Source organism: Ambystoma mexicanum, chromosome 9, assembly GCF_040938575.1.
Source record: "Ambystoma mexicanum isolate Mex_15411 chromosome 9, UKY_AmexF1_1, whole genome shotgun sequence".
Taxonomy (NCBI): Eukaryota; Metazoa; Chordata; class Amphibia; order Caudata; family Ambystomatidae; genus Ambystoma; species Ambystoma mexicanum.
In genome coordinates, this window is record NC_090931.1 from 1,423,509,186 (window position 1) to 1,423,653,364 (window position 144,179).

At 46.1% G+C, this 144,179-nt stretch overlaps 1 protein-coding gene across 2 annotated transcripts; it reads right to left on the bottom strand.

The window, feature by feature from the left end:
* Positions 1–1,889: 1,889 nt before the first annotated feature.
* Positions 1,890–114,047, bottom strand: LOC138489163 (C-X-C chemokine receptor type 2-like). 2 transcript variants are annotated; one of them, XM_069616821.1, is made up of 2 exons: positions 113,979–114,047; positions 1,890–3,383 (listed from the first exon to the last, which is right to left on the bottom strand). In XM_069616821.1, exon 2 carries the CDS (start codon positions 3,364–3,366, stop codon positions 2,293–2,295), a length of 1,074 nt encoding a protein of 357 aa, XP_069472922.1. In that variant the 5' UTR covers positions 3,367–3,383; positions 113,979–114,047; the 3' UTR covers positions 1,890–2,292. The 2 variants fall into 2 exon arrangements, with proteins under 2 accessions (XP_069472922.1, XP_069472921.1); XM_069616820.1 differs by lacking the exon at positions 113,979–114,047 and adding an exon at positions 102,150–102,330.
* Positions 114,048–144,179: the final 30,132 nt, after the last annotated feature.

The window sequence follows — 144,179 nt, forward strand, 5'->3', positions numbered from 1 at the left end:
CCACCAGTCGGTGCAGCATACAAGTAGCTCAGCATGGGAGGGAGATAGAGAAAGCAGAGGAGAAAAGGAAGGTCTTGAGCTGCTTCCGGAACTTCAGGTGATCCGACTCAAGTTTGAGATGGCAGAGAGGCCATTCTAGAGGGAGGCACCTGCAGAGGAGAGAGATCTACCTCCACTCTCTGCCTGGAGAAGCATCTGACCCTCCAAGAGTTGGAAGAACCTCACCGAAGGGCACGAGAAGAAATATATTTTGGAAGAGAAAGTTGGATGTAGTGTGGGCACCAGCCCCAGAAAGCCTTGTGGATGATGCAAAGGGTCTTCGACTTGATCCTTGCAGCCACCGGGAGCCAGTGGAGAGATTTTAGGGCTGGAGACATACAGTCCCTGGGCTTGAAGCCAAGGATAAGTCTTGCAGTCCTGTTCTGGATTACTTAATGAGGTCGGAGAGTAGAGGAATGCAGATTGAAAAAGAGGCTGTTGCAGTTGTCCAGCCTAGATAGAACCAGAGCTCTGGAGACAGTGAGCTTCTGGGGAAAGTGAGAAAAGGAGGAATACCTCTGAGGACGTGCAGCTGAAAGGGGGACTTCTTAGCAATATCTGTGATGTGAGGAGAGAAGGAGAGAGTGGATTCGCCACTTGTATGATGCCCCAGAATCACGTACAGTGGTGAAAATATAGGGGTTACTTTGCACAAATGTAGTAACCCTTGGGAACGTCCTCTTTTTTAGGACTACTTCCAGGGGAACAAGGGATACTTGCAGTATTTATATGAAGTGGAATTGCCAGAGAACCCCCAGGTGAGAGCCACACCTGCGTCCACTAAAGTGATCATGTCATCCCTAATTAGAACACGGCATGGGGGAACCAGCCAACCAGGTGACTAAAAGCACGGGCTGAAACCTACAATCTCAGGCTGCTGCAGCTTCCCTCCGTAAGGCGCCCTGCCTTCCCTTTCCGTGGCAGCCATCTCGGCACAGTATTTTCAGTCATTGAATGGGACACTTTGGTAACCTGGAGTGCTAATGGCATTAAGCCCCCGTTCCAAGGGTTGGAATGGGGGGGTAACGTCCCGGAGGCCCCGTTAATGGCCCTCGCAACACACGTTCCAGCCTTTGGAATGGGGGATTAAGGCCACATGAATTCTGCTCCGTTGGGATAAGATGCAGTTAATAGTTTTCCTGATCAACTTGTTATGTTAATTGTTTTTTTTTCTGCAAAATAACAGCGACTTGCATGCAAAGTCTTTGATGTGTCTAAAGTCTGCAGCTGGTTTGAGAGGTGAAAAGAAAGAATTTAGTTAGCACTTCTTGGGCCTCATTAAGAGTATGGAGGTCTGGGAAAAACCAGCAGTAACGTGGTGGTAATTCAGTTACTGCCACATTACCTCCACATTGCCGCACACCCATACTATGAGTTTGTTGGTAAGGTGAAGAATTAACCTCTAGCAAAAAGCTGAAGGTAAATCCGCCACCTTACCGGCAAAATCGACAGAATTCCCGCCAGCGGGAATTCTGCTGAAATCCCCATGGTGTCCTTTGGACTCCAAAAATGGGGACTTACGCCATCCTACCAACATTTGTGATCCCTGTGGTAAATCTGTGGGACCAAGTGGCGGTAACGGTAATTCCGTTTGAAGGTATTTCATCTGATTTACTGCCGAAATGCCACCAAACCTTTAATGAGGCCCTTGCGATTAGCCTCCAAGTTATCCCTGATTTGTCACTTTCAGAATCTCTCCGTTCCTGTACATTATTCCCAACCAATTGCATAACGGTTTTTTCCATCAACCTAGCCCAATATGTCCTTACTGTCTTACAACTGCACTCTGCTCTGTTTTTAATTGATATGTTGCCATTTTCATTGGTGTATTTAGTACTAAATGGTCAAACAGATGTTATAATTTTTATTTACAATTTTTGTTCAATTCTTTAAAATATGTTAATTTACCATACTGTGTGCTGGTGAGATAAAACATAATATACACTACTTTCCGGGTATATGTTTGCAAGTAATATTTGAAAAAAAACAAATGTCAAAAAAAGCCATATTGCATATTTTTCTTTAGGCTTCTTTAAATCAGAACATTTTGATAAACGAAAATATCACTGGCATTTTTTTTAAATTCTCGAATTTGGAAACTCGCATGGTACATACAACATATGGTTGTATGTTCCTTCATATGGGTTGGAAACAGACAGCATAGGCTTTCCAAGTAAGCACAGCAAATTGTAATGGTCACGCCACAGAGTCACTGTTCTTTCTGTATCAGCAATGCCCAAATCATCTGTGCTGCTACAGTGTGGTGGAGGTGTTTCCAGAGGTGGAGACATTGGAGAGACTCCGGCCATACTTGGCCAAGAAGGCCTTATTGACGATGCCGTGGCTAGCCAAAATCTTAAGGAAGCTGTTCCTAAATTTCTGTCCAATGAAGGCATACAGGATAGGATTGATGCAGCTGTGCATGAAACCAAAGGTTTCAGTCACCGAGAGAGCGGTTTCAACTTGAGACCTCCTCTCGCAGGTCTCGTTGATGATTTGGCTTCTCATAAGGGAATCGACGAAGACGGTGATGTTGTACGGCATCCAGCAAAAGAGGAAGACCACCACCACTGCAAAGATGACCTTCATGGCCCTGATCTTCTGATTGCTCTTGTTTTGGCAAAGAGTCCTGATGGTACAGCCGTAGCAGAAGAGCATGATGAGTAACGGCAAGAAAAATCCAAAAATGTGGCGGCTTATCCGTAGGATGATCCTCCATCTATTGGTCCCGTCTGAGCCCAGGTTCTCGTAGCAAACCCTGCCATTCTTCGGAGTGTTAAAATCTGTCCGGAAAATAAGAACTGGCAGAGACAGAAAGATGGAAACTAGCCATATTCCAAGACAGACGAATGCGACCAGAAACCTCTTCTGCATGACTGCTTCGGTGGCATGGACGATGGCAAGGTAACGGTCGATGCTAATGCAAGCTAGAAAGAGGATTCCACTGTAGAAGTTGACTTCTTGCATGACAGAGACAGCCTTACACATGAAAGTCTTGAACACCCATTCATCGGCCCTGTAGGCCGCCCAGAATGGCAAAGTGATGGCGAACAGCAGATCAGCGATGGCCAGGTGCAGGAGATAAACATCTGTCGATGAGCGCTTTAGACGATTGTAGTGGATCACGATGACGACAAGGGAGTTTCCGACCACGCTAAGGATGAACACGAGGCAATAGATGGTGACCACCACGTATTTGTTAAAGCGCCAGGATTCCTCGCAGGGAGCTGTGTCATAACTTGGGATGATGGTGTTGAAATCACTTGTATTGAAAAGATCATCAAAGAAGGATCCATCGAAGATAAATGACTCAGCCATTTTTGGCATCTGCTGTGCTTGGCTTTCTGAAATAATAAAGAGAAAAGAAAGTCAGAATCCAGGTTACCATCATTGTCTCTTAGAAACTGTTATGTCGCCATTTACGAAATTGCAAGCAGTATATCAATTTTGGCTGTCTGTTTCATGGGCATTTTATCAACATTAAACACTTGTGCATGAGCGCGATATAAATAAAATATCATATAATATTATTTCAGAGGTTTCATCCTGTTTCCTGAGCACTGTAGAACTTGGCCAATAGTGACTACCCAGTACTGATATATTGAACTGATTGTACAAGTAATTAGATTTAGTAAATTCCACCGGCTAGTAAATAAGTGGGAATTCAACCACCAAGCATAGCAAGCAAGGAGGATTTAAGGGCACTTTATGCCTGTCTATTTGTAGTGGCCGGAGGGGGCAGGGATGGCGGAAGTCGAAAGGCAACTGCTATGGCATCGTCTGGGAAGCACAGGATGTCAGAAGGAGGGAAGAGAAAAAGGCCCCAAGGGTTGGCAGAAGCAATCTTATGGTGGAACGAGCCCCTTCGCCCCGTCCTCCCAGCCTTCCCAAAAGGCACCGTTAGACTCCTTTCTAAAAATGCTCTTGGCTGGTTGCAAGTGCACTGAACTGTTCTTGCCCTATTTAAATTAACATATTTATTAATTTTACAAGAAAGAAAACAATTACAAAAACAGCAATACAAATAAATTCATCACAATCAGTATTTCATCAACCACCACCCCCTTCCAATGGTGAAATGTACCATGTTTTCTCAGAGATTGAACAGAAAATGACTAAGAAACTTCAACATCACAACTCCAAAAAACGACCCCACGTTTGACCAAACAGGTTCATCTTCTTCTCTCTGTGAGGAATTATTCTCTCAAACCTGGACACCTGTTTCAAATCCTCCACCCATTCAGAAAACGTTGGCCTCTCCACAGATTTCCATTTCCTCAAAATTAATTTTTTTTGCAGAATTTGCTGCCGATATGTTGATGCTAAGTAAATTAATACACTAGATGCACGCATTGTCAGAGGCCTTCTGCATGCACTTAACCCCTAGATTGTCCACTCGCTCTCCACTAATCACAGCAAACAGACACACCAGCTGGGGATTGCGGTTTATAAAGGACAAGCCATCAGGGTTTATCAAAGGACTATAACCTTTGGATCTCCAGGTGTTTTGGACTGTAACTCCCATCAGCCTTAGCCATCATAGTCAATGGTGAAGGACCATGGGAGTCCAAAACCTCTGATGAGCCCCTGCTTGCAGACCCTTGGGTGGCTGTCCAGAGCCAGGGGAAACGCAGAGTGTCAGATTGAGCGGGAACCTTCTGTTTACCTCAAGAAATCGGATCAGGCCTCGCTGTCCTCATTAGATAAATCTACACATTCACCCAACAAGATAGAGCAAGGCATAAAGGCGCATGCTGCAAAATTGGGTGGGTGACGCGTCCATATTCCAATGAATCGATGTATCATGCCAAAAGTACCGGTGTGGTGAATACAAAGACCACCCTGCAGCCATCACAAATGAACAATCTTACAAGGTCTTCAAAGGGCTCGTAAAAACGTGGCTCTTCGATAAGTATGAATAATGCTTTGTTGTATATGTACCTTTACTATTTATGTACCTTTTTCTGCTGCTTTACTGTACCAAACTCCGTGATACCCCAGGGGCTGGGCGTTATATAAATGTTATAAATAAATAAAAATAAAATAAATGCCATCATGTGTGTTGGTAACTGACCGGTTGCAGCGGAGACAAACAAGTTGAGATAGTTGAGAGTCCTTCTACTGCCAAAAGGGGACATTGGAAGGTCCTTTTGTTTGAGTACATCACTCCACAGTCTCTCTTCCATCTGATGTCTCAGGGAAGTTTTTCCTGCAGTGATGTTTCCTGGCCCAGTCTTGCACTCTCTAAAGGGAGATCAGCAGCACACTGAAGCAAAGCGGATCTAGTGCTTTACGCACTATCTCCGTCTCTCTTGCTCTTTCTTTCTGCCACTCTGTGCTTCTGTCTGTCTCCCCCCTCTCTCACTGTCTCTTCTCTGCCCCCTCTCTTTATGTTTCTCTCTCGCTTTCTCTTCTCCGTCTACCTACTGGTCACACTTTCTCCATCTCTTTCATGACCTTGCACTTCTTTCTTTCTCTCATCCTCTCCCTCCCTATCTATGTATCCCTCTGTGTGTGACTCTCTCTCTCCCCCTCTCACTAGTCTACTTTCTCTGTCTGTCTCTTTCTCTCCCTCTGCCTTCCTCTCTTGTTTTCCCTCTCTGTCTCCCTGTCTCTTTGTTTCTCCCCCTTTCTGTTTCTCTCTGTCTCTCTCTCTCCCAGTGTTCTTTCTGTCCCTGTCTCCTCCTCTCTGTGGGGGACAGTGGGTTGACAGATGCAAATTTGCTAAAGCCACCCCAGCTGTTGCTGTCATCACAGTATGGTGAGAGTAACACATGTAAGCCGAGTGATGTGTTTTATTGTAAAAAGAAGAGTGAGAGCAGCAGCAAGTAAGGTTGCATCTCCTCTAAACCCCTCAGATGAGGACTGGCCTGGCAATTGGAAAATAGACTGGCCTCAAAGGCGTCCCGCAGAAATTTCACCATCAGAATAAGGGTGCATTGTCCAGATGGGGCAGTTGACTAGAGGAAGCGTGGATTTTAGAGCAGAGAATGGTTCCTAAGCGATCTTGAAAGGCATGACGGGACCAGGCTGCACGGTCTGCAACTCTCTCTTTTCAAAACTGTTAATTATTAGTGTTTGTACATACTGTAACACATGAGCCGGTTCAGCGGTTGGATCAACCAATCAAAAACCGTTATGATTAGTCTCCAGTTTTTCTTGATTGTTTTACTTTACTTAATTTGTATTGCGCAGCCATGGACCCTGGGGCATAAGGGCACTGACAACACAAACAAACATGAAACAGGTAGAACAGTGTCCGAGAGGGTGAAACTAAGCAGAATAGGAAGCATCCAAAAGTTGCTTTGTTTCATGTATTACCAACGCTGCTGTATTATGATGTTCTAATAACTCGTGGCATTATTCATGGGCTATAGGCCGTCTAAGTGACATGGGTGAGTATGATCGTCCTTTTTGCATAGACTTGCATAAGGGGTCTTAATCAAGCCTCGAGAAATCGTTCTGGTGTTGGCTGGCCTCTAATCGGTATCAGATGATGGTTGGACAACCTTTCATGCAATAAAGACTGATTAGCACATGTTTAGTGATTTGTTTACATTAAAGATTTTCAATAAAATAGTCCTGCGTACATTCGGGTAAGCGCAGACTATTGTTTTCTCATGGAGTTTCTACAATCTTTTTACTCAATCAGAAGGAAGCAAACAAAATAAAATATTGAATGTGTGCTCATGTAAGAAACAGACCTTTAATGTTAATCTGAGTTTGAACCTTTCCATAAATGTTTTTTTGGGAGAAAAAACGATGTGTATTCATAAAAAAGAGGGTATGAAAACATGAAATTATTTAATTGTTCGAACATTGTAAACTCTCTTTTTTTAAAATAAAATGCAATGCTAATGGAACAGCTGCAGGGTTTGCGCTGCCACCATCCCGATGGGTGAAGACCAGATTTTGGACAGAAGTTTTCAAGTCTGAAGTATGGATGAAGGGCGTGAAACTCTGGATGAGGGCCACGTGCCTCTTTATTGCAATGTATGCTTTGAAGGAGAAGTTAGATTTGTGAAGCTGAGAGACTGTGCTGGTGCTGATTTGTGGGAGAAAACTTTGATGTCATCTCTGGCAGCCACTGTGTGATTCTTATGAGTTTGGTGATGACTCTGAGAAGGAGTAATTCTGACTTTGTGGTCAGCAGTTTCCTGTTTCAATTGGACATGATGCTTGAAGAGAGTGGGTGAAAGTATCAGCTGGCGGATATTACTGACACAGTTGTATGCAATCTGCAAACTGGTGAATTTTCATGTTGAAGTTGTGATGTAGAAGGGTATACAGCAGTGGCACCATGTGGAGAACAAATGTGACTGGGGAAGGGGATGAAGGATCCTCGTGACACTTCACTGCTCACCGGGATCTGCAAGAACCAATCTACATGAGCTGCTGTTCATTGGTGTGGCAGGAGTGAAACAAACAAAGGACTAAGGTCATAACCCATCTGAGTGGAAAGAGTGTTGAGCAGTGCTTTGTGGTCAAGTATGGTCAAAGTGGCAGAGGCTTTGAAGGATCAAAAGTCAAGGGTGCCCCTTGTCAACCATGAAGAATGTTACGGTTGGCATCTCGGTTGCAAGCTGGACTGGTTTCTTGAAGAAGATTGATATATGCCCTTTTTGTGCAATTGTAGGGTGTTCGAATGCAGCATAGATCTGAGATGGGGTGGTACTTTGCTAGCTCATCACGGTAGGATGTAGGGTTCTTTAGCAGGGGGAGGGTCTGTTCTGGTTACTGAATCAAGGAAGATTTTCTGTTCCAGGTATTTTCAGATACACTCTTTATCTGCGCCCTGATGCCTGCGGGCTCTCGCGCAGTATAAACAAATTAATACAAATATTTCCTGGTGTTTCCTCTCATTAAAATTTTACAGTGACGTCTTTAGTTACATCTTCCATAGACAATCACCCAAATGGTACCCAGTCTTTTTTAACGCACAAAACTGCACATTTTTTAGCACACATTTTTTACAATCATATTTGCCTGAAAATGGGGAGTGGGGTAGGTTGCGGTGAGGCGATATTAGATAGTTGGGTGAGGGGAAAGTGGGGGTGCGCAGTCCATAAAAAAATCAGCAGTGAATAAATATTTGGTAAAAATACATGGAACCACCCAAAATGCCTCTTACTGGGATCATTGGTTTGAAACTTCTTTGGTAAGTCTGTCAATAGAGAGAACAGGTTATTTGGCTTAAACCCATGCCTGACTGGAATATATGCTGCCCAAAGTAGGGTGCCATTGTGCCCTCCTGACACCAGATTGTTTGTGAGCCAAAAGGGCACCACTTGGTGCTCAGCTGCTGATGGCACCTGAAGCATCAGCCCTATCTATGCCCTTTCTTTTAAAGGCTCCACCTGCCACTAAACGTTGACCCAAGAATCTTTGCAGTTTTATCTGGGGGATCAAACGTCTTGCAAACGTTTGGGTGTGATTATGACGTTTTCATAATTTCAAGCATGCATAATAGTTGTGGATGGCGTTTGATTGCCACAAACTGGTTTGTGCCTTCATTTCTCTCCCTCTTGCTGCTACGTTTTGTCAAGCATTTGAACGTTTTCCACATATGATGCACACAGTGCACATGTGAGCAAGTTTAATAGTATTATTTTTAGTGCAAAGAATAGTTCAGCACTGTGATGACAATCCTCACACAGACTTCTTTATCAGCTGGTGCAGAGTGAAATGAAAATCCTCGAGAGAAATGAAAATCCTCCCACAGACTTCTTCATCAGCTGGTGCAGAGTGAAATGAAAATCCTCCCACAGACTTCTTCATCAGCTGGTGCAGAGTGAAATGAAAATCCTCCCACAGACTTCATCAGCTGGTGCAGAGTGAAATGACAATCCTCCCACAGACTTCTTCATCAGCTGGTGCAGAGTGAAATGAAAATCCTCCCACAGACTTCTTCATCAGCTGGTGCAGAGTGAAATGAAAATCCTCCCACAGACTTCTTCATCAGCTGGTGCAGAGTGAATTGACAATCCTCCCACAGACTTCTTCATCAGCTGGTGCAGAGTGAATGGACAATCCTCCCACAGACTTCATCATCAGATGGTGCAGAGTGAAATGACAATCCTCCCACAGACTTCTTCATCAGATGGTGCAGAGTGAAATGACAATCCTCCCACAGACTTCTTCATCAGATGGTGCAGAGTGAAATGACAATCCTCACAAAGACTTCTTCATCAGATGGTGCAGAGTGAAATGACAATCATCCCACAGACTTCTTCATCAGCTGGTGCAGAGTGAAATGACAATCCTCACACAGACTTCTTCATCAGCTGGTGCAGAGTGAAATGACAATCCTCACACAGACTTCTTCATCAGCTGGTGCAGAGTGAAATGACAATCCTCACACAGACTTCTTCATCAGATGGTGCAGAGTGAAATGACAATCCTCACACAGACTTCTTCATCAGCTGGTGCAGAGTGAAATGACAATCCTCACACAGACTTCTTCATCAGATGGTGCAGAGTGAAATGACAATCCTCACACAGACTTCTTTATCAGCTTGTGCAGAGTGAAATGACAATCCTCACACAGACTTCTTCATCAGATTGTGCAGAGTGAAATGACAATCCTCCCACAGACTTCTTCGTTAGATACTGCATGGTGAAATAATCATCATTTCGCTCTGTACGATCTGATGAAGAAGTCTTTGGGACTTCGAAAGCTAATGCATTTTTGTATCTCTGATAGTTTTTTCAACCCCAGGGGCAATGACAGCTTTAGATTAGGCCAAAGAGTCAGGTGGAATGGCTATTCACTGGAGGGAGGAAGGAAGGACAGAAGCAGGAAGACACAAAAATGAAAGACCGGTAAGAGCAAGACAGAGGGAAAGGTGTTCTGGTGAGGTGAGAAGGCGTGGGGTGGACCGAGAGACAAGGCGAAGGACAGACGGTGGAGTGCAGAAGATAATGTGGATTAGTTGGGTGAAGGTGAGGTATGCAAGATGGAGTGGTACTAGAGAAGGGTGAAAAGGGATAGCTTAAGAGAATTGTGGGTGGAAAGAGATAGTGGCCCTCATTACAACACCAGCGGTAACCAATGGTGCTATTAGCACCATGGTTGCTGCCGGTATTGTAACAAGTCCGCCATGGTGCAATGGGGAATTACCACCCCATTCCAAGGTTGGCGGGGTGTTAATTCCCCATGCACCATTGGTCCTTCCCCATTCCCATTTTTGCCCCATAGGGCTCAATGGGAATGGGGAAGGCGGTAATTACGGTACCGCAAATTGCGGTACCGTAATTACCTTCAAGGTCCCTTTGCGGGTCCCTACTTAAACGGCTGGTCCAGACCAGCCGTTAAGGTAGGGAGCCGCAAAGGGACCTCGTAATTAGGCGCTAAGGGGTTAAGGGCGCCACAGCCTTTTACGGCACTGTTAACCCCTTAGCGCCAGGGTCGTAATTAGGCCCAGTGTAGTGTGAGAATAGAGGGCGAAGGAGATACTAGAAGGTGAGAATTATACAGAGAGAGAGAGACTGAAAGAGAGAGAGGGTTTGGGAGAGGGACAAGAGAAAGACAGGGAGGAGTTATAGAGAGGTCGTTTTGTGGTAGGAGGAAGTAGTTGGTGGAGGCGGGAAGTGGTAGAGATAGAAACGGAGAGGAGTGGGGAAGACCAAAGCGACAAAAGAGGAGAGGAGAGGAGAGAAGAGGAGAGGAGAGGAGAGGAGAGGAGAGGAGAGGAGAGGAGAAGAGAAGGACACTGTATGGAGTAGGGAGAAGACGAGACAGGGCGAGAGAAAGAAAAGAAGATGAGATAGGGAGTAAGAGGAGAAAGGGGAGTAGGCAAGTGTAAGATTAGGGAAAAGAATTGAAAGGGAGTCAGATGGAATTAGAGAAAGAGAGAGTGCTTCAGAAAATACAGACACCATAAACAAGATCACTGAGACGATTCTTGTGAGAATATCAGAATAGGTCACCCTTAGGAAGCCATGGACGGACAAAGTTAGATAAGACCTTGGCCTTCGGCCCTCCCAATAAAGGCAGTAGGGGGCACTAATCTATACAATTCAGGATAACCTTGGTGGCTATGGAAGCCTGGGTTGGGATGTAGGGACCCCACGGGCGGTTGAGAGACCAGCCAAAGAGACCCATTAGTCAAGCCTACCCATAGTCTTGAGAACGTAGTAAAGTCGATATTAAAGGGTTTTAATAAAAAAACCGTCACTCATCTATCAGACGTGTGCGATTCTTAAATCCATCTGTGACATTATGAAAAACGTTCCATGGTAAAGTTTTCTTTTTTTTTTAGATTGGGAAACCTGACTGTTGGTGTTTTTTTCTGTTGGGTTAAAATGACTTTGTTCTTTTGTTTCCGTTTTTTACTTTGGTGAAACTAACTTTGATCTAATATTAATTACCTACATAAAAACTGTAATTTTATTGCCAAGGACCACTTGCGTTGTGTTTATTTACTATGAGTGAATTTAATGTTTTTTTTTTGTTTGTTTTTAGTATGGAAAACTTTACTTCTGTGTTTGGATTAGCTTTACTTTCTTGTGCTTTTATATAATTAGTGTGACCTTTGTTTCTTTACCAGTTATTGAACTAATATTTGTTCTGTTTTTTTTACTTTAATTTACATGTTTAGGTTAAGCTTTATCCACTGGTGTTTTTAGGGTTCATTTTCATTTGAACATTGGTCTTTTTTGTATATATTATTATTGTTTATTTTTTGTTTAAAAAAAGCAGGGGATGAGGATTTGGACTACATCACAAATTAATAGTTTTCTTGTTATATCTTGGTCCTGAGGCCCATGGTCATGTGGCACGGAATATAAGAATTTTTAGTAAATAAATTAATAAATGTTAATTTTAGACATGTCCGCCCTCTGTAGAATTTGCAGAGGATCCATTGAGTCCATCTGAACCTTTTCTGGTAGTTAGAAAACTCAAATCTAGAAGCAGTTTCTGGTGCCTTTTGTGGGACTGATAATGGGCAAGGATGTGATTGTGGGGATCATGGGAGGTTGTAAGAATGCAAGGTGGTGGTGCAGTAAGTTCTAGCTGATAGAGAAGGGGCGTGGAGGCACTGGTCCTCCAAACAGTACCTTGATACTGGATAGTCTTGGCAGCCTGTGTAGTCCAGGATGGCCTGGCAACCATTTGCACATGGTCCGCATTTGCAGGAGCTATGCCTGGTATGTTGACCTGGTCGGTGCTGCTCAGTGGTGCAGGGAACTTCCTTTGCAGTTCGGAATTTGCACATTTCTTGGAGGCCAGCTCTGTGGCGGCCATTAAGCATTAAACATGGTCTGCACTATCAGAAGCTTCGGCGAAGAAAGACTCTAGTAGCTTTGGAACCTGATAGACAGGCACAGAATTAGTTATTGAAGACTCTGGGTGAATCCTGTTTCCGCTTTGTATGCACAGCGCAAAGATGGAAGGGAAAATGGTGAATCTCCCATAACGAGTAACACTGTGCAGCCATTGGTTGATGGGAATGAGCAAACAAGCATGTTGGCATTGATAACCGATGCAGATGTCCTTAAGGAAATACAGAAGAATACTCTGGGACGCCGCCCGGGACCCGATGGTATACCAGTGGAAGACTTTAAACTCTTTTTGGGCATTTGGGCCCAAGTTGTGAGTCTAGAAATTACCTCCCATAGCATAGGCGATGTATTTTGTTGGCCGAAAACCAACCACATCATGTATTCAGCATCGGTAGTATAGACTCATGAGCATGACCAGACAGCGTCCATTTTGCAGGAATAGAATTCGCCATTTTGATTAATTTTCGCTTCTTGCTTTCTGTTCAAATTGCTTCGCTGTAAGCGTATTCTATTCCGTTGTGCTCATGCAATAGAGCAAGGCCACAAGATACATGTTGAAACATAACGCAGGCAACCCAGACAGTAAATGCCCGGTCTCCTCCCTCACAAGTCATTGGAAGTAAGCAACAAGGCATCTAATCACTACGCAGTTGCCAGCTAGTCTCACTGGTGCGGTAGAAATTGTAGGAACGAACAATTAATGGCTTGAATTATGCTCTCTTTTACGGCCCTCTTCACTGAGCCCTGAAGAGCGAGTTGACCCCTAGCACACGAATAGAAACTAGAAGATAGTGAGGCCTGGAATGTGTCTCTCCCCTGCATGCAGCTTGCTTGAAAGAACAAGGGCAGTATGTTCCCTAAAACAAAGAATCGTGTCTGCAAGTCCGCAAATTGCAAACTGTTGCTAAATGAATGTCTGAAGGTGCCATATTCGTCACAATTGTCAATCATCAAATCAATTTCAAAGGAAGCACATAATGGGCGGTATTGAATATGTCATTTCTGATAACAAGATGTTTGTTTTGTATAAATGTAACTGTTGTAGAATGCTCGCTCTCTTGTGTCCCTCGGGGTCTGGAGACACACGTTAAGGGACGTGAGACCCAGTTGGCCAACTGAGACTATTTGCTTTGCAATAAACCCTAGCTTTTGGGAATTGAACCTCGTGTCTGGCGTATCAGTTCATGTGTGGTGATTGTGCCTTGTTTCCATCCGCGACGGTACCCTAGGGGCCCCATCAAAATGTCGCCCGAATAGGGACCCTCCCCCACTTGTTCCATCGTGTACGTTGTAATATAAAGAAGGCGAGAGGAGAAAACGAAGTGAGGACGAGACGGTCGAGCCGGGATCAAGAAGTGTTCGGGGCGCTCCTGTGAAAGTGATGAGAGACTCCTTTGCAGATCTGTACACAGCCGATCCATGATCGACGTGTCCAGCCAGACAACAAGGAGGCGAGGGTCCTGAAATGAGGCAGAGTGAGCCAAGATATGCAGACACAATGATTTTTGGTTGTGTCAGTATACGGACGAATTGCGTCTTGAAAGACTATTTGGTTGATCAGGTGAGTCGTGCCCCGATTCTAAATAACCCTGATATTGGTTAAGAGTTGGTTTTGCAAAATCAAACACCCATGGTAAGGTTAAAATTAACCAAGAGTAAGGTTAAAACATGCCTGGGGTATTGTCTTCCTGCCTAGTGGGTTTTTTCCACTGCGGTAGACAATCTTTGGAAACTGGCCAGTTCGCGCCACCAGTGGGGGCGCCGGCGTATGAAATGTATGTAAAGTATGGTGTAGGGGAGATAATGTTTTGTGAAATTTGGCATAGGCAAACCAGGCATGAAGAAGGTTTACAATGGCCAAAACACGGGAGTTATGAGATTGCGAGGATAGATTATTTGGAAAAAGTATTGCTGCAAAAAAAAACATGCCTTGCGGCATTTGACGTCATTAGAGACTAGAGGAAGGAAGCTATGCTTCGTTGGAAAATCAGGGAGAAAAATGCACGCAGGCACAAGTCAAAAACAGAAAGAGTAAAAGAGCAGGATGAAAAGGAGTGGGATGATAATTTGAGAAAGTCCGAGAGATGTGGTCAGTTGGGGATAGACAAAATATATCCTCAACAAGAATTGCATTCATCAGATGAGCTAATAAATAAAATATTAACTGAGAAGAGACAAGAGCACCCAAAAAGAGAGACTGAGAGGATTACACCAGTGCCTATTGCTCAGCCCCCTTCAGTTGCCCAACCCCTCCCAGCTGCTCAGATCCCAGTGCAGCCGCAGATCATACAGCAAGCAGCGCCATGGCCCGCAGCTCCTGCACTGCAACAGCCACTCCCCATTCCCGTTGTCCCATCCGCACCTCCCTCTCAAGACATTCCCCTTCCCCCTCCACCCATTGAACTTGAATTCACTGTAATAAGAGACGACGATACAGGGAGAGAGGGGACGGTACAAAGTGAGTGCACTAGAGTAACCCGTAGTGCGGTCAGCAAGGAGAGAAAACAGGAGTTGAAAGAACAGGCAGAGATGTATATAGATGGAAATGATGAAATATCAACGCTGGACTCGATGTATGATTTCAGGAAGAATAGTGAAAGACAGGTGTTGTTGGAATGCATGGGAGAATATTTAATGGAGAGATGGAAGCAGTTAATTGGAATGGTACCGCCGCAGAAGTTGCAGGATTTTAATGCTTTGACACAATGTAGAGAGAGAGATGAAGAGATAAAAGAACATGTGGACAGGCTTTTTGAATTTAAAAATGAACTTGCTGATCCATATGCTGAAATGGTTGCCATGCCAGGGTATAGGAATAAAGATATCAGAAGGAAGAGGAAAGAGGTGGTACCATATGTGCAGCAGCGATTTCTTCTGCCGTCAAAACAGGCGAGTAAAAAATGTAAAATATGTACACGGGAGGCGCTAAAATGGATTACAGATCTGAGTATTCCCACGATGGAAGTGCACGAAACATTTGATCAATACACATTGCCAATGAAGAGAAAAGCATTGCAGGTGATGGTTGAATATTTGCAAGACAGAGATATAGACAATAAACAAGCTAGCCCCCCACCCCCCGAATTGATGGCAATATATAAGAGAGCTATTGGAGGAGGAACAGGAGAAACAGCCTTATCACTTGCTTTGGGAATAGTATTGCATGTGAGGGAGGGAGGAGTGCAGTATTTCCTATGAGGGAAGTCCTACCCACTTTTGTGCTGAAAGTAGAAATTCCTGCATCAGGTAATCAACCAGCACAGGTAACGGAAGCGCATTATACAGCACAGTACGTACATGTTCCTTTCTCCAGATAAGAGGTGAATAATATAAAACAAACAATTTCTGATTTGAGGAAGAATCCAGCAGGATTCTATGAGGAAATAGAGTCCTATTTGAGATCGTCCATTTTTAATATGAATGATTTAGACCTAATATTCCCAGTAATTGTGCCAGCAGACATATGGAAGCAAATAAGGAAAGTGAATGATGAGGAAACCTACGGTGCCACATGGGAAAATATAGCAATAGAGGATAAAAATAGAAAAGCAGGCAAGAAACCATCGCCAAATATGGCAGCGTTACCAGGACGAATAATACAAAAACTGAAGGAAATAGTTCCAGAAAAAAGAATTGTATGGGACAAATTAACTGCATGTGTTCAAAACAAAGATGAGTTATCTATAGATTATTTCAATAGATTTGAAGAAGTGTTTACAGATTTTAGTTGGTGGACAGGATGTAAGCACGGATGCAGGTAAAAGGCTATTTGTTGATAAGTATGTGTAAAGTGCATGGCAAGCAACATCATTGAGTGAAGTATTGCAGATGGCCCAGTATTATGAAAATAGAGTGAACACAGAGAAAGAGGCAAAGGACAGGGTAAATTTGAAAACGAGGGTGTTACTTCAGCAGGTGTCTGGACACAATAGAGGGAGAGGGAATGCGCAAGGGAGAAGTAATTCCAACATGCATGGAGGGCCTCTGGGATTAAATCAGTGTGAGTATTGTAGAGAAGAGGGTCATTGGAGAGCGCAATGTCCACACTTGCAAAATAGGAATGAGTTTGGTCATAGAAGACCACACAGTGGACACCCTGGAACAAATGGACAGAGTAGGAATAATAACATGCAGCAACACCAGAATAATCAAGGAAATGCCACTCAGAATCAGAGCCAAGATCAGAGTCAGGTTCCTTACAACCAAAATCAGAGTGGGAAAAATAAAGGCAGGAGCGGAAATATTTTTGACACACAACCCAATACATATTATAGTGGCAACTACACATCAGATGTGTTGTTTCCTCAATAGGACAGCCCAAGACAGGGGTCGGAACCAGTGTCTATTCCCGTGAATCAAAAAAGACCCTACGTAGAAATGAAAGTCGGGAATAGAGAGCACAGCTTTCTTGTAGACACAGGTGTGCAAAAGTGCTCAATAGACCACCACTTGGTTCCGGGAAATACCGCTGTCAAAGCAAAGAAATATTTCAGTAGGGTTCGCAGGTACGCTGGTAGTCAATCCAGTGTCCCAATCACTACCAGTAACATTAGGTCCATTTACTGAATATTGTCCATTTCTCTTAGCAGAAAATTGTGGGGAAAATCTTTTAGGATTAAACTTGTTGAAGAAACTGAGTGCAGTAATATATTGCACTCCTGATGGAGTGTTCTTGACAATTTCGCCAAAGAATATACCAGTGTCCAAATTTTTGTCCAAACCATTGCCAGGGGAGTTGAGTGAAATACCAGCCTGCATAAGGCCAATGAATGACAATGATGTGGGATGCTTGAAGATAGAACCAGTAAATATTGTTTTGAAGGAGGGAGTAACATTGCCACGTATTCCTCAATACAAGATTTCAATGGAGGGAGAGAAAGCATTGAAAAGTATTGTTTCTGATTTGGTAAAATTGAAGGTAATTGAAGAAATTACAGGTAGCACATGTAACAGCCCCATTCTCCTGGTGTACAAGAAAGGAGGGAATGAGACACTGTATCGTTTCATAATGGATCTGCGCGCATTGAACAAAGTGGTTGACCCTCAATTCCCATTGGTCCCAGACGTCACCACGATTTTGACAATGATATCCGCCTCGACAGAATATTTTAGCATGATAGACCTTAAAAATGTTTTTTTCAGCATTCCAGTACACAAGGATAGCAGATACTTGTTTGCTTTCACGTTAAGAGGACGGTCATTTACATTCACGTGCATTCCACAAGGCTATACAGAGAGTCTGAGTATTTATAGCAGGGCATTGAAAGAACAGCTAGATATATTAGAACTACCAGCAGGTTGCGTATTGTTACACTATATAGATGATTTATTAATTGCTGCGGATACAGTGGAGATTTGTAAAGAAAGTACAATCTTGTTATTCTCACACTTAGCAGAGCATGGGGGCGAGTTTGAAGAAATTCCAATATTCTCAAAGGGAGGTGGCTTATTTAGGCTACCTACTTTCGAGAGAGGGGAGAAGACTGACACCAGAAAGGATAGAAAGTATCTCTGGTATGCCTATTTAAAAAACACAGAAAGGAGTCAAAGCCATAATAGTTATGGCTTCCTATTGCTGGCAGTGGATAGTAAACTTTGCAATGATTGTGAAACCAATGGTGGCATTGACAAAAAAAGATGCTGTGATGCCTTTGCAATGGAATGAAGAATGCCAGAAAGCATTTGATCTGCTCAAAACTGCATTGTGCTCTGCCCCAGTATTGGGCACACCAAATTATGAAAACATTTTCAAATTGTTTGTGCATGAGAATGAAGGCTCCGCGTTGGCTGTTTTAACGCAGGAACAAGGTGGAAGAAATAGACCATGCGGTTATTTTTCTTCTGCGCTGGACCCTGTAGCATGCGCTCTACCACGCTGTTTGTGAGCTGTTGCAGCGGCTGCTGCGTCAGTGAAACAAACTGAAGGAATGGTGTTGGGGCACGCCTTAATTTTAATGGTGCCACATGCCATAGACGTTCTATTAAATAGAACGCAGACGCAACACCTCACGTCCGCTAGATTGACTAGATATGAAATTGGCCTATTTGCACCACACATCCAAATTATGAGGTGTAGCGCTTTGAATCCTGCAGAATTGATGCCACTGCCCAATGGAGAATTAGGTGAGAGTGAATCACCTCCCCATGATTGTTAATGGTTACTGAGGAAGAAACGAAAGGAAGAATTGATTTAACAGACACCCCACAAAAAGAGCCAGATGGAGAACTATTTTGTGATGACTCCTGCTTCAAATTACCTGATGGCACATCAACTGCTGCCTACGCAATTACAACTCAAAAAAGTATTGTAGAAAGTAAAAGAATCCCCTACAACTCTGCACAAGCCACAGAAATAATAGTGTTAACTAGAGAATGTGACATTTTTGAAAATCTGATTGTAAACATATATACTGACAGCCAATATGCCTTTGGAGTGGTACATAACTTTGGCCGACTCTGGGCTGAGAGGGGTTTCTTGACATCACATGGAACCAGGATTCAGCATGGCCCTTTGATTGTACGATTGCTGTCTGCACTTACATGTCCAAAGCGCCTAGCAATAGTAAAATGCGAGGCGCATAAAAAAGTAACATGTAAAGTGGGAGAGGGAAACGCATTTGCAGACAGAATTGCGAAACAAACTGCCACTTATTTGAATACCAAAATGTTAACAGTACAGTCAGAAGAAGTGCCCTGCATGATAGAGAATGGGATTGCCACTGTTAAAGAGATGCAGGCAGAAGCCACTGCTGATGAAATACAAGAATGGGCTGAGGTCTCTGCAGAATTAGTTCTAGAAGGTTGCTGGGTGGACAAGAAAAGTAGAAATTGGATGCTGCCCAACTCCTATGTAACCGCAATGGTCACGATGGCCCACAGTCCCACACACATTTGTGCAAAAAAGATAGTCCAGCACTTAGCCACAGTATGGCAAAACACACACATAAAGAAAAATGCAGAAAGACTGGTACATAATTGCATTGCGTGTCTTCAACACAACATGGGGAAGGGGACATCGACTCCAACAGGAAGTTTTGGCCCACCTTCTATGCCATTCGAGGTAATCCATTTTGATTTCATAGAGATGCAAAGGTGTCAAACTTGAAATACGTTCTAGTGGTTGTGTGTGCGTTCAGTAAGTAGGTGGAAGCATATCCACCGAAGGACTGCACTGCCATGAGCACTGCAAAAGTGATGTTGAAGGAGCACTTTTCACGGTTTGGCTTGCCCCGGGTCATATGGTCAGATAATGGGCCGCATTTTGTGGGCGCAGTGGTACTACAGATTTGAGCAGGTCTCCAGATTGACAAACGATTCCATTGTGCCAGACATCTCATGAGTGCCGGTCTTGTTGAGTGCCAAAATGGCATATTGAAAGCCAAAATTAGCAAAATCTGTGCGGGGAATAAGATATGTTGGACAGATGCATTGCCCCTAGTGTTATTGTGCATGCGCACATCTGTGCAGGCAAGGACTGGGCTCTTCCCGTATGAAATTGTCATGGGGAGACCTGCAAATGTTTGATGTGCGCCGCAGCCGAAGCGATTGAATGAAATCGAGTACCCTGTGCTCAGTACATATGGTAACCTGTTAATACAGAAATTGCGTTTGATTCATCAGCAGGTGCAGGAGGCTCTTCCCATCAGATATATTGGTCCAGGGCATTTACTGCAGCCAGACGACTGGATCCTGGTGAAGAATTTCGAGAGGAAATCATCGCTTGCACCCAGATGGCGTGGACCCTACCAGGTACTTTTGGCAACACAAACAGCAGTCCGTGTAGACGGTAGAAAGGCGTGGATACATGCCACGCATACGAAGAAAGTTCCATCGTCCTTGAAATAACTGCCCGATACAGACGACCAGAGAGAGGCAGTTGCTTCTGAAACAAAGGAAGTTGTTGCCAGTTCCTTGATGCAAAATGTGTCTGATCCTGAAATAAAGCCTGGAAAGATTGCTATAAAAGAGAAAGGGCTAAGAGTGCCCCAACATTTCCCAGCAGAATCTGCATCACTGCTGGCTGACACGAAGCCTGCATCGACACTTTGGCGCCCACCACTTATCGTTGCGCCGCAGGCTGACTCTGAGCCTGAGTCTGGAAGTGCACCCGCACTATTCATTGATCACACAGTACCAGGAGCAAGGCGGTATAATTTACGGCCTCCAAACAAGGAGTGGTCAAATCTTCATTTTATTGATCTCTGATGCCTCTGTTTCCCATCATGGATGAAGTGGGAACCAGAGGCCTAGGGGAGAGAGGCGTGGGAGTTGTGCAAATCAGACAGCTCAAGAAAGCGGCTCCCCGGTGCTATCTTTGAAAATCCATGTGTAGATCACCCCTCACAGACAAGAGGGGCTCATATGGTACAAAGGCAATTGATAAACTGCTCTGGAGTTCTTTGTGCAATGTGCAGAAGCACGATAATCTTGCCCAATGTATAGCAATCCAGGCTGCTGAGAACTGGCAAAACACTTTGTTGACAATCCTGAACTTATTAACATTCGAACAAGAGCAACGGTAAGAGATATTCACGACAAACATTGTTGGAGAAGAAGGACCAAGAGAGAAAGATGCCTGCACCAGCTTTTGCCCCTCCTGCACCGCTGCTGATAATGAGTTAACTATAGAACCTATAAGGTTACAGAAAAAACATTGCCGAAAAAATTGTATGCTGATTTTAACAATAGTCATGTGTGTTATGAGTATATTAGCACCGATAATGACAGTATTGGCACTATGGTATTTAGAAGAAATGCACCCATTAGAAGTGTTCTTACCTATTAGAAATATTTCTGCCGCTGAAAGCCCGGTCCATGTAATTACCAATACTTTGTCCCCAATGGAAGAGAGACACAGAGAGGGATATGGGAATAATACATTGCTCTTGATAATGAATATGACACACTCAATTCTGAGAAAAAAGAATTGTTGGGTGTGTGCTCACTTACCAGAGCATGGTGGTAAGGGAATAGTTTGGTATGTGCAGCCATTGCCATTAAATTCTGCATGTTACGCATCCTTAAATGCATTGTACTATGGGAAATGGAATAAGAGTGAAATGGGTCAATTAGATAAAACAAATAGGTTGCTCTATATTTAGCAAAGCAAGATTCATATGACCAGCAGTCACATCACAAGCTAGATTATATGTGCCATATAAATCATCTGTAATCGCGTTTCATACCAACCTAGAAGGAAATAAAGATACAGTGCCCCCCTCCTATGCAGTAAATTACAGTCCACGCTCTGTTCCATTTTGTTTAAAGAAAAAAGGCTCCTATTCAGTGGGGACATACACCCGGTGTATGAACATTGCAATCCTTGAGAGAGAGGAAGAACCAGTGTATGTAGGTGACCCTGTCTATTTCATATGTGGGGAAAAAGCGTATCCTTGGCTGCCCAGAAATTGGGGAGGTACTTGTTGTTTGGGGATTCTGTTTCCAGGGGTGTTTCTTTCAATAACAGCCAAGATAGCCAAACTATCTAGATCAAGACCACGACGAGACGAGGAGGGAGGATTAATTGCGGAGGACATAGCAAAATCATTTATACCATTTTGGGGCCAAGCAATAAACTCCTATAATATAAGACAACTGTCCAGAATATTAGAGAAAATGATAAATGGGACAACGGACATATTATACAACATGACATTGGAGGAAAAAGGGATTAGATTGATGACACTCCAAAATAGGATGGCTCTTGACATAATTTTGGCTGATCGTGGGGGAGTTTGCAAAATCGTGGGATTATCGTGTTGCGTATTTGTAAATTACTCATCACCTATGATTTTTGAAGCAATAAAAAAGTTGCACGTTCTGAGCTCTGACCTCCATCCCCCAGAAGGTAGTTGGGAATTAAACATAAGATCCTGGTTTTAGGAAATATTACGCTCTTGGGGATGGAAACTAGTTGCAATCCTAGTAGCAGTGGTAGGAATATTTATGACATGTTGTTGTTGCATACACTGTTTACCAATAATTTGCACTGAAATAAGTGAGGAGTGCGTACATATGGTCACAAAAAAAAAACCTCCTTGGGTGGATACTCAAATGAATCATGAAATGAAGACAGTGAAAGAATTCATGTCAATAAATATTGATGACAATGATGACGATTATAGTAGTATGCAAAGTTCGGAATCAGATACTTGGTCAGAAGAGGATGCAATGTTTGGATGATGCGTTTGGCTTACGGCCAAGAGGAGGGTTTGTGAGTCTAGAAATTACCCTCCCATAGCATAAGCGATGTATTTTGTTGGCCGAAAACCAACCACATCATGTATTCAACATTGGTAGTATAGACTCATGAGCATGACCAGACAGTGTTCATTTTGTAGGAATAGAATTCGCCATTTTGATTAATTTTCGCTTCTTGCTTTCTGTTCAAATTGCTTCGCTGTAAGCGTATTCTATTCCGTTGTTGGTCATGCAATAGAGCAAGGCCACAAGATACATGTTGAAACACAACGCAGGCAACCCAGAGAGTAAATGCTCGGTCTCCTCCCTCACAAGTCCTTGGAAGTAAGCAACAAGGCATCTAATCACTACGCAGGTGCCAGCTAGTCTCACTGGTGTGGTAGAAATGGTAGGAACGAACAACTAATGGGTTGAATTATGCTCTCTTTTACGGCCCCCCTTCACTGAGCCCTGAAAAGCGAGTTGACCCCTAGCACACGAATAGAAACTAAAAGATAGTGAGGCCTGGAATGTGTCTTTCCCCTGCACGCAGCTTGCTTGAAAGAACAAGGGCATTATGTTCCCTAAAACAAAGAATCGTGTCTGCAAGTCCGCAAATTGCAAACTGTTGCTAAATGAATGTCTGAAGGTGTCATATTTGTCACAATTGTCAATCATCAAATCAATTTCAAAGGAAGCACATAATGGGCGGTATTGAATATGTCATTTCTGATAACAAGATGTTTGTTTTGTATATATGTATCTGTTGTAGAATGCTCGCTCTCTTGCATCCCTTGGGGTCTGGAAACACACGTCGCGGGACGTGAGACCCAGTTGGCCAACTGAGACTATTTGCTTTGCAATAAACCCTAGCTTTTGGGAATTGATCCTTGTGTCTGGCGTATCAGTTTGTGTGTGGTGATTGTGCCTTGTTTCCATACGCGAGGGTCCCCTAGTGGCCCCATCAAAGTGATGGCATGATATTTTGATGCAGTGTTTCTTGAATATAATTATCCAGCCTCCTGGAAGAGAGCAATTATATACCCTATCTATAAAAAGGGTAGGTGTGATCTCCCATCTTCTTATAGACCAATCTCACTTTTGGACACCAAATTTAAAATCTTTGGCAGAATAAAAAAAACAAATTGGTGCAATGGGCATTTGATAGTGGAATATTGAGTGACATCCAACTGGGCTTTCACTATGGTCTTGGTTCAAATGAATAGATACTGAACTTTTACCTTATCATTGCTCAATCCCTAAACTTCGGGTGTGAGCCCATATATCTGGCCTCCATGGATTTTAGCACGGCATTCAGCAAGGTAAATGGAGGTAAAAAAGGTTTTATTTAATGCTATTTGGTTGAAAAGAACCTTTGACATATGAACATACCAAAGTAAGATAATGAATAATTAAAACTGTACACATCATTCATAAATTCCATAATACAATTACTCAATTCATACATTTCTTAAAATACGATTAAAATCTACTTTAAACATATCATATAAGACATTAAAATACAACATACATTTCATGATTTAGTCTTATACCTTAAAAAAGAATAGTTATTACAAATGAGTTAAGGTAATGACATACAATTCTTATTTTGGGTTTCTTTCCCTTTTCTTTGGCTCAAACAGAAAAAGAAAAAAAAGAAAAAAGAGAAAAGAACAAGAGAAGGAGTGAACATTGCAATTGGATCATTGTCAAAATGTATTCAGTATCCAGTCTCCAACTTTAGAGAATTCATCAAATGAATGGGAGCTAAGACTGATAAGGTAAACTATGGACCATGCTCAGATCCATGAAGTGTCCGCATGTGCTGGTACACATAGGTAATACAGCATTTATAAAGACTGGAGTCAAAGGTCATTGTACTACTGACTTTTCAAACCACATGGGTGTTCACCAGGGCTGTGTACTGGCATTACATTACATGAAAAGCGGAGGACAAGTGTCAAAGAAACACATTCAAAATATTTTCTCTATGCGAAGATGTCAGCTTCGCTGTATTGAGACTCGTTCTTTTTGGCTGAGTTTTTTTCACGCAGATCCTAGAATACTTCGTGTGATGACTTTTGGCTACCTAGGAGTAAGATTCTCCTCTACATTTAATGGGAAGGTCCAAATCTCGAAACCAAATGAGAAACTGCAACAGGCAGTAGGTGGCATTTGAAGATGTATGAATTGCTGTAAAACTCAACCGGTATCCATGGCCCTTAATGTGTATAAATCTATCTATCTATCTATCTATCTATCTATCTATCTATCTGTCTATCTATCAATCTATCTATCTATCTATCTATCTATCATCTATCTATCTATCTATCTATCTATCTATCTATCTATCTGTATATCTATCTATCTATCTATCTATCTGTCTGTCTATCTATCAATCTATCTATCTATCTATCTATCTATCATCTATCTATCTATCTATCTATCTATCTATCTATCTATCTATCTATCTATCTATCTATCTGTATATCTATCTAGCTATCTATCTATCTATCTATCTATCTATCTGTCTGTCTATCTATCTAGCTATCTATCTATCAATCTATCTATCTATCTATCTATCTATCTATCTATCATCTATCTATCTATCTATCTATCTATCTATCATCTATCTATCTATCTATCTATCATCTATCTATCTATCTATCTGTCTGTCTATCTATCTATCTATCTATCTATCTATCTATCTGTGTACTATCTATCTATCTATCTATCTATCATCTATCTATCTATCTATCTATCTATCATCTATCTATCTATCTATCTATCATCTATCTATCTATCTATCTATCTATCTATCTATCTATCTATCTATCTATCTGTCTGTCTGTCTGTCTGTCTGTCTGTCTGTCTATCTGTCTGTCTGTCTATCTATCTATCTATCTATCTGTCTATCTATCTGTCTGTCTATCTATCTATCTATCTATCTAATCTATCTATCGATATTGGTGCATATTTGGATCAAGTAGGGTCCATACACTGGCATGGTTTACTGGACTTTTGTTCAGTGGTAATTATTAAAATTTTATTCAGAGTTCTCAGGTCACATAATTTATTTTTCCATCTTGCGGTGTGTCCAAATTGTTTTTTTCCTTGTGCAAATTTTGTAATTTGCACTACACTACTGTCTTTATTCATCTGGTAGTGTTTTGTTCCATTGACATAGCCTTTTGCTATGCATGTTTTCGTGCCACACCTCTTCCTTTTTTTGGTTGCGTGTTGTGGTTTTTGTTATCTTTGTTTCGTATGTCACTTTTCTGGATGTTTCATTCTTTTTCATGTTTTCTCTTGGGGAGAAAAGATTGAGGCATTTGGTTGTTGGGATATGTTTGAGAGTATGGGAACATTTTTGGCATGATTAGGACTATTGTATAGGCCAATGTGTAAGTTTAAAACATTTGTGGCTACACTATTTCGGCAGGTGTGTTAGCCTCTGTGGGGGTGGGGGGCGTTTTGGTTTGTGCTCAGGTGTGGCAGACCTGAGGCCAGGAGTGGCAGTCTTGGTAGAAGGTGTTTTGTGTAGGAGGGTTGTTGTCTGTAGTTTTGGTTTTGTTTGTCCATTGAGGCAAGGTTTGTGCTTGGTGGTGGTGGCACCGAGACCCTGGTGTGGCAGGCCAGGGTGGAAGGAGTAGTAGTAATGTTGTGGTTGTTGGTCCTAGCATGGTTGTAAAGTGGTGTGTTTTCTTGTGATTGTAAAAGGGGGAGGATGTGTAGTATCCTATTTGTTATGAATGATGTCTGAGTGAGTGCAAGAGCTGTGTTGGAATGCTAGTGGAGCTTGGAGTGTTGGGGCTCCTGGGAATTCCAAGGGAGACGGTTAGGGACTGGGAGCTGGGCAGGGAACCAGGGTAGAAGCTACTGACCTCATCTCTCCTATTTTCTGAACTGAACCTGTAACTAAGAGAATAAAGCTTGTTCCTCTTTTACTTACTCGGGTCAGCCTGGTTCCTGCTCCTTGTTGTTACTGGCCCAGGGTACATCTTGCAGGAGGCAGGATACATCAACCTTCGGATCTCTCCACACCAACTCCTGCTCTTGTACGTTCCTTTCTCTCTTGCCTACTTTACCTATTGCACCTCAACCTCCCTCTGCTCCTCCTCCTCTTCCACCATCAGCTCTCTCTCCTCTTTTCCCTGTACCTTTTGCTCTCTCTACCTGCCTGCTCCCCTACTTCAAATGCCCGCACTTGCGTTTATCATCTATATGTTTATGCAGGGTCCCAAACCCTTCCGCTGGGTTGGATTATGCAGTTGCTCCCGAGGTGGTTGATAACTTTGGGCATGGGAATGCTTGAGTTGCGAGGCATCGGGTGTGTCTTCTCTGTTCTCCACTGTATGTCCCACCACGTGACCCTCAATTAGCTAGGCTGCCATCTTGAATTCTGTTTTACTATACAAGCGCATTACGGCGCACTTGCTTGATCTGACTGGGTGGTGGCAGGGCCGAGTCATGAAATAAACCCTTGTGACGCTGGTCATTATACCACAGTCCGGTTCCCAGCTGGAGCAGCAGTGGAAACAAGCTTGCCCTTTGTCTCTAATCTGGCAATGTTGCTTTCTCCTTCCTGCTTTGCCAATGTCCCTGGCTCCACAGAGAAGCAAGCCTCGGAAACTGTAACTGACGTGTTTGGAGTGAATTATTTAAAGGGCCAGCAACAGGAGTTGTCTCTGTGAGGATCCACTGCCTCGGACCTCCAGTGCTGTGCAGGCGGGAGCAGGAGATGCTTCCCAAGCTGTCTCTGGGCCTCACATCACATAGTGGGTGCTGGGGACTGGCCCCTTGGGATGCCTCAAGGGACACCATAAGGTCCTTGCAATGGATTTCATCACAGGCCGTAGCTATGGAACTGTCTACTGTCTCTAGTTGGATGGAAAAACTAACCCTAGGCTGTGCAGGACTGCAGATCATGCCCAGAGTAACACTCTGTTTTGTTCTTAATATTTAATCCTCGGGTAGCCCACATACACTTATTCTTCCCGACATATCAGCCTATTAAAAAGCCATAGCTCTCTGGTCCTATAATAATTTATTTCATTTGCGGGAAATTGGAAAGAAGTTGTTTACACTGTGAAAGCGAGTTTGGAGAGGTGATAACGAGTTAATGAGTTTGTACTCACCCCTCTGCTAAATACATTAAAAGCACATTTATTTATTTATTTATTCCTTTATTTTGCAATTTGCACAGCGCACCAAGCCTGGAGGCATCTTCCTCCTACTCCTTTTGCTATTTCTATGGAGCATTTCTGAACAACGTACTATACCCGGTGAATGCGGCCGGTATAGATCGTCTGGCAACCGGAAGATATCTCTGGCTGGTTACTCTAAAAACACACATATGGGCAAGTGTTATGGAGATCTTCTGGTTCCAAAATCAGTAACTTGGCACTTAACTACATCGCCTCAATTTCCTCCCCTTGGCTTTCTAAATCATTTGTTATGGTTTTTTAAAAATATATTTTTGTCAAGTTTGATTGCTTTTAAGCAGTTCCTCATTTGTTAGATAAGAAATCTGACCAGATGGAGAAATATATTTGCCCAAGATCACACAGTTTTGGGAAAGTAGGGAAACCGGGATTAGGATCAGTGGTACAATTTTACAAAATGTATGAGCATCAGGGAAGGGACTTAATACCTACCTCATCTCCTCAATAGCGTCCAAGGAAGAGATGACAAATGATCCCACGCACAAGCACTGCCACTGCATTATTTTTAAACAATATTTATTGGAAACCTGTCACTGCAACAAACAAATAACCCGCGATTGATATCGGGCATTAACACCTATTACACCTGCCAAAAGCTGAAGGCATGATGACTTTAAATAGATCAATAATCAGATCGTTAACTGGGAGGATTGCTATGCAAAACACACAGGCTGCGAAACAGGCATTACATTTGCTTCACTAAAAATATGCCGTGATATGATCCAGAATGTCTGATTTGAGAGGCTACAATTTACCCATTGAAACATACCTCTCATCAGCTTTAATTTTGGTGCAAATTGCTAATTTGACTGCTGTTCAGTGAGTTTCCCATGGTCAAACAGTTTTGGTGAAATGGAGACGCCTAGATCAGTGCTTGAATTTTCTGGTTCTAAAGTCACTGGGCCTCATTACACAGAAGGCGGTGAGCCATGGCGCTATTAGCGCCATGGCTCATGCCGGTAAAATACCGGCACCGCCTTGGCAGAAAGGGGATTTACCGCCCCATTCCAAGGTTGGACTTCCGCCATTGCCCTTCCCCATTCCCATTTCTGCCCCATAGGGCTCTATGGGAATGGGGAAGGCGCTAATTACGGCACCGCAATTTTGCGGTGCCGTAATTAGCTCCGAGGTCTCTTAGCGGGTTGGATTTTAACGCCTGCAAAAAGCAGGCGTTAAATCCCCCAACCCGCTAAGGGACCTCGTAGTAAGGGGGTAGGGATTTACCGGTACCGGTATTTTACCGGTACCGGTAAATCCCTAACGCCATCCGTGTAATGAGACCCAATTCTATCCTACTCTGCATCTACCCTTCTGTACAATCGTTTTGTTGCACGTGTTGCTGGTGTTCCATGTACGTCTCAGCTCTTCCACACTTGGCAGATAAGCATAGTTCAGTACGGTAAACTAAAGTGGGGTGCCCAAGTTCACACTATCTTGTTCAAGACGCAAAGCTAGGATAAGAATCCACGTATTCTGTCTGGATAGGCTGCAGTTTAGTAAATCCTTCTCTGGCGGCTAGTGTTTTTGATTTAAGGGGAAAGACCATATGCATATCAGGCTTGGTCCCAGCCCAAAAGGGGCAGTCCAGCCTGAACTGCTTGGTCACATCCCTTCTGCACGAGACCACAAGCATCCCCAGACATCAGTGAAGAGTAGCTTGGGTTTCTAGGCCCAGCAGGCACAGGACCCACGTCTGGGCATACCCGTCCCACTCGGGGTGACTTTAGCTTGTAGCTGTGGGGATGGTGGACATGTCCATTTGGGAGCATGGATGGAAGGTAATGCTGTGCCTCAGTAGATTGGAAGCTAGCTATATGGTGTGGTTGCACCTGCAAGGGACTGATTCAGGATGAATGTGAGTGGTAGGCTTGGGATGTGCCGGTGATGGTGGGACCATGGAGTGCTGCTATGTCTGTGTGGGTATTGAGTGTGGATTGAGAATTGTAAATTGTATGTGGGGAAGTGAGTGCACGCTTGGAATGTTTCTGTGGGGATGTGGAAGTGAGTGGGGTGAGGAGATGTGCATGAGGAGCTGTTAAGAGAGGGGTGAGGAGGGTGGAGGCTGGAGCTATATCTACTGAGCTATGGTGAGTGGGTGGAGTGTGGCTCTTTGTAGGGGATGTGGGTGATTGTAATGTGGAAATATGCATGTAGGGCAGTTGCTGACGAGTTGCAAGAGGGACAATTGATTATATAAGCTTGAAGTTGTGTTGATTATAGCAAATCCCCTATCTGATAATCAGTACTGGGAATCCAACTCATGATGTGATATAATCCGAGCCTGTCGGTAACAGCCTGACTCCCAAGTTAAGGGCCCGAGCGAAGCAAAGATAACTTAACGAGGGCGGCGGGGTGCCGTTACCCACAGCGTCAGCCCTCTGCCTCGGGGCATATCGCCATTAGCACCCATGTAGTTGTCTACAGGGGTGCTAATGGTGTCTCGTTTTTTTAAAAATACCTTACCTTTGCTGCGATACCCGGTGCCACGCAGTGCTGTCCCCAAGGTCTCAGCAAAGGTGTGTTTTTTTTTTTTTAAAGAAACGCCATTAGCACCCATGTAGGGAACTAAATGGGTGCTAAGTGGTGAGGTAGAAGGATGAAGGGGGAGCAGGGAGGGCTTCCCAGCCTGCTTGGAACACGGGCTTGTACCATACAATACAGCCTACGAGCATCCTGATTGGCTAGCGCCCCCCTCCAGGGTGCTAATGGTCATTATAAGTACTACCTGCATTTGTCCAGTTTATGTTCTTTCATATTATATTAATCTATACTATGCACCGCTACCACCTGAGGGCACTCTCCAGGCACTCTTTACTAATCCCTTTCCTGCTGCCATGATTGCTGATCACTTGCCTGCTGGTCAAAATAGCAAATTCTGCTTGATGACCATTATTCCGAATTCTTTCTGATTTACATGCTTGCTATTCCTGCCTGATATAAGTATCGCTCTGTAAGGGGCAGCAATGTGGGTCTTATTCGCAAATACACTTAAAAATGTGCTTGAAATGGAGAGTTTGAGTCCTAATTTAAAATACCCTTGGTGGAGAAGTTCCTGAAACACCATCAAAAATAATTCTGCTTGCTTGTTTAGTGGTCTCATGGTTTTTCCCCCAAGTGGTAAATGTGTCATCGCTATTAATGGTTTTTGGGCAATGTCTTGCAAAGTCGAAGATTGTGCAATGCTTCATGCGGCATTACATCGCAGAGGAACAAACGGACAGTGAGTACCACAACCATTCTCCTAACACGGCAGTGGTCTGCATGCGTAGCGGTCCAATCAAGACATTGCAAAATCCAGAGTGCTCTGTTTGATTCTGTTGAGTGATGATAGTGCACGGTACAAATATCCTTTAACATGAACATTAACCTCAATGAGCTATGCTCACCCCAGAGGCTTTGCTAGTGTGGGGCTCAGTGGGCCATAGCCCTGGGTCTTTTGGTTGTCTCCCCGGATAGAAGCTCAGGGCCTACAACCAAACTGCTAGCTTGCCCTGAGTCCCAACAGTCCCAACAACTTTTACAAACCTAGCAACACCCCTGGCTCACCCACCAAAGACTTCCCGAGAAGTAGTGGGGAAATCCTGTAGTTTGCAATCAAGGATGTGCCCGCAGCCGCGCCCGCAAGCAAGTGGAGAATATAAAACACCTTTAAATTGTGCTGAAAAAAAATAAGACAGGAACGCACTAGCTTGCCTTTCTGTGAAATGTAGTTGGATAAAAGATATATTTCAAATAATGCTTCCAACTGTCCCTCTGCAAAAAGAAAAAGTTAAATTCCAGTCAGTTCTACTGAACCCTGTCTAAATTATTCATTTTGAGAAAATCAACCTGCCTTTTCTGATCAACACAAGTCTTTCAGCAAGCTTCTCCGAGACTGCGTAGAGCCTGAAGAAGTAATGGTGAGTTGTAGCCTGGAAATTCCTCACCTGAACTCCATTGCCTGAACTATTGAAAAGTTCAATGGTTCTCCAATACCATGAACAAGTTGAAGTGATTCAACTTTTGCCGAATCTACTCACACTGGCCAAGTGAAAGCCATGCTAAGGAAGATTAACATGTTCATTTTCACTGTGACATACTGGGCTGAAACAATTGTCGACACATGCACTATGTTGCAGACTGTTGTACTTCTGACCTACAGATCCCAGCCTGAAATCGCTCATCTGTTATGCCAATTAACTTTCGATTCTAAACTGTCCCTCCTTCTCTGACCACATGAATTCTACTGCCCGCATCTGTTGGTTTCATTTACCTAATATCCGGAAGATTTGCCATTTCCTCATTTCTGCTCCTACAACTCTCATTTCTGCTTTTAACTGCTCTCGTCTTATCTAGTGTTCCTCCTGCTGTTCAGTCGTCCTGATTATCAGCTCTCCCCACTCTGTTCTGTCTACCATCTTCCTAGTTGCACCCTCCACTCCCTTCCTCGGCATTCATTTATTGCCTCTTCTCTCCTCCTGCTGTCTTGAATCTCGCCTTCTTTTTAACGCATTGTGTATTATTTTCAAATCTCTCAATGTTCTTTCTTCACCTTATCTCTCCCCCCTAATTTCTTTCCATTCCCCTCCCCGTTCTCAGTCTCTGTTTCTTCTTGCCATGCTCAAGCCTCCTTGTGCCCCTTCCCATTTTCGATCTTTTGGTTTCCTTGCCCCAAAGTACTGGAACTCCCTTCCTCTTTTAATTTGCTCTTCCTTCAAGCTGCCGTCTTCTGCTGTAGACTCACTACCTTGTCCTATTGTTCAGCACTTAGGCATAAGTGTTTTATTAATAAGTAAATAAATACAAATACAGCTCAGGTCTCTAGTAGTAGCTCAAGTCAAGCGTGTTAACATTGTGTATTTCTCAAAAGAATGTGATTCAACTACCCTCTTGTTTTTCCCAGTATTTTTTTAAATTTTTTTATGATAGCATATTTCACAAATGTTATGTACTAGAAAATTGCTTTCTCATATGTTTGGGTAAAATCACTTTTTTATCTGCCGCCAGAGAGAGAGTGAAAGCTGTACCATGCTGCAATTATTTTGCGTGGGAAAATGGATACCTCGAGCTGGCCCTCTGGTGCAGTTGGCTAGGTCGGTACCAGTTGGAAAAGTGCTTGCAGAAGATACCAGCAGTTTATATGAATTTTCTTTGAAAGAAAATTGGTCCAAATGTCTTCACCAGACAAAGCCAACACTTCTGTTTGGTGTTTCATCCCAGAAATGTGATAAGTTCGGCAGAAGCAGGGAAACCAGTCAAAATTCCCCCCAGTCAAAAGTAGATCTACACAACGTTTAACCCTAAAATGCTTCCTACATCTTAAATTTTATGGAGGAAAAGTTAATTGGAGTACATCAGATCTCAATACCAGTTGGTGGGAATACCTGAGGATGGTGAACACAATTACCAAGAGCCCCCACTTGCAATTAAGCTCAATCCACCCCATTACATGTGGAGGGATATTGGTGTTAGTCTCCATTTTTGGAATCCATTAGAGTGTATGGGGATTTTGGAGGAATCGGCGTGAGTGGTAATTGTAGATGGGCTAATTCCTCCACTTTTTGTAGGTAGAGTGGAGGAGATGCCTCCAGCCACATGCTGGAAATGTGGAATTTATGGAGTCAAGAGGACCTGCTATGTCGGCAACCTGATTCCTCCATGGAACTCTCTGCTCCGAATGTGTCGCAGTGTTTACCCCCAAACCCTAGTCTTCTGTTCCTCACAGCTCCCACTGTCGCTAAGAGTCATGTGTGTAAAGGGTAGAGTTGAACTCGCTCTTTGCCCTGTGTTCCACATGCATCGTTTCTCTGGGCGTATGACTCCCGCTCAGAGGAGTGACTATCGAACTCTGCTCACATCTAGTAAATTATCCCTAGGCAAGCAACTTTTTGTTTCCGTGCCCTGGGGTATGCAGCTGACTAAAGAATGGAGATTAAGAATGAGGAAGAGGACCTGTGGTTCTACAGATGCCACCTTTGGGTTGGCATCCCAGATAAGGTGGGCATCCCTTGCTCCAAGAGTTTGTTGTATCCCAATCCCAAGCTCGCCTATGGCACTACATCACACCCAGGGGTGTTGCTAGGTCTGGAAAAGATCAGGGGCTAAGCTAATGTCAGGACTGACGGGATTCGGGGCTAGCTATAGCCTTTTGGTTGTAGTCCCTGAGCTTCTATCCGGGGCTACAACCAAAAGACCAGGGGCTATAGCACCCTCTGCCCCCCCCCCAGCAACGCCTCTGATCACACCCCATGAAAGGATTTGAACACTGGTATCTATCATACACAGTTTCTCCTTGAACAACAAAAAACATCCAGACACCTGGGTGTTTTTTTTATTTTACCCTGTGGCCTGCCAGTACTGGATATAGGGGGAATGTCCCTAGCTCTTTGCCGACAGGCACACAGGAATCCTGCCCCGCTCTTTCGCCCAAACAATTCTTAGTTACTTTGGTTCTTCTGTTGGCAGTAAAAGGATTTCAGTTCTTGTCCTGGTCTTGCAATGAGAAATGCAGACTTGACCATACCTTGTTGAATGATGATATCATTGTGTACATAGCTCTTTATGCAGGATTCCTTAAGCTTCTAAGGGCTGTAATATTAGCAATTGCTGAGCATCAGTTTAATAAATAAGTTCTATGTGTTGATCTAAGAAGGATAGAGGCTTGGGGGTTTTGAACTTGTGCGGGGTCCGTTTGTCCATTGTCACGGGAGCGCCTAACCAGCGAGCAATCCACCCTGACCCCATGGATGGAAGCTAGCTGGTCACCCAAGTGTGGTTACCAGACAAAGGGGAACTGGGTCCTTTCCACACAGCTTCAAAGAAGACACCATGTGACTTTGAAATTCTTCACCTTCGTAACAGAGCACCGGCATCCGGGATTCATAATGTTGCAAAAGTTTCTCAGACCTTTCTTAACTCAGAAGGGACCGGAGGCAGGAAGAGGAACTTACACAAAGTCTTTCAGATCTACAAAGGGTCATCTTCATGCTTGATTTGGATCCAGAATGTCTGGATGTGATACCAAAATGTTGCCCTTTTAATGGAACAATGGTTTCCCTTCAAATGTATCTGTAAGCTCCACAGAAGTAGACTTACTGAATGAGTATGCGTGTGCTTTACGTTAGTGGCAGTGGAACGTGTGGTGGGATAGCGTGCACTCCCTACGATTGAGTGGCAGGGGCCACACTGGGAGCATTGCTGCTGACACAGTGATAAGGCTACAAATGGTCCAGGGGATGCATCAGTAGGAAACCACTTGTGCTCTGTGGGCCTCGTTACATGTTTGGTGGTATCCTGCCGGTAAATCTGGCGGGATACCACCAAACAGGAATTATTGTTACCGTAATTTGGAATGTTGGCATTGCCCTTATATTCCAAGTGCCGGCAACGTTGGTAGTTGTGAATGACATGTTTTTTTTTTTTTACGCCGCCATAATTTTTGAAAGAAAGAGATTTCGAGCAAATCGACAAGATAACTTTGCTAGCAGAAAACGGATAAGGCATCATTTCCATTGAACTCGTGTACTTATTAGTGGTCCACTCTACATACACAAGACATTATTGTTTTACTGTAACAGCTTTTGTTGTTAACTTATTTGGTGTGAAGCACCAACTGTAAACCACCATATTCTCATCTCCATGCTTACTCTCTTTTTCACACCACCACTCAAATAGAACACAGCGATACTATGACACCATTCGGTACAGCTGTTCTCATTCCATCATTTGCTGCATACTCCCATCACCCTAACTAAACACTGCTGGCTACACACCCTCCAGCCAGGCGTTCTCCTCAGGCCTAACGCAGCCAGAATCGGTCTGGATAACAACCTGCCAGAGCGAATACATACTCTTGATCTCTCAACCCCCACACCTACCGCTAAGAAGCAGGTATCACACGAATGCCACACCAGCTGCACACATATCTGGTGCTCACATGCACCTTTTGAATCTCTCTATTCTCTCTAGTGACCTGAACTTTGGTTCCCGAGGGCGTTCAACCTACCAGCGCCTTGAGACCATACCCATGGTACATAAGGCGCTATATAAATGCAAAATAACATAACATAACATTTGTATTAAATTTTGAGTTTGATAATGTTACTCGTAAGCTTTCAAATTCTAAATGAGATGGCTATTGGGGTCTGTCCGACAAAGGTTTCACAGCGCAGACATTTGAGAGTATGCAAAATGTTCACATAAACAAGTGGCCTCTAGCCTTAAATCTAGTTTATGTTCCGGTCTTTGTGTTCTAAATTTGCTTTTCACTATGTTACTGGAATAAATGCATTATGGGTACAGGAAGGGGCCCATTCCTACGTTTGTAAAAACGGTGTGTCTCATCTTGTATAAAACCTACTTTAATGACAATGGGCTTCATTATAAGTGTGCCTGTCTGGAAAAAAAGTTCAGGCCCCTACTGGAAAATAAATGCCTGAATCACTGACACTGTTACTAACGGTACCAGTGATTCAGCCAATCCCGTCCCATGGAGTCCTATTGGACTCCATGGAAATGGGAACTTACCGGCACTCCGCCACCCGCAATATCCCAGTAATACCGGGATATCGGGCTGTTAGGACAGTTTTTCTGAAGTCCTAAGGGCTTAGTAAAACCATTCAACTGAGACAGTACAAGACTCCACTCTTAGTATAAGGCTGTACCACCTGAGTTCATGGTAGTGCCGACAGAGCAGCCAGGCTTATCTTAGGGGGGAGAGAGGGCTGTAGAATCAGTACAAAATGAAATTGTAATACAAATGGTCCAAAGAAACACTGAAACACTATGTATTGTAAAAATAAATAGTTTATTTAAATATAAGTAGGGCGAGATAAATCTGGGGGAAATAAGTAATATCACATTATATATAACCACAATTATAAAAACACAACACTATGCTTGAAGGTGCACCGACCGAAGCATATAACCTTATTTGGAACACCTAACAGAAGTTCTTTGGAAGTCAAAACCAATAGTTACTTTTAGATTACTTTCAGTAATACCAGGGTAGTAGACCCTATCAGCTGCACTATGACGCTCATCAGGAAATCACATAGTAATATCAACTGAACACTATACTTTTCTGATCTAGTAAAAAAACAGATCCTAGGAACAGTATACACCTATCTGATTCAGGATAACACAGTTATTCTAGGGGAGTTGGACCTTGGGGTGTAATATTCAATTACAGTTGCTTTTCAGTTCACAGACTAAGGAAAGCAATAGCTTTAACTTATTTTAGGATAACACAGTTATACTCAAGGTAAGTAAAACCTATACACTTTTTACAGGAGCTATAAGCAACTTAAAGGCAAGTGTAAACCTAAGAGTCTTTTTGTGTCTGTCTAAAACAGACCAGGGAAAGCAAAACCCAATGTTACTCTTTATGAATGACTCAAGGTTATTCTAGGTAGGTAAAACCTAATGCAGACTTATTATGGACAGGCTACCAGCAAGTCAGGGGAAGCAAGACCCAGTTGGGAAACTCACACACTCATTTTCTGAAAGAAATAGTTAAGTGAAGCCAAAAGCATTACTTTTGGCGAAGAGGCACAACCAATTCACAGGTGAGTAAAATAACCTTATATCTACTTTTCAGAATGGCAGAACATTTCTAAGGCAAGTAAAACAACCGTATATATATTTTTGAGAATGACAGAACATTTCAAAGGTAATTAATAACTTGTGTAACTGTACACTCTCAGAGTTACAGTACCAACCAACCTTTTTGCAAGTAAGTAACTTTTAAACACTTATTCTCTTTTTGAAGCAAAACACCCAATCCTTTAAAAGTCTTTCCCTTATTTTTGGAGCATGTGTGTTCTCAGTGCCATAAAGGGGGTCACTAGGTTCTTGTGTCCAGCAGGATAGGATAGGTTCTTACGTAGCAAAAGTCATAGTTCCTAAGGAACACTGTTCAAACTGGTGAGTATTTTACTTCAGAGTTAGAAGACGGTCCAGGGGCTTCAGAATCTGCAGCCAAAAACCTGGTCGTTGAATTCCTTCCTTAAGAAGACAGAAGACAGGACACTGGAAAGACTTTTGCAGCAAGGATCACAGAGAAGACACTAGGCAAGGTTTTCCTCATGGCTGGATTTGGCTCTGTGGATTTGGTGCCTTTTTCAGGAGTACAGAAGGAGACAGAATATCGCAGATCAGATTCTCGTTGTTTGCAAGGTCCAGCACTCTGGTGATGGACTGCTTGGACTGGATTCAGCAGGATGCCCAAAATGTTTCAGCGAGATTCGGAATTCAGAAGACCATGCACTGCACAATGGGCCAAGGTCCCAGGGTATTTGGTTTTTGCAGCCCTACAAGGTCGCAGCACGGCATGGCATGGCTCAAAAAGCTGGTCCTCTTGAACCTAGTGGGTCTCACTAGGTTCTGGGTCAGGGTCATTGTTTTTGGAGTCCCCAGTTCGATTGGAAGGAACGTTAACAGCAGGCTCCAGGACCACCAGTAAAAGAAAAATGTTCTGGGGTCGACACAGGTCGGGAATATATATCATTACTATGAAATTTGTACCTTACACGGGCACCAGAGACAGTAGGTCAGGTTTGCCGGTATCCCACCGGAATTACCAGCAGGATACCAGCAAACCTACATTGAGGGCCAATGTCCCTTTTTTTTTGTTTCTCTATAGAGCAATTAATGGGGGGATATTAATATGTTGTGTTAATAGGCTTTTATACTGTGCCAAATATCCATTGTGGTAGTTTCAGAACAACTGGACTTGTCCATGGAGTGGCTTACTGTGCCCACACCAGAGATATCTAGACCTTAGCCTGCTGGAGGAAATAAAATGAGTCAAGGGGAAAATATGGGAAAGCAGGAAAAAGATGCTGCAAACACAGAGAGGGAAGGGTGCATTGCGGGAAGAATGTTTTGAGATAGCATGGGTGTATGTGAGTCCTGTTAGGTGGGCCATACCTCTGCAAAAGGAAGAAGGCCGATATGTTCTAAAGTGTTGGGATAATTGGATTGTGTTAACAAGCCAGATTTTGAGAATTGTAAGCTAGTACACAATGTAATGTTGGATGCAAGAGGGGCTCGAGGTTGTGGTCATGCTATCCTGAACGTTTCATGGCTTATTTCCCCAGGAATTGCCGTAAGCAGGCTCGGACTGGCCTATAGGGCAATAGGGCAATGCCCAAACCAAAAACGCAAAATTCTGGTGTGGTCCAGTTTTTTTGGTCAGTGTGGCCCACTTTGATGAGTTACTCCACTATGTGGCTAGCAGTAGAAAAGTTTTGCTGAATAAATATCTTAAGCAACCATAATTTGTATCATATTTGATCAAAAAACTCCCCCTTGGGTACTATCCAAACAGTCTGTCACAAAAGAAATGAATTGCCATTTGCAGCTGTGGGCCACTTTTTCATTGGTGCCCGAGACAATTGTGGGGCCCAATCCGACCCTGGCTGTAAGATGTAGCCCAGGTTACATTCCAGAATGTTTATTCCATGGCTGCCAAACCTGAGACAAGAGAGGCAGAGGTCAAGAAAAGACTGTGCATAAAGGTGAATGTTGCTGGTAAAAGAAGGTAAGAGAATGGAGCGGTCACACTAGTACAATTCATTTGAAAATGTCTGGCACATTGATTTAAAAATTATTTGTATTAAAAGTGTGTTCCATGGCATGTCATATCATGCTAGCCGTTATTTTAGTTCGCAATGTGAGAGGGTGGTGCCTTACTTAAGAGAAGGTTATCAAACTATAGCAATATGTGGCCATCTATAGTGAGACAATATACCCTGATCACCCTATGTGGGCTTTGTTTATTAGGTTGTGTGAAAGGCAGAGGTAGATGTGTGATGACTAGAGTAGGTAGTGAGAGAAGTTCCCAATGTCTGCCCTCCTGTATACAGTGAGAGTGTGGCACCCTTCTGTTAGGTTAGCACACATACCAGTATTCATTGAAAACAATGCACCTCTGAAGTAGTGCTCAGAAAGCACACCTTACGCATAGATAACTGTTGAACATTATATGTTCTTGAAATTTGGCACTAGAAGTCTTAAAGTGAGCATGGGTAAGTTTGAAACATTATTCATGTTTTTCTAGAAACCTATTGAGATGAGATATTTAAAAACACAGAATTGGAAAAAAAGGGCGTGGTTGGTTTTGACCTCAGTGGGTCTCATTACAGGTTTGGTGGTATCTCGGCGGTAAATCTGCTGAAATACCACCAAACTGTATTACCATTACTGCCACTTGGTCCAGCGGTATTATCTCGAAGATTGCAAGTGGCGGTAGGCGGTGTTAGTCCCCATTAATTGGAGTCCATTGGACTCCATGGGGTATTTTTGACAGAATTACAACAGCGGTAATTATGCCAGAATTTGGCAGAAAGCTGATGGATTTACCTCCAGCTCATAGCTGGAGGTGCATCTTTAATCTTTTCGCCAAAGTTATAGTTAGGCGGTGCGGAAATGTGGCGGTATATGATAATACTGCCGCATTTTACCTACACCGCCCAACTTGTAATGAGCCCCAGTGTCTAAAGGTGTGTTTTGTAGCCTCTATGTAGTGTCAGGGTCATTTAGTGTTTTCAAAACATCTCCTTAGATATTCTGTCTGGGATGCAACGTGACACAATATATTCTCAAGGTTAAAGTACAATGTGCAATGTTACTTCAATATGCCGCCAGTATGATGATGGGTTCCTGGCTTGGGGGGTTATGTTCCAGGACTTTTTTATTTTGTATGCTTGAATATCATGTCAATAGGTTTCTAAATGAACATGAATAATGGTTCGTACTTTAAGACTCTTTGTGCCTTATTTCAAGAAGAGTTGTGTGCATAAGACGTGACTTTCTAAAAATGCATTTCTCTGCAATGCTAGAAATCTGAATTGTTTGTATTGAATACCTGATGCCAGGTTGTATGTCCTTTAGCTAAAGTGTCCATCCTAGGCATGCATACTATTCGTCCAGCCAATAACGTTTTTTTCGCTATGAGAAAGAACTGTTCATTGTGTGTTTCTTTGTTACTCACTGAACCATTTGATGACAAGGTTAATGGGACTTCGAAAGCTAATGCAGTGTGTCATTTCGGGGTTATATTTCGAGTGCAATAAAATGTATCAAAACATGCATTTGGTACTTTTGTAGAGAAAGAGCCATCTATGTCATCAGTAAGCTCCACCCCCTCTCTCCCACCATATTGGGAGAAGACCAAAGTCATGCCGTGTCTGACACCTGCTGTAATGCCAATGCTGCAGCTAGTGTTAATGGGACGTGTTCTGCTGCTACAACCATATCGAATGTATCCCCGAATCAATACAAGAGACATAGGCCTGCAGGAACCACTACGTGAGGATGTCCTGTGAACAGAAGACAGGCCAAGTGGCGTCATGAAGGGCCACCACGAGCCACCACGAGGACGCACTGGCAGAAGGAGACGATGACATGATGAGAGCTTTATGACTGATCTGGAGAGATGAAGATACAACTCAGAGTAGATGCATATGCGAATGTGATGAAATCCCAAGAAGCTAAAGTAAAGTGACAAGAAGTTCAACTGGTGTACATACGCTGAAACGCAAGTAGATAAGAAGACATATAGGTTTGCTGAGGTAGCAAATAGGAAGGAGGCAAAGCTGCCATTATTAGAGGATGGGCGTCGGCTCGTGTGAATTGTAAGCATGAAACCTCTGAGGAGAAAGGCTGGACGCTGCAGAATTGACAAGACACGGGAATACATATTCTTGCAAGGCACAGCAAGGGCTGTTCGGCTTGCAGTCAAGGAAGACGCAGTAAGGACGACTTTGCGTCTTCAAAGAGCAGAAGGATAGGCTCATGTGTGTAGGGCACATTCCTCTTAGATTAGGTACAAGAGAGAGCATTTTGAAGGCCAAGTATTGGACAGTTCAAAGATGCAGAAAAGCATATGAAGATGGAGTGAGCAAGTCTCTGGAGGCTCAAATGACGCCTGGAGTAATTCAAATGAAATAGTGCTAAATAAGAGACGGAATGGACATAGTTGTGATCTCTTCACACGTGATTCAGAAGCTGAAACTAGGTCCTATTCATGAAGCACCAGACATAGAGAGAGGTGTGCCTTCACTCCCATGAATGTCTGAGGAGGAGACATGCAGCAAGGTCAAATACAAAGAGAAAAGCTTGGCTTGAGGCCTAGGTGATGAGAGATGGTTGCCTAATTGGCTGGGAAGGCAGTTGTCTGACGCTGTTGTCTTGCACCTGTTTTTTTAGCTTACATGCTGCTAATGAGCTGAATGTCTGGGGTTAGTGCAAGCATGCCAAACCAATAATAAGGGCTCATGTGATGGTGGACACTAAAATGTTGCATCCACCAATCAGAGGCTAGTAATTCTGCTATTTTTGTATCTCAGGCTATTTAAAGGTAGTCTGTGGTGTGCCTATTATTATGAAGGGCAGGTAAAAATGTACTAATGCATATGTGAAAATATATTTAGACATGTCCCGTAACCAATTCCCGTGTCCAATATGGTTTATTGAGTTTATTTGCCACATAGGGTGACATCATAGCTGACGCACAACAGGGTATAAAGCCCTCAGTTGAAGTGAAGTTCTTCAAGAATGCATGTACTTCATACAATGTTTGTCATGTTTCCCTGTTTTATTTGTAACTGATAATAAAGCAATATCTCTTTACCATCTTCCCTTAGTATGTCTGATATTTGGGCCCATTGTTATTTCTGTGGTAATTCCATCTAGTTTCTAATTGCCCATGTACTTGAGTGTACATTTTGATAGTGGGGAGGATGGTTCTGGTCCAAACTAGTTCTGATCCAGAGTCAGCTGTGACATCGGCCCCTCCTCCATCAGCTGGAAGACCGGATAGTTTCCTGTGTAAAGAGACCGTCACAGAACGTGCAAATTCCTAGACATTGGGCAGGCCCCTGTTTGACGAAATCTCTTCCCGGTTTCCACGGGCACCCCGCGGATGGAAGGCAAAGTGGTCCATTGAAGGAGGAGTCGATGCCGAAGGCTTTGAATTTGATTGATGGATGTAAATAGACCAGTGAAATTGGCAAAATACAGGGGGAGCAACTGTCTTATATGTAAAGTATTTAAGTAGGAATAAGTAACAGGATTTTATTTAAAGAAAAGGACATCTCGGTTCCCTATTTCAAGGGAATAGAAGCTAAAGCATCAAACTCTGGAACGAAGTAGATTTTAAGATAAAAGAGATGCCTGAGGAAAGGCCAATAGGAAGGATGCTTTACACACTCCAGAATGGGGTAAAAGTTGAGATGAGCATACACTTATCAAGAGGATATAGGGAGACGATAGTAGATGTAGGTGCACCTTTTTGTTTGGGGATTTTACTTGTTGACACGTGTCTTTTATTACTTGTGATGAAACTAGGTTGTGAAGTGAAGAGAACAGAGTGATAGTTAAATGTTGGCTGATTATCAAGCTTCTAGACAGCGATTGTCGCCAATCATAGCTTGCTCTGGTGAACTACAACCAGTTGCAAAAGAGAGAGATTGTTGAAAGATTAAAGGTTTTTGGAACTTGGTGACGATTGATGGTGTTGCCCGAATCAATAAGTGTAGTTTATCAAGTATTGTGAATGTTAAAGAATGATTAAACTTTGAACGAATATTAATTAATTCATTAAAAGTAAGCAGCATAATAAAGAAACGCCCGATGAGTAGCGACAGTCAAACTCGACTTTTGTCATCATGGAGAACACTCCTCTTATACATATATTTAAAACATTACCAAGACTCGTGCACAAGATCAAGAAATATAGTACAAAATGGGTCAAAGGCACAGTGGATAAAATGCATATGCTGTGGCCACAGGGTGGGTCATTAGCGAGACCAATATTGCAACACATGATGACATATTTTAACACTGCATACACAGGGAACATTTGGACAAAAGATTGGTAGTTTTTAGAGTTATGGAAAATGTATTAGGACGAGAAAGAGGACCCACCCGAGAAGGACTGGATGCTTAATCAGCAGGAAGGGGAGAGCACAGAGCCCTTGGCTCCTCTTACTCCTCCTGAAGAAAAAGAGTGCAACTAAAGCAGAGCAGATATTTTATCTTCTCAAGGAATTGTATGCAGTGGTGAAGTGTAGTAATCTAATATATGCACCCCCTGCCTACAATAACAAAGACAGTATGGAAGACAATAATACCCAAGAAAGCACATATAGGTCCGGATGCGATAAATACCAGGAGCGCAGTGAAAGAAAAAATACATTATTAGAACTAGAAGAAGAGACTAAAAGACAAAGGGAAAGAAAAGATAGAGCCAGCGAAATGAAGCTAGTACAGACCGAATGGATGGGAGGACAGATATTACTTAAGTTAGACGGAAGTGGCATCAATGACATCATAGGCATAGAGAATAGAGACAAACAGGACAGTAAAGAGAGAGAACAAAGAAGAGCAGGAAAAAAGAGGAAACAAACAGAAGAGCAAAGGAGATACGAAGAACAAAAGAGTCTAAGAAAAGAGGCGTGAGGAAGCTGAAGTGAAGAAATTAAAGGAAAAAATGATACAGAGAAGGAAGGAAGAAGAATTAAAGAGAAAAAGAAGCCAAGAGGAAGTAGAATGAAGAATGAAACACAAAGACAGGAGTAAGAAATAAAATGAAAAGAGAGGTCAGGAAATGAGAAGAAGAGCAGGCAAAGAAAGAAGCAAGAAGATGACAGGAAGTGGAGGAAGATGAAATAAGAAGGGAAAGACAACAAAGAGATAGCGAGGTAGATTATCTTAATAGAAGTAATGCAATGCTGATCGAAGATCGTGATCAATCGCAGGACAAGAGAAGGTCACAACAGCCCCGTCAGGAGCTTCACAAGATACCTATGGTGTCAACATGGGCTGATGAAAATAAAGCAGAAGATATAGGGATAAGGATTGGGGAACTATATAGACGGATACGGGGAAAAGACTGGTACAAGACTAAAGGAAGCGTTAAACGATCTCAGACGGGAGAAACATGAGACAGATCAGATGACACAATGATGCACAAACATAGAACACTGTCTTTAAGGAGACTGAATCTTGACGATGAGGAAGGGGACAATAGCCATACCAGATGGGCTATAATGCTGGCAGATGAAGAAAGAGAACAAAGCAAAAAGGCACGAGAAGAGGGCGTATGTGGCTGTTTAACAGACCCACGCTCAGAAAAGGAGGAGAAATGGGTCACATTTGGAAGAACCAAAAGAGAGGACACCAGATCCAGTATCATATCCTGAGCAACCGTATGGACACTCGTGTAGTGTAGGGGAAGTATCCACGCCTTATCTAAATAGGTTAAGGTCACTGCCAGGATGAAGTCGAACAATCAGAATCAGCCCCACCTCAAAAACCTAGGATTCAATTATGAAGCAGGATTTACACAGTTCCCATTCTTGGAGAAAGTGGGGACGACCATAATATATTGCATGGCCGCAGATGGACAAAGACCATTCGAAATGTAAGCTACCTAGTTTGACCTCGGGGGCGGGTAAATGGATTTATGAGTTAGAAAGGATGACGATGGGTATGACATTAGCAATAGGTGATATAAAAGGCCTATTAGCAGCTATTCTGGGAGAGAGAGCTGATAGCATTTGGAAACAAGCAGGTTATGGGAGTGTGACAACACAAAACACGGGACACAATGGAGCGCCATTTAATAATTCCAGAGCAGATATATGGTGAGTGCCTAGGGTACATATCCAGACACATAAGATATGGGTGTGATTATGAAACTGAGAATGAGTGAGAATGAAGACCCTGTTGCATGTATTCAAGAGATTCAGGAAATTTGGCATCCAGAGATGCATGAGCCTTGGGATAAAATGGTAGCATTATTTTAGCACATCTTATGTCAGGGACTGCCAGAGCCAGTGCAAAGACAGATGAAGAAACAGGTAGGAATAGAAGCGAAGCCATGGCCTGAAATACAGTTGGCTATTGTACATCACTATCTATTATTGAAAGAAAAGAACAAGAAAAAAGATGAGAATGGAAAGCTTGAATAAGAAAAGCTAGTTCAGAAGAAATTGCCAATATTCCCTATTGGAGGAGCAGTACTGGCAAATGGAGAGGGAATGATTGCAAAAGAGCCACCGTATTCACCACAAGATAATGTAGTATACCCCAGAGATCAAACAGGGTATCATTTTTGGCCAAGAGGAAGAGGGGGTGGATTTCAAAACACACAGGGAGGATTTAATGGAGGATTTAATGATGGGTCCACAAGACAACCACAGCAATCCTAGAATTGTGGGAGAACAGGACATATTGCATGTGCATGCAGAGGTAGAGGAAACATGCAACAGAACTGGCAAAACTCAAGAGGGGGGATGAGTTATCCTCCGGCATATAGCGCAGAGCCATAGGAATATTATGCCCAAGATCACACGCAGTATCATCCACAGCAAGCCCTGAAACCACAGCAGAAACAGCAGATTCCACTGCAGCCGCAATCACAGCAAGGGCAGCACCAGCAAGTGTAACAAGCACAGACATAACAGCATACTCCGATGCAACAAGCAGCTGCACCACAATGGCGTGGACTGGAACGGAAATGGAAGAAGCAATGATCTGGAGTTGTGTTGGTGTGGCATAGAGGTGCCAACCTCAGTGCCGACCTCAGTGGATATCTCCTTGTCGGGAGGCCGCATCAATGAAGCGGGTGAAGCGGTTGCAGAATGTTTGATGCATCAGAGAAGGCTGCGGCAGCCTGAGAGCAGAGGTAAGTTCTGAGCTCTGAGACAGACTTGGTGGGCTTGTGTGGTGTGCAGAGTGGCAGCGAGTGCAGGTTGCACCTCTCCATTTTTGTCAGGGTGCACAGCCCAGCGAGACATTAGCGGCAGCTGCTGACTGGGCTGACCAGGCTTTTGGGGAAGAGGGCTCTGATACCAATAGACCCAGTTGGCTGTCTCGCAGATGATGAGGAGATAACAAAGCAAGGCTTGCACAAACCTTGAACACACCATAGTAGCTGACAGATGACAGACAAACTCCCAAAGGATGGAATAGAAGTGGAGTGTCACCAGTCAGGTGTGGGACCCTACCAGCAGCTGCTGGAGTCAGCAGGGCGAGAAGAGCGAGTGCCATTTTTCTGTTGGCCACTCGCCCCCATTCTTCCTTCAGTGAATTCCCCCTGTGGGCACATTTGGTGGGTTAAAGTTTTAAGGACTTTTATATTTGTTGACTTACCTATTGGGCTTAGTGGAACAGGGGGGAGGAGTCAGACTTTGGCAGCCTCCTGAGCTATCGGGTGTGCCCTGTTCATATTGATCCTCCTGGGATTCACTTTATTTTACTTTGTCTCCATGCCATCTCACTACGAGATTTCCCGTTGACTATTCGCCTTGTTGGCTGGGCTGTATACTGATTGTCGACCCTTCCCCTCGTGAACCCATGAACCAGTTGTGATGCCCTTAAACATTCTTGGTGTGCTTTTTCATGATAATTATCTTCTAAAACTGCTTGTGATTTGCTATTTTATTGTTTAGAATTTATTGCATTTTACATTTTATAGTTTATATTGCACACATTTTTATACTATATATTCATTGAATAGTATACCTCTTTTCTTGGCCATTATGATCAAAAGGAAGGCTGAAGGTGCAATATCGGGTGGTCGGGGCAAACTAAAATCTCTAGGCTTTTTCAATCCATAAATTATGTCAATTTATTAGTTACTGAAATTAAGGGTTTTTTGGATGACATCGATGGCCCACTCGAGGGAGGGTCGAGCTTGAGGGTCGAGCTTGATGAAAAAGGGAGTGAAAGGGCACCACTGGGCCCTGCTTCAAACTGTGTGGTTAGAGATGTTGGGGATTTAATCTCTTTTTGTGAAATTTCCCAAGAAAAAGGAAAGAGGGTGTAGAGGTGCAGTCAGACATCCTCACTCAAAACTTTGCCCCTATACTACCTATATGTTGGGAACCAGAGATGACGAAATATATGCAGTTCCATTAAGAGTGCCAATACTGCAGAAAACATTTGAAGCAAGATATCCATTGAGGAAACCCTACCTAAATGCACACAGACAAAGTGTTCTTTAAGATGAAGTGCCCGAAGAAATGTGCATTTAAACTCAAAAAGGAGCCTGATGATGTCATACGAAATAAGAAGCTGACGTATCCAGCGGCCGAATGAAGAACAGTAAATATTCTCTAAGAACTGGAGAACAGACGGTAGAGATGAGCAGCATTTTGGGCTTGAGATGCAGTTGCTCATGCTACAGACACCCGGAAGAATATATAAGTCAGTTTACACGTGTACAGATGCTGAAATGCAAGTAGGGAAAAGTAATCATAAGGCTGGCTATGTAGTGAATTAGAGTGCAACGATGCGCCAATGTATATACATAGGAATGTTTAGAATCTGGATGATTCCACAACGCGCTTTAGCAGGCTATTGGATTTTATGAACAGAGAGAAGACTTTCAAAATGTGTGGTGCAGTTGGATATCCAGGCAAGTTTCAGAGAATTTTCAGCTGGCCTAGGACGAAGCAGATAAGGCCACAGAGGAATTAATACCTGTCAAAAAAGGCTACAACGAATGCGAGAAAAAGAACATGTTTCTGTTTGAAACAGTATGAAAAAACACTGAAGGCTTCTAAAGTTCATCATTTAATAGGATTACATGCTGCAAAAGGCTTGAAAAGAGTGGTCTCCTAGTCACATGGATGAGATCGAAATAGCTTGTGTCAGGCTGTATCGAAACTAGGAGGCACAGTGAGGTCGTACTCCCTTTATTTCCCAGACGTAGTCAACAACTCCAAGACCAAGTTGAACGCTTAATTGTCTGACACATTGCAGGAGTGATGATAGATGGTGGGTTAATTGGAGAGGCGACATGATCACGCTGAGCTTTCATGCACCTGGGATGGTAGCCTGCATGCTGCTAGCTTGAGGAACAATCTAGAAGTGTACAACAGTGCCAAACCAATCATTGAGGGTCATGTAATGAAGAGCATTATAGTTTGAAGAACCAATCAAACGTTGTGTATTTAGTGATGAGGATGATGACCAGTTATTGGGGATGGGCTTAGATGCCCACCTGACTTAGGTACCCAATCATAAACCTTTGGCTATATAGAACGTATACTTAGATGTTCACTGAGAGCCAGTCACGGGTACTCATAACTTTTTGTATTTTGCCATCTAACATGACATCAGCAGTGACGAGTTTTTGTTATAAAAGAACTGTTTTTTTTTTCTAAAATGCACCAAGATCGAGCTGTGCTCCCTATTTTAGATGATTGATGTTAAAACAGAAAGCATTTTCCCAAACTCCCTGAGTCATTTTGATTATTGATGTTTGAGTAATTTCGGAATCCCCACCCACCTCTAATTATTGCTACCTCGTCTTAAAGGACTCTTAGGAGTAAGAGTTCAAGGGTGACTGGTTCCTATCCGCATATTACAAGGGGAGACTATTTGGCGCCCTTAGAATTCCACCCAATACTACCAAAGAGGAGGGACAAAGGATTTTACTCTGTGCAAAAGAGCTAAGCAAGGAACTAGGGACACTGGCTCTGAATATTGTGAAGACTCATGTCCCCTCCCCCAAACTGAGAAGTGCAATCCTGGGGGTAGTTGGGGAATCTGAAGATTGTATTGGAGTACCGGGTGGGCCCCTATGCCACTCAGACTGTATAAAGCTATCTGTTCCTGGCCCCAATGCTATCCCTCAGCCCCCCCCCCCCTTTGGGCCCTTTAACTAATCTGACCCCATTGGGCTATTGAATGCGACTCCAAATGTATAAATACTGCATTCGACAGCTAAAGAAAGTGGCTTAGAGTCTCCGTGGAAGCTGGTGATATTGCCTCCCAATATTGTAGGGGGGTTGCCAGGGGTGGAACTTTCCAGACTGCTCCAAGTGGCGTAGGTATGACCTCTGATTTGGACCAGATGGACTGAATGTTGGAGGCGGGAATGGGGCGAGTGGCATGTTTCCTTCAAAAATGTTTTCGTAGAACAAAGCTGGTCTATGTTGAGTGTCCTCCAATCCAGCCTAGTACAATTTCATTCGAGGACACCAGGTCATGTGTTTTCAGGAACCGTGAGCCTTGGACCCAGTTTCTTTCCAGGGTATTGTGACCCTCACAATCAAGGTTACAAAGGCTCTAGAGGAAGACCACTTTGTGGATTCCAGATTTGGTATGATGTAACGCTTGATTGGGAAGTGGTTTCTGTTGAAACAGGTTCAGTGGACCTACAACTAATAATTGTGACCGCAGATGGGGATGAGCGGTTCTTGCATTTCAATCTATATAGTAGGCCAAATGTGAACATGGGGTAGAGACTTTTTTGAAGTTACAAGAGCTGTGTACTTCTAATACCCCCTGATTATGAGAAGCAAGTTCACTCTGGTGGTTGGGAATATGAATCTTCAAACAGAAACCTTGGCAGCTATTATAGATCTTTGGGAAGACCAGGATCTTGCATGGTCTATCCCTCCATTATTGTCTGTTCACCAAAAAAGAGTCCACAAAGCAGTGGTGGAGTCAGCGTTCATCATTGCTAACCTGAACCTCAGAGCCTGTAATGGTAGACTGGCAGGCGACCAACCAGTGGTAACCACCTTCAATGGTACAAATGGGTCCTCCCGTATTGACTACATATTCATTACTGCTAGTTGCTGGTCCAAAACTAGGGACCTGACCACTACTTATAGGTCAGGGAGTGACCACAAAACCCTGAATTTCTCCTGTTGTATGGGAAATGGTGGATCTCGGGGGCAGAGGGGTAGCAGGCTCCGGTCGCAGCTAACACATAGTGGCATGCCAGGAAATCAATAAAGTGGGCAGACTAGATCAAGAGGGATGTAAAGCCAAAGACATATGCGGCAATACCGGTTAATCTGGGCAATATTTGCAATAAAAGTGCAGTCGCATCTACTATAATTGCACAATTTTAGTTTCTGGAAAAAAACCTAGTATCATTTGTGTCCTCGGCAAATGTGAAGACCAAATGTAGGGCATTGGCAAAAAACATGGTATACATTTTAACGGTGTCAGCCACAGTAGAAGCAAATTGTAGACCTAAATAGTTAATTGAGTCCTGACCAATCCAAACACGTCTAAATCATGATTAACGCAAAAGGAGTTAAGGGACAGAAACTCAGACTTATCTCTGTTGAGCTTGTAGCCGGAGACCAAGGAAAACTGACACAGCCTGTCTGTCTAGCAAGAAAGGAAGATGGAGCTTAGGGTTTTTAATAAGAATCAAGATGTCATCACCATACGCAGACATTTTAGTACTGGATGTTCCATATGGGATTCCAGGGATGTTTCTGTCAGATCTAATGAGTGCTAATAGAGGTTCTAGAGATAGGATGTAGAGAATAGGGGAGAGAGGTCAGCGGTGCCTAGTGCCTCTTAGTAAAGGGAAGAAGGATGAGGATAGGCCATTAATACAGACAGAAGATTTAGGGCAAGAATAAATAAGCTTTGTAAGGGATATAACATTTTACCCATAGCCATGCCACCGCAAAGTTTGAAACATAAAATCCCAGTTGACCTGATCAAAGGCTTTCTCAGCATCAAGTGCAATTTTTGTCCTTTGACACCAAGTGTAGAGCATTCAGTAGAAGCCTGGCATTTGCAGAGATGTTCCTGCCCCTGAGGTAGCCAACTTGATCAGATTTGATCAAGGCGGGAAGAGAAGATTCAATCCTGTTGGCCAGGACTTTGCAAAAATCTTGCTTTCTGCATTAATGAGGGAGATTGGTCTGTAATTGTTGGGAAGATCAGGGTCTTTGTCGGCCTTGCGAAAAAGAATAAGAAGTGCTTCGGAGAAGGACGCAGATGAACATTGCTTAGATGCAAAATAAGAGTAAAGCACCTTTAATCTGGGAGAGAGGGAGCTAGCAAAGTGATTGAAAAATTCAAGAGAGAGCCCATCAGGACCAGGGGCTTTCCCTTTACCCAAACCCTTAATATCACGATTAATCTCCATAACTGTAACCTCTTCCTCTAAATGGGCGGGATTAGTTTAAGGATATGATTTTCTATTGATCTTATTACAAAAAGAGTCAATACAAGGGGGTATATACCTCAGAGTAAAAATGTTTAAAACAGTTGAGAATGTCATTTGAATTAGAGTGCCAGCTTTATCTTTAATGGGCAATATTAAAATGTTTTCCTTCATAGACTAAAGGTATGAGGCAAGGGATCTGCCAGCCTTGTTGGACGTTTGATACATTTTGGTTTTGTATTTTAACAGCACACCAGTGGCCAACTCAGAGAGTTCTTTATTTATCTGAAAGCGCAATGAAAGGACCAAACGAAGATTAACATCTAAGGGAGAACAATAACGTTGTTTTTCACCATTGGAAATCTGTAGATATAAGTCATCAAGATGTGCTTTATGTAGTTTCCTTTTCTTACAAGAGTAAGCGATGATATGACCACGCAACCTCGCGTTGAAGGCATCTCAATTGCAGACAAGTGAAGTATCGCAGTCTAGATTGTCAGCGTAATACTGTTGATAAAAGGGATGAAATGATGGATAAACTGTTGATCATGTAGCAAACTATTGTTAAATCTCCAACGGGAAGGTGGCTTTTTGATATCAGCAAGGTTAAACGTGGCAGAGACCGGGGCATGGTCAGGGATGATGATGTTAGAAATAGAAGTGTCAATGAAAATACCAGTGAGAGACTTCGGTGAAAAGATAGAATCGAGACTGTAGAAGCAAAGAACCACGCAACATGAGTTAGACAGATGGTTTATTGCTTATAAGGAAGACTGGGTAATAGAGACCCCCAACCATCTCCACAGTGTAACATCAGCTGACTGGTTAGTCAAGCAATAACATTCTATAAGCAATGCTCCAGAACTTACATGTCATAGCATCATGTCATAGCATCTCTCACCAGAGTTCCACTCAGCACAATAATAGAAGACTATGCTAAGACATCACCATAACACACCCCCCTCCCTTATCGAAATAAAAAAAACTATATACAGATATATTTCAACTGATACCCACAAAAAGAAAAATGTTAAAAACGTTAAAGATAATGTATATGCATTTCATCTTTAAGAACTTGGAAGACAATATATATATACATTTCATCTCCTCACCTTGGCTACTCTTGATAAATTCCACACCTGACCACTTTCCAATTTAACAGCACCCTCAAAAACTTGAGCAACCCTAACTGGATCCGAATACAGAGGATCACCTTTCTTTGCGATAACAGCTTTTCTGATTCTGACCAGATCACCAACTTCAACAACCATCCTCCTTCTTGGAAACTTCTCGTTAATTTTCTTGACCCATTTTTTTTTTTTGCTCATCCATTCTTCTTTTTACTTCATCTACCACCTTATCAGTTTCTCTCACCCGACCTAACCAAGCTGGAGACAATAAAGTGTTGCCCCTCCGGCCTCTCATTAACTCAAATGGGCTAACCCCCATTTCAGTATTAGGAGCCATCCGCAAAGCATACATTCGGTCCTTGACCGCAACCTTCCTGTCCATACCACATGTACTTGCCCCCCTAATGCCCTCAATTATACACCGGTTGACCCTCTCAATCATACCATTGGCTTGAGGGTAATATAGTGCAGTCTTTTTATGTTTAATACCACACTTGTACATGTACTCCTGAAAAATGCCCCCAGTGAACTGTGGACCATTATCTGTCAACATGCTCCTAGGTAACATTTCCCTCTCAAATATTTCTTCCAAGAATGCCACTATAGACTGTCCTGTGACATCCCTAATTATTTTGAACTCCGTCCATCGTGAGAACATATCTACCAAAGCCAGCACAAATCTACCACGACCACTACCCATATCTACTGGGCCTAAGACATCCATGGCCAGATCCTGCCAGACACCCTTTGGACTTTTGACTCCTCTCAACAGCTGCACCACCGCAGATATGTTCTTCCCAGACTTTACACAATCTACACATCCACCAACTGTCTTCTCAATCTCACGGTCTAAACCTGGCCACCAATAATCAGCCTTAATAACTTCTTTCGTTTTATAAGTCCCAATATGACCCTGATGCGCAATGGCAATAAGACTTCTCCTCAGACAAGTAGGGACCACAAGCCTGTCCCACCGATATATCAAACCGTCCTTCACCGACAGTTCGAATCTTACCTCCCACAAAGCCCTTTCTTCACCGGATAATAACCTCTTCTCGGGCCACCCCTCTCTAATGAAATTTATTATGCGCCTCCACATTTCATCTGATGTCAATGCTCTAGCCCACTCTTCTTTGTGAATTACACCTTCCACAGTGGCAAACACCATATTCTCGAATTCTGCAGACGGCCTTCCATCATCCTCATCTTCAACTCTTATTCTCGACGCATGATCTGCCTGCACATTGTTTTTACCTGTCACGACCTCAATACTGAACTTGTGGCATTGTAATCTGGTCACCCAACAAGCAACTCTTCTAGAAACTTTGTCCAGACCTTTACTTTCAAAAATGGCTTTCAACGGCTTATGATCTGTTCTCAATACAAAATCCTGACCCACCACAAAGTTTTTTAGTTTTTCTATCCCCCAATGACACGCCAATGCCTCTTTTTCTAAAACAGAGTAGTTTAGTTCGGGACCCCTCAACATTCGGGAAGCATGCAACACTACCGATTCTGCTCCATCAATTCGTACTTGCAACATCACCACTCCAATGCCGGTTTCACTCGCATCCACTGACAATATTGTCTTTTTTCTAGTATCGTACATGGCTAGGGCTTTGCCCATGTCGATTTTGGACTTAATCTCATTAAATTCTCTTTCGCACTCACTGTCCCAAACAAATTCTACCCCTTTTTTCAATAATGCCCTCAGTGCGGTAACACTGTCAGCATAATTTTCTATGAAACGGTGGTAGAATTCTATTGTCCCCAAGAATGATCGAAGTTCTGCCTTATTCTTTGGAGACCTCATTCTCTTTATTCCATCTACTAGCTCCCTCTTTGGCTTTAGACCTTCCTCAGATATTTCATGCCCTAAATACTCCACCACCTGAGTGGAAAAAACACATTTCTCACTTCGCAAAGTAATACTGCATACTCTGAACATTTCTAAAACCATCTCCACTTTCCTTCTCAATTCCTCTTCAGTTCTTCCACAAATTAACGCGTCATCTTGGAAACACCAGACATTTGTGACACCCCTGAATAATCCGTCCATGACTTTTTGGAAAAAAGAAGAAGCCGATATTAAACCGAATGGCATGCGCCTAAACTGATAGATACCTTCATATGTAATAAAGGCCGTCAGCTTTCGTGACTCAGCATCTAAGTTAATTTTATGATAGGGACTGGCCATATCTAACTTGGCAAAGTATTTGGCATTACCGATTCTGCTTAAAAGTTCTCCCATGTTGGGGAGTGGATGACGTTCGGCAACCACACAACGGTTAAATTCTCTCAAGTCAATACATACTCTCAAATCCCCACCAGGCTTTTTAACCACAACGACAGGAGAAATCCATTCAACAGCCTTGGCTGGTTCAATAATACCAGCTTTCTCCAATTTCTCCAACTCCATTCTCACAGCATTACGCATTGATACCGGCAACGGTCTGTGTTTTGCCACCACGGGCGTGCAACCATCCTTCACGACAATTTTATGGACCATCCCTTTGAGGCAACCAACACCCTTGTTGAAAACATCAGGATATTTGGCAATTAAACCCATGGAACTGTCATCTAAACTGCTACCCACCGACACTTTCTCCACATTTAACACCTGTTACTTGCTATTTGAATCTAGCTTAATACATAATTACCTTTGCTCCTTCCATCCTAACAATGTCTCACCCTTCTTGGTGATATACAATTTTCCATACGTAACTCTATCCTTAAATTTGAAAATTGCTAAACAACATCCTAATACATCAATTTTCCCACCATTATAGCCCCCAGGCGTCTTGTCCGATGGGCTTAAATCATCCATTCTACCACCCAGAACATTCTCAAAAACAGCCTTAGACATCAAAGTGATTTTGGAGCAAGAGTCTGCAAGCATTTTGACCTGACATCCATTCACTTCAATCCAGGCAGAAGGGTGATCACACTCATCAACTTCAGACCATTTAACCATGTTCACAGTAACAATTTCGTTTTCTGAACCCTCACAATTCTCTGACGATGGATCATCAGCCTCCTCAACAAACATAATACTCCTTCCAGCGCCAATATTGTAATTAGTACAGCAATTCTCAAAATGCCCCCATCTTTTACAAATGTTGCAGTTCGCCCTTCTCGCAGGACAGATCGGAGAGGTAGATAGGTGACGGGCACTCCCACACTGAAAACACAGTCGTTCCTCTCTCCTTTTCCCCCCTGGAATATTTTCTCTTTGGGTAAACTTACTTGCTGTCTGGGCTGCGTTTCCACCCTTCCCTTGGTACGAGTCACCACGTTTGGACGTTTTACGTTTCTGTTTTCTTTGGTCTTTGACAGCATCCCTCTTTTTGTCTCCCACTTTTAGAACTTCAACCTGTTGAACAACTTTGGATTCTTTTGTGGCTAACTTCGCCACACATTGCAAAGTATGTTCAATTCTTTTTGCAATAGCGACAACTTCATCAAGGCAAGGGTCATCTTTTAGCCACACTTCTTGTCATTAGAACAGTGCGGCATGAATTGATCTCTAATATGTTCATCTAGGCTTTCACCAAATTTGCAGTTCAACGATAAATGTCTCAGGGAAGTAATGTATTCTTCCACCATCTCACCCTCATGCTGGGTTCTCATACCGAAATGATAGCGAAATGATAGCGTTCTAACACAGTACTTATTTTTGCCTCGAAATGTTTGTCTAGTTTTGCCAATGCTGCATCAAATTCATTCATACCTTCTTCAACATCCAATTCACACAAATTAGGCAAGGTTTCAAAAATTCGCTGCCCCTCATAACCCAGAAGATGCATGAGCATAGATACCTTCCTTTCTACTGACATACCATTGCCACAGGTGGCCTTCACATAATGTAAGAAGCCTCTCTTCCAAGGCCCCCATTTGATTCTTAGAGGGCCAGGAGAAGGTAGGAACATTTGGGGTCCCGGAATTCCAGACAAAGCCATGCTGTCTGACAAACTTCCGAATGCCACGCACAAATCCACAGAGCAATGAAGACTCCTTACTTGATGCTCACCTCAGTTATAACTCCATAGGCAAGTCCAGAATTCGTTTGGATAGCAATGTTTTGATACACGACGGCTATCCCACGTTGCCGCCTTCCACAAGTGGCCCTGGGCGGATACAAACGATGTGATTCACTTCCTGACCTTCCTTCCGCACACGTGACGGGGCACGTGACTCCTCACGGACTCAACCACGGGGTCCTTCCATCGTGCTCACCACACACCTTCTTCCCAAAAATGACTCCGATCAAGCAGAAGAACTGGCACTCACCCCACTCACACGTGGATTGTGTGTGGGTATGCTGCAACAAACGCGATTCGGGGCGATCTGTGGATCTCGCCAAGCCACCGCCGGAAAAGGGAGACACCAGCCCGAATCTACACTCCGAACACCTCCTAGTAGACACAGATGAGTGCAGGAGCGTCTCTTCTCTTACGGGTGGTGCGAGGAGTGGGGCAGCTTCTCCTCAGCAGGCCTCACGGTTGGGGGTCTCAAATCCTCAAATAAAAATCTGCTGCAATAGTCGCTCCGTTGGTAGACAGTACTACAGCAATCCCATCCTTGTCGCCAAATGTAGAAGCAAAGAACCACGCAACATGAGTTAGACAGATAGTTTATTGCTTATAAGGAAGACTGGGTAATAGAGCCCCTCAACCATCTCCACAGTGTAACATCAACTGACTGGTTAGTCAAGCAATAACATTTTATAAGCAATGCTCCAGAACTTACATGTCATAGCATCATGTTATAGCATCGCTCACCAGAGTTCCACACAGCACAATAATAGAAGACTATGCTAAAACATCACCATATCAGAGACGTGATAGAATGTCATGAGGGGATGAGTAAAAGGTGTAATGTAAGTGAGTGGGGTGAGAGAGCCTCCAAGTATCAACAGGACCAGTCTCAGCTAGACAATGCGTGAAGGCCTTATGAGACTTTGAGCTTTTGAAGATGCACTTGGATTTCCTGTCTAAGAAGGGATCCTGTACCTGATTGACATCACCACACAAAATTAGGTTATTGGGGCCAGAACTATGAATAATTTGTTTAATAGAATCCCAAAAACCAGGGTCAGGGAGAGTAGGGCCATACACATTCAAAATGGACAAAGAATCAGAGCCAATCAGAAGTTTAACCCAAGCCCAACGACCATTGGGGACAGCATTCTGTGCTTAATATTTTGAAGGACAATGTTTTGCTGATAAGTATAGCAACACCACCAGGACCAATTAACGCACACGAAGAGTCCTCTACAGGAGATGGGTCACAAAATCACACCCGACCCACCAACAGTACAGAACATGCGTTGTTAGCAATAATGCATAGAATGAGTTAAATGAAACCGCCAGGTGCAGAATAGGATCAAGGTCTCGGAGTAGAGGTTGAATCCAAGGGAAGCGATATGTCCATGCCTTCATTTTTTATAGAGAGAATAAAAGCCTTCAGATAGGCAGGTTAATCAAAAATGGCTGTTCGCCCATCGTGAGTAATGAATCAGATGAAAAAGGCTGTATGTTACGTTAAGCTGTTTCAGGGCTGGGCAAAAAGACAAGAATTCCGTACAATGTTGAGCAGTGATCTTAGCCACATCTTGGGTGATATGAATTTTACTACCTTGCCAGCAACAGGGATTCCTCTCCTTAACCATTGAAATCAGAAGCTGGAGTTGAGTAAATTATTGTATATAGAATAACGGCATGTGAGGGAGTTAATTAGATGACGAAGAGTTTCTTACTGGAACAATGCGATGTGCATGCTTAATGTTGAGTGAGGTATTTGGTTGGAGACGAAGCAGGACAGGCAGCATCTTCTGTAGGAGTGATATGGGATCAGACCCTTCAGATCCCTTGCGGTAGATCAGCAACAGGCAAATTATTTCACCCACGTCTGTTCTCCAACTCATCAGTGTGCCTTTGAAGATCATTGACCATTTTTTCAAGCATTGTAACTTTTGGGGAAACATCCTCCACAAAACTGACCCTTCTCTCCATTTCATCCATTTTTCCTTCGAAACCCTGCCTGCCATCCAGTTGCTGCAGTTTCTGGTTGTCGGTTTCAATGAAGGGTTTTAGAGCTATGATCTCTTGTACGATAGATTCAACAACCGGGTCAGCAGGAGAGAGCGGTGGCGGCGAGTCACTTTTAGGTCTTTTGAGATTGGCCGAGGCAGGAATTGAGTCCTTGGTAGTGGGCTGTAATTTTTGAGTGCCTTTACCAGTAGCCATGCTAGCAAATAAGATAGGCAAGATGGCTGCTGTAGAAGTGGAGTAGAATAAAAGCAGTGAAAGAACGCTGATGCAAGAGAGACCACCAAGCAGCCAAATGTAAAGGTCTGATCCTTAAAGGCGTTGAAGACCCAAACCAGTACTAGTAATCAGTATGGGGCATGTAAGCAACGCCTGCAATGCAGCAGCCAGAAAAAAAAGGAAAAATACAGGAGGTTGAGTAATGAAAATGGGGTGATTTTGTAAAATAATACAGGTCTCTCAAGGTCAGTACAACATATTTGCAGGGATGTTAAAATAGTAACCAAGTGCCACAACAGCAGGTAAGGCACCAAAGGACAATGACGTTTCAGAAAGGTGGCCTTAAAACATCCGTAAGGCATCCATTAGAAGGTGTATAGAGAGGAGGTATTGAAAAACAGGCAATGCACAACAGTAAAGTTCCTCACAGACTAGCCTGTACATTCTTGACAGAAAGCAGTCAAGGCACAATGTGCTTTCTAAAGTAAAATAGTCACATTAGGGCAAGGTAGCAAGTGTGGCAGCACACATCAACAGAAATTATGAGAATTCACTTAGCTTTTAGAAGGCAGTTCAACCACAATAAAAATATGAGGGAGGTGGTGGCGCACAACTCGAGAACTAAGCCAACGAGCCGACAAGGCCTGAGCTGGCTCTTTGTGTCATTCGCAACACCCAACGTTTCCGCGTGTGATGCGGCAGACATTCAGAGCAGAGGGCGCTCGTTTCCCCTCATGGATTGAGTCTGCCGTGGAGAGCCACCGGAGCTGCCAGAACACAGCAGAGCATGCAGGCATGAACCACGAGAGTGGGCAGCAGAAGATGACCGAAAATAAAGGGCGGTAAGTAATTAACACATTAAATATTTGTATGTGATGGGCCAGAGCGGAGCGGTCATATGGCCATTCTCCCAGGTGCCGAGCCACGCCCCCTAATGTAAGGTTTTTAGTGGAACCGCAAACATGCCATCACGTTGTTCTTTCCTTGATAAATTTGAATTAAGAAGCTCACTAGCAATGTTCTCATTTATAAATGAAAATATAATGCAATCACCCCAAATAAATTGAGTCCATCATTTGGTCTTGCGGGTCTAATGTTGCACAGCAGTCGCTTCTCTGATGAGCGGGCCTCCCCTCTTAAAAGTTGTTCCCCCTGCTTCACCACTTGGGAAAATTCACACGCAGCCAAAGTAAAGGTATGTTTGCACACCACTTGGCATATCTTGCAGTGCCCACTGAATACATCTCAGTAGTGCTATTAGTCTCTCTTAAAGGGACAGATTTTGCTTTACAGCATGTCTGATTAGCCCCCGTCTAGCGGTTCCTAGGGGATCCTCCTAAAAGCACCCCTGGCCTTGCATCACAGGGCAGGTGGTAGCACCCAACCCCAAAGAGTCTGGATATTATCACAGGTTAATGCACGATATTGACATACTCAACAATATGTTTTCATTTTTCTGCCAGGTCATTGCCCTCTAGTAGCTGTCAGACACCATGTAGCAATATTCTGTCCCACAGTGCAGGGGTCAAAATTCAGATTGGAGAAGAAGGAGCTAAACCATCTCCTGGGTAATCAGCATTAACCAGGAGCTACCACTAGGGAACGAGCAGCTAGTACACAGCGTTCCGCAAATCTAACTTCCACATAAAATGCAAAGATATAATTCAATCAATTAATTACGACCACTTATGCTTTAGATGTGTCTGTTTATTTATAGATAGTCTCAAACGCACAGAGTCACGTGGGTTTTTGTTTGTTCGGCATCAGTTGATCTGGGGAGTCAAAAGTAGGTCCTGGTAGTTGTTATTAAGCTAAGCAGGCTCTTCTAGGCTAGAAGCAGGAGCTAAATAGCTCCCAGCCCCCCTCACTTTTGAACTGTGCAGTGTGTATTATACTTAAGACGATTCACTGAAAAATCCTTTTATTTCGGTGTTGACATTAGTGACTTTTTTTTACGTCTCATGTTCTGACACATAAGCTCATTCATTTATGTTGGGACATTTGACAAAATAGTGTCTTCACTGCTAAGCCCATTATCATAGACGATGCTCACTGTGTCCTTTAATGTTGCTGAGGAAAGTGCCGTCTATGTTAGGGTGACCTTATTTCGCAAGCCAAAAACTAGGATAGGGTATAAACAGGACTGGTGAAGGGGCATCTAGAACGTCAACAATAGCCTTCTACGTCTATGCTTCAAAGAAAAGAAAAGTGTTCCTTCTGCATAAGGCTTCTGTGCAAAGACACCAGCACATAAAGGAACAATAGTCGGTGCTCCTCTCATTTTGTTGGAATGGGGTGGAGGGGTGTAAATCCGGTAAGCACATTCTGAAGCTTTGAGGTGTTATTGTCCAGTCATGCATATTTTCGCTGTTATCTGTGAAATTACATAAAACCAAATGATTTAATAGCTCTGCAACAGCAGGCTCAGCAGTGCACACGGTTCTGGGACTGAAGCAGCCTAAGATGACCGGCCAATGGGCTGCAATGCAGGCACCTTTCTACAATCCAATCCAACGCCAGATTGGTACACATCTACTAAAACAACAGCTGATTGGTTTATGTTATGGAAAACGCGTATAATAAAAAAAGGTACAGCAGCCAGTTCATGCCATAATTGCTACCCTTTGCCATGCCAACCAAATACCCTGCTTCTCAACAACCCTCCCACTCTTAACTCTTCTCTGTAGAAGTGTGTTGGCCACAGGGTTGTTCAAAAGTGCTCCAAAACCAAAGAGGAATATGTTTAGGTTAAAGATTGCGTATAATTTAAAACTATTTATGACAGTTTAGGATAGGTTCAGGATTGTATTGGTGGTGAAGTCAAACACAGTGCGAGAGTGAATGCGTGTTGATTGGCAGGCAAATGATTACTAGAGGAATTCAACTCTGGGCTATTTAATGCAAAGTGAACGTTATCTATCACGTGTGCCTGTTACCACTTCCTTCTTTCCTCAGTTTCGATTCTGAATTCTATCCACAAAGGAGAGCCGCATGAGGTCCCGAACACTATCTCACTGTCCGCCTCCAGAAACCTGCTCCCAGGTTTGAAATCTCTTTTTTGTGCAATGTAATCAGATTTCTCTGCCAAATTGATCAACAATTGCTATATCTGGTGGTTTCCATCAGCATTATTTCACCGAAACTCTTGTGGGGCAGGGTCGCAGCAGTCTATAGTGTTTAAGTTCTGCAGTGCTTTTACAGTGGTCGACCGTCCATAACGCCTGTACATAAACCACCACCATTCCTGCTGTAAACAAAGACGTTGCTGAGTAACTTCTGGGGCAGGCAAGTCGCGTGCAGCTGCAGCCAATTGCAAAGTATCACATGTGTGGTCCTCACGAATCGCATGTAGCACAAGTTGTAGCCACAGATGTGAATCATGGAGGAGGCATCAGCTTAAGCTGGGCCGCGGCCCTGGAGGCTTAACAAAGGAAAGGGCGGAAGCCCGTGAAAAGAACTTTGGAATGAGGGTCTGTAGCCAGAAGAGGAGAAGGTGGCCAATATGGGGCTTGCCCCTCTCCAAGTATATAAAGGTGACCCGCCTTTGCAGGACCCTCTTTTCCGTTTGTGCAGCCTCCGAGAAGGAGGGCAGCGTTATCCTCCCGCTCACCCAACAATGGAAGGCACTACTCTCATGTCGATGCAAGTGCCGCAGTCGCAGGGGCGGTATGCAAGTGACCAGCTGGATTTAAAGGACTATGAAGTGAGCTTGGTAATAATCAGGAGGGGTTTTGCCGCTCCCGTCGTGAGCGCCCTCTGAGGTCCCAGCGGCGAGAGGGCTTTAATAAAGGAATAAAGCTCAGCCTTCTCCGTCAGGAACGGTGCTCCTCCAGCCCAGGATCCCCTGCAAGGGCAGGCAGACGGATGAGACTTTTGTTTGGGGAGCTTTGGCCTAATAAAATATGGAGATGATTGATTTGAGGGTGGGGGTAAGTACATGGTAGCCGCTTGAGGAGAAATGCTTTTTATGGCTAATATAATGTTTTGAGCCGAGGTGTAATAATGTAATGTGATTTGCAGTGTTGACAGTCATGAAGTTAGACTGAATAGATGTGGATTGGTGTGTATATGTTATAAACCTGCTGCCTTTTAAGCCAGAAAGAATAAGCGGCCCATGGACATTTCTTATTACTATAGTAATACATAGTAACAAGAAAAGTAAGAGGGGGTGTATGAACCGAGAAGTGGACAAGTGGCCACGTTATGAAAGAAGGTACATCTTCAGGCACGCGACCATGCAAGGTAAAAACAAGAGTGAGAAAATTGCAAATGAAAAATTGTACTTGAAAGTGGCGTCAAAACTTGGGAAATTGAATCTCTTTTAGGGGCAAATGTAAAAAGGCAAAACGTAGCCTTGCAGATTTGCCCATGTTACAAATCTGCCTTACACAAGTTTGGAACAGGGGTATCTTATTGCTGCAAGAGCCATACTTGTATATTTTGTGTGCTTTGGAGTGTACCGTTTCTGTGGGCAGTTGTGCCCGCCCATCCTTTGCCGCGTCTCCAACCATGCAAAGTGGCCGTTTCTGCAGGGCAGCCGAAATTGTAGTATGGCCGTGCAGTAATGCAGCGGTAATGGAATTACCACTCCGGTACTGCCGTTTTTTACCTAACCGCCATTCTTGTATTGAGGCCCAATGTATTTAGGATATACAAGTAAGATATGGACACTTGTTTCCTCAAGAGGGGGGCAAGAAGGGCAATACTTGTCTCCATGTTGGAGACCACCAACAGGTAAACTCAGCACGTGGGAGGTCCTTCGATCGGAACGTTGTGTAAAGTACTGGATGTCATTGGGGACATCATATTGTGAATCACGGAAAAGATCAAAGCAAACCACTGACTGCAGGGGTAGGTGGAGTAAAGAGAAGGATTAAACAATGTGTAATGGGAGGACTGCAATTACACATGAATAAATAAAAGAAAGACCTATATTGATCCTGGAATAAACCACCTGCTTCATAGCCTAGCAACTGGTTTAAAGGGTGGAATAATCCACATGTCTATTAATTTCCACCATTTCTTGTCTTAGGACAGCTCTGTTCTTTGTGTCGTCCCCTTCCAGGCACTAAGTGTTGTTTCTAGACAATGGAAAGGCATTTCTTTCAAAGACAGATTCAGCTACCTGTATGATAACTCCATGTTGCGGACGCTCTTATCTCTCAAATGGGATATATGTATTCAACAAGTTAAGAGATTTGCATTGAAGCATCTTTTAAAGGGGATATTGATGGCTAGAGCGGCCCCAGCGTGGGGTACTTAACATAGTCATGTCATGTCGGTAATGTATTGAACTGGATGGTTGTGGGGCAGAAACTCTAGGCGCAAGACCACGCAGAACGACAGAGGTTCGAATCCCCGATCCGCGCTTAGAAACCAAATTCGGGTATGGTATTAGGCGCCTTATAAAAAACGAATAGATAAAATAAATAAAAATAAACAGTGAAAGCAAAAGGCAGACATTAAGCGCACATAAGCCGCCAGCGGCCTGACATACACGATCTAGCAGAGCAAACCACCTACTGTGGTCCTGTAGTGGTATTGTGGGTCTGAGGCAGAGAGCAGTGTGTGTGTGTTTGCGGGTGTGCCTGGCGGTGAAGATCAGTGAGTGCACAGCTTGGGGTACTAGATGCCTGTTGTAGAATGTGCTTCTTGGTGGGCCTGGGCAGGGAAATATGGTTTGGTGTTGGCTTAGAAAGAGGAGTGTGGTGTTCATGGTATCTTTCTCTTCTGTGAGAGCCAGATTCCATCTCTGTCCTCTGCCTTAAATGTACTACTAGTCACTGGCACTTACTGGGAGGCAGGGTTTTGGATCCTTTGCTGTCCAAGGCAGCTTCCCCTACTTTGCCTCTTGGCGTACTTGCAGTGCGACTACAGAATGGGGTGTCTCCACAACGATTGGTAGGGAGGACAGAGGTATGGCTCCTCTTGGCAGCTACTATTAACTCGCTGTGCTCCTTGGTTCATGTCCATGGTCTCTCCTCAAGACCAGGGAGGGTGCCAAACGTATGACTGCCATCTAGTGGTGAACATGTGCTTATGCAACCACAGCCACAGAGATCCTTAGTCTTTTATGGATGTTGTATCATCTTATTAAATTCTTGTTATTTTATAACAGAGCGTGAATTTCCTCCAATCAGCGCACATTTTTATTTGAATGTCCCTGCAGCTAGGGAATAAGCAGAAGTTAAATGTGATAAGGGCATGAAGTTGCACAACGTTCCCCGCGGTCACCACACTTCTCTCGTGCCCCGTGTATAATTTTAGAAATCGCCCACACTGCTGTTTTAGGATGTGCTTAGCTCGCTTGCAACAATCCTACTAGTAGCTATTGATGGATCATTCATTCATAAACTCTACCCTGTCCATGAGTTGTGAAATTGCACAAATGCATGCATTTCACAATTCTCATCATTTTGTTTGGCAAAAGATGATTCACAAGCCTAAAGCTGATGGATTTTGGTAATATTGTCAACAATCCACACATTCCACCTTTGGACAGGGCAGACAATCAAAATGGCGTCTATAAAGTGGCAAATTTTAGTCTTGAGTAATGTGTGTTTCTCTGCAGACACAAGCAATTGTTCAATACAGCAAAGTTGCATCTAAATCCAGGGTAGAACATGTCCTGCAAGTCTGAAACAGTGGTTTAGTGGAAAGTGCCTCTACCCGTGTACAAGGGCAGATCATGGGGTGTCTTTCTAACAATAACATAGTTAATGCAAAGGATATGCCATTCCCTTTGTCTACAGCTACATTTATACGTGTAACACATCATTTCAATGGTGCATGTGATTTATCAGGAGCAGCTGAAGAACCACCCCACCACTATGCATATAACACTCAGGTATATAATAGGGTGCCGTCACTAGTTGATTGCAACTGCCATAGATGAATGGCCCTTCACTAACACACATCTAACATTTTTGAAACAGTTTCTCCTCTTCCCCCCCATCACGTATTTGCATTTATTGAAGATCCGGGTGTCATTTCGTAAAGAACTGGGTGTCATTTCGCACAGAAATGACTTGCAGAGTAGGCAACAGCAGAGCGCGGAGGCAGTCCTAGCGCCGTGTGCCTTTGCAATCCAGCCCTGATTGACGGATGCATTTCTGGTGGTGAAGTGTTTAAGAGGAGCAACATGTACCAGGAAATGAGCATAATACTTTACCACACTTCCTGTTCGAATCTGGCTTTCCTCTCTGTCTGCAACGCAAGTTCGAATCCCAGCAAGTGTGACTCAACGTTTCATCCTTCCGAGGCCGATAACATGAGTACCAATTTCGGTTGTGCAATAATAATGGTATATACGAATGTAGTATGGAAATACTTTGACGAATGTGGCCCCTCGTTTGCAGATCTTGCTCCCCTTCAAAATCCAAGGTTCATTTGAACTAATTTCTTTCCAAAAAGTAAAATATGCAAATTATCAAGGGGGGTCCTGGGAGTCCCTCTGCCAGACATTAGTCCTGGTTACAAGAGACTTACCCAGAGTCTTTAGCTCACTATCTGTCACAGAGAAGAAATATCCCAAACATATCAGTCTTTGTCCTGCCATGGGGCAGTCCAGCACCGAAATACTAGACAATTCTCCTCTGAACAAGCGTACCAACAGCGTCCCCAAACACGTGTTTCGGTCTGGAAGAGTAGTGAGCAAGGGGTCCACGTCTGGATTCCCCTAGTAACTTAGGGTGAGACCCAAAGTTATGTAAATATGCAAATTATCAAGGGGGCTCCTGGGAGTCCCTCTGCCAGACATTAGTCCTGGTTATGAGAGACTTACCCAGAGTCTTTAGCTCACTATCTTTCACAGAGAAGAAATATCCCAAACATATCAGTATTTGTCCTGCCCTGGGGCAGTCCAGCACCGAATGCTAGGCAATTCTCCTCTGAACAAGAGTACCAACAGCATCGACAGACACCTGTTTCGGTCTGGTTGGACCTCATTAGTAGGGAGGAGCTGTGCCTCTCTAAGAGTAGTGAGCAAGGGGTCCACGTCTGGATTCCCCTAGTAACTTAGGGTGAGACCCAAAGTTACGTAAATATGCAAATTATCAAGGGGGGTATTGGGAGTCCCTCTGCCAGACATTAGTCCTGGTTACGAGAGACTTACCCAGAGTACTCTTGTTCAGAGGAGAATTGCCTAGCATTTCGCTGCTGGACTGCCCCAGGGCAGGACAAAGACTGATATGTTTGGGATATTTCTTCTCTGTGAAAGATAGTGAGCTAAAGACTCTGGGTAAGGCTCTTGTAACCAGGACTCATGTCTGGCAGAGAGTCTCCCAGGACCCCCTTGTTATCTGCATATTTCAAGTAACTTTGGGTTTCACCCTAAATTACTAGGGGAATCCAGACGTGGACCCCTTGCTCACTATTCTTAGAGAGGCACAGCTACACCCTACTGATGAGGTTCAACCAGACTGAAACATGTGTCTGGGGTTGCTTTTGGTACTCTTGTTCAGAGGAGAATTGCCTAGCATTTCGGTGTTGGACTGCCCCAGGGCAGGACAAAGACTGATATGTTTGGGATATTTCTTCTCTGTGAAAGATAGTGAGCTAAAGACTCTGGGTAAGGCTCTTGTAACCAGGACTCATGTCTGGCAGAGAGTCTCCCAGGACCCCCTTGTTATCTGCATATTTCAAGTAACTTTGGGTTTGACCCCGGGTGAAACCCAAACTTAGTTTCACCCTAAGTTACTAGGGGAATCCAGATGTGGACCCCTTGCTCACTATTCTTAGAGAGGCACAGCTACACCCTACTGATGAGGTTCTACCAGACCGCTGGTGCAGGACAAAGACTGATATGTTTGGGATATTTCTTCTCTATGAAAGATAGTGAGCTAAAGACTCTGGGTAAGGCTCTTGTAACCAGGACTCATGTCTGGCAGAAAGTCTCCCAGGACCCCCCTGGTTATCTGCATATTTCAAGTAACTTTGGGTTTCACCCTAAATTACTAGGGGAATCCAGACGTGGACCCCTTGCTCACTATTCTTAGAGAGGCACAGCTCCTCCCTACTGATGCGGTCCAACCAGACCGAAACACAAGTCTGGGGTTGCTGTTGGTACTCTTGTTCAGAGGAGAATTGCCTAGCATTTCAGTGCTGGACTGCCTCAGGGCAGGACAAAGACTGATATGTTTGGGATATTTATTCTCTGTGAAAGACAGTGAGCTAAAGACTCTGGGTAAGGCTCTTGTAACCAGGACTCATGTCTGGCAGAGAGTCTCCCAGGACCCCCCTTGTTATCTGCATATTTCAAGTAACTTTGGGTTTCACCCTAAGTTACTAGGGGAATCCAGACGTGGACCCCTTGCTCACCATTCTTAGAGAGGCACAGCTACACCCTACTGATGAGGTTCAACCAGACCGAAACACGTGTCTGGGGTTGCTGTTGGTACTCTTGTTCAGAGGAGAATTGCCTAGCATTTTGGTGTTGGACTGCCCCAGGGCAGGACAAAACTGATATGTTTGGGATATTTCTTCTCTGTGAACGATAGTGAGCTAAAGACTCTGCGTAAGGCTCTTGTAACCAGGACTCATGTCTGGCAGAGAGTCTCCCAGGACCCCCCTTGTTATCTGCATATTTCAAGTAACTTTGGGTTTCACCCTAAGTTACTAGGGGAATCCAGACGTGGACCCCTTGCTCACCATTCTTAGAGAGGCACAGCTACACCCTACTGATGAGGTTCAACCAGACCGAAACACGTGTCTGGGGTTGCTGTTGGTACTCTTGTTCAGAGGAGAATTGCCTAGCATTTTGGTGTTGGACTGCCCCAGAGCAGGACAAAACTAATATATTTGGGATATTTCTTCTCTGTGAAAGATAGTGAGCTAAAGACTCTGGGTAAGGCTCTTGTAACCAGGATTCATGTCTGGCAGAGAGTCTCCTAGGACCCCCCCTTGTTATCTGCATTTTCCAAAAAGTAATACAAACGTAGTGTATTGGTTCAGCATGCCTCATTCTGAGTGAATACCTTCCCCACTGCTGTAGAAGTACATGTTCTATGCTTTGGTTCGCCGCCGTGTTTTTATTCTTTTTTCGTCTTTTTCCATTTTCCAGCAAATGACTGACATCATTTGTTGTGACTTTGCATTTAATTTGTTCTTCTGAATTTTGTCTTTTGGAAAGTCCAATCTGGATTAGGTTGTTCTTCGTAAACAATACACATGAAATAATACCCTTGATAATGACATGCCACATGTATTTGTGTTACAGTCATGGATTCCTTAGTAGGAAGGAAGAGGTATGCATGCTTGTATGAAGAACATTATATGCTTAGTAAACTCTAGAGGTGCCCCCCACCTGATGTGGTGAACCATGTTTGAGATACAGGGTTCCTTTGCACAAACTCTCATGGTGCTTCTAGATCATTGTTGCTCATTCTGTTTTGGACTACAACGACCATGATCCTTGACCACTGACTACCCAGGCTAGAGATTATAGGAGTTCTACTCCAAAACACCTGGCGGGCAACATAATGAGTAAATATGCGCTAGATGATATCCACTGGGTGTCTGCAAGATGGGGATGGTTTAAGAAAGCATCCCTTTGTTTGTGAGAGCATCCCCCTCCCCACAATTTTGCTGTGGCATATCTGTCTGTCATTGGAGGCCATGCCAATGGAGTCATCAAGGCATGCAAGCATCTTCAATTAATGTATGTCACCATCCTGATCTGTGCCCTTCATTTATAGTTCTATATTATCCTCAGGTTTGTGGATGGGCAGTATGACATTCACATGTGTGAGTCTGGGGTATGGGATAAGGCTGAGTCCGGGGACCAGGAACCGCCACCTGATTATTGATGGAGGCCCCAGAAGTGGGTTTTTTGTTTGTTTGTAGTTTGTAGTTTATCTTATGTCAGAAAGGGTATGCCCAGACGTGGGTCCCTTGCTCGCTGCGCCATAGGGAACCAAGCTGCACGTCACTGAGGAGGTCCAACAAGGGCGAAACATGTCTGGGGTGGCTTGTGTTTCTGTGCAGAGGGGACCTGGCCTAGCAGTTTGTGCTGGGCTGCTCCCATTGGTGGCAGTACCTGACTGATCTGCATATGGCTGACCCCTTCTGCAATGGCGCAGACGGGCTAAAAGATGGTGGTGTGGAAGGTTGCCCAGAGCAGTGCCAGTGGTTCAGATTCATTCAAAATCTTCCACCCATCACTTTTTTTGGTCGCCTCGAAAACCTTCATCCCATCCCTAGCGCATGTGTATAGGACATACCCTACCACCATAACCATAGTACTGCCATAAAAGCATAAGCACAGGGCTGAAATGATAAATATTATGAAGCAGAAGCCAGCTGCTTTTTGACCCACTAGGGCAGGCTACCGTGAGCTGTGTTGTGCCAGTGCCGGATTATCCATTAGACCAAATAGGCACCGGCCTATGGTCCCCACTCTTTTTAGGGGCCCCACGACAACGGATCAAAATAAAGCGGTGCAGAAAATTAAAAACGTATTAGTAGGTAATTTTCAAGGGGGAGCCGACATTTCGACTGCATAGGGGCATCCACAAGGTTTAATCCGGCAATGCGTTGTGCCCCAAGTGAACCCAGTTGTCAAACTCTCCTCCTGTCTCACTGCAATCAAGGACTGGACGTCCTCCCGCTTTCTCTCTCTTAACACCGATAAAACCAAAGCCCTTTTCTTCCCCTCTAACTCTCTTCCTCCTCCCTCCCCTCCTCCTTTCATTCACTTTCCTCCCTCCAATCTCCCTATCTCCCCCCAAGCTCGTAATCTAGGCATTCTCTTTGACTCCTCTCTCACCTTCTCACAACACATTTCACTCACCTCCCGCTCCTGCCAATACCACCTCTACAATATACGTGAAATCCGTCCCTCCCTCACATTCCACGCCACCAAACTCCTAATTTCCTCTCTCATCTTTTCCCGCCTCTTCTACTGCTCCTCTCTAATCTTTGGACTTCCCACATCTCAGCTTACCCCTCTAAAATCCATATACCACTCTTCTGTCCGTACCCTTTGTCTCCTTACCTCCCATGACTCCATCTCTTCCTCGCTCTCTCACCTTGGCTGGCTACCTTTCCACTCACAACTAAAGTTCTACTTTCTCTGCCTTGTCTTCAAATCCCTCCATGGTCTTGCTCCTCCTTATCTCTCTTCCCTCCTCTCCTTCTACTCCCCCTCCCGCTCCCTTCGCTCCGCTGACCATTTCCTTCTCACTGTTCCTCCTTCCCCTTGCACTCCCTCCCGTTTCCGCTCATTCCAACTCCTTGCACCCCTGCATTGGAACTCGCTCCCTCTTACAAGCCGCTCTACCACAACCTTCACCTCATTTCGCACTTCCCTTAAATCCCTCCTCCTCAGTTCTCCTCCTTGAAAACTTCTCCTCTGCCCTCTTCACTTCCCTCCAACCCCCCCTCTTCTTACCCTCATCTGATTCCTCTCTCCCCTCTCCTACTCCTCTCTTTTCCCCTTCCATTCTCCCTCACCCTGTCCATCTCCTACTCCCCCTCACCTCTTCCCTCTCCCCTTTCCACCCCCTCACCTAAGTTAATTGCTCTTTGCACTGTTTTGTTGAATGATTCATGATGTAAATATTGCTCTCATTGTTAAATGTCATTGTTATTTTGTATTTTGTTGTTCCACTGTACATCGCCTTGGTATAAAGCGCTATATAAATAAATAAATAAATAAATAAATAAATCAAAGTGGGAGGGATTTGTGAGCACCGCTCATGGAGCATGACATGGGCCCGCTCATATCCATTGGCCGTGTGCCACAATTATCAGGAGGAAGTTAGGATTTATATCATGGAGAGATTCCAAAAGGATGAGTCTGCAGGCGTGGGGGGAGGGTTGCGGGAGCAAAGTCTGCCGTAAGACTATTTCTTAGGTGGCAGACATACATGATGTCACCTCGGGAAGCAGAGCACCCAGTTACGGTCTCCTACCCAACATGTGGAAAACAGGTAGATTCTGTAGGTCAGAAACAATTGGCAGACACGGCTGCAAATCTCATGACCGGGCCCGATCGCACACTTGCCAGGCTCAGCCGCAAGAGCTGCTTAAGTAGATTCCAGAAGAGGGGCCGACATGTGTTAGGAGTCAGAGTGTGGCGCAGTTGGTGTGGCAGAAAGTGCAGAGTAGGGAGGAGAAGGGTAACAGAATGAAAACAGAAGAGAAACATCTTTGTGGAATGGCGAGGAAGTGGAGAGGACGAAGAGACCAGAGGAGGAAGAAAGAAAACAGAGGAGAAATAGAGAACGAGAGAGAGTGGGGCAGAGGAGGTGAAAGGGAGCAAGAGCGCAACAAAGAGGAAGAGAAGCGAAGGAGAGCAAAAATGAGAATGGAGTAGAGGAGAAATAGAGCAGAGGAAGAGGAGAGAAGCAGACGAGCCTGAAAGAGTTCCACATTTATACCTAGGTGGTGTGGCCGGTGGCCCTGGGAGCAGGTGCTCCTCAGTGTCAGACTTGGAGGAGCCATATGGGGATCCCCAGTCTCCCTAGCCTCCCCAACCTTCAACTTTCTCTTCCTAAATATCTTCCTTCTCTAGCTCTTCACTCATCCGCCTCCAACTCCCTCAGGGTTAGTCGCTTCTCTAAGCAGTGATTTGGTGGTAGATCTATTTCTTCTTCTGGGGCCTCCCTCTGGAATAGCCTCCCTGCCTCACCAAAGCCTGAGGAGAACCATCTCTGGTTCCAGAAGCACCTCAAGACCTTCCTCTTTGCTTTTGCTTTCTCTCTTCCTCTCCCCTGCTGATCTCCTGGCTGAAACCGAAACTGCACTGGTTACCCTCCTGATCTCGGGCCCAGGTCCCCTCCCCTCCAGTTGCACACCTGCACTTCCCCTCTGGCAACCTTTGCACTCTGGGACTGTTCTGTAGCCCTACAGCCCCTACCAGCACCTTACACCTGATGTCTGCACTTACCCTTGCGCTTGCCACCAGTTGTCCGCACTTTTATCTATTATTTATTGTCTTATTTTTTTGCTGTTTTCCTATGTACTGCACTGCCCCATCTCTGTCTTCCCGGTGTCGCCTCCCTTGCCTCATCACGCCTTGAAACCCTTGTGTATAGGCACGTTATAAATGCCATATCATATCATATCATATCATACACACAGACGGACACACATATGCAAACACAAACCTCATTGCCTACTTCAACCCCAGACTGGTGTTTAGCACTTGCCATGGCCCCTTTCCCCTTGCCTACCCCCACACACACATGGGGATCCAAGGGTAAGGGGAGGAGTAAAGAAGAAAACATCTTGACCCACAACACCAAACAGGGCATTAATGAGCCACAGTTACATTTAGCTTCAAGAGATGTTTCTTTTTCTGTTTGAGGGTACCCCTTGCCACAAGAATTGTGAAGATTATCCATGTATCACCTTTAAAAAAAACTGTGAAGACTAGCGATGTGTCACATTTAGAAAGAATGATGATTAGCCATGCATCACAGTAAGAAGAATTGTGAAGATTAGCAATGAGTCACATTTAGAAAGAATTGTGTAGATTAGCCATGTGTCACATTTAGAAAGGATTGTGAAGATCAGCATTGCACCAGATTTAGAGGAATTGGGAAGATTAGCCATGCGTCACATTTCGAAAGGATTGTGAAAACTGGCCTTCCGTCACGTTTCGAAAGAATTGTGTAGATTAGCCTTGCATCACAAGTAAAAGAATGATGAAGATCAGTCATGTGTCACATTTAGAAAGAACTGTGAAGATTAGCAATGGATCACATTGGCTGTTTAATCTTGCTGCACTCAAACGTACCTTCTCCCTATGGATACAACAAGCCAGTGCACACGATCAAAAACCATTCAAACTATACATGAAACACACAAACACAGACCCAACATAACAAACGCTTGCATACAACATGACAACGCAGACACTGAGCCTTATACCCCTATGGATACGATAAGCCAGTGCATCCAATCAACTCACCAGCCAAACTACAGATGAAACAAAAAAACACACACCCAACATAATAAACATTTGCATAGAACATAATAACCCTGACACTGAGCCCTACCCTTACGGAAACAACAAGGCAGTGCACGCAATCAACTCACCAGCAAGTCAACACACACAGACGCCAGTTTCTCCTGGTGCTGCACCTATCCTATCACTCTTCCTTTACTAACCCACCCGCCCTCTTTCTTGCAGAGCCACGTGAGCACCAGGAGAGCATAATAATGGTAACGGTGTGCAGTATTAGACAGCATAACATAACAGAACATACAATCAGCTCAGGATCACAGGGTAGAACCTCCAAAACCACCCAGGCCCAAACAGTGGCAGTAGCCTCAGAGAACTCTATTTGGATGCCAGGGGCTTGCAGGGCATCTGCCGACAGAACTGACACTGACATATCCAAATGTCCAGAAACACTTTGGTCTGGGAAATCTGAGAATGGCACTTTGGTACCAAACCTAAAGGGAATACTAAAATATAAGACTGTGTGAATGGATGAATGGACCTGTGGTCACCTCCCTCAGAATAATTGCAGCAAATTGCACGACTGTACAGAAAAATAATAAAAGAATTGAAATAACCTCCATGAGAAGAGGCTCGTGCTTAGTGGTCGAAGTGTGCAAAAAGAAGTAGTGGAACTATGTTCCGTGCTGGCCTGCCCCGCTAACCGCAAACCCCATTGCCATGCGCCCTCCCACTCCCAAACAAACGCACCTGCTGTTTAAGGGAACGTTCAGTGCAGTGCACTGACGTGCACGTTTCAACTTGTTCCTACATTTTAATTTGAAAACTAAACCATTCTGGGGGGCTTTCTTTTTCAAATAAATGTATAGGAATGGCAAAACGTCAGTAAAAAAGTAGAGGAACACCGGTCCTGCCCACTTCGACCACTGCTTGTGCTTAGCAGACAACTTCAATCTGTGGCACTTGCTCGACACTGCGCCACGCCCCCGTATCCTATGGACAGGACACTTTACATATCAGAGAATGGTTCACACTGCGAGTCACAGAGAGAACAGTTTCCAAAATGTGTGCGACGGGATACAAATCTACATCAAACACAGCTTACTATACTCTACACCAAAAAGAAACAAAGATGGTGGCCAGCCCTGATAAAGGCGTGACGCGTGCTTGTGTGTGGTCCATCACGGCAAAGACCCTGTGAAACCAGCCGTACTGTGACAACCCACGACTATACACTCAACCCGACAGGATGGAGTAATGAAGCTCAAGCCTCTGTATCCAAAAATCACTGCTGATGGATAAAATCTGTGAAGAAGAAGAAGAAGAAGAAGAAGAAGAAGAAGAAGAAGAAGAAGAAGAAGAAGAAGAAGAAGAAGAAGAAGAAGAAGAAGAAGAAGAAGAAGAAGAAGAAGAAGAAGAAAGAAGTCTATGTATGAAAATCTGGCGTGCAGCTGATAGCTTTTGTAGTTCCAGAGGTGTAGCTAGGATTGTCTAAGAAGTGGGGTCTGAAGCTAATATAGTTGAGTCCACTGCAGTGACATTAACATCTGTAAAGGCCCAAACAGTGCTGCTTAGCGGGCATTTACAGATTGTGGGTGGGCCTTGTCTGCTCAGCCCCTATCCTGCCTACGCCTCTGGCTCCAGCACCGACAAGCCAAACGGAGGACTTCTTCTTGCAGGCAAACTTGCTGAGGCCAATAAGGTCATTATTATTTGAAGCAGCCAATCTGGTCCCATATGAACTGGACAAGGTGTTTTTAATGAATGTGGGAGTCAGGAGGTGAGGTGTGCAGGAGTGTGTGAGTGCATTTCAGAGTGGCAAGGAGAAGAGAAGAGGAGTAAAGAGCGCAAAATGGGGCGAGGAGGCAGAGAGAGAGAAAGTAAGAAATGGAAAGTTGGAGGATGACGTTTCAGAGGAAGGGGGTGAAGGAAAGAAGAACTACAGAGAGAGAGAGACAGAGTGAATGAGAGAGAGAGAGGCGAATTTAAGACCCAGAGAAGAAAATTAGGTATTAAAAGAAGAAGTGGAGGAAAAGAACACAGCAAAGAGGGAAAGTAGCAGATAATAGGAGTTGATGAGAGGAGACAAGCAGAGCAATATTTTGAGACCAGGTAGGGAGGAGGCGGTGTCTGAGAAAACCAAGAGGCCACTTAAGGAAATATGCAAGTGTGAAGGAGAGGTGGAAGACGAGATCTCAGCAAGGGATAACCAGAGGTGGTGTGTCAGAGAAAACGAGGGGTCGGGGGAGACCGGCAGCTAAAGGAGATAAGGTGGACCCACGTAGAACTTCGGAGAAAGTAAGGGAGGGAGACAATAGGTCTTTGATCATAAGAAGAGAACAAGAAATGAATAAAAAGATATTATGTTATAAAGGTTTTATACTGTACCAACACAACCAATGTGGTCTTACAATGCCGGGACCTTGTCTGAGAAATCTGCGCACAGCGCCCTGCCCGGAGTAATCAGAATATCATCCATGAAGGAAGAAGAAAGGAAAAAGCGCACAAGTACATGGTAACCCAAAGCAGGAATAAGAAAGTGATGAACAGAACTGGCAAATCAGAAAGATATATTTTTTATTTTTTTATTTAATGCGCTTGGCTAATTCAAGCCTATTGCATATCATGACATAAAACAATTCAAAAGATAAAACAATACAATATCCACAAAAATGCATTGTTCTACAGCAAACAAATTTGCAAGCATAAAAACATATTAGATCATTCAGTTAAAATGTCGCATTTGATATACAGTTACACACATTGAAATTACATCAATTGAGCCTGATTTTACCTATTGTCCAGATATGAAAGGCTGCAGCAACCACCACCAATGGTTCCACAGAATAAATCATGGACCAAAAATGGTCCGATTCATAGCGCCCCCCCCCCCAACTTTACAGTAAATCGATTATACCCCTTATCATAGTACATTGCTAGGCTGGAGCATCCTGTCAGGACATGTCTGCTAGGCTCAACCAAAATCCCATAGATAGGACACAGTTTCAATTCTTTGGGTTCTTTAATCCAAACCCCCATAACATTGCGTACAGGCAGTATATTCAGCCTCAAGTATGAAACAAATCGCCGAGGAGGCAAACTGCAATATTTCGTGAGAATAACTGCAGGGTTTACACCAAGCGAAGCCCTGCTTTACAAACTCAGAGTAACGCCTACGCAAAGACAATGCATTGATGGTCACTACCCGATCCCACAACAATGATCTTTTCCTTCATTCAGCAAAAAATACACCGGGTCGAGACATATCTTCTTCTTGAAGACTAATGTCTTGTAAATGATTAGATGCAATATTCGTCAAATTCCGGTTAGCTTGAGTTACCGAGTCTGAACTTACCTTGCGCCACAAGTACCAACAAAAATGTATTTGAGGTTGTACTAGATTTTCCTTCCAATATATTCATAAGTAGTTTGGTACACCTCATCTTCCAAAGGACAGCAGACGAGGTCAACCCCAGCTCCATTCTCAATGCTTCAACTGAACCTGGCTTAGGTACCCCCAAGATCGACCTCAGCAGTTTTCCCTCTATTTTGTTCAATCAATTAATGCTGACACCCGTCATGGATTCTATACCATACATCAAAGTCAGAATAGCCGCCTTGAGGTAAACTTCAAGGAGGCCATAAATCGACTCACTTTCCCTTGATTTTATAGAGTTTCTCAGCACCTGCCACTTCTGCATAGTCTTGGTAGAGTCAGGGCCCCCAACAATAGTTGGAAAAGGTATAACAGGGAACAATGAGGTTGCTAGACAAGTCTGATCTATGAAAGCCCTATCAGAACAGGTTCATCCCTGTTGCTCTAAAACCATAAAGGACCACATTGACACCCTTGCTCCGGACCTTCCTGAATTTTGCAACCACTCCTTTGCCTCAGGATCTTTCCCCCGCTCCTCTGAAGCACTCCCTTGGGCATCCTCTTTTCAAGAAACCCACAGCTGGTCCTTCCTGTCCAGCTAACTATAACCCAATTTCCATTACTCCCTTTCTGGGCAAACTCCTTGAAAAGCTGGCCACATCCCAGCTTAATCTTTATTCTGATTCTGTCGGCTGTCTCCATGACCACAAGACTGGCTTCAGAGCTGCCAGAAGCATGGAAACTGCTCTCCTGAACATCCGTGAGGATCTGCTCTCCAACCTCGACTCCAACATTCCCTCTGTCCCCATCCTACTCCATCTCCCTTCTGCCTTTGACACGGTCAACCATACCATCCTGCTCAACAGTCTGTGATAACTTGGGTATCACCGATCAGGCTCTGGCCTGGCTGACCTCTTTCCTCTCTGATCGACCCTCCCAGGTCAACTGGGGTCCTTCCTATCCTCTATTTCCCCCTCTTTCTGTGGTGTTCCCCAGGGATCTATCCTCTCGCCCTGGCTTTTCAATGCCCACTGCATTGCCATTTTCTGCTCAAATTTCCAGGGCTACGCTGACGACACTCAACTCATTTTCAGGCTGCCCTCGGCCACCTCCTCTCCATCTCTCATCTCTGGCTGCCTTACTGCCATTCAAGATTGGTGTTCCGCCAATGATCTTTGTCTGAATGCCAGCAAGACTGAGATCCTCCTCATCGGCACACCTTCTCCATCCTTTCCCCTCACTCTCTGGCCGGCCTCCCTTGGCCCTCCTCCTACCCCCACTTGCGAGGCTAAGAACCTCATGGTCATCTTTGATTCCACACTTTCCTTCTCCGCCCACATGTGTGATGTCTCTAAAAAGTCAAACTTCCTACCGCACCTCCTCAGATGTACTCTGCCCTTTCTCTCCTTCCCCCAGAAGCTCACTGTCTCCCAAGCTCTGGTTCTCGCTAGGTTGGACTATTGTAACAGCCTCTTCATAAACCTACCTGCCTCTACTCTCCGCCCTCTGCAACTAATCTAGAACAGGACTGCGAGACTTGTCCTTGGCCTCAAGCCCTGGGATCGTATCTCTTCAGCTCTGAAATCTCTCCATTGGCTCCCAGTGGATGCAAGGATTAAATTCAAAACACTCTGCATTGTCCACAAGGCTTTCTGGGGTTTGGGTCCAAAATACCTTCAGCTATCCCTCTGCAAATACCTACCCTCTTGAGCTCTTCGCTCCTCTACCTCTAACTCCCTCAGGAACAGTCGTTTCTCAAAGAAACGAGCTGGGGGTAGATCTCTGTCTTCGGCTGGGGCCTCACTCTGGAACAGCCTCCCTGCCACTCTAAAACTTGAGGAGAACCATGTCCCGTTCCGGAAGCACCTCAAGACCTTCCTCTTTGCTTCTACCTTGCCCCCCCCCTTCCCTGATGATCTGTTCTCTGCAGGCACCGCGCACCTGGCCACCCTCTGTCCTCCGGGCCTAGGTTCCTGCTCACCCTGCCACCCTCCCGCACTGTCTCAGGACCACCCCTTGCACTGGGGTCTGTATCTGTACCCATACAGCCCCCCCCCTTTTTCTTCCTGTACTTATCTGACCTACCCTGTCTGCTGCCTTATACTCAGAACTTGCCACTTGCTGGCTGCGCTACCACATTTGCTGCTTTTATTATTTAATTATTTATTATTATTTATTCTGTTCTCCTTTTGCTCCGCACTTTCTACTTCTCCCCCTTCCTTGCACTTTTCCGCTCCCCCTCTCCCATGCACTTGTGCATTCTCAATGTCACTGGGCCTAGTAAGATCGTTGTTTTATTCTCCCCTGTTCCCCTCCCTTGCCTTGTCACGCTCTGAAACACTTGTGTATGAGCGCGATAGGCATAAAATATCAATTGAACTCAACAGACAACCCAGATTTTATAGGTTTTTCAGTTTTTATAGGTTTTGACTTGATTCAGCTTAGTGCCATCTAGCCACCAATTATTATTCATAGACGTCTTGTACTTGCGCTGCAATTGTAATATCGTGATCTTCTGAAGATTAATTACCGTGTTATTGTCTTTTGCATATTGTGCAAGGGCATCTAATGAATGTTGTAATCCCAGCGGAGTGCAATCGAATATTACGGTATCATCTGTGTAACCTATCCATGAGATAGCTGTGCTTCCCAAACGGGGAGGATGATTACTGCATATCGCCAAAGATATCTGCTACATAGCGATTGAAAAGCAGGGGTGCTAAAACGCACCCCTGCTTCAATCCCCTGTTAGTGGCGACTGATGCAGTTATGGCACTCTCCTGGGAAGCTCGTACTGAAACAAATGTGTCACTGTACAGACGTCATATGAGACAAAGTATCTGCAGATCAATTTGCCACGCAGCTAGTTTATTCCAGAGACGTTGCAGAGTAATCGATCAAACAGAGATAGCGGGCCCCATCAGTTCCATCATAGACAACAGCAAAAAGTAGCTGCAGGGCCGATATGGCCAATACTGTGGAGCCTCGTCTCTTAGAACCAAGTTGCTCCGGATGGAGAAGATGTTATTTTTCCACCCATTCTTCGAACAGCTTTAATAGTACGGTGGCAAATACTTTGCTACTCGAATCTAACATAGCTAGCGAGCGATAATTCTGTGGGACATTATAAGGTCCTTTTTTGTGGACCGGAGTTAAGATTGATAGTCACCAGCTTTGTGGTATATTGCCACTAGCCCATATTTCCATGAACATTAAATGGAGGACCTCTGCCCAAAACCGAGCCTTTCCTTTCATTAAAACATTGCAAAGCCCATCTGGACCAGGCGCTTGGGACGATTTCAGTCCCATAATTCTTATAGCGATGTTAATGCTACTCATCCTGTCCCTTAAATTCGCATCTACTTGAGTTAGATTATCATTTATACTACAGTGTGGTTCAGAGTCCCAGTAGGTAGTAGTTATAAATTGTGGCCAGCTTTGTTCACTAATCACACACAGTTCTTTAGGAGACTTACCACCAGTATAGGTACGATACAAAGACCAGAATTCATGAGAATCATTGGTCTTGATAAGCTAGAAGACCGATTTCCAGTTGGCAGTAAAGACACTGCTTTTATATTGCGCCAGCCAATTCTTATATCTTATACCTATATGTCGCAGAGGCCGACTCAGATAATTGCTGAACCTGTGTGGAGGCTTTGTTCTGCTTAATATTAGCCAACTCAAGCCTTAGAGTTTTTTTCCTCACATGTATCCCGATATCAAATGGCGTGGACCTGGTACCATTCTGATGGAAAACACGTGCAGGGTTATACATACTTGGCCAAATGATCCGCAGCAAAAATCGCAGTTATCCATTACAATTGGCATATAGATCATCCGGCTTCCAGCCCCGCTTATCAATGATCTCATACATTTTTGGGATATTACTCTCAGACCAAATTATACGGTTATCTTGTGCAGAAGATTCAGTCCTACTTTGCCTTGCCCCTCCCTTGCCTTGTCAAGCCTTGAAACGCTTGTGCATGGGCGCGATATAAATAAAATGTTATGTCATATCATATCATATCTACTCAAAACTGGCCTGTACCTTGTGCACAAGTTGACATCAAAAAGGACCTTCAACATTGCATGATCGCTTACACTAGTAAATTGTGATCGCATAGTTGCAGAGTAAACCTTGAAACAATGTTGGTATTAAATATACAATCTAAGTTTGAAGAAGAATCGCCTGACTGCCTCGTGACAATATCAATTAAAGGAGTCTCCCCACTTGGTGCAAGGGGCTCCAGATGAAATTGCAACAAATTGTCCACCCAAACTGACCCATGCTTAGTTGAGTCGTGTGCATATAATCCAGCTGCTACAGAACGTTTCTTGAGTAAGGATGGATCACTCTCCAGTCAATGTAGGTCCCAAAATGTTAAGCGGTTCACGTTAAAATCCCCTGCTACCAATATTTCACCCCCTGGGTAAAGGTTACACCATTTCTCAATGGTTCCATTGACACTCTCCCTTAGGAGTCCAGAATTGTAACCATCAGGTGGCTCATGTATGTTAACAATCAGCATGTTTACATTATTAGTTGGAAACGTGGCTATAGTGGCTTCCCCTCCATATAAAACCACTTGGCATCCAATGCAGAATGCTCACCAATACAGAGACCTCCCTTCAGGCGACCCCTAGTATTAAGTTGAGCGCTCTGGTTAAAACCTGTCCAAAACTAAATCAGTACTAAGCCATGTTTCTTGCAGGAGAAGAATACCCACAGGAATAAGGGCCTCCATGCCCACTATGTTAGAAGCAAAACCATTATAACCCTGGGTATTCCAGGATAACGCAGAACATTTGCTACTATATTGATTATCAGCTTGAGCCGATTGCCACATCGCCCTGCTCCTCTGATCCTGGCTGGACCATTCCTTAAGTTGCACTCTACTAGTGGATATACAATTGGGCTGGTCATATCTAAAAACTCCTACTTCCCCCATATCATTCCTGGGCTTGATCAATTCACCATCCAGCCGATCCCCCTCAACCCCCAACTAATCTGAGTGTCACAGCCCATATAGCGTAGTTCAGTTGCTCCGGATAACATCCTTTCTACCACCACCAGGGAAACAAATGTCACAATGGCCCAATGTGTAGTACTGTGAATAGTTGGCAATTCCACAGATTCAATGACTCGTGATCGTAGGATCTGTAAGCTCTTATTCTGTCTCAAGAGGGCCATTAGACTATTCTGATTCAGGAATGGACTTTCATTAGAAGGCTTAATTTCCTCAATTTGCAATAACCACACAGATCCATCATTAATGGACTCACACGCCGTAGGTCTCTTACTAACCGCTGGTACAATATTCCTCTCATAACCAGGGCACATAGCGGCAGTACAATTAACCATATCTGGCGGATTTGGTTAGGGACCACGAATAAGATGAAATCTGGAATCCGTCTCCATATTATTTTGCGGAGGTTGCATTCCCAGAGTTAATCTCTGCTGTACATGGATACGTCTAAGTGCATGGCTGGGATGGAATAAAGGCAGTGCAGGAGGCATCCCTACTGTATTGCATGATATAATATGATATGATAGTTTATTTATATAGCGCCTATACACAATGTGTTTCAAAGTGCTTCAAGGCAAGGGAGGGAACCAGGGAAAATTCTATTACATTCTTACAGGCCATGGACAGTAAGGATGTGAAATTAAAGGCATGGTCTAGTAAAAAATGTTATTTAAAAAATAGATAGGCGACATAAAAAAAAAAAAATTACTAGCATTCTCTTTTTTAAAACTTCCTATGTAAAATTTTGAGCTATTCAAGCTCAAAATTCGCAAAAGCAAGCACATGGGTGCATCCATTTTGTGAAATGGAGGCCCTCCCGTGCTGGCTTTTGCTTTTGCGGCACTAATGAAGGAAAAGCCAGCCAGCTGTAGTAAACAAAAGCTACCCTGGGTGGCTTTCCCTTCATTAGTGCTGTAGGCGGAGGACGGGGACCGGAGACCAGAGCAGGAAAGCTGCAGCTGAATCTCGGTAAGTGCTATTTATTTATTTTTTTAAAATAAGCACTAGCTGCGTTTTTTTTTTCTAAGTTTTCCGGGCTGGAGGAGCCCGGAAAACTTAGAAATAAAACTGCAGCTTTAACAACGTTGTATTTATGTTTGCAGTCGCTTTTGAAGCGACCGCAAACATAAATACAACGTTATTGTGTTGGAAAACGCTGCGGTTTATCTTTCCAAGTTTCTCCGGCTCCTCCGGCTCGGAGGAGCCTGAGAAACTCGGAAAGAAAAACCGCAGCGTTTTCCAACACAACCGCGTTGTTTCTGCCTGAATCTGTTTTCCCATTTGGGGCTCTTGGGTTCCCCACGGGGAGCCCGAGAGCCCCAAATGGGAAAGCAGATTCAGGCAGAAACAACGTGGCATTGCGGAAAACAACCGCGTTGTTTCTGCCTGAATCTGCTTTCCCATTTGGGGCTCTCGGGCTCCCCACGGAGAGCCCGAGAGCCCCAAATGGGAAAGCAGATTCAGGCAGACACAACGCAGCATTTAGCATTTCCCATTTGGGTCTCTCGGGCTCCCAGTGGGGAGCCCGAGAGCCCCAAATGGGAAATCAGCTGTAGGAGACCCAAAGTGATAGCCACAGCAGGCAGAAACACACGCGGTTGTGTTTGAAAACGCTGCGGCTTTTCTTTCCGAGTTTCTCAGGCTCCTCCGAGCCGGAGGAGCCTGAGAAACTTGGAAAGAAAAACCTCAGCGTTTTCCAACACAATAACGTTGTATTTATGTTTGCGGTCGCTTCAAAAGCGACCGCAAACATAAATACAACGTTTTTAAAGCTGCGGTTTTATTTCTAAGTTTTCCGGGCTCCTCCAGCCCAGAAAACGTAGAAAAAAATCTGCAGCTAGTGCTTATTTAAAAAAATAAATAAATAGCACTTACCGAGAGTCAGCTGCAGCTTTCCTGCTCTGGTCTCCGGTCCGCGTCCTCCGCGTACAGCACTAATGAAGGGACAGCCACCCAGCGGTAGCTTTTGTTTACTACAGCTGGCTGGCTTTTCCTTCATTAGTGCCGCAAAAGCAAAAGCCAGCACAGGAGGGCCTCCATTTCACAAAATGGATGCGCCCATGTGCTTGCTTTTGCGAATTTTGAGCTTGAATAGCTCAAAATTTTACATAGGAAGTTTTAAAAAAGAGAATGCTAGTATTTTTTTTATGTTGCCTATCTATTTTTTAAATAACATTTTTTACTAGACCATGGGCCTCATTACGACCCTGGCGGAGGTCCATGGTGCAATTAGCACCATGGACCTCGGCGGATTTAGGAAAATACCGCCATGGGGGTTGGCGGACTTACCGCCCCATTACGACCTTGGCGGGGCGGTAAGTCCCCAATCCCCATTTTGCCCTTCCCCATTCCCATTTTTGCCCCATAGGGCATAATGGGAGTGGGGAAGGCGTTAATTACGCCACCGTAGATTACGGTGGCGTAATTAACGACGAGGTCCCTTACCGCCATGGATCTTTCCGCCTGCAAAAAGCAGGCGGAAAATTCTCAATGGCGGTAACGGAACTCGTAATAGGGCGGAGAGGTACGCCATGCATTACGCTGGCGTAATTCCCTCTCCGCCAGGGTCGTAATGAGGCCCCATGCCTTTAATAATCGTACTCGGCCTGACGACATTTCAGGTAGTGCAAGAGCTAAGACATAGATAAGGAAGGGAGGGGGAGAGTGGGAATAAAATGGAAACAGACAGGCAACTACCCTAATAGGCCTGCGACATTTCTGGTAGAGCTGGAGAAAACAAAAGGAGAGGGGTGCAGAAAGGGAGGGGAGGAACAAAACAAGTGACTATCGTACTATGCCTGACATTTCAGATAGTGCTGGAGGGGGGAGGGGACAATTAAGGGGAGCGGAGAGGAGACAGACAGGATTGCTATCATACTAGGTCCAGGGACAATTCTGATAGAGTAAGTGCATAGAAGAAAGTTAGGGGAGGAGGGGATGAGATAGGAAAAGGGAGAGGAGGAGAGAACAGAGTGTAAGCAGTAAAAAAGAGTGGAGACGCAGGAGGGGAGAGCGAATACAATTTCAGAAGTCAGTAGTAACACATAATGTTGCAAGCCAGGATACAAGATGAAGATGGGAACAGCATGATTCTGGGCCACCATGAGCACAAGATGCAAAGGAAGTCCAGAATGAGAGTTGAGAAAGGGTGACGCACCGTGAATCAATGAAGTCCATAAATGTCAAATCCAACATTGGCCACAAGACGGTGATGGTGACACCAGAATGTAACAGGACAGACTCCTGCAGAAGTAGGCTGGAGATGGGGGGGGACAGGGTAGAAGAATCAAGCAAAACAGGCAACACCAGTGTTTGAGAAGGGGGGGGGCACAAGGGAAAATCACAGGGGGCCAGACGGGTGGGGATGGCCTGTGGGGACAGAGGGAGTAAACACATGTTGGTGTGTGCTTACCTGCTTTCTGAGCAGGGGTTCGGGCCCTGAGACCTCCTGGTCCGAACAGGTCCAAACAGGAATTGCCCTTTTCTTTGTCTGCCCTTCACTTCAGACGCCCGGGCGAGAGATGTCCTTGATCTAACAGTTAAGAGCAGGAAGGAAGAGGCAGGGCTAAGAAGGTGGGTGGTGATTAGGCCAGGTGACCTAGATCCACTTGCACCTGCTCCCCATCTGCAAAGGAAAAGAGGCTGGAGGGCTCCCTTAAGTTGGGAAAAAGAGCAGCAACCAGCAAGGCACCAGGTGGGCGGGGCCTGCTAAGTGGGGAAAAAGAGGGGCAACCAGGAAGGCATCAGGTGGGCGGGGCTTGCTAAGTGGTGAAAAAGAGCGGCAGGCAGGAAGGCACCAGGTGGGCGGGGCTTAGGCCAGGTGACCTAGATCCACTTGCACCTGCTCCCCATCGACAAAAGAAAAGAGGCTGGAGGGCTCCTTAAGTAGAGATAAAGAGCAGCAACCAGGAAGGCACCAGGTGGGCAGGGTCTGCTAAGTGGGGAAAAAGAGCGGCAACCAGGAAGGCATCAGGTGTGCGGGGCATGCTAAGTGGGGAAAAAGAACGGCAACCAGGAAGGCACCGGGTGGGTGGGGCTTAGGCCAGGTCACCTAGATCCACTTGCACCTGCTCCCCATCTGCAAAGGAAAAGAGGCTGGAGGGCTCCTCAAGTAGGGAAAAAGAGCGGCAACCAGGAAGGCACGTGATGGGCGGGTCATACTAAGTGGGGAAAAAGAGCAGCAACCAGGAAAGCACTAGGTGGGCGGGGCTTTGTCCAGGTGACCTAGATCCACTTGCACCTGCTCCCCATCTGCAAAGGAAAAGAGGCTGGAGGGCTCCTTAAGTAGGGAAAAAGAGCGGCAACCAGGAAGGCACCTGATGGGCAGGGCATGCTAAGTGGGGAAAAAGAGCAGCAACCAGGAAAGCACTGGGTGGGCGGGGCTTTGTCCAGGTGACCTAGATCCACTTGCACCTGCTCCCCATCTGCCTTGTACATATTTATAGGTTGAATAGACACTTACTGTCCGTTCCCAAACCATGCCAGCCCTTATAAAATCACTGGAGGGGCCGTACGAGTTACTCCCCATGATAAAATACATGGCTGAGCCAACTGGGGAAGAATTTGCTGCTGCAACCGTTGCTCATATAGCTCGAAGAACTGAATAGAGGAGGATTGCGTGCCTGGGTTATTCTGCCGATCTTCCATTGTGGTTAAGATGGCAGCCATCTTCTTCCATTGTGGTTAAGATTGCAGCCGTCTTTAAATGATCTTGCTCCTGCACGTGTGAAGTTTTAGCGGCTACAAATTATGGGATTGTTAGCCATTTATCAAGAGATCTGAGCCTGTTTGTCAATTACAGTTACTTTGCAGTGACACCGGCTATTCACAGCCTTCTAACACGCACTTGGCTTATTTTTAAGACTAGATCACCCGGATTTGTTAATGTGATACTATCGGAATGCCTATCACTTTATGTTTTATATTTGCTTCTGTCTATGTGAGCGCCTTGAGGCCTATGGGCGAATGGCGCGATATAAAAAATAATATCAATATCAAATGGAAAGCTGATTATGAAAGAGGGGAAATAAGAAATCTTGTGCTAATGAGCAATTTAACCGGTGAGGGAATTTTAGGTCCTTATAAGGAAGTACTAGAGCCATTATAAGCATTTTTGTGTGATGGACCCGAGATGTGCTTGGTAAGCCCTTGAAGAGTGGAGGCCAGCATTTCAGGTCGAATTTTTAAGGCTCCCCCTGCAAACCCCAGGAATATAATCTGGGACGGCCAGGCCAACTGTCAGAAGTGACAGACCCAAGGATTGGCTAGCTGTGCAAAAATGTGAATGTTGGGAAACCTCAGTGGAGGAGAGAGAATAAGGACAAGGAAGAGAAAACCAGCCTAGAAGGGCCATGCATGCTTGACCTCTCCATGAGGGCTGATTTACTAAAGCGAGTTGTGTGAGCTCTGGGATGTTTGTAATGTCATGATCATGTCTCTGATGTTTCTGTCTGCTGTTGTTTTAGGTGCACCACTGTCTTGGATGATGAAGTAAGATATGACCGATTTAATTACACTCCTAGAGGGACGCAGATACATTAACTGGGAGATAAATTAATTTACAGGTAAGGTTGTAAAATAATGCATGGCATGCTGGCTAAATCAAAGGAAATATTTACTTGGAGACAACGCTGCCCATTTTAGGGCCTGAATGCAGTGACAATCTGGCAACCTTTTGTGTGAAATATCCAGTAGATGCAAGTATAGCTTTGGCTCAGGGGTGGCAAAGATTGTATGCCTTCCTGTACCGCCTGGGTGTGACCAACGAAAACACAATGGATCTTCTACTAATTCCCTAGGCCCCAAATGGCCATTTTCTATAGAAAGTAACACTGGAAGGAATTATGGACTCTTAAATGAAGGTGGGTTTTGAACTGTGGTTCCTCTGAGAATAATGCTCTGGACCTAGCTACCTTGAAGATCTAGAGGCCTGCTAGAAGCCTTATGAGGATTCTAATAGTGGTGTGAGAGGCTTGGTTCAACTTGGGTTGTGGCAGGCCTCTTCAGGGAGCTAATCTTTATTATCCAGCCATGTCTCTCTTTCTCAACCTGGGTTACAGTTACCCTGTCAGGCTAGGAGGACAGAAGAGGAATTTTAGGTTTAGCAAGGGTGTAGAGTCTGCTTACCAGTTTACATTTGTAGGTCTACTTTGGTAGTTGTGCCTGTTTTCATGAAATTAGTGCTGATAATGTATATTATTTATTTATTTGGGAGTTTGTATAGTACTACATTTATGTGATGCATTGGCTCACGCCCTGCAGGAGTACATAGATGAGTAGAGGCTAAAGGTTCAGCCCTCACACTTCTACAAACCAAGAGCCAATGCAATCATAAGGGTAAAACAGGCACATTCAAGAGATATACCTCCTTCACCTCTTGTGGTAACGTGGGTTGAGGGAAGGCTATACTCTCAAGAGGGGTGAGAATGTGTTTCAGTAGTAACCCAAACAGCGAAATGAAACCGTCCAAAATAAAGGAATGACCAATCAAGGTTCGATCAAATTATATACTTTAATTAAACACACCATGTAAAACAATAACTAACAAGAACACATTGGGCCTCATTACGACCCTGGCGGAAATGGAAAAACGATGGCGGAAATGCAATACCGCCATCGAATACCGCTCGTTGCGATTATGAGCCGTCACCGTAAAGTACGATGCCATTAGCGACACCGCATTGAACGCCAACGCAAACTGCACCAAGTACGCGCACGCGCGGCCGGCAAAACCGGATTCACCTCCATGGCGCAACGGTACGCGAATTCTGACCCTAGCGGACATGTACTGAACGCCATCAAGGACGGCGGAAAGTACCATTCCGCCATGGTGAGAAATACGGCATCGTGAACCAACCGTTAATGGCCCAACTGAGTGCCTGTACCCCACTCCCTGGCCACATAGCACAACTCCTGGCAGGCGCAATGTAGTCATGCAACCAATGAATACTACAAGTCACCCATGCATGCCAACGTAGAAATGCATGCAGGGGCTCAAAGCGCCCCGTGAGTGGCCATCCATGCACGGCATGCCACCATAGCCGTACTGATGCAGCACAGGCATGTGAAGGTACAAGGACACCAAAATGAAAAGCAAGAATACAAGACACAATACAACAGTAGTCCCCCATCGCTTGCCACCAGCGTAAGCGAACACCCAAAGCAGTACCCTGAGGGAGAATGCACCAGCCCTGTACCCTTGCCAGTAAAACAAGCAACCATCAGCAGAAACACGTACCACACAAGTCGGCAGAGTGACTGAGCAGTCAGGCCATCACAAGAGGGTCCGACAGGAGCTGCAGGACACAGATGGCACGAATACAGAATCAATTCCAAAGGACATGACCCCAGTCCCCTCCAACAAACGCACGCAAACACAGGCACCTGTGACCATCCATATTCTGATAATCCCATCATCCCACCAATCCACTTGGCTGACAGGCACCAGTTGGCAAAAAGCTAATCCCCCTCCCCTGAGCAGCACATCATGAAAACAGTCACAATCAGGCCCAATCCGTGACCATACTGTGCTACGCAGGAAATCGCTGCCAGTACAGTACCACGCAACGCAACACAGAATGCGGAACACAATAAATGCAGATGAACACACAAAACATAGCGCCACTAATATGATATAGATACATCACCTGCAATGAATTACGCAACACGTAGTAAATTTGAAATAATATTTTAAATGGACATCCAAATGACAAAGGGCAAACACCAAATTGCACAATAACACCAAAACATCCATCATCACCGAGGGCTGTATCCGCTACAATTGACCAACTCCCACTTGTGTGACGGCCTGTACCTTCACGGCACACTGGGCCTACATTAACGTCCCAAAAGGCCACATGGAAGGGGCAAGAACCGCAGGTCCGTCCCATGAGGCAGGCACTAGTCCAGCAGAAAGGCCGAAATGTTACACCTAGCCACCAGCACTGCGTAAGGGCATGTGGCCCATTGGCGATCGTCCCATAAGATCGTAATGGTGCTCCACTGATTCACCCGAAGCTGCAGGTGTCGAGAGTAAAACCCATCTGGAGGAGTGGCGTACAGATGGCACCTGCAAAAGGGCACCAGATACCTGACACCCAAATGAAAGACAAATTAACCGAATGCATTACGGGACTCCTGATGCATTACAGACCTCATCACACACAGAAAATACACACCCACATGCATGCAAGGCCACTCCAAAGGAACACATACCCCCCTAAAGCAGCAGCGAATCATAACGAAAACAAGCGAGGCAAATACACCATTGCCAACGTCTGTTACTGTCCATGCATCCATTCAACATCCCCTCCTACCGCCATGCAATCGCATGAAGATTCACTCACATAATATTCGAAACTTCCATTGCGTCTCTGCGTAATGCAGTCTGCAAAAACCACTGTGCTCCTGCCCGGATCTTTATTGTTGTGAAGCAACATGGATTATCAAACGTCCTGCCCTATCGGCCACTACGCTATTGCGCATGCCATTCATTAAATATCATTCATTGCTTGCTCGTTATGGGCCCTGTCCCAAGGACATTCTACAATAGAACGTTACTTTTCCAGCAAGACCTGTGGGCTTATCCCCGCCGCTACTTCAAGACCACGAACGCTGTCCTTCGAATTCCTCATTTGCAACATTACGCCCTAAACGCGTATGTGAACGCCTGCATTCACTAATGTATCAATGTAGTGCGGCTGTGTGTGATAATGCTAACTGGCTAATATCACGATTGGGAGGCCACGCCCGTCGGTGAAGTTCGTTGCTGTGCTGCATGAGGGTCGGCCGTCGATCGAGCCCTACATACCACTGAGTCCTCACAGGTATGTAAGCGATAGCAAATACAGCATGTGTAACAATGGGAGCATAGCATAACAAACTGTCAAAGTACATCACACTGCCATCGGGATTTGATACAGGATTGCAATCCCAAGATGCCATGCGGCCATATGCAGCCTTACGGGCGGAACGTGCTCGGCCAGAATGGATTGCAACTGCCCCAGATTCATTCAATCAGCACAGGTGGAAGCCATACAGGCCGACAGCACATATATAGCAGACCCAAGCCCCTCCCACGACCACTACCACTCCAAAATGCGACCGGCAGCACTAGCGATGTTGGCCCTGGGGGAGCAGATAGCACTGCAAGTAGTACAACTCGAAGAAGATGACGAACAACAACAGGTACAACAACTGGCCGCACAGGCGAGACGGAGGAGAAGGAGGAGGAGGAGGATGGCAAGGCAGGTGCAGCAAGGGCCACCAGCACAGCCACTTCCACCACGCAGGCGGGCCGCAATCCAACGCATCCGTGCTGATCCGTTCAACCTCACTGCTGACCAGATCCACACTCTCTACCGTTTGGACTGGGACACCATAATCGCCATTGTGGACATGACACAGGCAGACCTCGTGAGCATGATTGATAGCCCAACCGCCATCCCACCCCTACTGAAGGTGGTGTCTGTACTCCACTTCCTGGCCACAGGCACATACCAGCACACAGTCGGACAGTTGCATGGCATTTCACAGCCACTGTTCTCACGGACACTCTTTCAAGTGCTCGATGCCCTCCTGAAGCACGCCGACGACCACATCGCACTACCACGCACGGCCCAGGAGATTACCAACGCGAAAGTTGGATTCCATGCACTTGGCGGCATCCCGGGTTGCATTGGTGCCATCGATTGCACCCATGTCGAATTGGTTGTGCCACTTGCCATGGAGGTCCAGTACCGCAACCGGAAACAGTACCATTCCATAAATGTGCAAATGGTGTGTGACTCGAACAAGATCTTCACGCATTGTTGTGCCAGATTTCCAGGATCCACCCATGATTCTATGGTCCTAAGGAACTCAAGAATACCCCGCTACATGGAGCGACACGCTGGGCACAGAACCTGGCTACTCGGTGAGTCTCATTCCATGCATGACATCGTGGCCCATTTGATGCGTCAATTATCTTGCAGGAAGGGGGGGGCCCACTTAGCACTATCATTCCACTGACACCCTTTATTTGTCTCATATAGGTGATGCCGGGTATCCACTGAAGAGATGGCTCCTTACACCAATACGGAACCCACAGAACCAGCATGAGGAGGAGTACAACCATGCCCACTCACGTACCCGTATAGTGATAGAGCAGGCATTCGGCCTACTGAAGGCTCGTTTCCGCTGCCTCAGCAGGTCTGGCGGGGCACTCATGTACAGCCATGAGAAGGTCTCTAAGATGGTAATGGTATGTGTCATGCTGCACAACATGTGCGTTCGTAGGAATGTGGCCATGCCCCCTGACGCTGAAATGCATGCACCTGATGATGGACATGATGATGGTGGGGATGTGGCGGCACCTGAGGGAGTCCATGAGGCACAGGATGGACGTGAAATCAGACAGAGCATCATAGATGCATGCTTCTAACAACCACGCATGGTGCCCATTACATGGAAAGGGGACCTGTGGAACAGGCACTTTTTTGACTATACGCCTAAGAAGGATTCGTACGCAAATAAGTGACCACGCATCTCTTTGAATGTTAATGATGTACTGTATTGCTCATGTGGATTGGTCAAGTGACCCTATATACCCGCAACCCTGTGAAGGCCACCTCACACCCTCCACCCTCGTCACCTTCCCCCCCCAACACCAGTGTCCAATTATGCATGCTGTCCGTGGGTAGACGCTATTGCAAGCCCCCTCTCCGGGTATCAGGGGCACCCCTGCCCGTGGAGCGCCGGTTCCTGGCAGATCTGCGTTGGGGGCTGCCCTGTACCGAACTTGCCACGGATGATGTCTCTGCCTGCTCGCGTCCATGCATGTCTCTGAGTGTTTGTGAGAGCTCTGTGAGCACACGGCGCACAGCGGCAAGTTCAGCACATACGTCTTTGGACGTCGCATGCAGTTCCCCCCTCAGGCTCTCGGTGCTTTTCTCCATTTGTGCTCTCAGGCTCTCGGTGCTTTTCTCCATTTGTGCTCTCAGGCTCTCGGTGCTTCTCTCCATTTCTCCCCTAAGGCTCTCACTACTTTGCTGTATTTGTGCCCTGAGTGTCTCAGTGCATGTTTCCATGGCTGCCCTGGAACCCCCACATTCTTTGGCATGATCCGTGATTATCGTGGCCACTTGCTGCTGTTGCTCGATCAGCTTGTTGAGGGATTGTTGCCTCTGCTGGGCCATGGAAATTTGCGGTGGTGTGACAGAGGGGCTGGTCGACACGTGTTGCCTTGGCACAGGACTTGAGGGGCTTGGCCAGTCCTCGTCTTGTGGGTGCCCCTGCGTGCTTTCCTCATGGTGTAGGGGATTTGACATACTGGGGGATTGGGACAGGTCATGGATGTGGCCTACATCGCCAGCACCGTTTTCTGTGTCGGAGCATGCTGGCATGAACTCAGTGTCAACCATGGTGCTGCTACCACCAGAAGCTGTGCCATCTGAAACATCCTTTGGGGGGGCCTGTGGTGCTGGTGTTGTGGACATGCTGGCTGCTGGGGTGCCTGTTGCAGTCCCCTCCGGTGTGCTGGCACTTGATTCCTGCTGCTGCCGTCGTCTCTTGATCCTTGCACCAGAGGTGGAGGCGCTTGGGACGTTTGTCTTGGCCCTCTTTGCAGGTGTGCTGGTAGGGGTGTCCTGCAGCTCCTCGTTGGAATCGGACCCTGTGGTGGAGTAAGGGGGAGCGAGCGTTAGTTATGGGTCGGTGTAATTTGGAATGGCAATGTATCACATGCATTGGGGTGGTACATGAGGGTGAATTGGGACTGGGCCTTGGGGGTGGTCTCTTTTTTGTGTGCAATGCTGATGCTTTTATTGGGCTGCCTGCAGTTGGGGGTGCTTGCTGCACATGTGGGGGTTTCTCTTAGGATCTTAATTAATTTATTTATTTATTCTGTTTTAGAGGGCGCTATCAGGGCTAATGTATTGCACTATGGGCACACATGGAACTGTACATGGTCGTGCATAGTGGATTTGCCATTGTTTGTTTTGGCCACCCTACCTGATTCTCCGGATTTCGGCACTCCTTTCTCCATCCCTCCGACTCCCTCTATGCTCTCGATTCCTATGGTGGAGGCACAGATTTCCTCCCAGGGGGTCAACTTGATGGGCAAATCTGATCCACCCCCGGTCGCTGTGGCGATGTTCCTGTTCGCAGAGAGTATGCTGCGGACGCGGATCCGCAGGTCGTCCCAGCGCTTTCGACATTGCTGGGGGGTGCGGGGTGTTGTCCCCACCGCACTTACGCGCTGTGCCACCAGGGCCCATATGGCCTTCTTGTTGGCAAGGGCCGTCCTGGTCATTTGACTGGAGAAGACGACGGAGGCATTCTCCTGTAGGGTCTCGGTGAGCACGGTCAGTTCCTCACAGGAGAATTGGACCTGCCGCTTGCGGTCACACGCTTTCTTAGCTACTTTTCCCATTTTTATGTTTTTAACTGGGGTTCCTAACGGGTTGGGCTGTGTGTCAGGGTCGGATTTTTAATGGTTGTGTTGGGATTCTCATTTTATAGTTGTGCGGCGTGCTGTTTCCCGTTCCGGCTACATGCTTTTACTTCCGTTTCCGTACTTTTACGGTGGCCGTAATTTGCGGTGGTCGCTCATTACGGTGACCGCTCAATACAGTGACCGTACAGATGGGTGGCGGTATTGCACCTGGTGCAGCGTACGGCGGCGGTAAGGGGCGTTTTGGGGTCATTTCCGCCATCGCAGGCTTTCCGATTCCGCCATGGCGTGAGGCTCGTGCCCGATGGGTCGTAATTAGCCGCACTTTGCTCCCTCGTGCAATGGCGGAAACGCTATGTACGCTATGGCGGTCCGGTCTGTGGATTTCCGCCAGGGTCGTAATGAGGCCCATTGTAAAAACCCACCCATGTAGAAAGGACACAGAATATGGAAAGATAGAATAGATGCAACACTCTGGGTAATGAGACAGGGGGAGAAAAGGCAATGAAAGACCACAAAGTTCTAAGGATATGTTCTTGAGGTTGCAAAGGGGATTAGAATGACCTATCCAGTCTCTAGGGCCTAATGAGGGACCATGGGGCAAGATGCTAGTCAATAATACCTTTGCAACTGTCATGGTGGTTCAACAACGTCAAACCAGGCTTCTTGGCGCCAATCATGGTTTCTCGTCAGTTAAAAGATGCGACAGTCGCGGTGAGTGTCGTCGAGTCGGGGTCGAACGGAAGGTGGCTGCAGTCTCAAATTGTCTACTTGAGTGGTGCGGATCAGGTGGACACCAGGTTTTGTTCGGTGGTTGGGAAGCGTCTGCTGTTGAGCTGATAATGAGATTTGCAAGCGAGTCGATTATATGTGAGGGCTAGGAGGTCACAGTTCGGGAGACACCAGGGTCGCATCGATTGACTTACAGCAGCAACAATGACAAGGCTGGTGCTTCAGATGGGGTCTCGAGCAATGCAAGGCAGATGTGCTTCATTGATTCGAATTAACGAAACAACATGTTTCAGTGGGCACGGAGCAGCAGCGAACGGAGTAGAAAACAAAACAGCTGTACAAAGAGCAACGACTGCCAAAGGCAGTGTTGGAGGGTCCTGATAGTTTTCTCTGCGCCAAACACACTTTAATCGTAGATTGCAGGGGGTTCGAAATTGAGACAGGGTTCTCTGCTGTTCGGCCTTCCAGGTGCTGTGGGTCCCACTCCAGGGTCTCAAAGGGCCTATGTTAGTCATTTCTCTGGCTCACAAACACAGGAAAAACTGGTACAGACCTTCAGTGGTCCTGAGGTACGGTGAGGTCACAGGCAGCAGAGTGGCTGGCAGAGATGTGGTCTTGGTCCAGCAGCAGACTTCACCCCAAATGGTCTCTGGGAATGGTTAGGGGACAGAGTGTGTCTCTGCCTAGGAACGCCAGCCTTCATCTTACAAATGGAGGACTCTTAAAAGGACTGCTCTCCCAACAAGGCCCAAAACAATCTTCTTTCAGGGTTCGAGTCCAAAGGATGATTAAAAAAAGTGGTGTGAGACTCCTTCTTTTAAAGGCGAAAGCCCACAGGTGGTTAGACTAAAGCTAGGCTGCTTTAGGGGGGCAATCACTGCTCTGGAAAGGAGTGGACTTTGACCTTCTGACATGACACCCAAAGTGCTTTGGTCTGCAGGAAGTGGAGGCAACAGGAAACAGAAAGAGAATCAAAGAGATCCAGATGGCAGAATCTTCCCAAAATTGTACAGACCTCTGTCTGGCTACTTTAAGGGTTCAGAAGTAAGACTCTGACGCAGAGGGGTCATGGTGTTACCTATAAACATTTATTCAAATTTGCAAAAGGAAAAGTTAACCCTAACTCGCCCTAACTCTAAGAGGGGTTTCCCTGCCTCAACGGAAATAGCTAGTGTCAGAATGTCCAAAGTAAATGTCCCACTGTCCAGTATCAAAATCCTACATCTGCCCCTTACACACTAAAATAACTAAATTAAAGGTGGTGTCTTCTCGATCCAGAGGGTTGACTCCCTTCCCATAGAGAAAAGGCACCTCTTGTCTTGATCAGACCCTCTTTATCTAGCTACAACCACTCCGTGGCTGTCGGAGAAATGTTTTTCTTTCCACAGTCTTCCTCAGGCTTACAAATTGCACTGAAGAGAAACAGCCTGGATACTCTTTTGAAGCTATCGTGGGTCCTCGGCCCTTGGGCAAAACCTGGTTCCCTCTCACCAAGTGTTGCACTGAAGAAACATTGCCTGGATGCTCTCTCCAAGCTGTGTGGGTCCCTGACCCTTGAGTGCAGACCTAGTTCCCTCTCACCAAGTGTTGCACTGAAGAAACATTTCCCGGATGCTCTCTCCAAGCAGTGTGGGTCCCTGACGCTTGCGTGCAGACCTAGTTCCCTCTCACCAAGTGTTGCACTGAAGAAACATTGCCTGGATGCTCTCTCCAAGCTGTGTGGGCCCCTGACCCTTGAGTACAGACCTAGTTCCCTCTCACCAAGTGTTGCACTGAAGAAACATTGCGTGGATGCTCTCTCCAAGCTGTATGGGTGCCTGACCATTGGGTGCAGACCTGGCTCCCTCTCACCAAGTGTTGAACTGAAGATACATTGCCTAGATACTCTTTCTAAGCTGTAGACTGGCGTCCCTCACCTACCAAGCCTTATCAAAGGTTCATGTACAATTTGGGTGTGAGTCCCAGACTCTTTTTTTTCGGTTCGGCTTTATTTCCCTTTTCTATAGACTTGGTTCACTCTGCTGCCAAGCCTTGCTACAAGTCCATGTACAATTTTAGTGGGATTCCCAAACTTGCTTTTCGGCTTCATATCACTTTTCTGTAGACCTGGTTCACTCTCTGCCAAGCCTTAGCACAAGTACATGTATGGTATCGGTGTGAGTCCCAACCTCGCCTTTCCAGCATTTGCAATAACCTCCTTGAGCTTTCCGAGCCCCTGTGGCTTTCTGCGTACCTTGTGTTATTGCTAACGTGACTGCTGGTTCCTTAAAGCAACTGGGCTCACTCGTGGTTCTTCAGTCACTTTCCGGATCTTCGATACCCCCTGCAGCGGATACTAAGGTTTCTTTCGGGGATGAAGTACTGCTGTGCTTTCGCAGTCCACCTGTCTCTGGGGTGTTTGGAGTCTTGCTCTGCTTCTGGCCTGCACAGTCCTCCCATCCTGGACCAGCCTCAGGCGCGCTCTCCTTCTACACGGCGTCACGGTCAGTGTGCCTCTGCACGGCGGGCTCGTATTGGCTCTTGTGGTTATTCCTGTGAGGGCTTGACAAACGATCAAGTCCTTTGTTGGTTTTTATATTATTTCTGCCAATCAGTGTTTGTGAACCACTAGACTGTTGAAAGTGGTTCCAATGTGTACTTGGTATTGCTCCACATTCCCTCCTCGTCTCAGTACTAGGTGAGTGTTGAGATGGTAACTCACTAGTATTGCTCCCCAACCCAGTACTCTCTATTGGAGTTGCTTTAGCAAAGTAGATAGGATGGGAGGGAAAGTATGAAGAGGAATGAGGAGAGATAGGAAAAGTGGGGTAACTCTGGAAAGGGGCACCAGGTTTATGGGCTGGGTGAGAATACTGCGTTCTCCTGATGGGGTCATTCCATCCCATGAGATCCACCCGCTGGGTACCACCCCCAGGGAGACTATCAGGTAGCGGCTTCACCACCCTGGCCTCATGGGAAGGGGCTCCCCCTTCGAAAGCAGTGACAATGTCATGAGATTTGTCACACTTACCTAACCCACTCCTTCCCTTCACAATAGAATCAAAAGCCTTTACATATGCAGCACCCTGGTGTGAGGCCTAGCCCTTTGTGAACAGGTGTGCCCTTTGATTCCTGTTCCCAGGCCAGTTTACTGTTGAGTGCTGCCATTGGGGAAAGGGTGTTACCTGCCCTTGCGAAGGAACAGAGAGATGCAATTCCCCCACGTTTACAGTCCTACCAGTGGACAGGGGGAGCCTTGCCTTGATTGAATTGGCATAACCCTTCCACAAGCTGAACTGGGCTCTCATGTCTGGCACATGCCTGATTTCAATTGAATGTGACTGGGATAACTCAGATGCTGGCCACCAGACTCTAACCAGGCTATGCCTTATGCAGTTTGGAACAGGCCCTGCTTGAATGCAACCCCTGCAAGGCAGAGACTTGGCTGTCACAGCACCTGTCAAGGGGGCACCTGTGACCTCTGAACCTTCTTCGTGACACTTGTAGAGCAGGCGCTGCGGATCAGGATACTGATGCACCAGGGCACAAGCTTGTGAAAGGGGAACCTGATCAGCAGATTTCCTTTTCAGAGGTGGAATTAACACATTGTTTTATTAATGAATTAAAAAAATTAAAAAGCCAGAGCTTTTGGTACTTGATTGGATTCTAACAATAGAGAAGGTAAGAATGTTTAAAATATATGGTCAAAAAGATCCGACATATGGCCCCAGAGGGAGCTTGAGACGCTATCTAAAACGTTTCCCTTGTCCAAAGCTTAGAATGGACATTATGCTATTCCGTATGAAACTAATGCTAACAAAAGAAGGGCTGGAAGCAAGGAAAGCACCACATTTAAGAGATTACAATTGCAGGCTTTGTGAAGGTCAGAAAGGAACTTTACTCCACCTAACGATGTACAGTTCTAACCTCCAACATAATCACAATAGATGGCTATGCAAATTCTTTGCATAATATTCTACGAGAACCTTAGAGAATTGGTGGCAATAACTACTTCTAGGGGATTGGGTATCCCTTACACTGGCTATTCTGGCTTTCCTGAAAGTTATATTTTAAAAAAATACAGCAGAAGGAAGAACCTTTTTGCACAGGTCTTTCACTGTGTTTGTTTTATGACTGTTAGTTGCTTCCATGGTTAGAATGAACATTTTCTTTTTTCTTCTTTTTCTTCTTCGTTCTCTTATTAATTTTACATTTATTATGTGATTGTTTTGTTAACTTTTCTTTTACTGTGACATGATAATAGTTTAAGGTTTCCTTAATTAAACCAAATGCTAATAAAAAAAATAGTAATAATAAAAGCCAGGGGTCTTTCTCCCTTGCCAGATGACAACTCCTCACAATGTCACCTTCCAGCTTCTTCGTGATGCTGGTCAACCTTGTCCAGAGTGACGTGGCATTAAAGTGAAATGGCATGACGAAACATGAAATAATGTTCATACCATGCTAACATAGGAAAACTGTTCTTATGTCACAAACAAATGAGGGGATTTGGGGGGAATGAATACATTAACAAATAAATAAAAACTAAAAATCAGAAACACTCCCATTAAACCGAAACATGCTTTTAGATTAACCCTATTAGTGCCCATTGGGAAACACCCAATGCCATGCTATTTTCTCTGATTTTTAGCTGTTTCATTTCAAACTGCTTTAGGTCACTAGAAATCGATAATAGTATAAAATAACCATATATTTTCTGTTTCAGTACATTTTTCCCTATAAAATGAGCCAAAAAGCACACATTTGTGTCACACCCTGAGGTCACATGACATAATTCAATATGGTGGACAAGAAACAAAGTAAAGAGTGTAGATCACTGATTACAAATGAAGGACTTTCAGAAATCTATTTTTTTCAGTAGGTGGATGGGCAACTTTCAAGTATATTATGTTTGCTGCTCAGAAAAAAATCTCATGAGTGTCAAATGTAAACTTTTTTTTCAATCCACAAATATTATGAAAAAAGTTAAAGGAAAAGACCAATAATTTAGAAGCATCATTAGAGAAAGCAGGTTTTACTTAGTGGCAATATGATGCAAAGGAAAATAAATATTCTAAGTGGTTGGTTCTGGGTAGTCTTACATGCATTTAAAAATGGCTGGCATTGTTTATTTCCCTTGCTGTTTTCCCTGCAAGAATCTCTATTACAGAACTGGAATTTCAATGGACTTGCCAGGTATGTTGTCTGCTAGGCATCAAGTAGGGTGCCAGGGTCTATGGCATTTGACCTTGGACCTTGAAACGAGAATATGCAAAAGGTTGGTTTGTTTTTTGCCAGCAACCATTGATTTGATGCATATAAGTGGGGTTTTACCATAAAGGTTATGGTATGTGCTATCTCATCAATAAGGCAAATAGTCAGAGGGGTCATTTCTTTTGACCTTTGAACTATGAATATTTATTTAAAATATGTTTTGTTATATTTTCACAAACCAGATTTTTAAAAGTGTGAAACCATCAGTAATGCACTATATGTACTTTCCCATGTATTGGGTATGAGAGACAAGTATGAATTTTAGTTGACTTTTGAACAATCATTTTGAATATGTCAATTGTCAATTGTTTTGAAACTGTGGAACCAATTTAGATAAGTGTGTTGTTACCTAAAAAGCCATGGTACATACTTTCTGGTAATCTGAGAATCCCCTCCAGTTATTCTGACCTAATTGTACCATGCTAAGCAAACAATAGTCAACACCTTCTCATTTCTGGCTGTTCTGGACAACTCAAGCCACAAAATGGCATGGGACCAGACTTCACATTGTGTGATCTACAGCCTGGCCGAAGCGTGCCAGTACTGAGAAAACTGTGGCCCTCATTCATGGCGTTCAAATACACTTCTGGCAGACCCCACCCATTCCTTTGTCATAGTCAAAAATGATTTGGGGCTTGATGGCAGAATGGCCACCTCTAGTATGTACGGGTACATCACTTGCCAGAATGGCAGTGAACAGCAACAGAATAGGCTTGCTATGGCTTTTTTTTCTCACTAAAGGCACATGCCAACAACCCACCTTTTCGCATATATTTTATCCCCCCGGCTGTAACTTGGCCCTGGTTATCTCGGGTGGCAATCCCTTAGATTTGACCATCACAGTGCCTATTAGAATGTTCTGTACTGGCTGATGCGTGGACTGAAAGACTGCAAGCCCGCCTGTTGCCGCAAGATAAGCTCACTGGCCAGGGGCGTTGCCCAACGAATGAGGAAAACAAGCCATTTTCGAGGAGGCAACCCGCGCGCACCTGCTCTGTGCGAGCTCCAGCGTGGGCTAACTACGAGGGACATTGAGCGGCCATTTCATAGGGATGTGAGGTATATATAACCGCAGCGACCTCGGCCAAAGCTCTATATTCTCCTCACCTGTCCGAGAGTTCAGTGAAATTCAATGCAGTATTTAAAAGCTTTAAAAAGAGATTCCATTTTATTTCCATTCAACTTTTTAAAATACAACTTTAATACATTTTAACATCTGCATAATTCCCTTTAACATTTTTTGTTTTAATAAAGCTGGCTGCAGCTTTAAATTGCACAGCTACGCTCTCTGCACTAGCTGCCAACTTGGAATACATGTACTTTACATTCTACTGGAAATTGCTCAGCTACGCTCTCTGCAGAAGCGATGGGCCTACCTGTCATATGCTCTGTTGCAAACACCCAGTTCCTAGCCTCAGCAAAGACACGTCCAGCTCCGAGCTGCAGCAAAGACACGTGGAGAAAGAACCTCCTCGCCCACGGGCTGGCAATGGCAACCCTTTTTGTGAGCAGACAAGCACGCAAAAGCACCCCTGGAAAGTTTACTGGCAACTTAGCTGCAGCTAGCACGTGCAGTGAGTGTGGCTACAAGGGTGGGGCAGGGAGGTCCAAGACGAGATAAATGGACCGTACTAAGCTAGTGGAAAAGGCAGGGGTGGACGAAAAATAAACATGCCCAAGAGGAAGGGAGCACGTTTGTTCCACATCTTCAATTTAAAAAAATAATAATAATAAAATTATTTGTGTACAGTGGGAGTGGGCGTTCCTACAAATACTGTCAAACGACAGGGATTGGATTAGAAGAGCAATAGACAGAAGACTTCTCCTCCCATTGATATGTGAAGCTCCGGCTGATACAATCAGCCGGAGCAACTGACAGTTTCACACAGGGCCGATATGATCGGCCCGAGCAACTTCCAACAAAATGGGGCAAGTTAAAAAATACACACCTGTGGAGCAGGTGCCATGAGGAAGTGAAAGTCCACCAGGAGGGTGAGGGTGTGGGGGTGGTGAAGGGGGGAGGGGACAACCCTTGAAAAAGCAAAAGAAAGGAAAGCACAATTTCAGGTTAACATTTTCGGCAAAGATAGGTTTGGTAAAAAGAAATAAATATGCTAGCAGACCACCATTGTATTAACATGTCTATATACACAAACGCAACCCGGCTTGTCATCAGGACCCTCCTAGCATAACCCCTTTCACCCATAAACAAATCACTCCCCCACACACAGGTGGGTATCCCATGAAGAAGGGAAGTAGGAAAGACGAGAACGGCTTGAAGCAGAGCCCCAAGCAGTCTAGTATTTTTGAGCGCCAAGTTAATTTAGCTCCAAAAGACTTTCCAGATTCCACGGGAGGGAAAGGAACCAGTCAGGACCCCTTTGCCGCCTACATTCACTATTGGATCACAGTGTAGTAGTAACACCAGAAACATTCAGGCCTGAACCCTGCCAACAGGCTTAGGGAGCCCAATTTGCAAGCCATGTGTCTGCTGGCCCCCGGCTGGTAAATACGGCCCTGATATATCCCAATGTCCAGAAAACCTTTTCTCTGAGAAAGTCCAGACCTCTGTCCAAGAGGGAAATCTTAAAAGACAGGAGTGTAAAAAAAAAGTGCATATAGATACCACCCTCAGAGTAACAACAACAAATCACACAGCCAGGCAGAAGAATAATTGACAGGCTTTTCTGGGACGTGGATTGTTGACAGACAACCTCGATCTTCAGAGTGTACACACCACAGATTCCCATGAGCATAACACGTTGTAGATAGGAACATGGTTCACACTGACACATCTTCTTCGAGCCCTGCTCATAGCCACAGGAGTTTGTGTGTTGAATGAGCGGGAGTTGGTGGAACCAGCACACAGTGCAGTGTTCAGCATTTGTGTGCCGGATCATAAAAATGACGTTAGACGCTACTCTCCAGACTCAACGCCAAAAATAAACAAAGATGTGGACTAGGCCACAGAACTGAACTTCTTTGTGGGGAGGAACAGCTGCTAGTTTTGTGGTTCCTACACCTTACAGCCAATCCGAGGACTTGTTACTTTTAGTGGCCCCGGTGAGGCAATGGAAGCAATTCTTGAATGAGGAAGCCAATCCATTCCCCTTTAGAAGGGACCAGGGGCATGTGGTGCATGCAGGTGTCAAGAGTTTGAGGGTACAGGAGAGGGGCACTGCATTTTGGAGCAGCAAGGAAGAAAGAGGTAAGAGTTAAGTAGAAGAGTGTAGAAGAAGATCACAACGAATGAGGGAAATGGGAGTCTGAGAGAAAGAAAGAGGTGGAAAGGGAGAGGAAGGGTAGGCAAAGGGGAATCGGAAGGAGAGAAGACCTACAAAGCGAGTGAGAGGAGAGGAGAGGCGAAGATAAAACAGTTCAGAGAGATGACAAGGAGGCGGTAACAGGAGTGGAAACAAGGAGTTAAGAAGAGGTATATATTGAGATTTGGTTGGGGGGAGATATACCTTAAAAAGTTATACGGGCACCAAAGGAAATAAGTAAAACAAAGGAAAGTTAAAAGAAGAATGTCTTAGCAAGGAAGAAATCTTCTTCTCTCCCTATTTCCACTCCTGTTACCTCCTCCTTGTCATCTCTGTGAACTGTTTTATCTGTCTAAGGAAGGACAGAAAGCTGAAGGAGGTGAGCTGAAGCCTTACAAAACCTTAGAGGAATGGTGGAAGAGAATAGGTCATTGACCATAAAAATAATACAAGAGGTGACATGAGAGGAGGGGATCAAAGATGTGAAAGGAAGCAACACAGAAGAAAATTGGAGGACAAGAGAAAAAGTAGAATGAGAAGGTGGCGGAGCTTTCAGGTGGGCAGAAAAGGGCCTCAGGCGAACTGCTGAGGAGGCAAGAGGGCCACACCTGGAGGAGGAAGCACCTGTGCATGCCTGATTGACAATGTGTGCGGATCAGAGAAAGGGTGAGGGTGAACTCTCTGGCAGATACCTCAAGAGGCCCTTGCTTTGAAGTTGCAGTCTGGGCTCAGTTGGCCTCTGGCTGCCCATCAAGGGGTAAAGCCTGACAGCCTTCAGGGCTCTGGTACTGGATCCTGAGGAGTAGGACACAGTATACAAAAAACAAATGCGAGCCACTGAAAACCCCACAGACCCTGAGTTATTTCTTGGAAACTGCCAAGAAAGTAAATGGTGAGGGGAGGAGGAAAGGAGCAATCCCCTAAGGAAGGTTGGGTTGCTTTGGGTCTTGCTCCATGACTCGAATTCCCCAACCATCATTACATCCTCACCGTTATGCTTCGTTGATAAAGCGCGTGATTGATGGAAGGCAATGATCTGCTGATCCCTCAGCTTGTGACTGATGAGAGCAGAGAGATGGACATGTCTCGGAGAGTACCAAGAAGGTTGGAAGGAAGAAAGTAAAGGAAGTGAGAAGCAACCCCAGAAACGTGGCACTACGCAAGATCCTACAGTGCTGCAGGGACCTACGTTTTTCCCAAATATCTCTCAGGCTGGCCAAGGCAGGGTTACTCATTACCACCAGGACAGGAACACTGACAACGCCTGGGGTCCTACCATCCATGCATCTGCCCGACTTCTGGCTCCCATTGGAAGGGATGGAGAGGTCAGGTGGACTAACACCTGATCTTGAGGACTTCATGAACTACCAAGAAGGAAACAGAAAAGACCAAGAAGTATTTCTGAACACTATACATCCCAGCGACTGTGGGTGACTTTATTCCGCCATGAAGTAGGATCTGAACTAGGCTAGGGAAGAGAGGGAAGGATTAGATTAAGACCCATGTTCCACTGATTTGTGAACCCATCCTGGAGTCCGAGTCAAAACCTAATCGCTGTAGTTGTTACAAAATTAAAGCAAAAGTGAACATTTTTGTGGTCTCAATTCACCTGTCGATACCTCGGCGGTGATAGTGGATATCAATAATGATGATAATTACCGCTAAATAGATCTTTGTGACATCATAGACCGCGATAGAACCACCTGACACTATACCCGGCTTTCTAGTGCCTCCATAAGAGCTCTGCTCCCTGCACACCAAGAACACCGAAACATGTCTGGCCACCTGGCACACTTTTCCACTTCCCTCAGCTCGCCCTCTCCTCACTGCTCTGAAAATTCAAGGCATATTGGCCTCTGTCCACCTACCTCCATGAGCCCTTCCATAGCGCTCCTGCTTTATCTCGGACAGGCTTGGAGCAGGGCACTAGACCTGTCACCCTGACATATGCACTGCCAGGCATGGCCCTGCTCCAGCCATTCAATGGATCTGGGACACGGTTGGAAGTGTTCCCGTCACCACCAAGTGCAATCTTGCTTTAGCTCGGTCTTGCAAGCGGGTCTGCTTCAGTGACTTGTCAGTGACGGATCCACCACCGGGTGCTTCCCGGCACCCGCTTTGCTGTGAAGCAATGCATCACTCAGCAGCAGAGCTGTTTGAATTGAAGGCCCAGTGGTGAGCAGGACCCAGTTCTCGTTCTACCCAGCCCCACACTACTACTGAAACAGCAGGGGTGCCAGTCATAAAGGTGAAACAGGCACAGCCCAACAGGTATGCCTCCTTTGCCTCTTTTGGTAACGCAGGCCGAGAGGCAGGTCAGCTCTTCAGGAGAGGTGGAAGGTGATAACAGTAGCATTCCACAATGGTTTCAAATTATAGGAATGGCCAATCAAGTTTCTATAAGAATATAGGAACTTTAATCAAAACAATCAGTGCAACAAACTAACTAATAGCACTACAAGCCCACCTGTGTAAAAGAAATAATGCAGGACTTTGTGTGAAAGGACACTCCGGGATTATAAGCAGCAGTGTTCAGGCAAGAGGCTTGGCAACAGTTCAATAGTTCAAGGATATGTCTTTGTAGGAAAGGATGGAGGGGGACAAAATGTGGACCAGGGTCCCTTCACAGAACCTTTAAGCCATGCATTTCTTGCCTGACATAATAGAGCCCGGTTTCTGGATGCTTTTGCGGTGGTCAAACTGAGGTTGCAACAGTCGAGCCGATGCAATCCCACTGGTGGTTGCTGTTGCGTTGGTTTGAAGATGCAGCTCCAGATGGGTCGAGTCATCACTAGCGAAGCTGAGATGATGGCTTCCAACAGTTGAAGACGTCGGTCAAGACAGCGGCAAGACAATATATCTGCTGGGTTGTGTCAGCAAGGTTATGGCTTCCAGGAGTTAAGTCAGTTGCCCCCACATTGTCAATCCTGTGATTGGGTTGAGACGAGTTGGGCCGTTTCAATAGGTCGACCTGGCGTCTGAATGGCTCGAAGTGCAACAAGCGATTCAAAATGTGTGTTTATTGTCAAATGTAGCACTGCTAGTACTGTGGTGGGTTGAAGGACATTGAGAGCGGTTGATCTGGCTAGAACATGACAAAATAGGATTCCAGGTGCTTCTGGGCTTCTGGAGTGCTTTTAGACCCAATTAAGGGTCTTCAGGGAATGCACGTTCTTTTAGTTCTGAGCTTCCACTCTAGCAATTGTCTCCAGTGCATGGTCCTGGATCCAGTGCTACAGCCAACAGAGAGGCCTTGATCCAAAGCAGTTCACCCACCTGTCCCCCTACATGTGGAGGGGACAGAGCTCTCCTCTGCCTTGGATGCATTCTGTCTTCACCTCCCTGGCTGGGGACTTTGCTGGGATACAACCTATTCCAGAGGTTCAGTGAATCTTTCTTCTTGTTTTGAGAGTCCAAAGATGAATCAAAGAAGGAGGGTAGTCCCTCCCCTTATCTAGGCAAAATGTCATAGGGGATGGATCAAAGCAAGCCTGCTGTAAGGGGTCCAATCCGCTGTCTTAACAAGTGCCTTTTGCCTTCTGACATCACACTAAGAGTGCTTTGCCTACAGGAAATGTGGGGGACATGAAACCAAGATGGTGGAATCCCTTTTTCAGCACACGCATCCCTTCTGGCTACTGCAACTCCACCCCGTTCCATATCTGTGGACCTCAAAGGGAGTCCAGTGGTGCAGCCTCCTGGTGTGAGAGCAGCTTTGTTATGTCATTGCTGCCTTTGAATCATAGACTCACAGAAGATCTCCTGATGAGGCTTCCTGTGCCCAGAGAGCAAGATATTGCCCATCCCGCTGGAGGATCAAAAGGCAGAAGCATGGTCATTGTCCCAGATGGCAGCTGTGGAGACAGTCAGACCAGACATTAATACACATTAGTCGTATGTGTGATAACTGGACCATTTGCAGAGAGCTGACACTAATGTGATATCAAATTGCTGCTTGTATAAATGTGTGATCCAAGCAGCCACCATGCTACAACTAGGCACGGCTTATATTTACAGATGTATGTGCCACCAGGCTGACTAGGTTGCACAATCATTACAATTTAGATCAGTGGTGCAGACAGTTAAAAAGTCAAGTCTGTCTGTAGGAACTTCGTATTCCAGCAGCTGTGTGGAATCTACATGTGACCTTTTAACCTGGCCTGTGCTAGGATGCAGTATCAGCAACAGCACATATGTGCACTATACATTTGGCATGGAGCATTTATGTAAGGGGGTTCTGATTAGCAGACCTCCCTTTCCAAAACAGAATTGTCTGCATCATTTTATATCCTAAACATTAAAAATGCTCAGGATATCAGGATGCTCAGGATATCTCACCCTCCCCAGATTGTATAATAATAATAATAATAATAATAATAATAATTATTATTATTATTATTATTATTATTAGGGTATTTATTGAGCATGGACATAACCTTGGGAAGCAACGTAGCGCTTTATAATCAGTGGGGGAAAACACAGTGAGATAAGCAGAGAAAAGGGGAGTGGGGAACTAACAGGGCAGTTTGAGGGTGGGCAATCGGCAGCATGGCATCCACAATCAACTGGGGGGGGGTTGGGGAGCAGCTCACTGAGTTACGTGTGTGGGCCTAGTTGTTAAGGATGAGCCATTCCTTGAAGAGGATGGTCTTGAGCTCTTTCCTGGGCTGTTGAAGTGATGGGGAAAGTTTGATCTTGACAGGGAGGAGGTGGCATATATGTTGATTAGCTCATCCCCAACTCAATTGGTCAAAGAAACCAATGCAACATGTTTTCACATATGTTGTTTATTCGGTCAGTGAGGTTCGTGGATTACTCCCATGGCACACATAAAATCTGCTAACTTGTTTTATTCCTTGCTGTTCTTGCTAGGTTCCTCTTGATTCTCTGACAAGTCTGACCCTGAATTGGCTGCATTAATTTATCTCATTGTGCCTTTTTCAAGACTTCTGCTCTTTTCAAGCCCAGCCCCCCATACTGGAAATCCTTTCCTTTCTCAAGCAAACGTGTGGGTCCTTACACTCCCTCGGAATTATGAGGCTGCTGACGTTATCAGGTCTCTCATCTGAGGGTATTACACTAGTGTATTTCTCTGAGTGATTGAATATATGTTGACGATTCACTGGGCGTACAAATTCATGTTCATTTTCTTTTTCAGGGTTCTTGTCTCTGTTTTCCCTTTCCCCAAGTTCTCTGCCTTTCCTTGGTTCTCTATTCCTAGACACTTAAATATAGCGTCCCAGCTGCAGATCAGTATGGGTTACCTTGGTGGGGTGCCTTGACACATCTTTGTCAACGATAGGCTCATTTGGTTGCTGACAGCTCGGAAGAACTGGAATAAAGTAATGCCCCCAGACTGGTATCAAAGATTCCTCCAAGGACTTTCTTAGCTGGAAAATGCCAGAAATCATAAATATATAACCCAAATAAATCTTTAAAAGAAGGAAAACCTTTTTTAAAAAACAAGGACTCCATGATAGTGGTATCCTCCGAGATGCACACATAAATCCCCTGGGAGCATTTAGGAGATCTGAGACGCACACATAAATCCTCTGGGAGATGTTGGGAGATCCAAGATGCTCACATAAATACTCAGGGATATTTTGGGAGATCCGAGATGCACACATGAATCTTCAAGAAGATTTTGGGAAATCCAAGATACATGCATAAATCCTCTGAGAGATTTGGGGAAATCCGAGATGCACACATACATCGTCTCAGAGATTTTGGGAGATCCGAGATTCACATATAAATCCCCTGGGGGCATTTGGGAGATCCGAGATGCACACATTAATCCCCTGGGAGATTTTTGGAGATCCAAGATGCACACATAAATCCTCAGGAAGATTTTGGGATATCTGAGATGCATGCATAAATCCTCTGGGAGATTTGGGGAAATCCGAGATGCACACATAAATCCTCTGGGAGATTTTAGGAGATCCGAGATGCACACATAAATCCCCTGAGAGCATTTGGGAGATCCAAGATACACACATAAATCCCCTTGGAGATTTTTGGAGATTTGAGATTCACACATAAATCCTTGGGAGATGTTGAGAAATCCAAGATTCACACATAAATCCTCAGGAAGATTTTGGGAAATGCGAGATGCACCGATAAATCCACAGGAAGATTTTGGGAGACGCGATGAAAACTAATATTTGGCGTACGAGAGCATAGCTGAAAAAACTAAATGCTGAAAGAATAGAACCATAGATTCTCCCACGGAGCTATACAGAGGATGCACAAACAATGAACAATAATGTGTGACTTCGGAAGCGAAAATATGTGTCCAATCAAACAGTGTTGAAGAGAACTAACAGATTTAATTAAATAAAAATATACCCTTATCGCAATGGTGTTAAGAAATTATGTGAACATTATAATTGCATAAGTTAGTAACAATGCAGAAAGTTATATAAATCTGGATTAAACTTGACATGAGTTTCCTGGACCAACACCAATTACTATACCAAGGAGAAAATACACATGCTCACTTCTGCGCCCGGTTCCAGCTGAATACCGGCGAGTAGGTAACTGTGCCGTGAGATTTTATTGTTGTGAGAACAAATCCAACTTTTGATCTGTGAATTTGAATGGCTTAGGTACATACACATTTCCTACAGGCATAGGATACTCAGTCGACAGATGTTTCAGGCTTCAGTTGTCCTTCTTCAGGACTGAAAAGTTGTGCTGTGACTGAACCTGGCCTTTAATATGCATGTATCTTGTCAGTCTGCAGCATATATAAACACAAAAAGGCACACAAAAACACAAGGACACACATACCTTTCCCTCTTCCCCAATTTGGATACAATCTCTTGGATACCACAAGAACGAGTTCGGCAGTTCGCTCTTGCTGACATTTAGCATTTCAGGCTGATAGATGCGTCATGAGGTCATTCAAATGTTACAAGTATGCATTATGCTTAACAAAAAAAGTCACATATGAGAAGTTTTTTGTTTATAACTTTGTCAAATGCAGAAGCAACTTAACAAATAATTGCACGCGCATTACTTGGGTAAGAACCGTTTACATTGCCAAACTGGAAGAAAATTGGGAAGTTGATCCAACCTAAGTCTAATGACATTGCATGTGTTGAGTTACAAACTTTCCAGAAAGTTATTGAGCATGTTGCTTGAAATGTAATGAACTTAAGTTATCTTTGCACAAACGATTAGTCCTGACACAATGCAGAAGATATTGAACACGTTGCCCCATGTGTATACAATGGCACTGCCTATTGCCTCAGCGGGTACAGGTTCCTTTTCAGTATCTACCTTGTTGGTAAGAATCAACCATGCTTTCCAAAGATGATATCACCTCGAGGCAAATGGTTTCACACCTGGAAGAGCTTCCTGATTCATTCATTTGGTTATTTTACCGACTCCTATCGCCTGCACCCAGATACAGCACACTACTGTTCGGTGTAGGTTTTTTAAATTATGATTTGGTTTGCTACAAACCTTACACAAACACACATTTTTATACCAGTACAGTCAAGACAAGTAACACAATCAGATAAAAGAAAAAAGAAATACATACATTTCCTCAGACATAGGAACTTAATAGTAAGGCCAGACAAAAAAAGAAAACACGGAGGGTATTGTGATAAAATCATTCGATGGGAACATCCAGCCGGAAAATATTTCATTCAAGCATCTTAAAACTTTAAAAATTAAGGATACATGTCTTCCTTCCAATGTGACTTTTAATGCACTACACCGAACAGTAGAGGGTTAGACTGTTCTGTGTTAAATGAAGTTAAATGAAATTGTATAGCAGAGGGCCATTATAAACCCTCAAAGTGGGCAGGTAGACAGGGTGGGAGTAGATGCCGCCAGTCGATTCATGAGGCCGGGGTTCTAGTCTTGGCCTCCCCGCCTCTCCGAAAGGCACTACACAGTAAAGCATGCAATGCTGGGAACTAATTAAACGGCCATGGGAGGCTCGCCATTCTTTTCTTTATCATCTTTGCTAAACATATTCTTTAGGATATAAATCAAACGAATGCACCTACTCCCTGTTTACTTTGTGATTACAACAGCAGTACAGTCCAGAGGTGGCCGCAGGCACCCATATAAAGCAACGTATACAATCGTCCATGTAAGGGTTCCTTCCCCTCGTGCGCCTATAATAGCTTTTGTTTTTACCAGATTCCTCCCACTTCTAAGCGCTGTAATAAAAGATGTTTTCATAACACCATGTGAAGGGTGTCTGATACAGATGCTTAACATAGGAGTTATCCAGCCAAAAAAGGCAACTGACTGATACACTTCTAAGTTTAGAGTAGGAATTGAACATTCGTTTTAAATGTTCATTATCAAATTATCGTAGACAAGATACCCCCCACACGGTTGGCCTCCGGGGTACAACTATATTCCTATATGGCCACAACCACACCAGGTTTTCAGGATCGCCACTGACCGTGTAAATAATTGACATTTAATTGGTTTTGGCTAGTAGGCGGCGCTGTATGCGCCGCCTGTAGGCCAATGCTATTGGTATGGGAAGTGAAGATAGGAGAGGGATGGATGTGAGGGACACAAAGCCTGTGGGTGTTCCTGCCCCATAGACTAAGCTCATGTATTTACATGAACATATTAAGGGAGTTGCATCGACATTACACACAGACCTAACACTCAGATATTCACGAGGATAGAAGGCCAAATATTTGCAAAAGAAAGGAATTCTTCATATAGAAGAGTTTTGCCGCAGACAGGAGCTTATTAGGGAGTGGGTCGTATATCCATCAGTCATTTATGTAGCTTCTGGACTTTTGGTGTGGCTCTCGGTGGCACGGAGAGAGTGTGGGGATTTTATTCCGCAGTAGTGCAGCTGCCATCGCGAAGGCGCGGCCCCCAGTACGAGAACGATGAAAGCGTGGAACCCGAACAAGAAGAGCTTCCTTTGGTAGATCGGAGAGAACGAGAAGGAACATATGGGAGGAATGTGCCCTGCAGATATTCAGGACCAGGCCACAGAAGGCCCAGTGCAAGGCAAAGCGCTTCGAATTCTACGCGCCGAGTGATGGCATCGCTGTTCCTCTAGCACGTGTAACTAGCACGTTGTAACCAACCACTGGACTGCTACTCGCCTTTCCAGCTGTTGGATAAGTGGCTACATCATCGACCTGACCCTGCTAGGAACCCAGTCGTAACAAGCAAGTTACACAAATGTCTCAACAGTGGGTGCTCAACCCACCGAGCTATTGTCATTGAATCCCATGTCAGTAGTGCGGTTGCGTTGTCTTTCTTTTTCTTCAAGAAAAGGGTGTGTTTGTTCTGAAAAAGATGCATGGGCCGGTGGTACTTCGAAACTCTCAGCCAGAAAGGGTACGTGGGGTCATAAGGGCGGGGGTAAGCATGTGGGCGCAGCAACTGAAAAGTCTGCTCTGCTTCTAGGCTGGAATGCACCCATCTGCTCAGCCCAAATAATGGCTGCCAGGATTTTCATGATCTCCAGGCACCTGTAAAATTATAATATAGCTCTTCTGGAAAATGCTGGATGAAGGCTCTGGCAACTGCTTACGGTGCAAGGTTCAGTGTGCGCCAGATCTGTTCCGGGAGGGCTGGTCGGTTTACAAGCCCATTCAATCACTGGCCTCTTTGCTGAGAGTTTCAATGATCGAGGTTGCAGGGGCACATGGTCCATGGAAAGTGTACTGAGAGCACTGCCAGCCGATGCAGTCAGCTAATTGTCACCTGGCTGTAAGTGATGTTCTCCGCTTCTTTTGTTGTGACTCACTAGCAAGTTTGAGGGGATGCCAGCCCTCTAACCCTTCCCAAGTCTTGCGCTGGGGTGAGTGTAGTGGGGAACCCAAGACCCCCTGGCCTAGGTGAGGGTGACAGAGTGATGGGGGAAACGATCTGGTGTCTGTAAGGCACATGCAATGACGTTGCGCCTTACCATCCAAAAGATACATAATGAAAGCGTCTCACCTGCTGCTGTTACTGCCACCCATCCGTCCGCTCCGCTGCCCTCCTTGCGCACTTTGAAGCCTCCGGGATGACGAGAATGATTGATGAAATGCGGACTGCAAGAGGAAGTTCGAGTATTTCGCAACTTCCACTGCTCTCCGTGCAGTATTTTAGGGAAACTGGGGGGTTGGGAGTCCCCTGGACGCATTCTTGCTTCATGACAGATTAGCGACTCCAGAGCTGCAGAGAAATGACACTCCACGAATCCTAGAAAAGGGAATTTTGCCGAAGAAGGGTTAATGCTGTGTAGGTTTGGTACAGCAGTTTGCCCGCCACACCGACATTATTAATCATTGAACTTTAATCCAATGGAGTGGCCACTTTTTCCTGGCTTAATTAGCCCTGGAGACCACCTGGATGCTTTATAAAGGAAGTAACAGAGCATGTGTTGCCCATTTAGTGATAGACAGGTACATTAAATTCATTTTATAAACAACCACCCTGTGTTATTCATGAAACATAAGCTTGTATTCCCGCTGCTATTACGGTGGCGATTCAGCGCAGCACCAAAGCATAGTCACATAGCATAACACTGCACACATCTGATTCTTTAAAAAACAAGAACCATTTTCTAAACTGAAATGCCCGACTTTATAAATGGGAACATTGTTGGCATGCACGTTCAGCTCCCATGCCCACCTAAACGATTCAGGCTCAGGAAAATCTATTAGCGCACGTGGAAGTGAACGCGCGCGGCTGCTGCGGGGTAGAACTTGCAAAGTGGGAATAATAAATGTAGTTGTTTTGCAATAGTCACAGAAGTGCAGGTAGGCCCAGATATAGGGCACGAGTGATATTGTAGTACAATAGTTAAAATATACAGGGTAATTCATGGAAATTCGCACAAAAGTGGCGCAGGCGACTGGCGCACAGTGTTCCCGTGCGATAGACTGAGCCAGCCACGTGCGATAAAATCCATTTCAGCGCACAGTGTATTCATGGATTTTAGCCTCCAAAACCAGCCGTGGTGCAGAGTGGCGCAGCGACCCTGCAGCAGCACCAGTTATGCCCCCAAGAACGCCCTTGCGCTAGGAAAAGGCATCAAAATACCCAATCCAGCGCAAAGGTCTGCGCCAACCCAAAACCAGTTTACCGGACTGCCAAACAGCAAACGCCAAGCGGGGAACGTGTATTACGTGTTTTGCGGTAACTTCCACACGCGAAAGGGCCTGTGCGAGCGGGGTACGTGTATAACTGGGGTTTGCGGGAAGTTTCACAAGCGATTGGCCTGGGTACGTTTATTCCTGGGGTTCGCGTGAAGTTTCACATGCGAATGGGCTGGGTACGTGTATCTCAGGGGTGGGCGGGAAGTTTCACACGTGAATGGGCTGGGTACGTGTATTTCAGGGGTGCGCGGGAAGTTTCACACGCGATAGGCCCTGTGCGAGTGGTGTACGTGTATTCCTGGGGTTCGCGTGAAGTTTCACGCGCGAATGGGCTGGTTACGTGTATTTCAGGGGTGCGCAGGAAGTTTTACACGCGAATGGGCTGGGTACGTGTATTTCAGGGGTGCGCGGGAAGTTTTACACGCGAATGGGCTGGGTACGTGTATTTCAGGGGTGCGCGGGAAGTTTTACACGCGAATGGGCTGGGTACATGTATTTCAGGGGTGCGCAGGAAGTTTTACACATGAATGGGCTGGGTATGTGTATTTCAGGGGTGCGCGGGAAGTCTCACACGCGAATGGGCTGGGTACGTGTATTTCAGGGGTGCGCAGGAAGTTTCACACGTGAATGGGCTGGGTACGTGTATTCCAGGGGTGCGTGGGAAGTTTCACACGCGAATGGGCTGGGTACATGTATTTCAGGGGTGCACAGGAAGTTTCACACGCGATAGGCCCTGTGCGAGTGGTGTACGTGTATTCCTGGGGTTCGCGTGAAGTTTCACATGCGAATGGGCTGGGTACGTGTATCTCAGGGGTGCGCGGGAAGTTTTACACGTGAATGGGCTACGTATGTGTATTTCAGGGGTGCGCGGGAAGTTTTACACACGTGAATGGGCTGGGTACGTGTATTACGGGGGTGCCGGGGAGTCCTACATGTGAATTGGCAGTGTGGGTCCACCAAGGTGTTCCCTCAACACCCTTCACGGCCCCTACAGGCAGCCCACACCACAGGGGACTACCCTGCACCCCAGGTCATGTCCCACAGGCAGCCCATCCACAATGGGCATGCCCCCCAGCAAAGCCACATGTCACCTTGCACTACTGGTCACCAACTCATGTCCCCCTGCACCCCCACCCCCCAGCAGTGCGGGGCACCTGCCAGCAGGCGCCCACTCATGTCCCCCTGCACCCTCACCCCCCAGCAGTGCGGGGCACCTGCCAGCAGGCCCCCACTCATGTCCCACTCATGTCCCCCTGCACCCCCACCCCCAGCAGTCAGGGGCACCTGCCAGCAGGCACCCACTCATGTCCCCCTGCACCCCCACCCCCAGCAGTCAGGGGCACCTGCCAGCAGGCCCCCACACATGTCCCACTCATGTCCCCCTGCACCCCCACCCCCAGCAGTCAGGGCCACCTGCCAGCAGGCCCCCACACATGTCCCACTCATGTCCCCCTGCACCCCCACCCCCAGCAGTCAGGGGCACCTGGCAGCAGGCCCCCACTCATGTCCCACTCATGTCCCCCTGCAACCCCACCCCCCAGCAGTGAGGGGCACCTGCCAGCAGGCCCCCGCTCATGTCCCCTTGCCCCCAGGTCATGCCGATCCTAAATCATGGCCCTTATGGCCAGCCTACCCAGCACAAAGACCCAACCAAGTATTGCATCCACCCACATAGAAAAGGCAATTACATGATAAAACCCCAATGGCAAGTATGTAAATGAACACATGTCCGTCACACACACACACACAATGGGTGCAAGTGAATCTCAAAACACAAATCATGACATGCATGAAACCAATGAGATAATACCACAAATGGAAGTATTACAAAATATATATTAAAGATAACATGAACGTAAATCAAATTAAACACACAACAATGGGAATAACAAAAGAAAAGGTCCATGCCCGGTAAATAATGAAAAACAAGAAATCATAAGCCAAAGAAATCCAAATAGGAATGGTGTCCAAAGTCATAGTCCAAATAATAAAATGCAAGGTTAAAAACAAAGTAAAAACCATTGCTCCATGGTGAACACATGAAAAATATAAAAAAAAGATGAATCCAATGTAGAACTATGTACAATCGAAGAATCCAGGGTCCACGAGCCCAACTCAATGAATGAAACCTACCAAATACTACTACCTAATAAAAAAACGATATACAAAAATGTGGTTCAGTGTTCAAGCGGTCCAAAATAAAGAAAAAACGAAAGGAAACCTAACACTAACTAACTAACTATTTACAAGGGCAGCGGGCAAGTCCAACGGCTCACTGGTTGATGTCCCGGGCCAGGGCATCATCGAACTCCTCCTCAATGTCCTGGAGGCGGTCCTCTTCCATGGCCCCGAGGGTTCGCAGGGACGATGACATCTGGATCTCCAGGTCCCTGCGAATGGCTTCGAGACAGTCGGCCCGCCTCAGGGCCCTCCGCATGGAGTTCTCCGCCCTGACCATCGTGAGCCGTGCCTCTTCTGGCCGCTGCCGCTCCGCATCTATCGCATGGCACAACCGCTGCCACACGGAAGACACTTCCCGTCCAGGGTCCTCCTGCCCTCCGGCCGATGCCTGCCCCTCCGATGATGAAGGCCCCAAGCCATCATGGCTCCCACCTTGTTGCTGCTGCTGATGTGCCGCTGCCTGCGCCCTGGCTCTTGCTGCCTGCACATCCTCCTCCGGCTGGGGTGCAGTTGTTGATGTGGCCACCCCTGCTGGACGTACGACTCCCGACTGTGAAAGGGATGTGTCCTCCACCAGCCTGGCCGCAGGGTCAGAGGCAGCTCCACAGGGTACCCAGGTGATACATGGGTGGGAAGATGGCATGGAGGACGACTGAGGCATAGGGGGTTCAGTTGAGGGGGGGGTCGGAACAAGGTCCAGAAAACAGAGGAATCCGGCCCTGGTGAGCTGTCCCAGTGGGTCAACGCGGTCAACGAGCCATGCGAGAAGACGTGTCGTCTCCTCATGAAAAGACTGCAGGTCAGCTCGCATGGCACGTTGACAATACCACCCCACCCAGGACAGGCTTGACCCGGTGCCGGATAGCCACATATGCACGGAGAGGAAGGCCAGTTGGTGTAAGCCAATCCCCTCCCTGAGAACGTCTCTGGACGTAGGCATCCCTGCTGGTGCAACATGATGCAGTGACAGGATCAGGGACAGGATTGCACACAGGCACCTCCGCGGCGGCCTGTACTGCCTCCTGTCCCTGCCCCTACACTGCACCACTAGCACCAGTGCAATCCCCACCTCCAGACCCCGTCTCTTTCCCTTGCACGGCCTCCTCCTCCACCAAACCCCCCACCAACCTGGATGACTCCGTGCCATCTTCCTCCTTCAGACCCTGTGGGGTCTCAGCTGCCCCTTCTGCTGCCGAGGAGTCCAACTCCAACCTCCGCCTCTTGGACCTCCCCTCGGCCACTTTTTCCTGGCTTAATTAGCCCTGGAGACCACCTGGATGCTTTATAAAGGAAGTAACAGAGCATGTGTTGCCCATTTAGTGATAGACAGGTACATTAAATTCATTTTATAAACAACCACCCAGTGTTATTCATGAAACATAAGCTTGTATTCCCGCTGCTATTACGGTGGCGATTCAGCGCAGCACCAAAGCATAGTCACATAGCATAACACTGCACACATCTGATTCTTTAAAAAACAAGATCCATTTTCTAAACTGAAATGCCCGACTTTATAAATGGGAACATTGTTGGCATGCACGTTCAGCTCCCATGCCCACCTAAACGATTCAGGCTCAGGAAAATCTATTAGCGCACGTGGAAGTGAACGCGCGCGGCTGCTGCGGGGTAGAACTTGCAAAGTGGGAATAATAAATGTAGTTGTTTTGAAATAGTCACAGAAGTGCAGGTAGGCCCAGATATAGGGCACGAGTGATATTGTAGTACAATAGTTAAAATATACAGGGTAATTCATGGAAATTTGCACAAAAGTGGTGCAGGCGGCTGGCGCACAGTGTTCCCGTGCGATAGACTGAGCCAGCCACGTGCGATAAAATCCATTTCAGCGCACAGTGTATTCATGGATTTTAGCCTCCAAAACCAGCCGTGGTGCAGAGTGGCGCAGCGACCCTGCAGCAGCCCCAGTTATGCCCCCAAGAACGCCCTTGCGCTAGGAAAAGGCATCAAAATCCCCAATCCAGCGCAAAGGTCTGCGCCAACCCAAAACCAGTTTACCGGACTGCCAAACAGCAAACGCCAAGCGGGGAACGTGTATTACGTGTTTTGCGGTAACTTCCACACGCGAAAGGGCCTGTGCGAGCGGGGTACGTGTATAACTGGGATTCGCGGGAAGTTTCACAAGCGATTGGCCTGGGTACGTTTATTCCTGGGGTTCGCGTGAAGTTTCACACGCGAATGGGCTGGGTACGTGTATCTCAGGGGTGGGCGGGAAGTTTCACACGTGAATGCGCTGGGTACGTGTATTTCAGGGGTGCGCAGGAAGTTTCACACGCGATAGGCCCTGTGCGAGTGGTGTACGTGTATTCCTGGGGTTCGCGTGAAGTTTCACGCGCGAATGGGCTGGTTACGTGTATTTCAAGGGTGCGCGGGAAGTTTTACACGCGAATGGGCTGGGTACGTGTATTTCAGGGGTGCGCGGGAAGTTTTACACGCAAATGGGCTGGGTACGTGTATTTCAGGGGTGTGCGGGAAGTTTTACATGCGAATGGGCTGGGTACGTGTATTTCAGGGGTGCGCAGGAAGTTTTACACATGAATGGGCTGGGTATGTGTATTTCAGGGGTGCGCAGGAAGTCTCACACGCGAATGGCCTGGGTACGTGTATTTCAGGGGTGCGCAGGAAGTTTCACACGCGAATGGGCTGGGTACGTGTATTCCAGGGGTGCGTGGGAAGTTTCACACACGAATGGGCTGGGTACATGTATTTCAGGGGTGCACAGGAAGTTTCACACGCGATAGGCCCTGTGCGAGTGGTGTACGTGTATTCCTGGGGTTGGCGTGAAGTTTCACATGCGAATGGGCTGGGTACGTGTATCTCAGGGGTGCGCGGGAAGTTTTACACGTGAATGGGCTATGTACGTGTATTTCAGGGGTGCGCAGGAAGTTTTACACACGTGAATGGGCTGGGTACGTGTATTACGGGGGTGCCGGGGAGTCCTACATGTGAATTGGCAGTGTGGGTCCTCCCAGGTGTTCCCTCTACACCCTTCATGGCCCCTACAGGCAGCCCACACCACAGGGGACTACCCTGCACCCCTGGTCATGTCCCACAGGCAGCCCATCCACAATGGGCATGCCCCCCAGCAAAGCCACATGTCACCTTGCACTACTGGTCACCAACTGATGTCCCCCTGCACCCCACCCCTCAGCAGTGCGGGGCACCTGCCAGCAGGCCCCCACTCATGTCCCCCTGCACCCCCACCCCCCAGCAGTGCGGGGCACCTGCCAGCAGGCGCCCACTCATGTCCCCCTGCACCCTCACCCCCCAGCAGTGCGGGGCACCTGCCAGCAGGCCCCCACTCATGTCCCACTCATGTCCCCCTGCACTCCCACCCCCAGCAGTCAGGGGCACCTGCCAGCAGGCACCCACTCATGTCCCCCTGCACCCCCACCCCCAGCAGTCAGGGGCACCTGCCAGCAGGCCCCCACACATGTCCCACTCATGTCCCCCTGCACCCCCACCCCCAGCAGTCAGGGGCACCTGCCAGCAGGCCCCCACACATGTCCCACTCATGTCCCCCTGAACCCCCACCCCCAGCAGTCAGCGGCACCTGGCAGCAGGCCCCCACTCATGTCCCACTCATGTCCCCCTGCAACCCCACCCCCCAGCAGTGAGGGGCACCTGCCAGCAGGCCCCCGCTCATGTCCCCTTGCCCCCAGGTCATGACGATCCTAAATCATGGCCCTTATGGCCAGCCGACCCAGCACAAAGACCCAACCAAGTATTGCATCCACCCACATAGAAAAGGCAATTACATGATAAAACCCCAATGGCAAGTATGTAAATGAACACATGTCCGTCACACACACACACACACAATGGGTGCAAGTGAATCTCAAAACACAAATCATGACATGCATGAAACCAATGAGATAATACCACAAATGGAAGTATTACAAAATATATATTAAAGATAACATGAACGTAAATCAAATTAAACACACAACAATGGGAATAACAAAAGAAAAGGTCCATGCCCGGTAAATAATGAAAAACAAGAAATCATAAGCCAAAGAAATCCAAATAGGAATGGTGTCCAAAGTCACAGTCCAAATAATAAAATGCAAGGTTAAAAACAAAGTAAAAACCATTGCTCCATGGTGAACACATGAAAAATATAAAAAAAAGATGAATCCAATGTAGAACTATGTACAATCGAAGAATCCAGGGTCCACGAGCCCAACTCAATGAATGAAACCTACCAAATACTACTACCTAATAAAAAAACTATATACAAAAATGTGGTTCAGTGTTCAAGCGGTCCAAAATAAAGAAAAAACGAAAGGAAACCTAACACTAACTAACTATTTACAAGGGCAGCGGGCAAGTCCAACGGCTCACTGGTTGATGTCCCGGGCCAGGGCATCATCGAACTCCTCCTCAATGTCCTGGAGGCGGTCCTCTTCCATGGCCCCGAGGGTTCGCAGGGACGATGACATCTGGATCTCCAGGTCCCTGCGAATGGCTTCGAGACAGTCGGCCCGCCTCAGGGCCCTCCGTATGGAGTTCTCCGCCCTGACCATCGTGAGCCGTGCCTCTTCCGGCCGCTGCCGCTCCGCATCTATCGCATGGCACAACCGCTGCCACACGGAAGACACTTCCCTTCCAGGTCCCTCCTGCCCTCCGGCCGATGCCTGCCCCTCCGATGATGAGGGCCCCAAGCCATCATGGCTCCCACCTTGTTGCTGCTGCTGATGTGCCGCTGCCTGCGCCCTGGCTCTTGCTGCCTGCACATCCTCCTCCGGCTGGGGTGCAGTTGTTGATGTGGCCACCCCTGCTGGACGTACGACTCCCGACTGTGAAAGGGATGTGTCCTCCACCAGCCTGGCCGCAGGGTCAGAGGCAGCTCCACAGGGTACCCAGGTGATACATGGGTGGGAAGATGGCATGGAGGACGACTGGGGCATAGGGGGTTCAGTTGAGGGGGGGGTCAGAACAAGGTCCAGAAAACAGAGGAATCCGGCCCTGGTGAGCTGTCCCAGTGGGTCAACGCGGTCAACGAGCCATGCGAGAAGACGTGTCGTCTCCTCATGAAAAGACTGCAGGTCAGCCCGCATGGCCCGTTGACAACGCCACCCCACCCAGGACAGGCTTGACCCGGTGCCGGATAGCCACATATGCAGGGAGAGGAAGGCCAGTTGGTGTAAGCCAATCCCCTCCCTGAGAACGGGTCTGGACGTAGGCATCCCTGCTGGTGCAAGATGATGCAGTGACAGGATCAGGGACAGGATTGCACACAGGCACCTCCGCGGTGGCCTGTGCTGCCTCCTGTCCCTGCCCGTGCACTGCACCACTAGCACCAGTGGAATCCCCACCTCCAGACCCCGTCTCTTTCCCTTGCACAGCCTCCTCCTCCACCAAACCCCCCACCAACCTGGATGACTCCGTGCCATCTTCCTCCGTCAGACCCTGTGGGGTCTCAGCTACCCCTTCTGCTGCCGAGGAGTCCAACTCCAACCTCCGCCTCTTGGACCTCCCCTCGGCAGCTGCGACCTGGGATGCGGCACCGGACTCCTCGCTCCCCAACGAGATGACAACCTGGGAGGGGAGCCGGGCCTTGCGTCTCCGGCTGGCGGTGCGATCCCTGCCGCTGTGCTCCACAGCACCCTCTGCGCCCTCTTCATCAGTTGACGCTGCAGACAGGGAGAGATAGGAGACAGGCATCAGGGCACTGTACAATGGACTCATGCACACATGACAGTTGCACACGAGTGTCATTGTCAAACTTCAGACATGGCATCACAATCCCCAACACACATGTCATTTAAACTCACACACATGAGCTATTCCACAGCCAGCACCATCCATACACATACAAACAGCATGAACAGCCAAAGGTGAGCCTGACATCACATGAAACACAAGGAGTGCACTAGACACGCACACACGCCACCACACTCACATGCATGTGTACACCTCTTACAACTGTCGCAGTGATGTGATTTGCACCCATGTGACATCTGGCAATCAGTCTTCTACACATCAGTGTCCCAGGCATCCATGTTGCATCACTGTTGCACCCTTGTCAAATACACACACATGCACATGCACACGGTGCAGACACATGCAGTTGGAATCGACATCCATATGTGACACCACAACCATCCCAACTTGCATACATAGTCATCCAAATATGTGAGCCCACACATCAGCATTTTGCATGCAAGCTCACACACATGAGAGGCCTCGCATGTGTCAGCCTCACGGCCCTGTACATACATGGGCCGACAAAAACACATGCGCAACCTGCACACTACTGGCATGCCAAACACGCACAGCATACAATCAGTATGCATGTACACTTACCGCTCGACTCCAGACGGGTCTGCCTCCCAAGGACCTGGACGTGGAGCGCTGGGGATATGCGTTCCAGGACCCTCATCTGATCTTCCGACAGGTGGCCCCGGTGCCCCTTAGCATCCGCTGCCTTCAAGATGCGCCAGGCCTTGCTGACGGTCCTGGACCTGAAGTCCTCCCAGTGCTTCTTGACATGATGGAATAGGCGGACTGCCACCCCCTCCGCATTGATGGCAGTCACGATGTCCGTCCAGATCCGGGTCCGTCCTTCCTTGTCGGCGCGCAAACTTCCGTAGAGGGCATCATACTGCCCCAGGACTTGCTCCACCAGGACACCAACTTATGTGGCAGTGAAGCTGGTGGCCCTCTGCCTCTCTGGCTAGGGGTTGCCAGTGGTGCCAGATGGTGTAGTGCCCGACATGGCAACCCCAGAGGCAGGAGTGAGTGGGCAACTGGGTCCTGGGGCTGGGCTGTGGAGCGAGATGGTACTCCAGTCGGGAGTCTTCGGTTCAAGCAGGGGTGGTCACAGCAACTGCACCCCTGGCTGATGTGCAGGCAGCAAATAGCAGGGCACGTGGGCAGCAGGCAGCAGCAGATGGCAGGTGGGAGCATGCTCGGGGCTCTGGGGGGCAGTAATTCGGCCTTCTGGGCAGGAGCGTGGTCTTCCGTGTGCTTACGCGTGGCCAGCTTGATACGGAGTGATTTGGCATGTGAAAATCTTGCACGTCAGCGTGTAAATGGAGGAAAGGCCCTTAGCGCGTAAGCACGTCAGCACGCATATGCGATTTCATTGGACCAAAGGCCCTTAGCGCGTAAGCGCGTCTGTGACGTGCGTGCGCAGGCATTTCCCTGTACACGGGTGCATGTTACACGTCCAAGAACTGCACGTCCGAGTGTCAGCTCGTGTAATTGGAGGATAGGGCCTTAGCGCGTATTCGCGGAAGTGACGTGGGACGTGTGGGCCGGTTCAAAAGGTACGTGTAGGACATCATTTCCTTGTACGTGCTTTTCGTGGAGAGCGAGTGGGTGAATTCTGTACTTCTTGTCGGTTCACACGCGATTTACTTCACAGCATTTCTAGTTCGTACTCCCTGTTGCCTCTGACAGCTTCTTTCTGATTTTCTGTTGGGCCTGTTTCCTCAAACAGCGTTCACTTCTTCTTTTGTCCTGTCTCCTCAGACAGCGTACAATTCTTCTTTTGGCGGGGGTATTGCCAACGCGCACACACGCGTATTTTTCACGCTCTTTTTCCAGGCTGACGGTGAGTCGCACACGTATTTACCAACTGTGCTTGCCCCGTGTGTCGCGTACCCCTTCAGAGGTCATTGTAGGCTGTGTGTAACACGCGTACGTTCATTTTTGTGTTTCTGGGTGCCACAGCATAGTGCGGGTTCATTTTCCCATGTACGTGGTCTACGAGGGGTTGCGTGCACGTTATTTTCTGTATTTGGGGTGCCTGTGCGTTGCGTGACCCGTCATCTTTCCCCAGGGGTCACATACAGCCTTGCTAGAGCACTAGGGTACGAATTCCATATAGTACCCTACCCCTTTGACCCCCAATTGCCCAGGACAATAGTTTACTGCAACTCCCATACGCACAACAAGATCAGTGCCATGGTTGGGAGGCGACCAAGCGGTAAGGGTGGCAAAGGTGGCCGAGCCTCAAGAGGTGGGCGTGGTGGGTGCGGTAGGTGACGTGGCCAGGATTTGCATGGTACCCCTAGCCCCCCATGTGTGGAGGACCAGTCAGGGACACCCATGCCCCCTCCCATGGTTGAGGGAAACGTGGCTGACACCATCTCTGCTCAGCCCTTGTTGGACCGGCCCATTGTGGCACCTGACCTGGCATAGGGTGACTCCCAGGCTGACTTCCAGGTCGACAAGTCTAGGCCACGTGTGGCGGTGCAAGTTGGTGTCACCAGGCCACGTGGATCAGGGGCAGCTATGTCATCTGCGGCCCGGAGTAGGCAGGGTGGGGAGGCTGCAGGGGCAGCTGCAGCTCCATCCACCCCAGCTCTGACTCTCCCAGCCAGGACATTGTCGGTCCCGGTCCATCAGACTGAGGTTCCCCCTGCCAACATCACACTTCAGCTAATGCCTGCAGAAAGTCCTATGGTCAGTGTGCCATCGCACACTACTACTACACAGTCCACCGGTGCTCCTGCCCCTGGTGACCGGAGCGGCATAAGCCACTCACGATCCCCACCACCATCCAAAAGAAAGAGGAAGAGTGCTCGTCCACTACAGGCTGATACCCCAGACACGGCTACGCAGTCCGGCACGCCAAGGAAGCCTAGCTTCAATGATGCCGAACTTGATGCACTTGTGCAGTATGTGTCCGCACATGACGAAATGTTGATCACTTCAGGGTGTAAGACCACACCTGATCGTCGTCAGGCACACTGTCAGTCCATCGCGGACAGCATAAGTGCCCTTTTTGATTGTGATGCGCACAGCTGGTGAGTGCTACAAGCGCTGGAACGACCTTAAGCGCAGGGCAAAGAAAAAGCTGGCCTCAAGTCATGCCGCAACTCTGGTGACTGGAGGTGGGTCTCCACAAGAGGACATTGAACTCACTCTACATGAGCATGTTGCTGGGGCCTACATCACAGAGGAGCAGCTCCAAGGTGTGGGAGAACTGCCAGATTATGAGGCATTGTCCGGTGAGTGCACATGCATGTGTTTGTGATCCATGTGTATGTTGTGTGTGTGAGGGGTTCTGGTTGAGTGCCAGGTGAGGGTGTGTGTGCCTGAGTGGTTTGGGTCACCCATGTGCTTCATCCAAAACATTCTGCTGCCCTGGATTTGGGTATTACAGTATCCCTTCTGCCCACAGTAGACATTTTGTGCAACATCACGCCAGTTGCCTTTGAAGTGGCATCTTGCAACAACATTGTTCCGTATTTTTCTGTGTTCATTCAGGCTGATTGTTTCAATTCCCCCACATTTGCTACTCATTTCTCAGCCCTATTGTCACATATGTGACATGCCTATGGTACATGCCATCTGTGTGATGGCATGTGTCATGGATGTGGATTGGACATGCCACTCACAGGCCAATGTGTGATGGCACTGCTAGCCAGCATGCAGCTAATGTGTTGCTCTTCCATCTTGGTGTCATCAGTGTCTGACATTTGCCTCCCCATCAAACTCAGTGACAGTGCATGCACGGGAGGGTTATAGTCATGTGGGACATGTGTCAATCAAGTACTGGTTCTGTAGCTTGTCAGGCCTAATTGTGTGCCATGGTGCTAATGCCTGTTTCCATTTTCTGTCTTTCATGTTTTTGCAGGGGATGACGCACTTGATGCTGTTGAGGCTGAGGAGATGGTGCAGACCCAGGAGGGATCTCAGGCACGACCGGGCACCAGTGGGGGACGTGGTGTGGTGGTGGGGGAGAACCCTCTCTTGCTGCAGACCATTGTCTCCCGGGGTGTCTCTGGGTGCACCTCCCCAGACCTCTATTCAGGTGTTGATTCAGATGATGAGACCTATGTGGCTTCGCAGGTAGGTGTTTCTGGAAGGGATTCTGTTCTCTCCGACCCACCTGCACCAGGGGTACAGCCCACTATGGGGATGTCAGTGTTGGTAGGTCCGCCTTTGGTGGTTACGGATGCAGGGCCACACTCCGCAACATCTGATCCTGTTCCTGGGCCAGCAGATCAGAGGGGGAGTGCAGTCCTGCAGCCTCAGGCAGTGCCGACACAGCAAGGCGCAGTTTGCCTTGCCCCAGACAGGTGTGGTGCCCGCCAATGCAGTGGCCGTCCGCCACCAGGCAATACCGCATGGGAGCAATCCATATACGGTATGGCAAACCAACAGGCAGCATCATCTGAGATGATGGCACAAGCCATGGAGAGGGTGGCCACTTCCATTGTCCCCCCAGAAAGGCAGATGGAGCAACTACAGCAGGCAACAGACTCCATTTGCCAATCACTCAGGGAGGACATGTTGGCGTCCAACAGGGACAGACGGGCGGCCCTGGACACTGTGCGGGAAGCCATTTCTTTAGAGTCCCAGGGACAGAGGGAAGCCCTGAGGGTAGAAGTCCATCACCTCAGGCATACTCTTGTGGACCTTGAGGCTTCCACTGTCACGAGGACAGAACAGCTGCTGGAGCGGGTCACACGTACGCTCTCAGCAGAGATGCAGGCAACTCGGGAGGAGGTCCGGGCATCACGTCAGGTGGTGCATGGGGATCTCCGCACCATATTCCTCCAGAACGAGACCTTCCACACCCGCATGCTTGCTGCCATGGAGGACCAGACTAGTGCTTTGCGTGGGCTGCCTCCCATAGCACCACCACCTCCTGTGGCGGCAGCAGCACAGGGTGAAGAGAGCGACCACAACGATTCCGATTCTCTCACAATAGCGTAGCCGTGCAGGCCATGAGCCCATGGAGGTGTTTTTTTCTTTGCAACATCCACACAGGTGGCTATTGGTGTGCACCCTCTCCTCGGACCTCCTAGGTGGCCTCCCCCACCCCCCCTAGCCCCCACATGGCCATTTTTGATTTTTGATTTTTTGTTGCAGTGTGTTGCCTTGTGTGGCTCCCGTGGGCATCCACTGTATTCCGGCTGGGCACATGCAGGCTTGTCCTGAGTTTGGGTTAGATGCTTGGGTTCGTTAGACACACACCCCTCCTGCTTCCCGTTTCCATGGGCTTGCAAAGGGTGTGCCCAAGTGACAGTGACTTACACAGTGACGTTGGATCCCACGACATGTGTGGGCAGTCTGTAGTCAATACTGTGTATACATTCCTAGTGCATATTGTTGTTGTATTGTACACTGCATGGTGTATTAATGTGTGCGTGTGCATCCATGTCTCCCTCCTAATTTGCAGGTTCATTCCTCATGTCTTCACAAGGCCGTCTACTTTGGAGATGGAGTTCATGTTGTGAGCAGTGCACTTACAGATGTGCGTGTCACCAACACTGTACAGTTGGAAGTGGTCGATGTGCTTGCATAATCATGTTGTAAGACTACGTATCTTTTACCTTAGTACTGTCATGTTTATGCTATGTTTGTGGTTGGGTAGCTGGATTATATTGTGGTATTTGGTCATGTGTGTTGTTATTTCTACATTAATGGGGGCATATTGTGTGTGGCCAGTTTCCATAAGGGACAGTGTACTTTGTGACACTTGTGTCATGTTTGGGGGGATGACTTTGTTTGCTCTCACATAGCATGACATGCCATGGTGTGTTGGGTGGTGGTGCTGGGGAGGGGTTGGGTGACATGGCACTGTTGTCATGTTGTATCTTGCAAGGGGGTAAAGACTTTAGCAGCATAGAAGTCTGTCTTTTGATGACACAGCATTGGTGGTGTTTATGTAGGTAGGGAAGCACACAATGGAACACTTCCAGATGTACAATCTCAGGCTGGTATGGTTGTGACAGTTGACTGTCTATTGAGGCATCATCATTGTCAGATTGAGTCATCATTGATTGTCAGATGGTATGTGCCAGGGCTGTGTGCACTCCACAGGGGTGTGATTTTAGGTGAAGTAATTAGCCACCAGCTGCGTATGGGCTGCCTCACCCCGTGCCCTTTCCCCTCCCATGCGCAGCAGGCATGCATGTGGTTGGGGATGTGGGGGCACCACCATGTCCACGGCCAGGCCCCGGCGTGTTGCAACGTTGTGCAGGACACATGCTGCCACTATGATCCTGCACACTACTGGGGAGCGTATAACAGCTGCCCGCCAGAACGGTCAAGGGAGTGAAAGCGTGACTTGAGCACTCCGAATGTGCGCTCCACTATGCCCCGGGTTGCAATGTGGGCTGTGTTGTATCTTACCTGGGGTGGTGTGGTGGGGTACCGAATTGGCGTCATCATGTGGGTGCTGAGAGGGTAGGCACTGTCCCCTGGGGAGGTGGTGATGGGTATCATTAGTGGGGTTGTGACATTACTCAGTATCTGACATGCATGCATGCGCAGTGGCATTTATACTCACCAAGAAGCCATGTATCCCCATGCCGCCCAGCTTCTAGGTCCCGGTTTAGGGTTGACATTCTGTAAATGAAACTGTCGTGGGTGGACCCTGGATAGTTGGCATATACTGAGGTGATGATTCCCTTGGCATCACATACTACCTGGACGTTGATGGAATGCCAGTGCTTGCGGTTTTTATAGATGTGCTCAGTTGCCCTGGGGGGACGTAGAGCCACATGGGTGCAATCAATGGCACCTAGCACTTTGGGGAATTGTGCCACCCCGTAGAAATCCTGGGCGACAGCCTGCCTTTCTGCAGGTGTTCTGGGCAGGTATATGTGTCTGCGGGCTGATGGGCGTGCAGTGATGATGGCCAAGACCTGGTGTAGGCAGCGTGACTGCGTGGCCTGTGACACCCCCCCCACTATGGCACTTGTCCGCTGAAATGATCCAGTGGCCAAGAAGTGCAGTACATTAAGGACCTTCTCCAGGGGGCTGAGTGCTTGTGAGCACAGGGTGGGTGATGTGAGGTCATCCTCCCACTCACTGACCAGGTCGAGTATGATGTGAGGTGGGAACCTGTACCTCCCATGCACATGGTCATCAGGCATCCCAAAAAGGCTGGTTCTGGGTGTAAATATTCTGGCCCTGACTATCCTCCTCCTCCTCCTCCGGTATCCCACGGCCACTGCTGCTATGAACGGTATATTCATTCTGGCGTCTGAGCTTGTTTGTTGTTTGCGCGCACTTTTATGCTGTGCGGGTCGACGTACGCCTGCTTCCTGCTGGCGTACGTGTTTCCGGATTGGCCCCGTTCGATTCAATGAATACGCGTTGTAGGCGAGCGTGTGAAACTTCCCGCGCACCCCTGAAATACACGTACCCCGCTCCCCCAGGCCCGATCGCGTGTGATACTACCCGCGAGCCCCTGAAATACACGAACCCCGCTCCCCCAGGCCCGATCGTGTGTGATACTACCCGCGAGCCCCTGAAATACACGTACCCCGCTCCCCCAGGCCCGATCGCGTGTGATACTACCCGCGAGCCCCTGAAATACACGTACCCCGCTCCCCCAGGCCCGATCGCGTGTGGAACTTCACGCGCACCCCTGAAATACACGTACCCCGCTCCCCCGGACCCGATCGCGGGTAAGACTACCCGCGCACCCACGGAATACACGCCCACGCTATTTTTCACACAGCGGGTGTCGCTGTTTGACGCGTACCCCTTAGCACGTCATTTGTCCTAGGGGGCCACAGTATGGGACATTCATCAGAGCTGTATATTCGTGCTTTTTGTTGGCGCACATTTTGGCGCACATTATTTTCCAGCGCAGGGACGCTACCGCCTGCCTTCGTTTGGCAGACGGGTTTGGGTCTGTGCGCGTCTTTGCCCGTGCACTGGTTTGCCCTATTCGATTCCATGAATATGTGTTGTAGGCGAGCGTGTGGGCGTTCCGCGCACTTGCCTCCTGTACTTCCCCCGTGATGCCCACATTTTCACGAGTTGTTCCCCATTCCGATGTCACGCCCCATGTTCCACCTACTTTTGTTATGTGCGCCGTGCTATGTGCGCTTTCGCTGTGGCCTTAGCGCACGCTGTTAGATGACCTGTGCGCCGGCGTGCGCCGCGCACTTTTTCAGTGCACATCCCAGATTTTACTTGCACACGAACTTCCATGAATAGATGTGCGCTGGTTTCCCTGCGATATTCGCACTTGCACTGCGATTTTCGCTCTTTCACTGCGATTCGCACGTTTTCTCACGCCTGCGCCGAAATTTTCAGCGCTCATTAATTCCATGAATCGGTCTGATAGTGTATAGCAATGATAGCGTACACCCCGGTCGCAGGCGCGAGAAACACCGAAGCACTGCTGTGTAGGAAGTGTGGCAGCGTAGTGCCATAAAGAGTTCGCATCATCGTCCCATCCCAAGCCCCTGCAGATTATCCTGAGCCTGAATCCTGTAGGCGGGCCTGGGAGGTGAACGTGCATCCTAGCAACATTTACCTTCATCTCTCAATATTCGTGATGTCATTAATATGCAGAGTGCTGCTAATCGCCACCTAAAACAAAGAGCAAAGGAAAGGATGTGAAGCCAGATTCTCTGCGCCCGCCAGCCGTGGGCAGTCCTCACTTTTCGAAAACCCCCAGGGCAGGGTAGGAGGAAGTACACTCGTTGCACCCTCATTAAGATCCCAATTGCTGAATTTTTCAAGGCTATGTTGAGGAAGGGTAGGCAGATCCCAGCCAAACTGATCTTGCGGAACAAGATGCAGGATCCTCGGAAGGATAGCTCAGGGGCAACGTGCTCGCCTTGGAAGCAAGAAGACGTGGAGCAACACAGGTTCGATCCCCGGGTGCGCGCTTACAAACCTCTGGGTATTAAGCACATTATAAATAACCCATTATATCAAAGTCCGAAATTGGTGTCCATATTTAGCATCGCTCGCCGGGCTCTGCCCACAGACCAAGGGCCTGCAAGAGATTCGCTTTGTGGGGCGTGCGTCAACCCGGCCAATCAATCCTCGAACATGCCACAGCGTTTCGGTGGGCCAATCAGAGCCCTAGACTCTCTGGAGCGGGTTAGTGGCCTGCTGAAAGACCATGTTCGCTTCCATGTTGTCTGAAGGATGGGCTTGGTGGTTAAGGGCAGGAACAAGGATGACACACATGGAGCGAGAGACAGGGAGAGATTGTGCTGCGGCCAGCGAGAGCATTTTAGGCTGGTATGTTTCTCATGATATTCAATGTTAGGGTCTTCATGGTTTGTATGCTCTTGGTTTGTGGATTTCCTTAAAGTCCACTTAGAGAAACACTTTCTGATTTTCTTTTATTTCCCTCCCCTTACTTCCAACCCCCAAAACGAATGCCTATTTGAGAACTTTTGTGCAGCCATTTGTGATTGTTTACTCTCTGTCCCTTAAAGTTTCTACTTCAACCCATGGGCCATCGTTATTTATATTGGGGCATGGGGCAAAGACAACTTTGCTCCCCCCCCCCCCCCGCCCATTCCTCGAAACAAAAAAATGAAGGCAGCCAAGAATCTCTGATGGCAACACTGCCAGCCCACCCACTTATCGTGATTGCAACTCATAGCTTGAAATGTTGCCCTGACAGCTATTAAAAGACTCGTCCATTCTTCCTTCACATTCCATGACCCTCATCCTCCATGATGGAATGAGAATAACAAAGAAGTGTCATTTCAAGTGCAACAATAGCTGCCTGATGTGGACACTTTTGGTCTGGCATAGCCAAGAACACATTTTAATTATACCAGAAAGACTTAAGGTATACAGGCTGGACTATAGAAACAGTGCATGGATCAGTATCTGTTTGAAAAAGGTATACATACCCCAGCATAGACACAGAACCCAGATTTGCAGTCCTGCAGAATGTATATATGCTCAAGCATGGATACTGAGGACAGATTTGAAGCAATGAAGAACACACACTTGCACACATTCGGGTGCACGTATCTGAACATAGACTGGGATTAGAAGAGGGCCATGGTTTTCAAGTGCTGTTGCCATGATTGTGCCAGGAAACACCTGATTTTGAGGTTTGCAGTAAACCGATGGCCACTGTGATTAAATACGAAGAAATCACTGAAGCAAGTTATACCATGAGAAAGGGGTTTTGAAGAGAGATCCAAATCCCGTTTAGGGCTCACAATTTGAAACTATTTAAGGACTTGCCATTTTGAAAGTTTAGGCACAATGACGTTAAATGAGTTGTCCAGGATAAAACACTGCGATTAAATGGTGAAGCTGGGATTTGAGCACAGTCTGCAATATCTGCACGTGTACTTTTTGTGTCTCTGTTATTGTCACACAAGGTACAATTATTTGTGAATGTTTCACTTCAATAAACTTAAATGAATAATCTGTTTAAAGACCTCGTTTGGAAAGTATACACATCACATGATAAACCAATATAACAATATTAAAAACAGATTTGTATATGACAATGTTATGCAGAAGCATAATAATTAAATGTGTATTTTCACCATCATACCGGAAAGTCTGCAAGTAGGTAAATGCCAAAAATATCTAATTTGGGTTTTTCTGCTGTATTTTAAAGATTTGTATAAGCCCAACAGAAGAGACTGCATAATAAATTCACCTGCTTAGTTAATTGTTCACCGACAGTTGCAGATTATTGTTAATGACGCCAAGGCCATTTCAAATTGTAGAAAACTGTGTTTCAAATAAGTAGACCTGACAATATGCTCACCTGACTGCGATGCCTTACACTCGAATATATTTTTGCCTTCATGAAAAGAAATAACAGGCAATGGTCTAAAAATGGCATTTAATTTGAGAAGGTAAACCTTTTAACTTGAAAGAACATGGAGGCTCATTACGAGTGCGCCAGTAAAACGGAGGTCATTCCGGTTCCTGGTGTTATCGTTACTGGCGGGGTGACCGTCGGAAGTACCACTGTATTGCAAACATGCGCAGGCTCGCGCATCACCCACCCGGTAACAGTAATACCACCGAACCAGTTTTACTGGCAACAAACCACATTTACCTGTAACACTACCAAATAAACAGCGGCATCACAGATACCGGCGACACATCAGCACAACAGAGCAGGGCACGCCTCCCAGAGCTGCGGCTGTGGAAGCTAAGGTTCACAGAGGCAGTGCCCCCTGCACTCGCTGGTGCAGTTGTGGAGAATGCCGAGGAGCTAATTGGGAGCAGACAGAGTGAGGCATCTGCACAGCGGAAGACAGCCACATGGGCTGAGATCATGTCAAGGGTGTCAGCAGTGGGCACCGTATCCTGCCCTGCCAGGGACTATCACAAGCGGTGGGATGACTTAAAGGTGAGGATGTGCAACCTAATAGCCCAACACGGGAGGGAGCGTGCTGCCACAGGAGGTGGTACAGTGGAACCCCTCAAACTCATGACATGGGAGGAGACGGGAAGCACTATCCTCCACGTAGAGGGCATCAAGGGGATTGGCAGCGCGGAGGTTGGAGCTGGGTCCCATAGTGATGCAAGTGAGACCATCTGTCCCCATGTACATGTGAATGGCATGCACCCCCAAAAGAGACGTACAAAATGGGAAAGGGAATGGGTCACCACGTGTCCATCACAGCAATTGCACAGTGAGGACACACATGTGCCAGGGGAGGCGTTGAAACTTAGCCATGTACATGCACTGTAAGTGAGACATGTATGTATGCCAAATTATGAACTCATGAGAAGCACCCATGCGTACCATGTAAGTCCATTTCACCAAGTGATGCCCCACCCCAAGCACGACAACATGCCACCTTGGCATGCCAACAAACAGTGAGCACATGCATGCACCGTGTACACCCTCATTAGGCACTAACACCATGCAGAAGTGGCAGCAACCATTGCACTGATACCACCCATGCCATGTCATTCTATTTCCAACAGGACCACAGTCCATAGACAGTGACGAGGCAGGACCCTCCTCTGCAGGCACATAAGCTGCCACCACCCCAGAACAGGCCAGACCCCTTGCCAGTGAGAGCAAGCAGCAGAGCAGGGCTACAAGGCCTCCACCACCACCAATACCTCCTCCAACACCACCCAACACCACAGTGGACATGGCAGCCACTATAGAGGATGACAACATCCCTACAGTCACAGCAGCCACCACTGCCATGCCACAGCCAACACCTGTCGTGGCACACACCGATGCCGTTCCAGCAGTGGTGGACAGTTATCAGGGTTCCAGCATGCCCTGCACAGTAACTGGAACATCATGGCAGGGTCCATGTTCCTACCCAGTAGAGGAGGCAGCTTTTGGTGCTGTGGGAGGCTGGGGGGTTTTCTGGGCACCATGGAGGAGACTGGGGTGTGGCCGCGTCACCCCCTGGCTCCACCACTGTTCATACCAGCGATGAGGGGGACGAGGAGGAGCATCACATGGCCCATTCATCTCCATGGTTAAGCCCAGAGACACCACAAAGCCTACACAGCCCACCACCTCTGCCTGTGACAAACATGTCGGCAAGTATTTGCGAGGCTGGATGCCACTGAGCGCCACCAGGCATTCATCAAGGCACTTGCGGGCCTGCAGCTGCATGAAATGCAGACCATGTGTGTCTGTCTGCAGGGGTGTACCCGCAGGATTTCCTGGTCACTCGTCCATGATACCGCTGCCATAGTCTCACTGGGACAGAGAGTGTGAGAGCATACAGAGTCATCCTCAGCCTCTGCAGAGTCACTCAAACATCCCCCATGCAGCTCACCCTGCAGTTCATCCGGGCCCAGGGGTAAGAGCCCTCCACCTCTGTGACCACCACAGAGGGCTCCCTACCCAAAACCCCAAGGCACTGCTCACAGTGTCACCTCACTGTCTAGGAGCAGGAAAAGGCCCCCATGACCACGAGGGGCAGGAAATAACTGTTGGACACTACCAAGGTGTGTTGAGAGGGAACCCGGGGATGGTTTTTGGGGAGGGTGGATGCTTCCTTGGAGAAGGTCACTTCACCTCTAATCATAAAGATATGTTCCACTTGATTCAATGCAATGACATTCTTTATTGTGTGCAAGTGCTCAATGTGAGAAGTGACAATTTACAAAGTTGAAAGGGATGTGCAATGCAATAATGCTCAGAAAAGATTGTCTATCAGTTCCTAGCAAGCCAGGTGCCAAGTGCCCATCCTTGGCCCCTACCCACTCAGTGCGTGCATGCACAGCACTCCCAGACACTGTGCTCTCCTCCTCAGGAGGTGGCATGTCCACGTACGGGCTGTATGCAGATATTGTGCAACATTGCACATGCAAGGACAATCTGTCCCACCTTAATGGGCCTATACATGAGGGAGCCCACAGAGCAGTGTAAACAGTGGAAGTGAGCCGTCAACTGGCCAAAGGTGCACACAACACACACACAAGTCTGTACATGTGCCGAGTTGAATGCAACCTCCTGTGGCATCTGGAGATTCCTCAGTGGAATCATTATCCACAGATGCAGGGGGTATCCAGAGTCACCTGCAAGGGCAAAGGACATAGGTGTCAATCATCATGATCTGTGGATGTGTTGCCTGTAACAACATCGCGATAGACAGTCTATGCATGCATGTCACACTTTTCGGCACACAAAACAATTTTACATTCCCGTCCTTGCATGTGGAGTCAACTACTCAGAGGGTGTGTTAAGTCTGTCATGGTACATCTTGCACACAGCTCATAGCTAGGACTCGTTGCTTTCATCGTCTGTGATTGACAGGGCAGCATGCCATGGTGGGTGGTTAGGTCCTGTGAATTGCTCCCATGCATGATTCCTGATGGGAGTCTGGGTTACATGTGCAGGCTGGCAGTGTGGATTCCATGATGGATTCATATACATGGTGACCTGAGTAGGTGCCATGTCAACTGCCAGTGCCATGTGCCTTAGTTGCAGTTTAACAGATTGTCATTCCATGTATGGCAGTGGTCTTCACTCCTTTACATGATGGACACTCCAGGAGCTCGATTGGTGTTTGTGGGTCATGCACCTAGTCATTCACCACCCCCCTCAGGTCGCACACAGGGTGTCTGGCGGTGGCCAGGCTATTCAGCATTGCAGAGAGTAATTGGGGCAACTACTGTCCTTGTGTAATATTGTACTGTTTGGTTTTACTTTGAATGGATGGTAACCTTGGTTACTGGAGAATTTGCCAACTGTCCTCTTTGCCCCTTTTCACTGACCCAAGCCCCCCCCCCCCCAGACATACTTTGAACACCCTTAGGTGGTCCAGCCCCCCCAATGGCAGCCCATATATGTTCTGGGATGTGTGATGTTGCAATGTGGTATCTGTAGTCCAGTGTGTGTAGCAGGCCTGCTGAGGTAACATGTATTGGCCATTTACTGCATCATTGTGAGGCATGTCCTACTCCTGTGGGTTGCAGTCTGTAATGTGCGGACGGGTCCTGCATGTATAGGGCCTTGTCATGGCATGCAATCTCCTTGTGTTTTACCCCCCTCAGATTGCATGTCACTTATACTGGGTGTATTGGTTGCAACACCTGTGGCGTTATTGGCATCACCTGTAGGCATTTACCTCCTGCTTTCAGTTGGAGGTATCTCTGTCTTGCTTTTGCTGGAATTACCAGCAATGGTTATACCGTCGTTGGATATACCGTTTCCGGCGCTGGTATCAACAGCACAGGAAATACTGGCAATGCTACTGCCGCCGACTCGTGATTCGCCCCTATAGTAAAAGTCGTGGTAACCAGAATTACTGGCACTTTGACTATATATCAGCATACTCGTAATGAGCTCCATAAAACTTTAGATTGAGATAAGATGACCTCTCCTACGTCGTACTATTGTCCGGTGGCAAATCTTTGACACTTTGGCTTGCCTGCCTTTAATTTGGTTCACTAATCACCTCTCCCAACGAACACATTGTTTTCTTTATTGGGGATGGCTGCTCAATTTTTAGAAGCCTTGTTTTGGGGAACCAAGCTCAAAACCTGCAGCATGTTGATGGTTTGTTATCTTTTATAACTAGTGCTTTCTGGTGCAAGTATGATGTTTTCCAAAACAGTAGTAGTGGTTACAGTCACCAAAGTTGATATACTCAAGTGTGTAACCTCCGAGGGATTATACTTGAAATCTGGCTTGTCAGACCAGGACTTGCAAGTGTGTTCTAACATATGAATACATATCTCTGTAGCATGTGCCGACCACCATGAGCTATTTCCAGAACCATTGTGACATTCAAGCTTAGAAATATGCTTATCAATTTTGGTTATTGCATGTGAGTCATTTTGACTTGCATGTTACAGTACCGCTTAGAGCTTGCAATGGCAACTGGAAAGGCCTTCCTTACTTTACACAGAAACAATTTGTACTGCACTCCTTACTGCAACCCCCCCACCCCCACAACACCAACTTCTTCAAACTCACTTTTGAGCTAAAGCTGTACTGTCCTCACCGCCCTTCCCTCCACACCTGCACACACCTGACTGGGTGCCAAGTGCCAAAGCCTATAGTTGTCCGTCCATCTGGACCTTTAGAGGTACATGTCACATGTCAATGTAATACTTTCCACTTGGACAGTGATCAACACTCAAAATGCCCCCCTAAAAGGCAACAAGGGATGACCAGCAGCAGGACTGCTAATTGGAATAAGATCAGGCAGGGTATACAAGCTGGAATCCATTGAAAGGAAAGACACTTTCTTCTTAGCCGTGACAATCTCTGGAAACCAACCCTACACAGCAGCAACAGAAAGGGCAAACACACTCTTACTGCTAATTACGACATACTGGAACCCAAAAGCCCAACCGGATAAAACCTTCTTAAGCGAACTGGAACGTACGATTGACGAAGCATCAGTTAAAAAGCTCATTGGCCAAATGGTGTTATGTGGAAATATGAATGCAAGTAGCTGTGGTCCTATAAAAGAAATGCCCTTGCACGACATCAAGAGCAAGGCGGCCGCCCAGAGAAGAATCAAGCTAGATCGCCTCTTACTATCACGAGACCTGCACAACCTTCAAACCTTAAGAACAAAAGAAAATATGGAGATCTCGACCTGGGAAAAAGATGGTTTGAGAGCCAACATAGACCACATTTACGTTTCAAGAAGATCAATACTAGCACTAACTACAACCTTAGAGGTTAGAAGAACCTCGAAAAATGATCATAACATTCTACAAACTGGTTGGGAGATACCACCAACTCCTGCACCTTACTTCATGAACCAACAAATCGAACTGACCTAACAGGGCAAGAGCTTAAAACTGTCGGACGCAGCAATAGCAAATGTCACTGCCAAATATCGCGAAGCCAAAGGAGAGCTGACATCCAATCGGGCCCTGGGAAAACTGGACTACAGACCATTACTACGGCCTTATCTGCGAGCAAGAAAGAAGAACTCCATGCAAACTACCACATTCCTACATTACAGGAACGAGAAATTGATGGAGAAAAGAAAGTCCATGAGACACGCTATTAGAATAGCCAAGAAAAGACCAAACAAAAAAAACATATCAGAAGCTAACATGGCAAACAAAATCTACAAATCTTGGCTGAAACATCACAAACACATGCTGTACCAAGAAGACTTGGAGGCAATGCTAAGATGTCTCAGTGGCAAAAAAACAAAAGACTTCTGGTCTCTGATCAACTCGACAAACCAACTCACGCAAGACACGCTGATGAATAACGTAGGGAAAAAAACATGGATCGAACACTTTTCAAAACTTTTCCGTAAACCAAAAACAGTCATCCAGTATAAAGAGCCACAAACAACTATGCCATGGCAATTGGCCTACGACAGATACTCGATTGAAGACAAAATAAAAAAACTAAAATCTTCACGGGCCCCGGGCCCGGACGGGATCACCAAGCAGGACCTGAAAGCGAACAGAGAGACCTGGGTCCCCTTAATCACAGACATCTTCGATACCTGTATCAGATCAAAAAGTTTACCACCCTCCTGGACATCTGCCAACATAGTCCCCATCTACAAGAAAAATGAAAAAACGGACCCTGTGAACTACTGCCCGATAGCACTCCTGGATGTGCTGGGCAAGCTCTTTGGATCCTTCCTCTTGGATGGCTTTGGTCTGTGGGCAACATCTTCGAAAAGTAGAGATCCTTTTCAGGCAGGTTTTGTCAAAAACTCGGGAACACTGGCAAACATGTTTGCTCTAAGTGCCATGAAGGTGAAAATCCTGGACGGGGGACCAAGAATTTTCCTGGCGTTCGTGGATTTAAGTCAAGCATTCGACAGAGTTAACAAGGACAGACTCTGGCACAAACTGACAACATGGAACTGTCCAAATACAACTCTAGTCCCAATCAAAAGTCTCTACTCAAACACCACCATGCGAGTGAGGCGCAGTGGCACTGAACAGCTATCAAAAGAAAATGAAACTGCAAGAGGAGTAAAACAAGGCTGCCCACTAGCACCTGCATTGTACAACGCTTACACAAGCGACATTGGGCACCACAAAATGAACCTAAGGATTTTTCCCCCACAACTAGGAACCGCCAAAATGACTCGCCACACGGCAATAGGTCTTCAACGGCTACTAGACAGGCTGCAGGCATACACTAAGGAATACGAAATGGAAATCAACATCCAAAATCCAAAAAACAAAAATATTAATCTTGGAAAAACACCATAACGCAAAAGAAAGCACAAAATGGTCAATCGCAGGACAAAAGCTGGAAAAAGGTCACCTCTTTTACATACTTAGGAGTGACTATCAACTGCAGCAGAAAAGAATCTCAAATGCAGGAAACACTGTGGGCAAAAACAAAACTGGTGACGGCACAAACAAAGAAAATGGACAGAAAATACGGCAGGTGCTCGATACAAGCAACAATAAACTTCTATAAATTGAAAGCAATCCCGACCATACTATACGGCACAGAAGCGATGCCTGAGATTCCAGACACCATCTGGTCCAGCTTGGAAGGTTTCCTATGGAAAAGAACATAAAATGTACTGCAAACAACTCCAACCGCGTCAATAAGAAGAGCACTCACGCTGTTCTCCATGAAACCAACGGTCTTGCTAAACGGATTGATGCTGTATCGAAAAATCTAAATCTCTAACTTCAAAACTTTCGAACTAATCAGAGAAGAAATGGAAAATAAAAGAAACAAGATGCTGACAGCATAGGCAAAAAAACAACAACCTGCTCATAGAAATAGGAAGTTCGGAAAGTGAATTAGAAGAAAACCCAAACAAAACCAAATCGAGATAAAAATCTGGGATTGGATCCAAACCTTGGACGAGGCAGCAAAAAACTATCTCGCTCAACACCTGCCACCGAACTCACAAAAAGTCAACGAGACAATTGACTACCTGAAAAAATTTCCGAACAAAAGAACACGGACAACTTTCTCAAGAATCCGCCTAAATCTATTGAAAACAAATGAGATACTTGCTATTCGAGGAAGATCACCAACCAAAAATTGTTGCTTCTGCCAGACCGAGGAAAACATGGAAACCATAAGGCACTTACTGTTAACATGAAAGGGAACAACACAAAACAGAAGAACCCACATGGGCCACCTGTTTAAAAACGCATTGATCTTAGAAGAACAATACTGGTGGGACCACTTGATGTCTGGGAAATCGACAAAAGGGGTCACTGCAGCGGTAAAATTCTTCGACAGCCTACATCTCGACACACTAATTGAGAACTTACGTGAATAAGAATAAAACAGGACCATAAATAATGAGGCTCCTCATCAAAGAAAAGAAACAAAGACAGTTAACCAAAGATGACATGAAACTTGTAAAAACTGCAAAGAACATTTAAACCAAGAATAAAAAAATAAAAAAATGCCCCCCTAAAATATTATGGTGGCACGTGAAACAGAAAGAATAGAATTCCTGTTGTGGTGACAATGGCTTGTGCAGCACTTAAAACAAAGTGAGCGTTTGCCAAGTGCACCTTTAGTGCTGGTTCAATTCAGACTTGATGGGATATGACTCCAGCCACCTTAAAAGGGAGGTCAGCAGATTGTACAACAAGCGCTAGACCACGCGACTTAAAAGACTTTCCCTCACGAATAACCCAATAGTGAGATGTGAGAAGCCTGCCATTGAAGTGAAGAGACTGGGTAAGGAGAGTGTGCCTCAAAGACTAAACAAATCAGAAAAATTCCTGCAACGAACAAGGTCTTCTTCAAGTTACTGCACTTTACTGACCCGTATTGAAAAGTAATCCATGTTCCATTTGTATTGTCACTTTAAGGGTTTGATACTCTATGGGATGCAGCACACTTTTGGTGCGTTCTTCTCATAACAACCCATTACAGCCCTTCCCATTATGAGTATCTCATTTATTTTGTATTGCCATTGAAAGGCATACAGTGCTGTCTATTCTATTCTTCCCATTTGTCAGGGCCCATGACGTGAACATGGTGGATGTGTATTTCCTTTATGTCAACGCCTCTGCCAGTGCTGGACATCTTGGGCAAGGCATTACCACTGAATAACACCACTGTGTGGAAGAAATCTCAGGATGAATACCAGCCTGTCTATCATCCCAGCGATGCTGTAGAGGAACAAGTAGCACACTTCCATTTTGAGGCTGATGTTCAGCAAATCCAGGTATGTCAGTCTTCTCAAGGCCCTTTGGCGGCCTGCAGTCATGCCTGGCACTTGTAGGGATTCCAGGGCATACCTGGGTGCAGATGATTTACTCACATCTGTGTGCCCAGAAGTTGGATTCGCCCATTTTAAGTACCCCAGCATGAATATTTTAACCACCATGACAGGTACCATGGTGTTGTGGAAAATAACAACCACTTTCAGTTCTGATGGATGGATGAGCACTTTATTAGTTAAGCAGTAAGCAATACAAACAAACAATGGCAACACAAGACTTCGGCGCAAGTGAACCCCACTCCCTCCTGGGTCCAGATCTCTCACTGGAATAGATGAGTGTCAATGGAAGGGGGGTGGTCTCAGCCTGGCAAGGTCACACCTTGGAACTTTAATTGCTGACTCAGAAAAACCCTCATAGTACAGTCTTTTGATGCCAGCTGCACTTGCAAGCTCTTTTAGGGTTATCAGTAAAAGCTGCACAGTCCAAGGTAGTCCTTCAAGGTGAGTGTGCTCCCTAATGTTTCACACTCGCCTCGAGGCTGGCGAGACGTCTCGTAATATGATGACATCCGCCAGCTAAAGCGGCTTTTATGGAGAAAGACGAGAGTCTGTGATTCTCTGCCGTTGTCCTTGTGTTTTTCATCTCTAGGTGAGTCGTTCCTGCCTGTACATGGCTCACTGGGTATTGTTGTGCTCTAGGCCTTTTTTCCCTTTCTCTAGGTTACTGCAGTCGTTCTTACCATCCACTACCACTCCTACTTTACTGCTAATTTACTGTCGGTGTACTGATGGTGCCCACTAGGCCTTTTTCCCCTTATTTGATATGATATGATATGGTATTTGTAACGCGCCTATACACACGTGTTTAGGTTTAGTTGTTCTCTGGGTCTTCCATGACTGGTCCATCACACTGCTAGCTTATGTTGTCCCTCTGTTGAGTCTTCCTGGTTGTGCTTTGTCTGTTCCTTTTCCTTGCTGTGTTGCTCCCCCCCTCTAACCCTACCCTGTGCATCCTGTGTGGTGTAGCTCTGTGCTGTGCTTCTATTGCTTCTCTCTCTTCTCGCACGTCCCTTCCCTCTCCCTGCACCCCTCTATGGTGCTCTCGATCTCTCCTGTCTTCTCTTACTGCCACTCTATCTCCTATCCTATCCATCTCCAGACAGACTCTCACCAACATCCTCTTTGTCGTTCCCTCTCCTGACCTATGGACCCCACAAATGGTAGCTATTCTCACAGCTTCTTCCTCCTCTCCCACTAATGGTGGCACCCGGTGGGAGGTCCTCTTGGCCTCCTTTCTGTCCTCCAAACCCTTCATTAATGTCTATCTAAATGGCACTGTCATGGCCCAAGGCTCTCAGCTCAATCGGCTCCTTTTTGATTGGTGTCTCCCGCATCTCGTACACTTCTTCCCTTCTCCTGCTACTCCAGCTGCCACCTCTCTGGCTACTGTGCCACCTCCCTCTACCACCTCTGTCAATCATCTCTCTGGCATCTCTTCTACCTCTTTCTACCACCTCTCTGGCTCCTCTGCCACTTCCGAAGGGTATGCCTCACTCCTGTACCCTCGTTCAAAA